Raw genomic sequence first — 144,179 nt, 5'->3', positions numbered from 1 at the left:
CAGGATATTGTTCCTAAGCCTCGAAGAACTTTCTCTGCTTCCAAAGATACGTCTGAGAAATCTACCATTTTTTTCTCGAATTAAAAAATTTCTAGAAGCTGTGATAAATTTTTTTTTTCAATTTCAAGGAAATGGGATTGAAGAGTAGACTTTTTTCTACAAAATGCGTCCTTTAAAATCATTTTACGAACATTTTTGACCAAGTTATGAATTTATAAAGTCAAGAAGTCAATTTTACTTTTTTTCAAAATTTTGATTTATCTTTAAAAATTCGTGGAGTCCGGAAAAATGATCAGATTTTAATAACTCAAAGCTCATTTTAAAGCTCAGAATCTCTACTTTAAGATTGCCTCTTTGAAAAGATTTTAACACAATTACTTTACCAGCAAATCATGAAAGCTCTAGGTGCCCATGTAGGAATAAAGAATAGTCATCAATAAAAATGATATTTTTTTTAATTAAAAAAAAATAATAATCTGATATCCAATCAATTATATTCATTTCGAATGCATCTATCAATTGGTCGCCAATAACATTGAATTTCCTGGCAACTCAATCAATCAGGTCGCATGAAGCCAAAGCGAAATGACTGTTGTTGTGACAACGAATGATTAAGCTTGGGAGAAATATATGCTGCCAAAAAGACTGACTTGACATGTCCATCGTTACTGGAAAACAGAGTAAGCTCTAAAAGCCAGAACGTGACGCAATAGATCAGCGTCGTGAGATGTTTCACGCGTCACAGGAGCAACGTAGTCGCGTCGCTTCGTACATCAGCTTCCCTTCTGGTGTTGCACTGGTGATAAAGCGCTAGTTGCATTGCCTTAAATGCTTTGAAGAAACCACTCGGGTGAATCAGTTTGATCATTGATATACGTGAATGTATCAAACAAACTATTGTGTCAATTTTATTTCCAACAAAAATAAAAAGGAATCAATCACTTTGAAGTCTAAAAGCTCTTAAATCGTTTGAAAATTTGACACAATTGATAAAAGTATCAATTGGTAGTGAGAGAGCTTTAAAGCTCAGGAAGTAATTCGTTGAACAAAGATGCGAAAAAATAGTTTATTTTTTTGACGAATAGAAAATAAATAAAATAGTCGTAAAGAAGCATGGAAATAAAATAAATACAGAACTACATCCGACATCTAAGTAGAAGTCAGAGAAGAAGCTTCAGGTAACTTATCACTTTCCCGTAATCCGGATCAGCAGCTCGGCAGGGTAGACAATGTTCAAGCTGGCGTCGTTAAATATTCAAAAGAAGTCTACTTGGGTGTAAATCAGAAGGGTGCTTTTCCTAGACCTTCTGACGTCCGGAGTCTTAAAACCTCACCCCTTCTATTTTACTTGTCCCTTTGGCTTGCATGCTTAGCATCCGGTGTCGAATCTAATGCGATCAGACTATTTTCGATACACAATAAAATTAAATCAATAAAACAAACTGATAACAAGATTAAAAAAATGTTTTCTTTCTTTTTAATTCTTTATGTTTTCTTAACATCCTAAATTTTTTATTTTTCATTGATCAACAAATGAGAAAAAAGTGTCAACAATTTTTGGTGAAAGCTCTAATGTATAATAAAACTCATAAAAGCTCGAAATCTCTAGTGATGTAAATTTCACTTTTGAAACAAAGCTTTATGACATAATAAAAGAAACGAAAAAAGCTTGTATTATTTTTTCTCTAGAAACTTCAAGAATGATAAACAAACTAAATGTTAGGCGATAATTTTTTTATGACGGCTAAAGTAAAAAAAGAGCTTATTCAAGCTCGCAAGCTCCAGCAATAGTGTGAATTTCGATATTCAAAGGAAGCTCTATGGAATAGTCAAAACTAAAAAAGCTCACAATCAAATTATGATCCAATTTTTATTGAAGCTTTAAGAAGAAACAAAGCTCTAGTTAATGTGAACTTTCCTTACGTTAAGAAGCTTTATGAAGTAGTAAAAAGCTCATCATATTTAATTTTTATATAATTAAGTAAGTGACAATCGCGTCAGATGTTTTGGAATACTTGCTATCGCGAGTTTTGGTACATAATACAGTTCATTAAAGCTCGCAAGCTCCAGTAATAGTATAAATATCACTATCTAAAAAAATCTCACAGTATATTTTCCTCTCAAAAATAAAAAAAGGAACTAACAGTCGAATAATAAACAAAATTTCTATGAAAGCTTTAAGAAAAAACAAAGCTCCAGTGAAAGTGAACTTTTCTTATGTTAAGGAGCTTTATGAATTAGTAAAAAGCTCATCACATTCGATTTTTATATAATTAAGAAAGTGACAATCGAGTCAGATGTTTTGGAACACTTGTTATTGCAAGTTTCAGTACATAATAAAGCTCATTAAAGCTCGCAAGCTTCAGTAATAGTGTGAATTTTTGAAAATAGTAAAAAATATTATTTCAATCGAGATAAAATCAATAAAGAGATGAATAGAAAAAATGAAGCAAACAATTTTCCAGTCAATAATTATAATAAATCCAATCGGAAACTATCGCGTGATTGTGGAATTACCGTAATTTGTGACTCAAACGCCACGAACATGAATAGGGGAATTAAAATGCGCATAATTATGATACAATTATGGACATTTACGTTTCGATGAACGTTGTCAACAAAGCGAACGTGTAAATCAAGTTTATTTACTCTTAACGTATATAAACTGACATAAAAGTTAAAATTATCTAATTATTACGAATCAATATTAATCTGAAATGATTAAAAGAAAAAATTGAGACGAATATTTTAGATACTTTTGATGTAATAACAGTCATAAAATTTAAAGGATTGGCTTTAGTTCAAAAACGCAGGGCCAAAGTGATTGGTAGGCATGTACAGAAAATAAAGTTTCTTTGGAGATTGGTAGAGCAAAAGTAAAGAGGGTAGAAAGTTCAAGAATGCAAGAGGATTACCCGTAGGCCGATCACGAATGTGACGCACGAGCGGCCAACACATCGACGTCCTTCTTCGGCGTTTTTGACCGATCGTAGTCTCCTACGCCCATTCCTCCGTACGTTGCTCGAGAATCCTAATATCCACGTTTGACGTCATGCCAAATGTTTGCTCTTACTCTTCTAGAATAAGTCTAGGACCGCAGCAATAACGGCTCTCAGTCAGACGAATTATAGTGGAATTTAATGGAAAGAAAAGTTTAAATATGTCTTTTCATTGATTTCCTTCATATTTTTTTGAGAGCTCGTATTTTTGCCAAAATCTATCCAATTGACGTTTATCAGGGCGCATTTTGAAGCTTGAAAGCTCTACTTTTGTGCATTTTGATTAAGAAAATTCTATCTCTACATCTTTCTTTGAAAAAAAAAACAATAACAGCAGGAAGAAGCACTTTCTGATTTTGCTTTGTCAGCTTTTCGAATTTTTTTTACTGGTAAAAATAAGAAAATTACAATAATAATGGAACCTGTCTCTAAGTTCAACTTATTCTGAAAAAGTATGTTTTTTGAAAATCATGATACGACCATTAGATGAAAAGTTATGCATGTTTTTACAAAAAACAAGGAAGGCTGACTTAAAAGCATCATTACTACTTGCAATGTTTATAGAATATTTTCAATGTAAAAAAATTTTTCTATCTAAGATCTACGGATTTTGTTATAAAACTGAGATTCTGAGGTTTCTGAAACACTCCTAGAAATCGTTTTTTTAACTACCTTTTTAAACGTTATGCAGATGTAAAGTCAAAGCAACAGTGATTTCCCCAGTTTTCCTCTTTTAGAAAAACGAGAGTGAAATAAATTTTTTTTCTAAATCTTTCACATTCCACCATTTAGCTTAGATTTCGAGGTTTCTAAAACACCCCTATAATAACGAAATAGAACTTCCCATCAAGTAGTAATGACAGTTTAAAGTCAGGCTGATGATTATTTTTTGATGGTTCTGATTTGCAACCAACTTCACTCCTCTCTAACAGATAAAAAAATTTCTTATTTCGTGTTTCAACTGATGCCTATTCAAGTTTTAATTTTTTCATTATATTCCCTCATCCAGAATCCTTTTACCTTTTTTTCCAGAATTATTAGCCCCAGATTCTCAGAAAAGCCTTTAATTAGAAAAAAAAACCCTAGACTGAATAAAATTTAAATAAAAATTTTTTTCCATGGTAAAAAATTAATTTTTTCCATCCATAAGACGGATGCAAATGGAATGTAATCATAGTTAATTGTCAAGCACAGTAGACGACCAAATGTTTGCTATTCAAACTCCTTTTTTATTTCCGAGACATGCAAAATAGTCTCTAGGTGTAAAAAATGATAAATGTTATAAATAAAATAATTTAAATGAATGAACAAAAAGGGAAGGTGAAAATTGGAGAGGACAATTGGGAGTCTAGCAATAGAAAAAAAAAAAGGTTTAAATGTATTCAATGTTGAATCGGCTTGTCGATCTCCCTGGGAAATCGAGGGAATTACCAGCAAGTTCTCACTCTAGAAGGCACATGAGGCCTGAATGCGCAACCGCCCGATTTGAATACATAACTGACCGGATATAAACGAGCCTATGAATAAAATTTAAATTCCAATCAGCAGTCGAACAATGCAACAAAAGCCGCAGCAGTTCAACGAGTAACAATCACGCTGTATAATGTGCCAAGATCATGTTGGTGTTTCCAGAATCAACAGACTAGTTTCTTCATCAAATTCAATTTAATCAAACCTTTTTTTTTTTTATCCATCCAATCAGTCATTAGTTACAGTGATACATCGTTTTAAAAATTTCCCGAAAGCTCCAAAAATAGGCAAAAAAGCTCAGTTCAAAATTTGGAATAAATTTATTCAAAAATTCATTGGAGAAGCAGCAGAATCAAATGAAAAGAAAAAGATTGGGTTGAAAGCTCTGAATGAATATCCTCACGCACGACTAGAGTATCGACTGAGAAGAAAAAAAAAGGAGTATTGAATGAATTGTAAATATTTTCAATCATCAAGTTGTACATTTATCTTGTCTATTCATATCATGGCAACAAAGAAGAAGAAAAGAAAAGCTCCTCGATCCGGATTTCTAGCATTTGTACTTGATTCTGTTTTGACTACCAATGACACTGCATTTCCGGGCTAAAGCTTAGGCACCTCTTGGCTGACTCTCTTCTCTTTAGGAATTGCAAATTTTCGGCGAGTTTTCGTTAGGGAAATCCAGCCGACAGTGTTCAGTATACAAAGTGGCTCTAGGAGATAGAGAGGAGCCGTTTGTAAGAGAGCTTGAGGGGCTGTGAGGAGGATACGCTGCTCTATGGTAAAAGCACAAATATTTGACGGGTAAATAGAGTGATACTTGATGCGGTACTGACGGTGTTCAACGTTAACGTTACGACGTACTGTTGCTATGAATTCTTGCCCCAATGATATCTTTCGAAATGTTGGATAAATATCAAGGATTTTAGCTAATGCTTCCGATGAAATGAGAATTATTAGATCAAGACGGAGTTTAAATTATGTAAGAAATAACAAATTTCCTGTTATTTAAGTAATGAATATTTATTCAGTGAAAAAGCTTACTCAAGATATTTTTGTAATAATAAAAGCTTTTTTATTGGATAATTATCAATAAAGCTCTAAACTGCCAGCTTGATTACTGAAAATATATTTCACAGCAATTTATTATTAGCAACTTTTAAAAGTAAGAGTAAGCTTTTTCACTGAATGAACAAAATTATGAAATCTTCGAGCATCAAGCTTTACCACAGAATAATCGATTGAAAGCATTCATCATCACTAATATTCGAAAAATAAGCTTTTTCACTAAATCAATATAATATAAAGCTTTCATCAGTGAACTTTATCACTAAATAATTATTTTAAAGCTCAAGTTAATAAGCTTTGTCACTGAAGTCAAAATTATTAGAGCTTTTAAAAGCTTTTTTATCACTGAATCAACGTTTTTATATGTTTTTTTATCATTAATGTCTAGATATAAAGAGCTTCATTATTGAAAAAAATTAGTAAAGCTCTTATCAGTGAATTTTATTACTAAATAAAAATTTGGAAGCTCAAAGTAATGAGTTTTATCACTGAAGTCAAAACTATTAAAGCTTTTAAAAACTTTTTTTCCTGAAAAAAATTATTAAAGCTTTCAATAGTGAGCTTTATCACTAAATCAAAGTTTTTGAACGTTTATCATCTCTAGTGTTAAAAAATAATGAGCTTTTTTACTGAAAAAATTATTAAAGCTTCAAATAGTAGGATTCATCACTGAATAAAACTTTTTAAGCTCAAAGTAATAAGTTTTGTCACTGTAGTCAAAATTATTAAAGCTTTTAAAAGCTTTTTATCCCTGAATCAAAGTTCATAAACGTTTATTATCACTAATGTAGAAACATAATGAGCTTTTTTTACTGAAAAAATTATTAATGCTTCAAATATTGAGCTTTATTACTTAAAAAAAATTTTTTAAAAGCTATAAATTTCTTGTTATCATTCTAATAGTTCAGATGAAGCTCAAGAGTCAGTGAATGAATTAAATAAATGCAAATAATAAAATAGAAAGACAAAAGGTAACAACATCCAAAATGCAATGAAGTCATTATCGTAAACTCCCTCCAAACACCAGAATATAATCAGCCAAATTAAACTATTCCGGTATCTTGGTTCATCCCAAAGCTTTTGGTCGTCCGTTGAATGTCATGCACTGAGGGACAAAATGTAAAGAGAGAAATCATGGAAGCTGAGCGTCGGTGGAAATAGGAGACGCTACAACGTCTATAGTACAGCTTCAACCCATCCACCCTTACCACGTCTATGTCTGTACGCTCGCGGGAAAACGGGACTCTATCAAATTATAAGTTGTCACACGGATGACGACGTAGCAGAAGCAGAGCTGACTCTAGCTTAGCTTTTCCAGTTAACGCCGCCGCCAATCAGACCCTCTCCTACTCTACCTTTCACCCCTTTCATACCTTCTGCGTTTACCTTCTACATCTGCTTTTCCCACGTCATCTTCTAGCTCATGTTATTCCGGAAGAAACGTAATATTACTTTGTCATTAACATGTGATTCAATCGTACCAGAATGAATTTATAAAAAAAGCTCGAGAGCTTTTTGACATTTTTTTCATCCAAAAGCTTCAATCAGGAGCTTTTTTGTTGTTGTTTTGAATGAACTTGAAGGACGTTATGAATTGTGTTAAATGTAGAATAAAGCTCCATCAACTGATAATGCTGTCAAATTCTTGATTAATACAGTGGCACGTCCGTTAGTTATGGCGCACTTTAGTGGGATAATTAGAAATTAGACACATGCAATAATTAGATAGGCGTATTCCCATTACCATTAGACGGCTCCACAGACGTTCTATAATTAGATGCAACGACAAAGGGACAAATTGCTAATCGAGGGCTCAACGTCCCTTCGTCGATCACACATGATTAGATGAATCAATAGATCAACGGCCACGACTTACGACTTTCAATTCATCTTAGATGCCGAAAGCTCACTTTTATTTTTGTTTGTTTTTTCTTCCAATTTGAATTGTTATAATACAATTCCCGTAATGAGAGAATAAAATTTATCGCATTAAAAAATAACTCGCAAAGCACAGACGGTTTAATAGAAAAAATTTGCAATTCATAAAGCATTGGATTGTTTCCAGTGATGGTAATAATGGTAATAATAATGAAAAACAAAGCTGAATCGTTGAAACGTGATGGTATCATCACGTCGTTACTTCTGATGAGAGCTTTCGGGAGGGAAAAAAAATTTTCAAGAGAATGAAAAGAGTTGCCAGCTAATTTGCTTACAACGAGCTTTCACGAAAGCTTTTTGTGAGGTATTTAATGATTTTAAAAAATCTGATAAACTTAGATATTTTTTTTTCTTGTATTTTTAGGAACTGGTTTTAAAACAGAAACTTTGAGCTTTTAAATGGTTTTTTGACATTAATTAAAAAATCGTTTTTAGAGAAGTTATGATAATTTAAAGTCACGAATGAGTTTTGAGCTTTAGAAAGAAAAAGAGTCATTATATGAAGAGTGGAAATTTTTTTTTGTGAAGGGATTTTAAAAGATAGAAATGATAGGGGATAATATCTGAAGGGGTTGTGATTACGTTTTTAAAGGACAATTAAATTTATCTGGTTATGAAAAAATCTTTCTACATTAAATTCACTTTAATTAATGACATAACTAACAGAGAGATAAACTAACAGTGCTTGCAATCATAGGATTGTTTCGGTTGTTCTTGAAACCTAAGGATAATCATCTTCCCTTAATCAACTAAGAGCGAAGTAGATGTTTGAATATAATATCTTCAAACCATTGTACTCTCCCTGCAAAATTTTAACAACTTAATTTTATTTTATCATTAAAATAAAGTAAATGATCACAATTGTTTTTTGGTTTCAAAAATCAATAAAATATTGATAACAATTACATCAGAGATTGAAAATAATTTTTTTAAGGTCTACTGAGCTTTTGGATACTCTAAAAAGCTCAATATATCTTTCAAAGGAAGCTCAAGGAGCTTTTAAAGATACTAGGAAATTTGAAAATATGTTTTAACGAACTCAATGATTTTTTTAGATCTTCCAAAAAGCTCAGAAATATTTTTCTCAAAAACTTAATGAGCTTTTGGATGGTCTAGAAAGCTCAACAATATTTATGAGCTTTTGAAAAGTTCATTGATAATATTTTGCGTCCACCTTAATGAGCTTTTAGTTATATCAGAAAGCTCAAAAATATTTTTTTCATAACTCTTAAGAGCTTTTAAGGACGCTAAGGATCTATCGACTGATCAATCAAGACTCACACACCCTTATCCCATCTGTCGCAATAATTTTATCCGTAATTTCTGAATAGATGTAAAGTTTCAGCAAAGTCATCAAACTCGATGCAATTTCCACGATTTTGTATCGCAAACTCGAACCCCCATAACGCCAGTATATAAAGAGAGTCGTTGGTGGGCCGACCGACGAAAGAGAAGAGAAATCGCTTGCTCAGCAGATTGGTATCAATGGAGACAAATTGAGTTGGCCGGTGATCGATGAAGCTCACCGGCCGTGACGCAAAGTTACGCCACTATGCGCAACATTTTCCCATCGTCCCTCTTCGTATCCTTTACCTATATCCCACTCACCCTCACTCAATCCTCAACTTGCTGTGACTATCTGTATTCCTCTTCGTCGATCCTCATCAGCTGCACATATCCTTTATTTCCATCCACATTTCTCACACTATTCATCCTGTTTATATTCCATCGATATTTTTATTCTATTCAAATTGAATTATTTATTCGAAGCTACTGATTTTATTTACCTTTCACTCCGGACGGAATACACATTTTTTTAAAGCTCGAAAGCTCACATTAAGTTCGATTAATATTTTGATGTATTTATTACAAATAAATATGATTTTGGGATTTTTAAAAAAGGTTTTTTATTCAGCAAATTTTGTAAAGATTCGAAGAGCTTTTTATTAATTTCCAAAAGCTTCTTAAAAATTTTGTAAGGCTCAATAATTTTTTTTAAATGTAAAAAATGCTTTTTTCGAATATTGAAGAAACCAATGAGCTTTCGAAGGTTCTAATAAGCTTTTTGAAAATTTTTTTCGGGAGTACAGTTGATTGTAAAAAATATCAAAAAGCTTTGACTACATTTGTTTGAAAGAATTAGTGAGCTATTTAAAGTTTTAAAAAGCTTTTTAAAAATATTTTGAGGCCCAATGAGCTTTTCGAAGTTTCAAGATCCTTTTTTATTGTATTAGAAAATTCAGCGAGCTTTTGATGGTTCTAGTAAGCTTTTTGGAAATATTTTTCAGAAATACAATTAATTTTTAAAAATATTGAAAAGCTTTAAATATATTTTCTTGAAGGGCCCATTGAGCTTTTAGGGATTCTAGAGAGCTTAAAAATTTTTTCGAAACAAATAATGCTATCTAGTCAGTATTCTTCCAACAAATAAAGATTTAGCATCTGTATCGTAGGTCTTGTGTATTAATTCAGCAATAAAAAAGCTCCCTAAATGATATACGCTAACACCTAGGCAAGCCTACCTGATTCGATGGCCCTCGATATCTCTTTATTCCGTGCGAAAATCCTCACTTCTAGTTACCATTTTACCTGCTCGCAAATTCTGACAGTCAGCGGATTATTGTATACCCAACCGCACAGCTCGGAATGAATCCACTAACGCAGGCCCTACCCAATATACAACCTGTAGAAATGAATTTTTACGATATTTACTTTAAACTTTGCGCATCGCTAACTTTTGCAAGAGAGAAAGCGGGAAAACTTTTCCACTAACGCGAAGCCGGCTGGAAACATTTTCACAATGTATATTTTACTCGGTAGTAGTTTTAATATAAGAATCGATGGGATTCACCAGATTGCTTTGTTTTTAGTTAGCTGTATTGTTAATTGATATAGGGGATTAAGTTTCGCACCTTTTTTGATCTCAAAACCGCTTTTCTTCCATTTTATCTCTCTAATTTATTCATTTTTTATCTTTTCCATCATTCATATCCCACTTGACAATTTTTTTCACATTACTCGAAGTGGGAAAATATTTTTAACATACACTACATACAGAAAAAATCATGAGCTTTAAAAAAAGCTCTAGTTCATTGACATTAGAGCTTTTTTCATAACGGTGAGCTTTTTGAGCTAATTACTGAATTGAATAAAAAAAAATTTTAAAGCTTTTTGTTGATGAATAAAATTTTTCCTTGATTTTAAATAAAAAAGCTCTCCGAACAAGAATTAAAGGAAGTAATATTGTGTAGCAATATTGTTAAATATGATATGAAAAAGCTAAAAAAAAATTTCAATCTCTTAATTTTCAGGAAAAAAGCTCCAACCATAGATTTTACAGCCAAATAATATTTACTGAGGCTTCACAAAGCATTGGAAAGTAGAAAAGGATGGTCAAGCAGGTAACTGAGAAACACGTGTATACATATAATCCATAGAGGACTGGAGCTTTTAGTGGTGGAAAGCCCTTCAATTACATGAGAGGGTTCGAATCACAGATAAGATGTGAATAGAATTCTCTGTATTGAATGCAGGAATTATGTTTCTGTAATTACTGATTGATGAAAATTAATCTTTGATCACTAGATGAGCATTAGCGTAATATCTATCAAGAGGTCAAAGATCTTTCATTAGTGAGCTTTTAAAGTAACTCATCTGTTAAATTTGCTATTGGGTCAGCAGTTTTACAGTAGCTGATATTTTAATTGTATTACTTACAATTTATTTGTAAAAGATCTGCAAAAAAAAAAAGAACACATAAATGCCAACATATTTTCAGCTTGTTGAATTCTCTCACACCAGACGTGCTCGCTAACGTGTGAAAATTACCGACACAGTAAAGTTCAAAGCGTTTCCCTCAGGCTGCACCCATATCCAACAAAAATAGCTAAATTGCCTCAGCTCTCTCACACTCACTATGAAATGTTCTACAAACGTCTGTCAGCAGAGGTCTGTGCATTTATTATTATTACTATATCTTCAATTATGAATATTTTTCCGGGATGAATTTTCTTTGACTCCAGGGGAAAAATTTTTTTTCATCTTTTTTGAATTTGAAAATAGAATTTTTAACATTTATTCAAAGAATTGTATTCCTATGAAAAAAGCTCTCATGTCTATCAATGAAAAGCTCATCTTAAAAACAATCGACCTCTACTTTTTGACCTCAATCCTAAAGAAATTTTGTTGAGCTTTTTTAGTTACAGAATAATTTTTAAAAAGTGCGAACAAGTGCTTTTTGAAATTTCAAAAAGCTCAACTTAACTTTAAGGGTTTTTTTTAGATGTAAGAAAAAAATTTTGAGGTATGAATTAGGTTGAGCTTTCGAAAGCTCACTTAACTACCTGTAAAAAGCACGTTTTAAAATTGCTATAAGATGATTCTGAGCTGAATTATCAGCTATGCGAGTTGAAAAGTCATTTCGAGCTTTGATTTGATGTCTCTAAAGGAGGATAATTGAATTAAAAATTTTTAAAATAGATTAAAAAATTTTTTCATCTTTTTAAAACAAGTAGTATAACATCGTTGGATCATGTATGCCTCAAAAAGCCTTAAACTTTAAGATATGATTACTTAAAAGTTAGGAAAAAGTTGGAGTCTGTCAATATTTTCCTTCCTCCTGAGCTTCCTACATTTCCACGGTGCTTTTCTACCTCCTGTCCTCTTTGCAGTTGGCTACTCTTGTCTTGTGAACGTTTGTAACCTCTAACGAACCACATTTACATCTGAAAGGTAGGCCAATTACTAAGGGTATATTTTATCTCATCACAGCAACACTACCAAGAGTCCCTACATCGTACAATTATCAACGATATATGCATGGCTGCTTTTTCACAGTGATTTTTTTGTACCTTAACTATTTCATTGATTTTTTGTTGGTTTTCCTCACTTGGTATCTTCTCACGTGGATATTTTTTTCCTCGTGTCACAAAAGCCTTGTGAAAGCTCCACTTGAACAGACACCAACTACTCATTCGTATACCGCAAGATGCTTCTTTTTTTTTGGAAGCTTCATTTATTTTTTTATTATTCATTCCATATTTAATTTCCGGTTGGTGAATTACTCAGTTCAATAGACAACATTCATGAGCAATAAAACAAAGCCCGTATTCGTAGAAAAAAAAAAAAAATTTAATTCAATTTAATTAGAGAAAAGTAATGGATTAATTTATTTTATAGAAGCTTTAAAGCTCAAAATACTCTTAATCCTATTTTTATAACAGCTTCAATTAATTAGAACATTTTAATTAGTCGTTTTGAATATTAATAAATGTTTGAATAAAATTTAACTATTGACTATAATATTTTTAATTATTTTAAATGAGCTTTTTTTCTAGAATTAATTAATTTCTGAAAGAATTTGAGCTTTTCGATCTATAAAAAAGCCAATTAGTTGTTCGCTTATAAAAGTACAAACTTTTAAGCTCAAAATTTTTTTTCTTTTAATTTTTTAATTAATTAATTTGAAAAATTCGAGCTTTTTTGTCAAAATTCGAGCAAAAAAAGCTCAATATTTATCAAGTGACAAAAATATGAAATTAATATTGAAATCAGCGAAGTATTACTGCTCATCGACTCGTAATTCCCCATGGGTCAGACACTCAGAAGTGTCCGGAAGAAGTGTAACAGTCCTTTCGCAAATTTCACCAGAGCTTTTCTCTCGGGATGGGAAGACAAGGCGTTATGAAAACCACCATACGAAGCATCTCGAAAGAGGGTTTGAGAAAGAGAGGTAATAAGAGGTGGACAACATCGAAGCACTCCCCGATTACAGCGACAAGGTAGGTGTCCTGTGATAATTGGTTCGCCCAGTGAACACAGACTATTCTGATGAATGTATTCGTTGAGATTACGCAAAATGGTTGTAAATGCTCTTCTCATCCTCGCTTTCTCTCTCAATCCTTCACCACACTACGAAGTGTTGCCTTTTGCGTCAGTGGTCTCCTCTCACCCGTAGAGAACCCTGCTATCTCACAACTGCAGTTACAAGTGCACAAAGGTTAATGCATACCATTGTTGATGCCAGTCCGGCAGAACTACTGTGCTTTGGTGGGTCGACAGGGTATTCATACAAGTGACTATATTCGTTATATTCTCTCGGTGATTCAACTTTCACTAGAAAGGACCATAATAACGAAAGCCTACACAGATTGACTAGTCTATCTAAAAAAATTGTCAAATTTTACGATAGTTCTATGACTTTGGACATTTTTTTAACACTTCCGGTTTTCTTAATGAGCTTGCATTGCAGTGTTTTTAATAGAAAATTTTACGATCTATAAGACAGAATCATTTTTTTCAGCCTAACAAATTTATATTGAGCTTTAGAAATGAAAATATTCCAATACCAAATGTTTTCGAAAAAAGCTTTTTTGCTAAAAATATGACAGTAGTTTAGCTACTTAATAAATTTTTTTCGACACTTCCGGTCATTGAAAAAAGCTTGTATTATAGTGTTTTAGATAGAAAATTTCCCTATCTATAAGACAGAATCATTTTTTTTAGCCTTAAAAATTTATTTTGAGCTCCAGAGATGAAAATATCCCAATAACTGATTTTCAAAAAGCTCACTTCCATCAAAAAGATTAACTTTGCGTCAAAAATGGTGATACTATTAAAAATTGTTCTTGTTGACTGCTGATAGTGTGTTGATATAATGAAAAAATTTTTTTGTTGAATAAATAAAAAACCTATCCAAGCATTGTGTGTATGGTTTGAATAAGAAAAAAATTAATAAGATCGTTAAGAAGTTATTTCTTCACAAGAGGTTGGGAAAAAAGAAACTTGACTCATTCTTTGATGTAATTTGATATTTTAAAAACTTTTCCTTACTCGTAAAGTTGATACAAATTTTGAACATTCGCTGTAGCGAGAGTTGATTGGTCTTGCTAGATATAATTGTTAGACCCCTCAGCAGCAGTACTTGCAATCTATAACAAGGTAATTACCTGTAGTATTATATCTACAGCCGCTTTTATGAGAGAAGACTGATTGGCTCAAGGACTTCGTACAAACTGAATATTGAAAGCAAAAGCACCCTTCGTCTAACGTCTTGGACGAACTTGGCTTAATGAGAGTACGGGAAATGTTACAAGGTGTAGGAATTGGTTCTCACAACATAATAAATCACTTTCAAATGAGTACTAAATAACTTTTACAATAAAAAAAAGCTCACAAATTAGAGCTTTCAAATTTTTCGAGCTTTTTAAATCTTGTAAGCAGAGTTTTCTACATTTTTGAAGGGCCTTATATGAGCTTTCAAGAGTTCTAGAAAGCTTTCATATTTATTTATATAGACCCAATGAGCTTAGAAGCTTTTTATCGAATAAAAAGAGCTTTCTATAATTTTCAAAAGCCTTATGAGCTTTTGAGAATTCTAAAAAGCTCTGAAAAATTTTTCGTATGTGCCCAATAAGTTGTTTAAGATTCCAGAGAGCTTAAAAGAAATTTTATAAGGCCCAAAAAGCTTCAGAAAGCTCTTAAAAAATATTTAAAGACCGAATAATATTTTGCGATTTTTAAAAAGCCATTAAAAAAAAGTTTTAAAGGCCCAATAAGCTTTCAAGGGTTCTAGAAAGCTTTAAAAATTTTTTTTAATGGGCCTAAAACGCTTAGAAAAACTCAAAAAAGCACACACAGTCCAACATCGTAGACTAATTTGACTAAGTAACTTTAATAATGAAAAAAAGCTCACCAGTACGAGCTTCAAAATTCCACAGAGCTTTTTTTTATCTTATCAGCAGAGCTTTAAAGCTATAATAAGCTGATAATCGGTATGAATAAAGCTTAAAAATGCTTGTCATTGTCATAGAAAGCATCGAAATATAGTATAAAACCACGAAAAAATTGGGAAAAGTGAAAATTTCAAACCGATAAGCAGTTTCCAACAGCTTAAAAGCATTCTAGTTGAATGAGAATGGCTAGGACAGAGTGCTAAAGTGTTCACCCATTGCAAATAAAGCGTTCACCATCGACATAACCCTATAATAGCCCCAGTGCCAGCCGGTCCAGTACTCTGGTGGTTGTAAAATCGCCATACAGTATCACCTACTCGTCCATTTTGTATTGTTTCGATGACATGAACATCCTACACGTTCTCTCAATAACCAAGCACGCTGTTATCAAGATAACAAGCTCATCTCTATATAACTGACACGGATATTGCAATCCGTGATATCGAACTCGAAAGCTTAATGTGGGAAATTTCAATCCTGTTGCTTTTCCTGCTATCATTACGTTTATTCCAATGTCGTAAAAATTTTCAATTCTACTGAACAATTCTAGGTGTTCTCTAATACTCTAATTGATAATAATGAAATTACTGAGCTTTTTTGATACCTAAATCCATCAATAATATTATTTAGAAGAAGTATTAAACAATAGAGGAAAGAAAATAAGTTTACTGAGGTAGTTAATGATTTTTTTCAGGTAGAAAGGTAAGTGATAAAATTGTTTTGATAATTGTAATGGATAGTGTGAGAAATGAGCTTTAAAATAACCTGCGGATCTTTAGAATTCGATGATTTTTTACCGAGAAAATAGTTATTTTATTTAAATGTCGAACTTAAGTAGAAATATCAACGTTTGGGGAGACATGAAGTATAAAGATTTTAGAAATTAATCTACTTAACAAATATGAATAATTTGATTTATGGGGTAAAAAGATGAAGTTTGGAATGAAGTAATCGAAGGTTGGGAGGGAGAATGGATCGATTCATTTCGCGGTCGAGAGCCCAATGCATAAACCAAGACGATTCTTCAATCTCTCGATCTAATCGCTTAGGTAGTGTGAAGTGAAGCGACGCGACGGCTCACTAGCGCCATTGGCGTATCTGAGTAAATAAGGTATTCAAAGAGGAACAGGGGGAATCTCATATAAAGTAAGAATGGCATAAAGTAGGTTGGATAAATCACGCAGTCTGAGCAAGACAAACTTTCTTTCAGATTGAGTGCAGTGTCTAGAATTTTTTTATTTCTCTTACCTTTCTTCATCCTCAGTATAAGAACCCGCTTTATTTTCTTTCTTGACTTCCTCGAGCACCCTCCTTCGGTCTTTACGATTGAATAGTCGTAATGTGATGGGTCTGAGACAACTAATATTGTCTGCAATATCGTTGTGTTTGTATTCCCTTCAATCAAGTGGGGTATCAAAAAATATTTTCCAAAAATGAAAGAATTCACTTTTGTATAGAATTCAATTTTTTTTTTAATGGAAATGATTTTATTCGTGATGTTGTGCACTTGAGAAGTGTTGAAGTCAATTTTTTAAATGTTTTACTTATCATTAGGGATAGATACAAGGGGTAGTATGCAAAGGTACTTTATTGTAAACTTTAGATAGCTTTTTGATCTTATTCTCTGATAAAATCCAAACGATTGCGAATAATTGAACCCCACTTGGACAATGCTGAGCTTCAGGATTTTAATAAAATAAAGCTCGAGCTTTTCCATTTTATTTTTTTCATCATGTAATTATTTTATGGAAATATTTGTTCATTTATTTTTTGAAAAAAAGCTTTCTAAAGCTTATTGAGAAGAAGGTTGAATTTTTTTTTTGATTTAATAATAGAAGAAGAATTAGAAAAATACTATTTGCTTGAATTTTAACCTTCATAACATTCGGATAAGTCACTCGATCATCATTTTTTAGAAGGTATTGAAAAACTTTGGAAACTAAGCTACATACTAGAATTCATGAAGTATAGAAAAAAAAATTTGTTTACCCTTAAAATCGCCAAAGTACTCAAGAACACCCTTGAAAATGTGACTTTCTTTACATTTTTGTAATTTTGAAGGTGAAATAATTTTTTTTGTGATTATTTATAGATTTGATTATATAGCTTAGATTCTGAGGTTTCCAAAACACCCCTAAAAAAAGGTTATCAAGACTTCCATTCAAAAGTTACAACAGTCTAAAGTCAGGGGGATGATGATTTTTTTTAGTATCCAGTTTTACCCCTTTTTAAGGATGTTGATGTAAATTTTCTCGGGCTGTAACTCGATTCCGCATTTCTTGGCATCAAGACGAAGAGAATAAGCCTTCGATGATCAAAATCGAAGGACTTTTATTTTTTAGGTGAAAAAAATGGAAAGGGGTACCACTTGCCATTTTTTGGGGTTGAAAAATAAAAGTTCTCCGATTTTGATCATCGAGAGCTCATTCTCTTCGTCTTAATGCCTAGAAATACAAAATCGGGTCAAACATCCAAAAAATTAATTTTAACACCCTCCAAATGGGGCAAAACTCAATTCCAATTAAAAAATAATCCTAAAATGACCTTCCCCCTAACTCAAAACCTTTGTAACTTTTGAAATAAATTCAATTATGTTTCTTGGGGATGTTTTAAAAACCTCAGAACTTAGACGAAATAATCGAATTTATAGGATAATGAGAAAACAATTTATTCCAATCTCAAAATCACCAACGTTTGTTCAAAAATCTTGTAACCATTTTTCAAAAAACCTCCCCCCGTTGTTCCAATTTAAATTACACCTAATAAAAAAAATTGAACATAATTCTTCAACGTATTCCCATTCTAAAATCTTAAAAAAATCGTACATGACCAATAAGAGGTGTCACTAGCCCACCCCTGCAAAGACGTAAGGGTTGAAATCCAAAGAAAATACTTTTTTACAAATTTTTAAAGTTTCTTTTATATTTAAAGGCTGAAAAAAAATTTTTTGATTACTTCACCTATTGCATCTTATAGTTGTGCTCAAAACGAATTCAAAACACCCCAATAAAACTACCCCATGATTATTTTCTTCAAATCAGAGAGTCCTATGTCCTAGCAGCACTCAAACTCTTCAATAATTTGCTTCTATTTATATTTCATAAGCATTCTATTCTCAATTAAAAACAACAAAAAAGATTAAATGTACTGTTAAGCTGCGTTAAAATACATTTAAATGATTTATTGAGTGAATACAGAGGGTGTGATTGAAGGTCGACGAGTATCTTGAGGAGAGATATAGGGGTGAAGGATCCCACAGTCCCCTTTGCCATCAACGTGGAAGGGTGAAATGCAGCCGCTCGTAGCATACAGGGTAGGGGTTGAGTTCTCGATAATTCGAGTGATCCATCACAGACAGACATCACCGTCGCGACGTCGAGTAGGGGAGCAGGTCCTTACGACGTAAACTACCCTTACGATGATATATCTATTGGCACCTGTTAGATGACACTGTCACTATCTCAGTCGCATTCTGAGTATCTCAAGGGTGTGAAACTGTAAGCCGCTTTTCTACTTCCGAGTGACAGAAACATCAGCATTCATTATTCTGTAGATTTTACAATCGTTTTATATTTATTTACATGACTTCTGAAGTGTAAAAAGAAGTGAGGGAACATGACCATTGCTGATGATTGTGATCTTTGCTTTATTTACTCTAAAAGTAAATATAAATATGCCATGTTATAATTCTAGGGTTACTATTTGATTTAAAATTCGCTTTTATCTAAAATTCGATGGATAGAAAATAATAATGAATGAATAAATGAAAAAATAAATAGCTTTCTGATGTGTTCCAATTGATCAAACAGTTATAAAGTATCGCAACAGAAGTGCAAAATTGATTCCATTATAAAAAAAAAAACATTTTTAATCGTGTTATTTCTGAGGAAAAACACTGGTGACAAAATTACCGCACGCCGTGCGGTAATATGATCATTTCTAGCTCCATGACCTCGACTTTTAAATCAAATACATGCGTCATTGAGAAGAAAAAATTATTATGTTATTGAGATTCTCATACGATTTGCTCGAAAAAATGATTTTGAACAAATATTAATAGGTTAAAGTGACGAAATAATGTCATTATTTCACGCCGTTTAGTAATATGATAATTCCTGGCTTCATTACTCCGATTTTTTAATCAGACATGCGTTTTTAGAAAAATTATTGAGGATGAAGAATAAATAAAAAATTCTATTATTCATGACAAATTTTCTTAGGCTAAAATGTCAGAATGATATCATTTCCTCACTTTCTCCCAATAAAAAATTTCAAATGACTTTAAAACTGCCGTATTTTGATAAAAAATTATCGAATTGAATTGAATCAAAGCTTATTTTAAAGCTTAAAGTCACTACTTTCATAATCTCCAATTAAAAAAATTTTCAACCTTTTCAAAACCTCTTTAAAACCTTATGAAGAAAGAAAAAAAATATTTGTACGTCTAAATATTAGAATGGTATGTTTTTCTCACTTCCCTCCAATTAAATCAATTACCAACAATAAACGTTTAAAAGAATTCTTTATAGTTGATAAAAGTCACTATAGAGTGGAATAAAAATTTTCCAGCTCCAGTGTAACGTTATTTTAACTGACCTGATTCCATTAGCCAAACCGAACCATCCACCTCGTGTGCTGGAAACATGAAATAATTTTTTATCGCTCATCCAAATAGTTCTCATAATTTAATAACCATTCATTGTTAAAAATAAAACAGCTTTGATTTCGTTTTTATCCAAAAGCCATCAAACTTCGTATCTGTTTTATTTCCAGCATTTTTTTTTATTTGTTACAGAGTTCTAGCCACTAAATCTAGTACAATCCAGTTCTATCGCTGTCAGAGAATTCGACGTGGTCTCTGGACGATGCTCTAGGGCAGTATGGATTCGAATTTCGCTCTTTCGTCCATTGTTGATTCAGAATAGTGATATCTAAACGGGTCAACTTAATGGATCGTCACAATAAAAAGCTCACTCTGATATTCAAAAAAGCTCTGGAATATTTTGTTATACCAAATTTTCATCTATGAAGATAAATTATTTAAATTATTTTCGGTCTCAGCATTAGAAATGCTTGCAACACTATAAGATACAGTTGTGAGTGATTTACAGACAACAACAATTTCGATATTACACGAGAGAGGGTCCAAGAGTGGAAGTAAGTGGAAACGAGCGTGCAAACTAGATGGGGGAATTCCCATACTCGACGTACCAACTATTTCACGAACGTGGGGTTGTTAAAGCGCCAAGTACCGGTTTAAATTTTATCGTTAAGAGACGTTTCCTCCCTAGTGTCTTATTACTACACAGCTCAGTATACTTTAAACCAACTACAAATATACTTAAATCGCCAATAAAACAAAAATAAACTAGAAATGACCAAAAAAGGTCTAAAGAAGGTTTATGTCAATTTTATCTATAATTTTTATCAAATGAATTCGTTCTAAGGGTTGTTTAGATACTCTGCGATGTAAAGAATTAGATAAAAGTTAAATTTTAGATCAGCTACAGATGTACTCAAATTGTTAATCAATTACAAAAAGACCGAAAATGAAAAAAGGTCTAAAGGAGGTTGAAATTGATTTCATCAATGATTTTGGTCGAATAAGTCAATTTTGGTAGTAAAAAAAACTTTTCTAGGGTTGTTTAAGTACTCTATGATGTTAAGGGATGGATAGAAAACATTTTAGAGGGTTGAGAAAATTTTGAAAGCTCTAGTTATTGATGCATATGCAGGATTATTGGTAGAGACGAAGGTCTAGGTAATCGAGAAAGTTTATAATCGAGATGAGATTGGTTGATTCGTACAAAGGGTGTGGAATATACGTAACATTACGTTACGGAACGCTAGGTGAGGTATCCCAATATATATACAACGCAATAGTAGCTTCGGATGCGCGGTTACCGCTTTGACAGTTCGTACAGTTCGAAATCCAATAAAAAGCTAATTGAATCTGTGACGCCACCTGACTTCACTAATGAAATTTCAAAGTACCAATTTCACGTTACACTATTTCTTGTCTACCTGTTTAAAATAGCTACTGTCCAGGTCAAATAAATACGCGATCTCTTCCGGGAAAAAAGTTAAGTCATAAAAATCATTTTTTTTAGTAGAAAAACCTTGCTTTGGTCCGGCATTTCCCTTTCTAACTTTAAACGGTTGTAGTTTCATCAAAAATCAATGAATTTATATCAAATCAACGCCATTTGAAAGCTTTAATATTCAACTTTTAAGCCACGGTGGCCAAAATTTTTTTCTCGAGCTTTAAAGTTCCAAAAAAGCTCACAAAACTAAGTTTCAGTAATTTTCAAATTATCAATGAGCTTTTTTTATGATTGAATAACTTAATAAAATAATTTAGATAAAAAGAACGTACTCAATTAATCAAAAGTCTCGTAGTTGAAAACTTTATCAAGACAGTGAATAATTTTGTAACTTTGTAAAAAAGTTTTCTGAGAATCTTTTTGAAAAAAAGTCGCACGTTTGTATTTTACTCACGTATGCTTTGGGTTAATTTTGGGTAACAAATGTCCTTCTTAAATTGCCGAGGCTAAGAAAACTTTTTTAAGTGTAATTGCGCCCTTTCACCCCCTCCCCCTTTCCCCTTTTCAAAAGATTTTTTTTTACTGCCACAAAGATTTCGTAACTTTTACTTGCATTTTCTTTGCTCATTTATCCTTCCTGCATATTTATCTGTGTTTCTTATCATTTTATCTTTTTGTTAAGCAGACAAATATTTTTTCCCCCTCAAAGCTCGCCATAAAGCTCAGAATAAAGCTGCCATAAAAACAAGAGAAAAGTTCATCTAATGAATTAATTAGCAATTATGTGGATAATAAAAGCACATTAATGGAATGATAATAAAACAGACACTGATTGTAATAATTCAAAGACTCACACACTTTTTATCACTGGCAAATCTCTTGCCTTCGAGATTCTTTGTTCTTCTTTTCCGATACAAAAGTTCTCGGTTGTTCAATTCGTAAAGAAAAATGTTAATTCGATTGGAAGCGATCGCGTAAGCGCAAGTGAGCAGGAAAGTCAGTTTTATTTACTGCTCAACGATATAGCGTATGCCCCTATTTCGTTCACGGACGATCGAATATCCAAGAACTTGGTCTTCAGTCTTTCCGTTTACTCTTGCAGTTTGTCCCAACTGGCAAAAGCTCCGCTAGACTTTTATGTATTGCTAAAATCCTACTTGGGATGATATCGAATTGAAACGAGCAACTTTGATCTTATTCTTTGATAAAATCCAAACGATTGCGAATAATTGAACCCCACTTGGACAATGCTGAGCTTCGGGATGTTAATAAAATAAAGCTCGAGCTTTTCCATTTTATTTTTTTCATCATGTAATTTTTTTATGGAAATATTTGTTCATTTATTTTCTGAAAAAAACCTTTCTAAAGCTTATTGAGAAGAAGGTTGAATTTTTTTTTTGATTTAATAATAGGAGAAGAATTAGAAAAATACTATTTGTCTGAATTTTAACCTTCATAACATTCGGATAAGTCACTCGATCATCATTTTTTAGAGGGTATTTAGAAACTTTGGAACCTAAGCTATATGCTAGAATTCATGAAGTATAGAGAAAAAATTTATTTCACCCTTAAAATCGCCAAAGTACTCAAGAACACCCTTGAAAATGTGACTTTCTTTACATTTTTGTAATTTTGAAGGTGAAATAATTTTTTTTGTGATTATCTATAGATTTGATTATATAGCTTAGATTCTGAGGTTTCCAAAACACCCCTAAAAAAAGGTTATCAAGACTTCCATTCAAAAGTTACAACAGTCTAAAGTCAGGGGGATGATGATTTTTTTTAGTATCCAGTTTTACCCCTTTTTAAGGATGTTGATGTGAATTTTCTCGGGCTGTAACTCGATTCCGCATTTCTTGGCATCAAGACGAAGAGAATAAGCCTTCGATGATCAAAATCGAAGGACTTTTATTTTTTAGGTGAAAAAAATGGAAAGGGGTACCACTTGCCATTTTTTGGGGTTGAAAAATAAAAGTTCTCCGATTTTGATCATCGAGGGCTCATTTTCTTCGTCTTGATGCCTAGAAATACAAAATCGGGTCAAACATCCAAAAAGTTAATTTTAACACCCTCCAAATGGGGCAAAACCGTTTAAATGCTGATAACTCAAAAAATCATCTTTGACTTTAACCCCCCATATCTCCTAAAAAAATAGTATAATTATATTTTTCCAGGAGTGTTTTAAATTCCTCAGACCTTTAACTATATAACCCAATCCATAAATTCATCTCAAAAAAAGTTTTCCCCCCTCAAAATCGCCTAAGTTCGTTACCAAACCTGAAAACACCTGATTCAGAAAAATGACCTTTTTAGTCACCCTTTGAATAATATTTGCTAACCCCTATGTCTAATCAAAAGTTAAAAAAAAACTCCATTCTTCCACCAATTCTCTGCTTTTCCAATTCATCAAAATAACCCTCCCTCCTCCCTACCAAATAAATACCCCTCAAATAAATTAAATTAAATATTCAAACCTCACATCAAACAACACCATCTCCAGCTCAACACATTTCCTGTCATTGAAGCTATAAACTTCACAAAAAATGATTAACCACAACTTTTTTTTATTATTCCGACGATGCAAAGTGTAATAATACCAAGAGTAATAAAATAAAAGCATCAGGCAAAAGATATGATGAGAGGTAAAAAAAGCTAAGAGAAGATGATGGTGGTGGTTACCCAGAAGAGTTTTCCTGTAATATGTATAATATCATGGATACGTCGTGGAGCCAAGTTTTTTCTTTAATATATTCCAACACGAGCCTGAAGATTAGATTAAAACAGAGAATACATAAACCTTAGGTAATACTGCATAGTTGAGTTAATGGTGACAGCAATCATATCTAAGTATTTATGATTCATGTAGATGTAGCAAGTATCCAACTCCAAATGAGCTTTTCTAGAAATAAATAAAGGTAAATGAATGAAAAAAAAAAAAAAATACCCAAGGATAATTTAAAATCTGTTTCAATAAAAATAGATAAATTGATGGAGCAGAACCTGGAGACTCATTAAAGAATATTATGATGCTGTAATAAATTTTTTAAAAGCTTATTGTTTCTCTTCCGCTATCTTTTAAATATAAAAGATTTTTTGAATAGCTGCTTTTCATTTTCTTGCTACTTGAACGGATCTCTAGAGCAAGAGAGAGAAAGATAAGTGTTTTATTGAAGAAGAAAATTGCTTGAAAGATTATTCAATATTTTTCATTTATACGTTGTAAATTGCTCGTCCTCTCGTTATCAACATCTCCCTCCCCCCCTCTCTCTCTCTCTCTGTCCAAACCCTGAGATAGAAAGAATAAAAAATTAGTTATATTTAAGGATATTATAACTTTCATAAAAAAGCACTTTCAAATACTTACCAGGTACTGCTTCATTTTTTATCATCAATTGTTGGGCTGTGATGAATTTTTTAAATAAAAATATTAACAATGAAAATTTGATATTTTATTTTGCATTAATAAATAGACCAGGTTGACAGTTAGATAAAAAATATTCCAAGTTAGCTATGGAGATGTTGGAGATGACAGAGAGAGAAAGAGAGTTGGTGAAAAAGTGATAAAAGCATGGGTTCATTAAAATCATAGCAAAAGTAATTTATCTGTCATGAAGTTTTAACTACTAATATATAATCGTAACTACTGTAATACACTAACAGATCGTAGAAATCCACATTCATTGGGAATAGCTTCTCCCACACATCATATAACTGACGTTTCATGAATTGGAAATGTAATTTTACTGGTAGGGCCGCAGTTGGGACTGTTTGCATGATAACAGAAAGTAAACGAGTGCATAATACTCATACAGTACATGTCTGATTCTGAGTGCCTATAAACCCTTGTACGAGTTTCATTTCCAAGAGAGTATGGTTAGTAAGTGAGGAAAAAAGACGTCATTGAAGTAATATCAATTTATTGATGGCGAAAAAAGTATTCTAGGTGTAAATAGTTTTATGTAGGTCAATGCAATCTAGTGTAATAAATTTTACTATAATAAAAAGAATATGATTGGATGGCATTTAAATGATAAATTATGATCTCCATGCTACATTAAATGCTAGCTTCTTTATTTGTTGAAGAATAAACCTACTGATGATCCCAGATGATGATCTTCATGTTAGACCAAGTGCTGGATTCTTTATTTTTTGATGAATAAACCTACTGATGATCCCAGATGATGATCTCCATGCTAGACCAAGTGCTAGCTTCTTTATTTTTTGATGAATAAACCTACTGATGATCCCAGATGATGATCTCCATGGTAGACCAAGTGCTAGCTTGTTTAGTTATTGATGAACAAAGCTGTTGATGATCCTAGATGATGATATCCATGCTAAACCAAGTCCTAGCTTCTTTATTTGTTGAAGAATAAACCTACTGATGATCCCAGATGATGATCTCCATGCTAAACGAGTGCTAGCTTCTTTAGTTATTGATGAATAGAGCTGCTGATGATTCCAGATGATGATCTCCATGCTAGATCTATTGATTGAATATCAAACTTTATAATAAACTAAATCATGACCAAGTTCTAAACACTGATGTTCAACATACCAAGTCTTTATCCAGTTTAAACTGGTGAATGTAATTTTTTTCCCCCTGAATGATGAATTTTATTTCATTTAGAGTTCAATCATCAAAAGTGATGGTCAACCTCTAGGATCAATAGGCAATTTTTGTTGGCAATTTTCCTTGGATTCGTAGTGCAAAGGGTTGAGGAAGATTGACAGAAATATCAAAATTGCTTTGGCGTTCGATAAAGTGACCTCTGTATGATGGTAAGCGAGGACAAAAGTTAAATTGTGCCCGGTTGAGTGTTTTCAGATCGTTCGAGGAAGTAATATTTTTAAAGGACGAGAGAGAAGAGATATACATCATCGTCCATCGCGTAGCAAAACGACCCCAAGAGCTATATGGTGTGAGTAGGAAATATTTTTCCCCTTGACGTGTAGCGGGTAAAATCAGACAAGAAGCCACCACACCACCTTTGGAGTTGAGCTTGCGACCGGCGCTCTAAACCCTTCAGCATTCAGCACACTCGATCACACAACAGTTATCAAAGGAACTCATTTGAGCGGGTGAATGGGTAGAAAGGAAGTCAATCTCGGTGCACGGAGATAAGCCCCCGCGTCTGCCTCCCAATGTCACCCTCAACTCTCGCTTCCTCCCCACACTGTCGAGACATCTCCCACTCTTTTCCTCGATCTCCTGATGTTATACTCTTCTTTCTCCTTTTTTCCTTCATCTCTTGCCTAGCTTTTTCCCATTCCATTTGCCTCTTATTCACATGTCAATACCTCAACTCACCTCACTGTGCACAATCCACCTCTCCTTCTCCAACTCAACCACCCACCAACAGATCTTCCAATAGCAACATTCACTACCGGATCGTATGAAAATTCGGCCTTTCTATTTCCGCTGAATTTTTTATGAATCTCACCAGCCTTAAGAATAGACTTACATTTCCTTATTTCCAATTATCCCCTTTACCCTTCGTACCAACGTTTATTTCATTTTATTTTTTGTCAACTGAGTATCGAGTGTGCCAAGTTCTTTCAATCAGTTTATTCAGATTTGATGAATTTTTCATGAAAATATTATTTCATAGAATCATTTATTCAGCTTCTAGCTAAGAAATACAAAAAAAACACCACTTTTATTTCTTTTTAATTTTTTTCCAGACCAATGGAGAGTTGGAAAAATTTTTTCACCAAGTCTATCTTGAAGGGGAGAATGTGATCTTTAAAATGAGCTTTGGTTCATCAAGATCAGTTAAATTTTCACCAAGCTACAGCATTTCAAAAATGACCTGGGGTTCATTAGATTCCTAGATGACATCTAGCAGCATGGAATCAATTGAAATGAAGATTTTGAATGAGTTTGGATAAATTAAAACACAATAAATAGAAGAGATAGGAGAGCAAACGGTGTAGCAGATGTTAACATCAGAGGTACAGTGAGAATGGAGTCGTAGAAATGTCAGGCATAGTTAACCACCAGGAGCTTGTGGAGGTCAAAAGTTGCTTTCTAGACAACACACCGAGATATCTCGTGGGTCCCACCAGTGCATTTAGAATAACTTACGACATCACGAGATTACAAGTCTACAGCGTAAACCCTCCTTACCCCAGTGTCGTCGTAGAAGACCCCCAGTGCCTCGCGGCCCATTAATTAAGAGCTTCCAAGGACTGGAGAGGGTGCAATCTTCTCGACCCCGAGACAGACAGTGCATTTCGTGCCGTCTCGGGCAACTAAGTAACGACCTCACGCGCCTCTTGTGTTGCTCTCTTACAAAATAAAAGCCCTGAAAGTATATATGAAACGCGCAAAACTCTTAACGATATCTCTTTGCTGTTGAGACACTGAAAAAACTTTTTAAGTACCGGATTCTTGCGTTAGGAGGAATGAAAAAATTTAGCCAATGAATTTGTCTTATCATGGTTTTTTTTTGCTTTATGAAAGAAGTGAGAGCAAGTTATGATGTCTTAGATTACGAGATTGTTTTTAGAACTAAAATTACTGTTGTTAAAAGTTGACAATTGGTACAGAGTATCTCCAATGCCTTCAAGCTTTAGGAGAGTTCAAAAAATCATTCTAATTGATTTTATCATTACTTTCATTTACAAAGCAATGTTTAGACCATTGTGTCATGGTTGTACAGGATACTAGACAGAACTAGGTAGTGTACAATGATTGTATGGCATACCAACAGGATATTATAAGTGGATTTTAAGACTTTTTTTTAAATCACATTCTATTGAACACTCCAAAGTCTTAGCACCTAATTAAAATTCCTAATTAATAATTCAACTCTACACTGTGAACAAGAAAGATTTCTTTTGATCATTGAAATCGAAATTTCGAATAGTCGTGATAACTTTTTCATGGCATCTGAATGATTTTGGATAGAATTGTCTAGAGTGTTGGTTTGTTATCATTTTTTTATTGGATCCAATGTATTGATTACTTTCAAGTCAAGTCTTTTCTAACATCAAAGAAAAATACATCGATTGAGTTGAACAATTAATTGAATGAATAATTATTTATTAAGACCCATGGAGTCTGGAAAAATAACAATTAAACATATTAAAAATAATCAACATTTGTACCTTAAATAACGATGTATGTAGTAAGTAATAATATTAAACTTATGTCCACTGCTCATTTCCTTGAGGAATAAGTAGGCTGTTAAAAATCCACTCATAACAAAAAAAGAGTCAACTGCAAATGGAGCTATAAGAATATACACTGCGTCCCATGAATGAACCCACTGAAGAATACATAATTAATTATAAATAAATTACACAAACTTTAACTAAATTAATTATCACAAAATATTGTACCTCTCCAACATCAACAAAATTTATAATACTTCCAGCAAATGGCATAATTATCAAACATCATTTGTATCTAAACTTACCATAGTATTGAATGAAAATTATTCCATCAAATAAAAATTTTTTCTCATTGTATGAACGAGTCTAGCAAAACTAATTGTCATTTTGTTTTAAATCTTAATAAAAATTTTAAAAGTGATCATCTTTAAAATTGTTTGAATACTTTTTAGGAACGCATCGATTAACGCATTATCTTCTAGCTTGAATGCTTCCATGGAATTGATGAAAGACGAAGAGTGTGTGAGTGAAATCTTCTGAAAAGGACCAATAAATGAACGACAGTACAACAAGAGTTAGTTAGCAGAACTGGTTTATTATTCGCACGTAATTTTGGCAGTACAATAGTAACAAATTTCACGCGTTAGACGTATACCGTGTGGGCCGCATAAAGTAGAATGGAAATTGACTGGTGAAAGTCGATAAATAGAGCTACCAGGAGCAAGAGGGGAAGTCTCTTGAATCCTAGGGATTATGCGATATCCATAAAGCGCAATAATTGCTAATTTATTAGAATTGTTTGGTGTAGTTTACTATTGTCGTGGGTCGTACATGATGTTGAACCAATTGGTAAAAGTAAATCTGATATTTAAAGTGGTTAAAAAAAATTCTGTAAATGTATTTAATAGTTAAAATCGATAAAATTGATTTTACAGATAAAATATCTGTAAAAAAAAGTGAGCCCTCTCACGTCTTATTATGAGTAACAGAACAGTCTCTTTTTTGAGTCGAGACCCAATCGTCTCCTACTCATCATCAGTGTGAAGACTTTTCATGATATGTTTTGGAAAGAAAATTAAAGAAATAGGAAAAGTATGTAGTGCTTGACGGAATACAAGAGTACATTTATTTATTGAGAGTGCAAGATTTTTTTATGATAAAGTTTTTTGTAAAAAGAGTGAAAAATCACTACATTCCAAACTTCAATCGTGATTTTTTCGGAAACTATGAGAAATATGAAAAAAAGCTTCTAATAAAAATTGTAGTGCTTGAAATTCTGAACAAAAAAGGTTATTACACTTTTACTTCTATCTCTTATAGTTTAGCTGCAAAGTTGAATTAAATATTGTATTAGTAAAATAGTACATTGTTAACCAAGGGAGAAAAGTATGACATTCTGACCTGGGTATGAAATTACATCAATTAGTGGCAAACATCAAGGTAAGGATATCTTACTTTGTTCCTATGACCAACATACTATTTTTTATCATGCCATCGGCCGAAAGTAAAGTTTGTTGTCTGTTTTGAGGTTGGAAAAGTGATGTTTTCTTTTTCGCAGTCTGGGCATGCGCACAGAAGATTTGTTTCCTTTTTATGTAGGATAGAATACGTCACTTTGGGACCTAAAAACAGGGAACAAACTTTATGTTAACTTTGAGCAGGGATATGAGAAAATAGTACATTTCACACCTAGGGAGGGAAAGTAGACTTACTTAAACCACGCGTAAAATGTGGTAAACGCGTGGTTCAGAATAGTGTAATTATCCTCCTCGGGCTGAAAATAATTTTTCTTCAGCCCTTCTCCAATGGAAAAGTGAATTTTCCGCACGGGTATGACGAAAAAAATTTTTTTTTGTATAAAATCAAAAAATAAAAAATATTTTAAATATTTTCATGTCTTTTAAAGGAAACAAAAAAAGCTCCTATCACGTAAAAAACATTTTTAGAGCAAATTTAATTTAAATCTTAAAAAAAAAATTGTAAAATTTTTTCATAGCTTATTAATAAATAAATAAATAAATTAATTAAGGTAATCATGTAGCAAATCAATTGATGCAGGAATAAATGTTAAACAACTCCAAATGAAATGAACAAAAAGTGTGAGAATAAAATGTAATAACAACACGTAGTCTAAACGAGTATTAATGGAAAGAGGAAATACTACGTTGGATTTTAAAGTGTTGAAATAACGTCAGAAGATTGAATTCCAGTCACGTACGCATTTATCCTTTTTGCGAGATGGGTGATAATTCGACGAAATCAAATTATGAGATGACCTCGTGTGAAAACCGACAATGTTACCTGCTATGCAGTGGTCGAGCTTTCATCCGCTTTTCTAGCCTTTTTGGTAACGTTTCACGTTTTCAAATTTCATTACAACATCCAACCCCCTATGCATGAAGATCCTGAGTATGGCCAACATATAAACACGTCCGCATCCCGACGCTGAAAAAATTATAATTGTACAGACTCTTGGCAACGGTTTTGTACTTCCTACATTTTTCTACCTCATGCCTCCCTATTACTCTTGGCAATCGCTTTTACCGTTTCTCTATTAAATTATTTTTACTCTACACATGGAATTGTAATTGCGGCAAGCATAAAAATGATGGAATTTAATATAAATTATTTTTGTTAATTAATCTAATTTACAAATTGACAAAAAGCTTTAAATTTAAATAAACGTGAGTTAAAAGCATTCAAATGATAATAATATGATTATTTTTAATCACTTTGTGATATACCATTTTTCTCTCTGTTATTTGTAGAATAAAAAAATATTCGAAATTGGTGCCATTCGTCATGTACTTCCCTGGATACAAGCAAAAGTCATATCTTGCGATCAATCTCACTACGACAGTTGTTTCAGACATCTCGCGTATGTCCCCCATTCTACCTACCAGTCGTGATATCCGCGAGGCTTTTCATATTAAATGATATAAAGAAACGGTACGATGATTTATGCGCACAAATTGTCCTGTCATGACTTATTTAACTTTTCTTATGTATTCATCATAGAAGAGATTGGAGGAATATTGTTTTTAGTCGACATTTGATTTATTGAAATTCAAAATAGGCTTTGGAATCATTAGTTTTCTCGATATTACTATCGAACTTGTAATAATACTCTTCTAACTTCATCTTTCAATAGAATAAAAAATTTTAGTTTAAAAAAAAATGGTGATTTTTATTAAATAAACGTTTTGATATTTGTAAAAGAACAAAGAATTCAAATTTTATATGATTCGTCATAACACATTTTTTATTTATTATTTTTCTTTAAATTTACTGAAGACTCAGTAGTTTTCCGTCATTTTACCAACTACGCAGTAACATTAATTCCATTTTTCGCCACCGATTAGAAGTTCGCTAGTGTTGTTTGATCGTCATACTTATCTATCTGGGGTTAGCATGGATTGAAGTGCGAATTAATTTTAATAAGTAAGTAATACATTTAATTTTTTATTATCAATGAAATTAAAATTGTTTATTATATATGAATATTATTGTAAGAGTGTTTTTTCATCCAATGAAAAAACACTCTCTGAATGATACTTCTAGATGTCCTACCTGTCCTACACTTTCTCAATTCATCATCACCGTAGTCTCGAGTCATTTTATTTTTGATTAAAATAATTTGATATTAAAGAGTTTAGCTGATATCCAATGTTCAAAATGCGTTAAATGATAGTGAAATAAAATGGAATGATTGGGCAATTTATTCAGCATATAAAGAAGACAAAGGACCACTTGTTGAGATGGTGAAATAATGAAAGCAGTTGATTTAATAAATTTCGGGAAAGTTAATTTCATTTTATAGGCATACTACTTTAGTTTAAGTGCCTACACTTTACACTAACGACACAACTATCTCATGCTGGTCATCATAGAGCGAGATCGAGAGCTAGAAAGAGGAGACTGTTGGAGATAATAATGATGTCGAGCAAGAATTATGCATTATACTCTCTTAAAGTATGATACGATCTCTTGGTAAAATAATGTAACATTAATTCCAAATTTCTGCTAATAATAAACTATAAAGTGACTAAATAAAATGTCTCTACTTACAGTTGATGATAAAGATCAAGTAAAAATAGAAGAGTCTTGTTGAGGTGGTGGAGTGGAGAATAAGTTTAAAATAATAAACTTGGTGGATTAAAAAATGCAGAATAAGTAATCAGGTGAAGCTCAATTTTCTTGCTTGGCATCACCTCCGATAACCAGATTAAAATTCACTGTCTAGATTCTACTTTGAAGCTGAGGGCGACGAGAATAGAGAGACCATCAGAGTCTTCTTCCACTGATCAAACACTTTATTAAGAAAAACTTTCCAATAGCCAATCGGCAAGAAAATCTTCCCAAGTCTACACTTAATTAAACTAGATGTTCAACAAAGTTCTTCTCATGTTTTTCTCATTTTACTTCTGCTATTCATTACGGAATTTTAAGGATGTTATGGAATTACTTCATTCCCTGAAACACAACAATATTCTTCACAATTAAAAACTCCTAGAATATCTCTTTTTTAAGGATGAAAAATTCAAATTTTAGCTGGTAATAAAATTTTACTGATCAAATTAGACTGGAATATGATGTTAGTAACTTCAAAATAATTATTGAAGTTATTTAATTAATGAAAAAATTTAGCCAATGAATTTGTCTTATCATGGTTTTTTTTTGCTTTATGAAAGAAGTGAGAGCAAGTTATGATGTCTTAGATTACGAGATTGTTTTTAGAACTAAAATTACTGTTGTTAAAAGTTGACAATTGGTACAGAGTATCTCCAATGCCTTCAAGCTTTAGGAGAGTTCAAAAAATCATTCTAATTGATTTTATCATTACTTTCATTTACAAAGCAATGTTTAGACCATTGTGTCATGGTTGTACAGGATACTAGACAGAACTAGGTAGTGTACAATGATTGTATGGCATACCAACAGGATATTATAAGTGGATTTTAAGACTTTTTTTTAAATCACATTCTATTGAACACTCCAAAGTCTTAGCACCTAATTAAAATTCCTAATTAATAATTCAACTCTACACTGTGAACAAGAAAGATTTCTTTTGATCATTGAAATCGAAATTTCGAATAGTCGTGATAACTTTTTCATGGCATCTGAATGATTTTGGATAGAATTGTCTAGAGTGTTGGTTTGTTATCATTTTTTTATTGGATCCAATGTATTGATTACTTTCAAGTCAAGTCTTTTCTAACATCAAAGAAAAATACATCGATTGAGTTGAACAATTAATTGAATGAATAATTATTTATTAAGACCCATGGAGTCTGGAAAAATAACAATCAAACTCTTTTGATGATAACTCTGATCTGCAAATGAAGATGAAATAATTGATTTAAATAAAAGGTCATCACAGGTCCAAACACGGTGTATTTTATTTCATAATACTCATAACTTACGTACTTGAGAATTCTCCAATAAATGTCATATAACACCAGCATCATCCCTTTCTATCTTGATTCCCAACGGCACAATCCCCTCAAGTTATAAAGCCACTCTAGCGTTTGGTATAAGGCGTTGCTTCTGGCACCTTCTATACATTTCAGGTAGCTTATAGGATTTCTTGTGAACGTAATCTTATTAATTTTCCGTTTAATTAGCGCTCAATTAACCGTTGAGTTCTTTGTGAGTGTAGCACTGACAATGACAGTTGAGACTAGATATTATTAAATTCATAATCGATTCACCATTTTTTCCTCCTTTTATTACTCAATATCTCTTCAAATTCATCAATAACTATCAACTATTAATATTTCTAGTATTTTCAATAAAATATTTTTTAATTTATAGAATTCGAAATCATTGTTATTACACTCATTTATACTCACTAGTGGTTTATAAATAATAAAATAATACCTTAGTCATTCAATTTTATTGACATTTTATTGAAAAAGTCTTTTTTTACAATATTTTTACTAATTTAATATTTGTAATCTATTATAATAAAAAAACAAGCTGTATGGTGTTATAGAACACCGAGTGGTAATGAAGTTCTTTGCGCTATTCGACAAATATTTCATTTATAAATTTTGATCAAGGTATTTTGCAAAAGATAATAATAATTTGCGTATAAATATTATCTTATTTTTTCCAATAAATTCACCATTGTTTATAAATATATGTATCAGTGATATAAAAAAAGAAGAATTTTTTCAGTTCATTACATGCCGCAGTTTATTAAATCACATGGCTTTTTTTTCATTAAAAATTAAATAACTTGAAAACTATTGATTGCAAAAAATCCACACTGGTCTCATTCTTTTCCTCGTAAAAATCTCTAAAAATCATACACACCATGTCTCGATCTCCAATGCATTGTTTTCAAGTTATTTTATAAAAAATGAGCTGTGCGAGTAGATGGATTACTTTCTCTCTCTCTCTTTCTCTGCAAACAGTGAGTCTAGAGGAAAAGAGATAGCTACTTAATGATTTTTAGTAATGAACGGTTTTTGCTACCAAGTACCTGTTCCCATAACGTCCCATAAGGATCTTCGTTCCAAAAGTAAATAAATTACAATATTACAATCAACAAAGGTTCCTGACAAAATGTAAAATAATAGAAAATTTAAAACTTAATATTTAAAAATTTATTTGAACTTCAAATAAATTTTTAGATATTTTTTACAAAAGAATAAAAAATTTATCCATTAAAAATTTCGCTATTGTTGCTCTCTAAAATTAAATTTTACTGGTTTCTCCAGTTAGCTATAATTTTACAGGGAAATTAGTTATTTCGGGCCCATTTACTAATTAAGCCTGGAAAAATCTTGAAAATTCATTCCAGGGTTATGGCTGATGATGTCACGCATTTCGTGATGTTTTATAATTATTTATCAATGTGCAGTCTCGAGTGTGTATAGTTTACCCAAAGAAATGAAATTATTTCTATGGATTCATTGATAAATATATTTTCAAGATGAACATCAAGACAAAAAGTTGTGTGTCGTCTCTGCATGTAAATATGATGAATATGAAATCACCAGAATAATCCTTAGGTTGTGAGTGACTTTTTTTTAAGATAAATAATATTCCTATTCGATAGATATTTTAAAGATGAGATAAGTTGTATTGCCATTTGATGAATAATTATGGATATTTTTAAATGAAATAAATAAGAATGAATGAATGAAATCTCTAATCATCGGATTATGTCCATGTATTGGTGCATATATGAATGTATAGATATATCTTCTTATTCACTACTCCAATTAGTCAAATTTACTCGTTCGATTGTTATTAATAGACTAATTCAACTAGTAAAGTATTATTTTACTGGTTCAACCAGTGAAATTTTACTATCTCCCATCGCGTCACTGAGCAATGCTACAAATAGTAAACATTCACTTGGAATTCATAAATAATTACTATCTTCTTTTTCTCTGGTACATCATTCATCTCCAATGCTGATAACTTTTTTTTCATCTTCAATGAAAATTTAACAGGCTAAATGTTTTCTCAATACATATTGTTTCCTTGGATACCAATTTATAAGGTCTAAAGATACAATATTCTCCCTTCCAAAGGTTCCATCAAAATCAGTGATGGTAACCAGGTATATTCATCAACCTCCTTCTGTCAAATATTTTTAGAAAAAAAATCTACTTATGCTGGCTGATAAATTCTGTATTTTATTTTATTGTAAAGACATACGTGACCAAAAACATTCTAAACATTCACATATTCACTGAATAAATTCCATAATGTTATGGTATGTATTTTAATTTAACTATAAAAATATGATTAAATTCAGGTAGCTTGATATTTCTTTCCATTCACAATGTATGATGCATAAATTGTGTTTAGTGAGTTTTTATCAAGTTACGTTGTGCGAATTTAAAATGATGAAATCAAGAAATAGCACATTCAGACACAGATCCTGCCATCTCTGAAACCACTGGCCAACTTTTACTTCAGCTTATCAGAGAAAAAGTCTTGACTAGCAATTGACATAGAACAGTTCATCCAATTCTATCAACTCAGATACATGCACTTGATGATATTTATTTAATTATTATTAATAAATAATTAATAAATTAATTCGATGAATAAGGACGTTGAATAGAAGATTGGGAATTAATCTAAAAAAATTTCTCGAGATTACAAAATGTTTTATGATTCTTAAAAATGAAGAGAAGGCGTATTGTCACGAGAAAGGATAACAATATGCAAATCTACCAGTCTGCAAATTTAAAACGACTTAAGATAAAGAAAAAAAAATATACGAGTCGAATAGAGATGGAAATACGAGGCCATTTTGAATGAATGAAATGCAAATCAAAAAGTAAAAGGTAACGCCGCAGAAAATTAAATATCATTTGAATAGCGTGAATAGTAATGGAATGATAAAACTCATTGATTAAAGAAAAATGTTGATAATGATAAGTGTTGAATACTTTTAGCAAAAAAAAACAAGTAGAACGAAATATGCTTAATAGACTGTTTAGTTGAGATTGGTGATTTTAAATGTCAAGTAGCTGGCTTTTCAAAACCTTGCGTAATTATCTTGTGCAGAATGTCTGACTCTGCAGCAGCGCCGTAGGTGTCTGTTTCCGCATTTACATATGGATCTTACGACAGGATATTATTGCAAGATCCAACTCGAAATCTTGCAGCAGATTTGATGCAGAAACTGGCATCAAAGAAATCAGCAGACTTTCAGCAGAAATATCAAAGGCATTGACTTCTTCCATACATTCCTGTAGCTCAATAAAAACAATCAGCTGAAGAAATGATGCCTTTCATATTTCTGCTGATGGTCTGCTAATTTTTTCGCCAGCTTCTTCCTTAAATCTACAGCTAGGTTTAGAGTTAGATCCTACCGTAATATTCTGTCGCAAGATCCGTACGTAAATGCGGAAGCAGACACCTATGGTGCTGTCGATGATGTCTGCAGTTCTTTCATAAGATAATCAAAAGATTTTGTAATGCCTTTGAAGAATGCTGTCTTGCAAATAGGTAGCCACCTGGTGGCTAACTGATGAATGCACTCATGACGCCACGCGTTCATAACCTCATCTCTGATCATAAAAGTATCGTATTAACGTCATGTGATATAAGTACTATTGATTATTATAAAAAATACGCATTTCCACAATTGTGTAATATTATTAGTCCAATTTCTAAACAGTATTTAAAATAACTGCGAAAAGTATCTTTCCAAAGCAACTATCTCAGATATCGTTAATCAACTATCTAGATAATTTCTCCAGTTATCAAATGAGGTAGTTAATTCAGGGGATTTAGTATCATTCCTACAGCTATAAACTTTTTTCAGTATAGCATTATTCCAAGGCCATCAACTTCGTCTAGGATTTAAAAATATTTCTTTTTCTAAAATAAAATAAATCAAAGAATCATTACTGACATTTCCAATTCGGTCTGAAGCAAGTTGGACATCTTATTTATTTCCTAAAAATAGACTGTGTTTATTCCTATAACTGGATCATCATCCAATGATTTATATCATTGGTTTCCCAAGAAGTCGTGCTATACTTTGCCATTGACAATCTAGTAAACTCATATGCAATAAATTGTTAGACTTGTTTCAAGATTCTTTCTTCTTTTATCTTCTCGTCTGAGGTGTCTAGAATGGACCCTAGAAATGAGGGTGAAAATATAAATGAGAGGCAAGAAGGTTGCCAACATTTCCCATGCATCGATATGAATATAAATAACGTTAGCTACCCTGGAAGTCTATGAATACTTTTCCCACGAAACTCTGGATTATTTGTCAACATTGGCAGCTCTGTAAACTAATTTTATATCATCTGCAGCAAAAGGACAATTAATCTATTCAAATCTTTTCATTATTTCTTTCTTTTTTTTTTGTTAAATAAATTTTGATTGTCATTCAGAGAATTCTTCTTCCAAAGACTTCAGCAGTTTAAAGAGCTAAAGAGCATGGTATAAAAGAAGGTCTGCTAAGATCATGAGACGAGAATAAGTATCGTAGCTCTAAAGCAAACAGTGTTACGCTACAATGAAACGCAATTTCCTGGCACTACTTGGAGATATCACCGTCTCTCTATGCTGTTCTCATTCGTCTTAATGTTTCAAGCACCTTCAATCATTGATTCTCAGTATGTTAAACAATTTCACTTGCATTTCGTCTTATCAATAGTATATTTCATTTATTTTTAGAGCTTGGAATAATTTTTTCAATCATTGGATGCTCACATATTGAGCTGTACTATTTAGAAAAATTCTGCTAGCTTTATTGCACCTAGAGTCATGCCTTCATGGGTCAGCACGATGAAGAATGATGTTTGAGATCAAATAGAATAGAGTGAATAGAAGAAGAGAGATGTAGATTTAATAGATGAATTGATTATAAGCAGAAAAGTAAGAACAAAATGTGCAGTTTGATGCAAATGATTTTGTTTTAAGTGAAAACTTCTTTAGGTGTGGTGAAAGATTTTTAGTAGGGTATGAACTAGTGAGTTGGCTGCATCACCAACATGTCCAATGATCGAAAATGCACTACGACTAAATATAAAACGACGATTGATCCAGTTTTTACACCATATTTACATCAATTCCAATCATAAATTTTCGTTTGTTACTTCAGTTACCCTAGACCTATCGTATCATTTTTACAATGTAATCAAATTATTCAAAGTACAAATGATTGAAGTATTGTTGAAGTTAATGATAATAATGATGATTGATATTTATGTTAATACCAACTGTATATATAAATAATATTAGTGTATATCAACTATTATTTAAATAAAGTAGCATTAATACTTTGTACTGAGTCTGCGAAATCTATGGTGTATTTTAATTAATAAATAAACTATATAAAAATGAATAGAATAATTACTTGGAGTCTCGATAGATGTTAAAACTAGACTAATATCAATAAGTTTCATTTACAAATAATCGATTTTCAATTTTTGGTACTACAATTAATTTAAAAATTCAAACAAACCATTGCTATTTTATAGTTTCAAGTTTTCACTTCTATCACCAGTCCCTGACAATTTTTCGTAAATCAGCGCACCTTTTTCAATGAAAGCACACTCTTTATTTCATCAGTACTGAATATTTGTGTGTGTGTGTGTGTGGCTAAGAATTTACTCAGATTAATTTTGTGTGACTTATTGAAATCAATTATGTTTTGTACAAACACCAAAGTGTGTCTAGCAAATTATCCTTTCACTTTTCTATCAATTCAACGAAGACTTAATAATCCTAGGTATTTAAAAAATTTTAATTGTTTTATTCTCAATAAATCTGATGAAACAAGCAAGTCTCAACAAAGAGTAAGACATATCACTTTTTTAATTTGTTCCGACAGAAGATGAAATAAAATAAAATCCCTTATATTATGAAGCTTTGCACTTTGCCATTGTTGTCCAATTGTTTCTAGACGTTTTTATGAAAGGAAAAATACGGGCTTTGATCAGTCCGATTGCTGAGCGTACAAGTGTCCAGCTGAGCACTGCTAAGGCAACAAGAAGGATAAAGAAAAATAAGAAAATGTCGAGTAACTCCACTTTGTACCAAGGTAAGTCTCGAGAACGTGTACGAAGATGAGCACCGCCTTTATGTCGGATTATATGTTCAATCCACCAAATTGATTCGTTCATTGGATGCAGTGGTCTATCATGTAGCAGTTTTCGTAGTTTTATCATATTCTTTTTATAGCTAAAATTTATTCAAAACCACTGTTATCATTGATCTTCTTTTCATTAAACTATCAAAAGAATAAAACAGTCTTACTTACCAAGGGTCTGATATGATTTCGTTGATGGCATTTTTGATGATGTTGGCATCAACCTTATGAATCTCCAACATTTTTCCTGCTCCTTTCAGAACCAGGATCTTCATGTTGTGCATCTGGTCACTAATAACAGGAAATCCTAGAACAGGGACACTATTCTCTATGGCTTCTTCAGTGCTTTGAAGTCCACCCTGGTATATAAAAAGCTTCAGGTTTGGATGAGCTAGAAAATACATTAACTTTCAGAATAATAAATTTTCTTCAATGTTATTTTGTTGTTTAATTTACCTAAAATTTCATATTGAGGCATCCATGGACGAATGTGCACATTATCTGGCTTCTGGGCTAGTTTATCAGCCTCGAACTTCCATACAATTTGATAAGGTAGCTCAGAGAAAGCTTCGATAAAGCTGTTCAGAATTTTCCCATCGAGTTGAGTGCTTTTCACATTGGAACCAAGACTAAAATAAATAAATCCACGCTCAGCATTATCTAAAATTTTTTTCAAATCCTAGAAACCATAAGACATCAATAAATAAATGTTTCTAATTCATTCCAAGCTTTTTAGAGACTAGAAAAGAATTTTTTCTTACCGGTGGAAGTGTTTTTTCTGCTTTAATATGACGGAGGCCACCAATCTGCAGGATACCAGGGACTGAAGTCCTTGGGAAGTTGAAAAAAAGACGAGAGTTTGTGAATATCATGCTCAAACGATTGATCAGTTCATCAACAGGTGGAGCAGCATCTCCAAAATGCTTCTTCAAGACCCGACTTTGAATAGGCAGATTCTTATATTTATAATAATACATTTGCTTCACTGTCCAGAAGAGGTTGATAATACGTTCTTTGAAGCTCATTTGATCAGTGAATCCTGATAGCATTTCAGGGAAGCAAGCAGTGAGATATGGATTCCCTGGAACCAAGTAACATTAATTAAATATAAATAAATAAGTGATAAATACAACAATGAATACTCACCCATGATGTAATTATGGATCGCTTGTGTAGGCAAAGATGAAACTCCAATCATTGGAACATCTAGAACATCAGCCAAGTAATACAAAGAGTCCCAGTACATTGCTGACACCAGGATGACATCAAACCTCTGATTCTTTTTCTCTAAAATAATCTTCTTCATTTCTGGAGTTGAGTATGTGTAGTCGGTGATGATTCGTCCCAATTCCAAGAATAATTCAGCAAATCTCCAAAATCCTATTTTGGAAACCGCATAAAAATTCAATATCCTAGCATGCTCTTTGTACATTGACTTCAATGACACTTCAGAGTAATTTGCTAAATTGCGGTTGACTGGATCAGTGGTGAAAACGACCAACTCGTGGCCTCTTTCTTGGAGTGCTAGGCACAATTCATTGCTTACAACCTAGAAATATTGAATATATTAATAGAAAAAATGTATTTTCAATAACATGAGCAAGATGATGGAAATTTTATCATGAGTTGTTGATAGAAGTGCTGTTGAGTTTTAATATAAATAAATGAAATTCTTTGGGTAATTGAAATTAAGTACCTGCTGACTGTGAGAAGGATAAGGAAATATGGCTAAAATCCTAGCAGCTTTGGTGAAACATCCAGAATTAAATATCAAGTGGAAGAAGAATATTGAAAATAGCATTTTTTTTTTTGGTGGAATAAATAAAGTGTTGTTAAACAGTGAATGAAAAAAAACTGAATGATGGTTTATTTTAGTTGAAAAATAAATTATACTTACAATTAGATAAAAAGCATTGCATTACAATCGAGTGTTTTCATGAATTATCTTGCTTGATAGCAGGTCATGAAAATACTAGTGATTTACATAATTGCATAGTTTATTTAAATTACTTTTTAAATTAAATCAGTAATCGAGTTTAATTATTTCTAGAGGGTCAGAGGAAATTTTTAGTTAACAATTAACTTAATTATTCACGAAATTGATGATCAATATTCGGGGGGAAATAAAAATAATATTATCAACAATTTTATTTCAATAGAAGAATCTCAAAGCTTGAAATTAAGATAGGAAAAAATTTTAAATCAATTCAACCTCATTCCCACAACAAAGACCATATGAAAAAGTACCCTTTAAAAGTTTGTGATGCGTGCAAATGGTTGCGCAACAGTAAAATTACGCGTCAGTACACTCGACTGCATCCACTAGAGGCGCTGATGCAGTGACGATTCCCGCCAACCATCACTATTCCATGTCACACATGGCAGGTGTACAGTGTGGGATCATTTAGGCCAATGATACTTCAATGATAACGATTACGTCGCCTTTGCAAATGCTACCTGTCAATGTGAATGATACTGGCTAGACACCTGTATAATAAACAGGTCATAAATAATTATAGACTTGATGCTCAATGAAATTATTTAACAACTACGGATCATCAATCAAGGTAAGACACTTAGGATTGTTTTAATATCGATTCAAGCTTGATAACTTCATTAATTACTTTTTTTTATTCTAAAAAGTGGTATCATTGCCTCGGAATTCTTTAGATGTAAACAACAAATGATGTAAGATATAAATAACAAATTATTATATAACATAACCTAAGTTAACATCCTACACTTTTCGCCCCTCTTAACTATCGATTTTTATGAAATCATAGATAACAATTGTTAAATTTGATTATATAATTACTTAAAAATTGATGGTTAAGAGGGGTGGAAGGGGCCGGGGAGGGAGAGGGGAGTGTTAAAACTTTAGACCAACTTTGTACATTGTCCTATTCTGTCCTTCTTTTATTCCTTTCAACGTTTAATTTAAATATTACAATCACTGAACAATTACAATTATTTGATTCTTCGAACGCAAAAAAGTACCTTAAAGGATGGTTTCCACGCCCTATATATATATATATATATTCTTGTTTAGCATAATTTTCTCTATAACATACTAAAATTTCAACGAAATCGGAGGGGTACAGGTTAAACTAGATAATTACCGAACAAATTATCTCCTTATCTATTAAAACTCATGACTCACTGTCAGACAAAGAGATACAATTACAGAAACCGTTCGTGTGAATATAATTAAATATTTATAATATTTTTTTTTATAAAATCATAGAGATTACAATTCAATAATGATAATAACAAAAAAAAATTTTAAATGACTATAACAAATACGAAAAAAAAAAAAATTATTAAAGAATGCAAAATTAAATCGACCAATCAAAAAAGGGTATCTATTTTATTCGTGCACTGATTGGTCAATTTTATTTTTAAATTTTCGAAATGAATAAAAATAAAAATTAAATAATTTTTTACATTGTTGACTTGAGACAGTGCTCTCGGAGAGCGCACGTTATATTTCTAGTTTATTAATTAATAATATCCATTTCCGCTCTCTTATTCATCACAAATAATGTCCTGTTCAAACTTACGAACCTTCCAAAGTTTTTCCACCCTTGAAGAAATGACTTTATTACCATAAAATTCAGGGTAATTTTTACTATACATTTCTCTGCGTGTATGCTCCAATGGGAAGTTTATCATATAGGCACTCGAAAGTGCGTCCCATGATATTTTTTCCGATAAAAATCTCCAGGCAAAGATAAAAATGAGGAAAGTATTTTTTACAATTACATTACTGTCTATTTGTGAAGCTCCAAGTCTGTGATTTAGGGAGGGAACCGAGGACCGACGCCTCATCCGTCCTCATTGACCGAGAAGGAAAACCAGGAGCGGAAGACCGAAGCGCCTCTAACGATATTATTACGCGGTTCATTTAAGTTAGATAACAACAACTCCATGGTCGGGACTTGGGTGGAATCAAGGTGGTAGTACCAGCCGCCATGGTACAATATCCGCTACATCTCTCGCCTCCAGCCTAATTACTTTCCAGCCTCTAGTACCTCGGCCGAATCCCACGATTCACCCCTCGGGCCACCGACCATTCTATTTTCCTCCCCCGTTACTCTTTCCATTTGCTTCGACTTCCAGCCATGGTAGAACCGTAGTCTATCGCAAGAACGATAGCACCTTTTATTTTATTTCTTATACTCCAGTTTAATTAGTTCCTTGATAATACTTCCTATCTTTCCTTTTCAGGGAAAGCTTCCCTCCTACTGATACGCACCGAAAATAGACCGTTCGAGGGCTGATGACTATCAGGTAGCTTTTTTAAATCAATTTTTTTACCTTTTTTTATGTATTTATCCTATTTTATTTTATTCTTTTAAATTAGTTCATTTGTTACAGAAATGCAGACTTTGATTAAAATATGTTCAATCCTAAGCTCCAGTAATGAAATTAAAGAGAAATGGAAAATATATTTTAATAAAATCGCAACAATTTTCTATTGTTCCCAAGGATTATGAAATGGAATATTGTACCTTTACAAATCAGGATAGCAGACGTCAAGCTGAATAATAAAGGAAATAAGAAATTGAAGTATTTCATTTATCTCTGAGCGGATTTAGTCCTTTTTATAGGTATTGATATCTAATAATTGTATTTTTCATTCATAAATATTAATATTTAATCAATTTATTTAAATATCAATCATCATTTTCATCAGCATTATATAAAATAATTTATTTAATTAATTTTGTTGATTTCCCTGTGGAAGCTTCCTTGATGATGCTTCGAAAGATAATGAAATTAATAAAAATTTTATCAATGCTATTTAATGAGATGAAGAGGATATTTTTATTTAAGTAAAAATAAAAATCCATTTACTTCATCACATTTACGGTCATTGTCAACCTCTTAGAATCGAGCACAAAACATCCCACTTTTTCTACAAGTTGATCTATGGTATCAATTTAGTCTACTACAAATTCTGGCTTGATGTGTTGAAAATCGTTATTTATTGCATCTAAGCCTCTTTTCTTCTCCTCCTTTACTCTCTCTCTTTTTTTTTACTTTTCTCTTGACGGTCTCTATCGAGCAAATTACTGTAATGCATCATAAATTATTTATTTTCACCAACAATTCATCAAATTTTCAATTCAACTTTATGACAATTTTATTGATTTTTTTCTTTTTTTTCCACAAAAATATTTATTTCATCCTCTCAAATTATCTTTTTTATCATTCTCAAGTAGAAAAGATGAAAAAAAAATATTTTTTCTTCAACATCTTAAAATAATTAAAGGTACAAATTAAGTAGTACAACTCAATATTCCGTCAGACATTAAATACATTCAAGATATCTAATGTAAGTAATTTGAAAAAAATATTTCTTCAATGATGATGAACAAAAAAAAAATGTCTATGATAACACTGTTAAAGATATAAAATTTTTTCTGCAATACGTTATCATCAGCTTCCGTTCTTTTGCTCCTCAATGTTATTTACACGCTTCTCTTCTCTTTCCCGAGCATTCGTTCGTTCTATCTAAGACCAGGAATTTTTTTTTTCTTTTTTATTTCTTCTCGTCTGATTTTCTTTAGAGATGACGACAACGTGGAAGTTACTAGGAGACATAGATCTTGACAAATTGCATTCACTATGGTATATAGAGGATAGGATTTTAGATATATATCTTTAGAATGTATATCATCGATAGTGTATTGACGTGCAAATTGAAACATTCCACGTGTAATAATAGCAGCAAAAACTGAATAAAATTCTATCTCGTATTTTTTATCATCTATTCTGTGCTCCTAGAAGATGTATAAAGATGAAACATAGGAGTTTCTAAAGTGATAAAAGTGATTATTATATTGTAAGATTAGGATTGGATAGTAGGTTAAAAAATGATTTGAATGAACGAAAAGTTTATTTAAATGATAACAAAGTATTGCTGACAACAAATTCCGTGGTTTATCAATCGACATATGGAGCTCATCTCCTTGAGCTTAACTCAAAGTCAACTCTAATAGTTGAAGGTACAATCTACACTACGTGACATAAATGGCGTCTTAATTTGGTATAGGAGGGTATAGGGAATCGCATGTATAACCTCAAAAAAAAACTTACAAAATCGGACACAAAATATGTGAATATTGCCATCTATGAATTATTTGACTAACGACAGTTTGTTAGTTAACGACGATTGCTTGACGATTAGGCTGTTTATAGCAACGAGAGAAAAGTTTGTTCATCTCCAGTTTCTGACTGAGACTTGAGCTGACCGGACATTTTCCTCATCTTTAAGATCTTGCAATTGATTCAATAAACGATTTCATTCTTTCATAATATTTCTTGAAGTTATTATTTTGCCCTATTTTACAATATCTATCCCTTCTCTGAAACTTGATTGAAATTAATTGAAAAAATTAGTGATGCATCATATTTAAAAAACAGTCGATTATTTATATGATTATTGAACCAATTTTGTACAAAAAAAGGGGGGGGGGCGATAGTATGAAAGTACCATTACTTTTATTACTATTGTAATATCTATCTATTGATGGATTGACAAACGACAGAATTTGTTGATAGCAACGCGAGATTGTTTGTTTAAGGCTGGGCTTTACTACCCTCAAATCACCTCAAATTTTTCTCGTCAAACTGTGCATTTTTTATTTGTTTTTTTCATGTAAAAAATATTCAGGAATATATAGAAAAGTGGCATACACATCGGAAAACAAAGATTTTTCGTACCAGTGTAATAATAATCGTAGAATAAATAACTTTTCAGTGAAGGGCTCATGACAAGTGCATCCGCCATGACACCTCAAAATTCACTGAACAGTTATTTATTCTACGATTATTATTACACTTGTACTATAAATCTTTGTTTTCCGATGTATATACCACTTTTCTACATATTCCTGAATATTTTTTACATGAAAAAAACAAATAAAAAATGCACAGTTTGACGAGAAAAATTTGAGGTGATTTGAGGTTAGTAAAGCCCAGCCTTAATTATGTTTGAGACTGAGACCAGCTGACATTAGATGTCATATTTAAGATTTTGTATTTGTATCTGTCAGTTTAATAAACTTTCCTTTCTTTATATCTGTTCTTCCAATCTTATATTTTACACTATTATTAACATTCTTCTTATTATAAACTTGGGTTAATACTTTCATTAACATACTGATAGAAGGGTTTATTTGGTGGGACTAAATGAATTCATTAAAATTATTTTTCAGCATTTATTTGATACATATAAAGATTTATTTGTAGGTAATAAATCTTCTTTGCTTAGCTGTCTAATATTATTATATTTATAAAACCATTAAAAATTCACACGAAATTAAATGGTTATAATGTAATTGCTCGTCGAGCTATTGTTTAAAAGAAAATATTAATTTTAATCATTACGAAACCGTTATTTTTTATTTAAAAATTTTCAATAAATAAAAGTTATTTCATAACATAACCTAACATTTGATTATGCTTTACCATCATTCTACCTTACCATCGAGCCCAATCATAGTATTTAGATGAGAAATAAATATTTGTTTGCAGCTAAGAAATCATTCATTGAGCCAAATAAATCTACTCTAATAAATAATTTCTTAACTGTTAACAAATGTTCATTCGATTTCTTTTTCAAATAACATATTTATTAGCTGCTAATAAATTACTTTCTTAAACTTAATCAGTGAAAACTACTGCAAATCAGTGAATATTCACTGATACACAGTCATTTTCACTGATTCAGTTTAAGAGAGTATAGTAGATACAAAGAAATACTTCTATCAGTGTCTAAACATTAAATGTTACATTAACACAAGGTTGTGTTATTCATTGAACATAAAAAGTTTAGCTGTGCGCAATTATTTTAAAATATTAATAAATGTATTTTCTTGTTAAAAAAAAAATAAGAATCAATAATGTGTAGGTTTGTGTGAATAATAATAATAATAATAAAAAAAAAGACTTCCAACGCACCGCGAGGTATGATGAGAAATGCATTTTAAAGAGAACTGTGAAGAAAAAGGAATATTCGATAGATTTAGGGGTGAGCCAAGGGTAAGAGCAAATCGCTGTAACTCGGCAATGGATCGGATTAAATATTATTATGAGGAAGAAAGAGACGTGTGCGGTTTCCACTCGGTCTCATTTCATCATTTCAATTCGCGTGTTCTGCAGCAGCCCCTCAGCAGTGACGTTGCTAGAGTTTGGCTTTTTTCCCATGAGCCAAAGTATTTTTTCTTTCCTGAATAAGTGTAATGTTTCCCGATGCGTTTCTCATTTTTATTCAATATTATTATGCTCGAATTATTCGGACTGATTTAGACGGTTACATATCAAGGGAATTTGAGAAGAAGGATTTTATTCACATGTTATTACTTTTAAGAGTTGAAAAAAAAAATTGGAGAAAAAATTTTACTAAGAAGTTCCATTGGATATTAGAATGTAGAAGATGAATTAAGACATAACTGAGAGCTGGAAAAATTTGTTCTAATTTAGCCCACAGTTGCAGAGATTGGCAGAGTGGCAAATCTCCACTAGGCAAATGCAGTAATTTAGTGTTGGCTAACGAGTCATCTATATGGTAAACAGTCAGAGCTTATTTCATCTTTGTCGCTCAACACAATATCTTTGATTATAATCTACAATACATTGTATTGAATTAACTGGAACTTATTAAAAATTAAATTCAAATGAATTTTAATATTTGTTTATTTATAATTATATTGTAAAATAATTATAACATAATTGCTTAATGATCCATGAGCCATCCATAAGCCTTGTATGCAATTTGATGTCTCCAAGAAAAGTTGACTGTTTCTTCTAGATTTTGAGATAAAGAATCCGAATTCGTTGGTTATTTTTTTCTAAAGTTACTAGATTTTTTTATTATAAACAATTTGATTAATTGAATGTGATTTATAATTCATCTATTAGAGATATCAAGAAAATTAAGTATAATTTATATATTTACACTGTAAATTTTAGTGTTTTATTTTAAAACACTTAAAAACGTTTTAAAATTGAGACAATGTTAATCAAATGGGTGACATCATTTTAAAACACTTTTAATGTTTTAAAATAAAACACTAAAAATCACAGTGTAAAAATGTATTAATTACACTCAATTTTAATTTTAAATAAATGATATCTTAATTTGGAAAAAAGTAAAAAATAATTACGTTGAAAAAGAGTCATTCAAAATTTGTAAGATCGTGATACAGACAAAACAGCATGGCAATTTAGCGCTCAACGGAATCACCGCGCATGCGCCATTGGTACAATTGGAGTGTAAGTCTTCAATAAATTATACCTCATAAAATAATAGTAATATAATAAAAAGTGAAGAGACAAAAATTTATATAGTTTGAGTTTAGGAATTTTTTCGTGTAATTATTTGGCAATAAAACTGAGTTGAACTGACAAACAACTGCATAAGACGATCGTTTTTACTGTGCAAACAGACCCAGCATAATGGTCCTGGAGACTCAGCGCTGAGGGGAAGAGGCAAGATTGCAAAAATTGAAAAAAAAGGGACAAATTTACATCAATTGAGGCTATCAAATTTTCACCATAAAAGAGATATCTGTTTTGAGATCTTCGTAGATAACTTGTTTGAGACATCTATCGGATATCTATTAGCCATTTGTAAAATTGCCAACCATACTTTATCATAAAATATTAAACTGGAGTAATAAACATTTTTAAATTTAAAAAATACTTACTTTTCCTTGCAAATACTTTATTTTTTTCTTATTCAAAATATCAGATATTTTATTCTTCTAAAAATAAGTTGGCAACCCTAGTCATCATCTGTACAAAGAGTATCTGAAATCGGTTATCTAATAGATATTTTTATCTAGATATCTGTTAGGCATCTCAAAAAAAGATACATGTATCTTACAGATGTCATCTAGAGATCGATGCTGTGTGAGATTTCAATGTCTAAATAAATAAGTAATTAATAATTATCATTCATTAGATTAATTAGAATATTGTTGATAATTATGGTTAGTTATTCGTACACATTTAGACATGACCAATTGATTGTTAACTAGAAAATAAAATTTCATAAAAAAAAAAATAAAGCAAACTTGCAATGAAACATTTTTTCTCATCAATTTTAGTGAACTTCTATTCTCAATTTAAAATGACCTCATTTCTCTCCACCTTATGGCTTTGTACTACGCATCAAATAACTAAGCTTTATCGCCAGAAGGCGAGGATTTAATTTTCCGGGAGTATTGTAGGCGATTTATATAGCCTTCGGGACTTTTGCACTATTTTTATTCTTTTTTTTTTTCGCTCCGGCCATTTCATCCATCATTCATCGAGTACAAAGTGAGAGAAGTGAGCGTTATGTAAACAGAAATGTCAGCTAAAGAATGACAGAACCAAAGGGAAAAATCGACGTCATCTATTCGAAATATTTCAGAGTCATTGATAAAGATAAAGCCTCCAAAAAAAAAAAAAGCTTGATCGTGAATAGGTGACAAAAAAAATGGATTTGTTTTCTTTTTTAAATTTATTTTTACTGTAAAAACAGTAGTTTTTATTTTGATTTTGGTTACGTTGAATATTTGAGACGTACGAATTTACGTCTATTTGAATTTACTGGAAAGCTTTTGGGTACTCCCGTCGTATTCAGTAAACAAAGCTCTAATGAAACTTCTAATGAATCAGATCTTATTATCATTCCAAGTAGAGAGATGGGAACAAACGCTAAGGAAAAGGAAGAAGAGAGAAAATTGAATAAGACAATAAAGGTGTAAAAAAAAGAAATGATGAAAAAATTAGTGTTGTGTAATTGTGATACTTTAAGTACTTTGTTTATTCATTTATTCTTAAGAGTTACAAAAATTACAAAACTTTTTTTTTCTTTGAGGCTCAAAAATTTTTTATTAAAAAAAAACCTCTTTTTTTAAACCTCAAAAAATATCCTGAAAACAATCCGTGAAATTTTACTGAAGAACTCTTTAATTTTTACTGGGGTCATGCAGGGATGCGGAACCCATATGTGTGAACCCAAAAAAATTTAAAAAACCCTTAATAAAATTAAACCCTTAAATTAGACCCTTAATTAAATTTATAATGGGTTACCAATAGTCCAGTCAATGTGCAGCAAAAAACAGGGTTAATACGAAATTTCGTGACACAAGTCGGGACCGGGCTTATTTTATAAAGAAAAATACGCTGAATTTAATGAACTAATTCCCAGCCAAAAAAACCAGCCGCGTCATATTTTTTTTTTAATTTAAAAATTAATTTTTCCGATGAATCCAGATATTTTATGTAATATCTCGTAAATAAAGCAAAAATCAGGCATGCTTGACTGGAAAAAATTTTTTCCTTATACTTCAAGGAATATTTTAGTCACCTCACTTTTTGTGAATTCGTTTTTATTTTCGAGATTTTTTATCTCGAAAAGTTAAAAAAATCATTTACTGTATTATCGGTATTACAGTTTTCTAATTGATCGATTTTACTGGATCCCCTAAGTAAATTTTCTTCACGTTACTTCATAATTTAGATCGTTAATGAGAAAATAAATCAAAAATAAAAACAAAGAAACTTTACAGAGAATTTTCTTGCTAATATTTCTCCAAATTATAAAGACGCCTCTCCCTCCCCCCACCCCCTTCTTTCTTTTGCTCCTGCCTCATTGCTCCTATCTTTATTCATTCACGTAATATTTTTTCGATAATGCAAATGTACTTCGTGTAATAAATTCCATTAATCACCGCTAAATAAATCATGTTCCGATGAAATTGGACTAAAAATGAAATCATGATTTTCAAAACTTTAACATAAAAAAAACTATGTTAAAAAATGGTTCCTGCGTCCAATATATACACTGAAAAAAAAATTTCGTTAAATGAAAGAATTTTTTATCCAATCAATAAAAGAAACTTCGAATATTCTCAAGATTATATTTTATTCAGACTAATAGTAGTGTTATCAAAAACACATTTCATCATTTGTTTCAATGTTGCGACAAGTTTGAAAACAAATTTTCAAGGTTATGACAAGAATGAAAATAAATAACATTTTATTCATTTGAGTAAGTAAAATGATTTCAATGAAATATTCATAATTTCGAAGAAATATTTTATTGCGACTATTTGAAATTTCGATGTTAATGATCGAATGAACTATTTTTTGTATGAAGTAAATTTTTTTCTCAGTGTATATTCTTACTCAAAAAGATCATCTCTATAATATATTCTATTTTCAAAGGAAACAAAAGTGTCGGAGTAATATAATACTATATAATTATCGAAAAATTCTTAATTATTAAATATATTTGTTTATTTTTCTGTTACGCACTCTCTATTTCATTTGGAACAAAATCCTATTTTTCACTATTTCTACTCATAATTTAACAATCTTATTTCACAAATTGTGAAAAAAAAATTTTTTAAATCAAAAATTGAAAAAAAAATTACAGAAATATTTTTTACTGTCTTGTTTGAATATTCTTCATACTTTAAGCAATTTTAAACAAATTATTAAGATTAATAATTGATAAGAATATTTTGTGACGATTTGAAAGAAAGATAATTGATGTCAAAAATATCTTTCCAGCTATTAGAATGATATTTAAATTGAATTAAGTTATGACTAGTTTATTTTTATTACTGACATTAATATTTCTGATGAACTTAATTTTTTTTTTCCACAAAACTCACTCAATCACTTTTATAAAGACGACCTGAAGAGAATCACCATTCGAATTTACCTTACAAATTAGAACGAATGGATTAAAAAAAGTTTTTTATCCAAGTTCGAATCTCCAAGCAACTTTCGTCAACTTGCAAACTCCTGACTAAAAGAGACGAGCTTGCGGAATAAAGAACAAGCTGCTGATGAAAATGGTAAATTTTTTTTCTATGTACAAGTATCTAATTTTACTCGAAGGAAAATTAAAAAATCATTTATTTCCTTCCGAATCAGAATATAAGACCTATTTTTATCCTAAAGCTATCTTTTCTCAAGGTTTAACTTAAGATGAACAAATCCTAATTAAAGTCGGAATGCGTAACAAATCAGCGTTTCCATAGGACGAAAATTTGTCAATTTTATCCTAAACTCATACTAATTTTATCCCATCTTCATCCTAATTCTATTTTTCTTTTACCTTAGCTTCATCTTACTTTTATTTCATACTTTTCCTGGTTTCAATCTAATTTTATTTGAGATTCGACGAATTTTATTTTAATAAAAACATTATTATTCATAATTATTTATTTTATTTCAATTCTGATAGGGCTGTCCATCAGCATTAACATCATATGTATTGTTAAAAAAAGTATGACTGCAATGGGAGTTATTATAATATTGACCATGTTCATATTTGAAAGAGCAATTTCATTTAATTCATTATTAGGTTGTAACAAATCATTTAAAACAATTCAATTTTTAATAAACATAACTTTTGGAAAATTAATCCATTATATGAATCGTAACCTTATTCCAACTATATCCATAAGTACTTCTAGATATAAGCAGATCAATTAATGAGGTTGAAATCAGGCTATTCTGTCTATATCCTAATTTTTACCTACTTCAGAAGGACTAAAATAGTATCAGGGTTAGAAGGTTAAAACTAGGCTTTATCATCCTAATTTTGATCTACTCAAAAAATGAAACAGAATAATATCAGGATAAAAAGGTTGAATCTAGGATAGAAAGGATGGGAATATATTATATTTTAACTTGAGCTGATTTCAACTTCATCACTATCTCCAACAATGACTATCAAAAAAAATTCTAGCTGCATCATTTCACTTATTAGCAAATAACTTTGCGACTCGATAAGAAAAGAGACAAAAGAAGGGAATAAAAAAAACAGTGAATGTATAAATTGTTCTGTTAGACGATAGTGATTCGCAGCTGTGAATAATTAAGAAGCTTTCACCACGGGATTATCATCAAACCCCATTGTGTTGAAAAATTAATTGAACCGTGGTGCTGAAGAATAAAGTCTTCGAAGCAAGATGAGGAATCTTTTCATGATAACATTCAATATTGGACGGTATTTAATTAATGGAAAATAATTTCATGTCTTGGACATCTTGAAGTATTATACCTCATCTCTCTATTTCAACGCAATATTATTCGCGTTCCCCACTAACGTCCTCTTACTTGGTAGCTTTATCTTCACACCATAGTTCCTAACTCATTTTCTTCAAGGTAAAGTCTTTTGATCAAAAACTTCCAGTGATATTCAATCATCGCTGTCGATTTTTCAGATATTGAATGACATTCTTATCATCAAAATAAGTCTCATCTTTTGTCCTACGGTGTTTTGACCTCTTTTCGATCATTAATTCAACTATCAAGACCTCTTTTAAGTATTCACATAATAAAAAAAAATTGTAAATATTTTTTACTCATTAAAATTTGTTCTTTAAATTGTCAATAATAACATAAACATTGAGAGATAAAAAAAAGTAAATTAAAAAATGAATTTTATTTTACACTTTTTATTTTTTATCTTAAAAAATAATGATATTTAATTAATGCCAAGTCATTTTATACATTTGACATGAATATAGCTTCCGATTAAAAAAAAAAACTTCAAAAAGTTTATTTGTTGATGCATTACAGTCAATTGTTTAAAAAAAGTAATACTTTTTATATAAACAATTAAATATCTCGAGAACTATTGATCGCAGAGAGTTGAAACTGGTCTCATTTTATTCCTCATAAAAATCTCTAAAAATTATGTTTAACATATTTTAATCTCCGATGTGTTGTTTTCAAAATATTTAATAAAATAAAAGCAATTTTTTTATAAACAAAAAAACACACATTTTGTTAATCAAAAATAAAATGTTTTGTGGCTGAAAATAATTTTATTATCCAGGTCTATTTGAATAGAAATAACTTAAAGCCATCACAACATAAATTAATAATAAAACTCAATCCGAAATAAGAATAAAAATTTTGATCGTAGTTAAAGTCAGAATGACGGAAATTTTGCAGGCGCGATGAGCCATGAAATTGCTTTACGCAATCGACCATTATTTGCCAGGGAAATTTTACGCTAACCAAGAGAGGAAAGAGGATGAGTGGTTGAGTAAATGAAAGAGAGAAAAAGACCGATACATCGAGGGATCAACTTAACGTTTGATATCATGCGAATATTATTCAATATGCATCGTCGAACACGTTTGATTGAACATTGGCAATAATTGATGGTTACCCTTTACGCTGTTTTTACCCTTTTTTTTTTTTATTATTAAATACAATTCGTCTGCCACACATAACAATCAAACACTGGCAATATCACAGAGAAGATTCATCGAATTTTTTCAATAAATGTTTATTGGCACGTATCGAGTCATTCAAATGTTTTATTAGGGCTTCTTTTTACTTAAAAAAAGCTCAAAGGTCGATTTTTTACAAGCTTAAATAATCGAATATATTTAAAACAAAAATGGTTTTAAAATATTAATTAGGAAAAATCTGAAATTTTGACATTGCAGGTGTGCTGTGTATTTATTAATTAGCCGCCAGATGGCGTTCTTAGTAGCACAGTTTATTTGCAAGACAACATTCTTCTAAGGCATTACAAAATTTTTCGATTATCTTTCGCAGTTATTTTAGATATCGTTTAGAAATTGGACTAATAATATTATACAATTGTGGCAATGAGTATTTTTTATAATAATCAATAGTACTTATATCACATGACGTTAATATTATAATTTTATGATCAGAGATGAGGTTATGAACGCGTGGCGTCATGAGTGCATTCATCAGTTAGCCACCAGGTGGCTACCTATTTGCAAGACAGCATTCTTCAACGGCATTACAAAATCTTTTGATTATCTTATGAAAGAACTGCAGACATCATCGACAGCACCATAGGTGTCTGCTTCCGCATTTACGTACGGATCTTGCGACAGAATATTACGGCAGGATCTAACTCTAAACCTTGCTGTAAATTTAAGGAAGAAGCTGGCGAAAAAATTAGCAGACCATCAGCAGAAATATGAAAGGCATCATTTCTTCAGCTGATTGTTTTGATTGAGCTACAGGAATGTATGGAAGAAGTCAATGCCTTTGATATTTCTGCTGAAAGTCTGCTGATTTCTTTGATGCCAGTTTCTGCATCAAATCTGCTGCAAGATTTCGAGTTGGATCTTGCAATAATATCCTGTCGTAAGATCCATATGTAAATGCGGAAACAGACACCTACGGCGCTGCTGCAGAGTCAGACATGCTTTTAAAAGCCAGTTTCTGTAAAAATGATTTTATATTTTTTTTCTTCGTTACTTCATCAAAAAGATTAGGCCTAAGGTCGATACATGTTTGTGTAAAACATGTTTTAATGGAATCGAATGAGGTCTACCCAAACTGCATCGAGCCTAGTTGGTATTATAAGTTTGAGTCAAAGTCTTCGTGGGAATGTGCGGTTTGGAGAGATGCGGAAACCGCTTGCACCATCATAGCCCTTTTCTCCTTCTCTACCTCGCTCATTTCTCTCCCTTCGTATCGTTCTCAAGCCCAAAGTGTAATCTCTAAGCCTCTAAGAGGTATTCGTTGAGGCTTCTCAGGTCTTCTAAAACGCTTTCGATCTTCCCTTCATCCATCCGTACATCATTTCACGTATACGTTTTCCACCAAGAATCCGCAAGAGAGCGCATTTCTATACAAAGTTTACTAAACTATCTTAGAATCGTCGTAATATCATGGTTAAATTGTCTTGTTACTCATTAACAGCTGCAAACATCATTTTGTCTGATAGAATATATTTGTTTATACCAAACCCAATCCGTTTAATTCACTAGAAAAAAACAAATTAATAAACTTCACATTTTTTTTTTGATGAACAAAAATATTTTAACATAAATAAAAGATTACCTCATTCTCTAAAATTGAATTAGTAATCATTTTTACTGGTTTATCCAGTTAGTTATAATTTTACAGGGAAATTAGTTATTTCGGGCCCATTTACTAATTAAGTCTGGAAAAATCTTGAAAATTCATTCCAGGGTTGTGGCTGATGATGTCACGCATTTCGATGTTTTATGATTATTTATCAATGTGCAGTCTCGAGTATGTATAGTTTACCCAGAGAAATTAAATTATTTCTATGGATTCATTGATAAATATATTTTCAAGATGAACATCAAGACAAAAAGTTGTGTGTCGTCTCTGCATGTAAATATGATGAATATGAAATCACCAGAATAATCCTTAGGTTGTGAGTGACTTTTTTTTAAGATAAATAATATTCCTATTCGATAGATATTTTAAAGATGAGATAAGTTGTATTGTCATTTGATGAATAATTATGGATATTTTTAAATGAAATAAATAAGAATGAATGAATGAAATCTCTAATCATCGGATTATGTCCATGTATTGGTGCATATATGAATGTATAGATATATCTTCTTATTCACTACTCCAATTAGTCAAATTTACTCGTTCGATTGTTATTAATAGACTAATTCAACTAGTAAAGTATTATTTTACTGGTTCAACCAGTGAAATTTTACTATTTCCCATCGCGTCACTGAGCAATGCTACAAATAGTAAATATTCACCTGGAATTACTAAATAGTTACTAATTTCTTCTTAGAGAGTAAAGTCACAGCATTCAAGTGAGCTCTAGAAATTGATCAACTTTTAAATCTATTTATTTTTTCCACGTCTCATTTTCCCACCCAATGACATCATTTAACGCGAGAGATACTTCGAATAGCAATATCCATTATCACGAACTTACACCTGAGTGAAGGTTTCATTTAAATCGGATTAAAGTCGCGAATAGATCTAAGACTTTAAGCAAAAGCTCGCAACAAAAGATATCAATGTATCTACTGACTCATTACAAGCCTCTTTCCTCATTATTTTTTACACTCAAGGATATTTTGTTTATTGATCATTGATTCCCTTCAATGGTTTCATAAAAAAGCTCCCATCAATTACTTATTGTCTGGTTGATGATTAAATCAGAGCTTTCAATTAAAGCTTTGTTCTTGATTTGTCTAAAATCATTTGCCATCTCTTTACCATTTTTATTGAAAATGGATTCGGAGAATCGAAAATTCCACATGGACCTCCAGCCGCCATATTTATTTTGGCAACATCAATAGATGAAAAAGGAAGCGTCCGGAGCAGAGATTTTTCTGAAATCAGAAGAAATCGACTGATTCCGCAGTCTGGACACGTCTCGAATGCTCGCCAGCGACACATTACAAAAGATAGGGAAGTAAATAGCTCTTCTGACAACTCTTCTGAGTGTACATACACGATGTATAGACTTGGAATCAACAATAGGACCATAGTATTCACATGAAAACGAGAAAAACGGATAAGAAGCCTACTAACGAGTCAACCTACCAAAGAATCACGTCCGTTATATTTTGGTTCGTTTATTTTTATTTTATTCTAGATGTTGGTAATGCTAAAGAAGATCTGGATGATAACAAATTGATAAAAATTGTAATAACTTTACCTATTTTCCTTGTTATCACATTTAAAATGATTATCTAATTCAATGTATAAAGCATCATTAAGATATATAAATCCATCTAATGTATTATTTGGGGACAGGGGACTCGTATCCCCTTCTCGATTTTCAGAATTCCCGGTTAAAGAAAAAAAAATAACCCTGCAAGCACAGCGAATGGAATTACAGTATACTTATGTCCTCATTTTCACCTTTTTTTTCAAAAAACAAAAATAAATTCATCACAATGTAGAAACCTTGTGTCCTCAAATAATACTTTATACATACCTTGTATACCCGAGTTAAAATATAACACCTAAATTTATTCTTTTCATACTATTCCCTTCCATTCTATCCTAGATTCAACCTTTTTATCCTGATATTATTCTGTTTCATTTTTTGAGTAAATAAAAATTAGGATGATGAAGCCTAATTTTAACCTTCTAACCCTGATACTATTCTAGTCCTTCTGAAGTACGTAAAAAATAGGATATAGACAGAATAGCCTGATTTCAACCTCATTAATTGATCTGCTTATATCTAGAAGTACTTATGGAAATAGTTGGAATAAGGTTACGATTCATATAATGGATTAATTTTCCAAAAATTATGTTTATTAAAAATTGAATTGTTTTAAATAATTTGTTACAACCTAATAATGAATTAAATGAAACTGCTCTTTCAAATATGAACATGGTCAATATTATAATAACTCCCATTGCAGTCATACTTTTTTTAACAATACATATGATGTTAATGCTGATGGACAGCCCAATTAGAATTGAAATAAAATAAATAATTATGAATAATAATGTTTTTATTAAAATAAAATTCGTCGAATCTCAAATAAAATTAGATTGAAACCAGGAAAAGTATGAAATAAAAGTAAGATGAAGCTAAGGTAAAAGAAAAATAGAATTAGGATGAAAATGGGATAAAATTAGTATGAGTTTAGGATAAAATTGACAAATTTTCGTCCTATGGAAACGCTGATTTGTTACGCATTCCGACTTTAATTAGGATTTGTTCATCTTAAGTTAAACCTTGAGAAAGGATAGGTGTTATATTTTGACTCGGGTAGACCAGTGGCTCAAATAATACGTTGAATACATGATTTTTTTCGGGAACTATCCCTAAACTATACAAATGTCCTCAAATAATACCTTGTACTTAAGAAATGTCCCTAAATGATACTCTGATTAGATTTATACAATTTTTTCACATTGATAATAATTTTTTTAGTATTGTCGAATTCTTTTTTGGATCAAAGAATATCAAGCTAAATCGCCTGAAGATATACTGGAGTCTACAGAATGTTTTATAAAAATATCGAAAAAGATTACCATTGATGAACACTTTATTAAAAATACAAGAATCTTGATAACATTTTTTAATTAATAATGTTCCAGTAAACACTCAATGTTGCTGTGATGTACCATAGAAGTAACGAAACGTAACATGTGATATGAAAAATAGTGACATGTTTGTAATGTCATTGCAATGTTCCATAAAAATAACAAAATGACATTACAACTGTTATCTCAGTATAGCATAGCATCATTGTAACGGAATGAATTTTCGGTAATTATTTATTTTAGCCTGCACACTCCCTTCCCCCACGTTGCAGTTCACCACAACTTGTACAAGCCTACTTTTTCAGAAAAAAGACACCTTGGCGGGACCGGGAGTCGAACCCGGATCCTCCTAGTTACGCGCTAGGATGCTATACCACAGAAATGGTAAAAATGGTTGATATAAAAGTTATTCTTTTTAGAACAAGGAAAATTTTTTGTTCGAACTATTTCTTTCTATCTGTAAAAGCTCAGCCAAAGAATGCATTTAAACAATTAAATTGTTTATAACTAAAAAAACTGGCCACTCTATGAAAAAAATACCAACGAATTCGGATTCTGAAACCAAAAATCTATCAAACTAGTAAAAAATATCGCATGGATCTCAATTTTTTCATAATTGTATACAGCTTTTATGGCTGACCCATGGATCATTAAGCTATCTCACACTTGTGTCGTATTTCTTACTTTTCGTGCCTGCACTCATAGTGACTTTCTTAACCCTAGACTGGTCACCCTATGAGGGAATCCCCGCAACCTATTTTATTTTATTTTTTAAAGACAAACTATCTCTTCAAATGCTTTGAAAAAATTTGACTTTTTTCTTACAACATTTTAGAAAAAACTGGCGTATTTAAAAAATTTATTGGGGGTAGTAGCTATTATTAAAAAAATAATTTATAAATGTATTGTCAATCCGTAACCATGTTAAAACGAGGACTGCGACCAGCTTGTTGCGTGCAACGTTGCCAATGATTGAGTTTCCCCTACTCTTCTCATAAGCCAATAGAATTTATTCTCAATTATGTGGCAACGTCGCTGCAAAAATAACATTGCGGCGAATCCCTATCTAGGTGACCAGTAGTACAATATTTCATTATGTGACTAGTCTAGGGTTAAAGGTGTAAATAAAAGTATTTTAGACAATATATGTCGATCCCCGTGAAATTGAGAGTGTGACAGTTGAACTAAATAATTACCGAATTTGCTAATTCAATTGCACCATGACTAGACTATAGCTCATTTAAATTTTCAAATATAAAACCAAGTCTTTATTAAATCATCCATACAATCAAATGAAGCTAATCAAACCGAACTAAAATTCTCATTCAGTTCGTGATATATAAAACGACTTTTTAAGACTCTATTCATCCATGGCAAAAATTTATAAATGGTATCATAGAATTGGTGCCGAACAGAGTTTGGTCCACATATTTCAACACGGACCATTAATCCTAAGTAATAAAACTTCTTTGGAATATTTGATAACCCACATGACAATGCATATAATTGAGTTCGCTGCAAGTGAATTAAAAATAGATTGTTAAAAAATGATAAGTAAATTAATTGAAAAAAATTCTTACCTTTATAAAAACATCAGTTCCATTTCCTTCTTCACCAGATGCTTCTGCTGTAGAGTGTGAAGAATTTGAAGCCATGAAGACTCGATCTCCACCATGGTCCCGTTCGTGTTCAGGTGGTACGTGATCTTCCATCAATTTCTTGATACAGTAGCCGGTATAATAGGAATCATTCAAAGACGGTAGACAGACTACTTTGACGTTATCATCAAGTTTAAAAGGTCTAGAAAGAATCAAAATAGCTAAATTATTACGACAAGAGCAAGCTCTGTATGTTGGATTTATATGAATTTCGGAAACTGTCCGCTCTTCGTTGCCACGGTACGTATCGTAAGGTGAATAAATCCTTGATTTACTTGCAACTATCAGGTCTTCATTCACTTCACTGGAACAAAAATGATTAATTATTTATTGAATAATTTAATACACTTTAGATATACTTCTTACTTACTTCTCTACACAATGAGCAGTAGTCATCAAGACATCTGGATAGATCAGAACACCATCACAAAGATGTTTAGAGTTATTCTTCCTTGATACAGACATCATCCAAAGCAATTCTAATCTGTCAAACTCCTCCGGAGTATTGTAATACCTGTAGCCAGTAATCATTCCACATTCTGGATCTTGTGGAAATTTTAGTCGTTGGATTTCATTGAACTTTTCACGAATTAATATTTGTTGAAGATCTTCTGCACTTGCATAAGCGATGCAGAGACATATAACAGCAAAAGAAATAGATTTCCTGTAACAAAAAAAAAAAATTATTAGGTAAATTATAAAAATATTTGTTGTATTTGGTAATACTTACATGATGATTGCTGAGAATCTGATACGTCAATAAAAAAGACCACGATCTTATATTACCATACCACCATCATTTTTATATCATTGTTCAAACAATAAAACCTGTTTAATATTCTTCAAGCAGCTAAAAATATTCAGCTATGAATATGTAATGGCGTAGAATATTTTTATTACTTAAAATTCAAGCTGTATCTATTTTAAGCAAGATATAAGATTAGATAGAACTCTACATAATTATATACAATTGGATAGATTTATTAATAATTACACGCAGAGAAATGTATAGTAAAAATTACCCTAAATTTTATGGTAATTTGGTGACACAGCAGGGTGACGGTAAAAATTACTATACACATTGTAAAAATTACTGTGCAGTTTAGTGAATTCAACAATGTGCACAGTAATTTTTACCGTCACCCTTTAATGTCACCAAATTACCATAAAATTTAGGGTAATTTTTACTATACATTTCTCTGCGTGTATAATAAGAATAAAAATAATAATTTTCATCATTGTTTTCATTATTATTGCCATTATTTTATTGCTTTAAAGGACTTAAATATCAATGAAGTAAGTGATATTTCTACTTGAAGGTTTTTTTTTTCCAGTGGTAGGACTCGAACCTACGACCCCCCGTGTGTACACCATTTAAACTCGTGCCTTAACGTGCTCGGTTATTCAGACATTATGTTGACTGCTAAAAATATATTCACATAAGTATATACATATGTCAAACACAAAATTCTAGAAGTTCTGTAATATTTTCTAGTCTATATTACTATATAAATTTCTGGTGTCTGTCTGTCTGTCCGCGCTAATCTCCGAAACAGCTTATCCGATTGCGATCAAATTTTACACACATGTAGAGGGCGTTGTCAGAAAGGTTATAGGCTACTTTTTATTCATGTAAATTGTTTAAAACAATTAAATTTATTATAAACAATTGAAAACGGGTTCTATGCAACATATTTGAGTTCTTCCAACGCGTTATTTTTTCTTTTGCTGAAAAATTGTTACCAACCGTGTTACATGAATTGAACGCATACTCCTTTTGTTTGTTACAATTGAATTGATATTTATGTATAGCTTTTGTCTGCTAATAATAATTAATAATAATCATAATATGTACCTATACATTTACATGTATACACGTATCATATACGGCCAATATAAAACCATATATGTTTTGTATATGAACCACATAAGGCCAATTTCTCATATACGATCATATAATAAAATTTTTTCCCGGGAATTCATTAATAACTAGCAGATACCCGCAACTTTGTCCGCATAATGCGTATAATTACATTTAAAGAACTCAAATTTATCAAATAGATCCAGTTCTCTATTGTTTATAATACAGTAAAACCCGTTTAAGACGATTTCACAGGGACTCAACCAAAAACGCGTCTTAAGCGGGAAAGCGTATTATGTGGGATGTATGAAAACATGTCTCAAGTTGCAGGGACTTATGCAAAATGGCGTATTATGCGAGAAATCGTATTAAGCGTGATCGTATTGAACGGGTTCTACTGTATATCTAATTGTTATAAACAAAAAGAGTAGGTTTCTATTCATATTCCACAGTTTTTAACTTAATTCCAGTGGAAGAAAAAATTACGCATTGGAAGAACTCAAATATGTTGCGTAGAACCCGTTTTCAATTGTTGATAACAAATTCAATTGTTATAAACAATTTATATGAACAAAAAGTACCCTATAACCTTTCTGACAACACCCTTTACATGTGTGCAAAATTTGGTTGCAATCGGATAACCCGTTTCGGAAATTAGCGCGAACAGACAGACAGACAGACAGACACCAGAAATTTATATAGTAGTATAGATTTTATGTACGTTTTTTTTTGGCTATTTTTAACCGTTTTCCAAATTTTTCTAGAGATAGTTTTTCAATGAAAATTTAAGATTAAACACCTTTCAGGTGTGTTATTTTAACATACTTCATATTTACAGTGAATTATTCTAAATATTATCATATCTTCTAAACTGTATTTTTTATAAAAATAATCAAATTCAGTCCACCCAAAGCTTATTTTAAAGCTGATTATCTTTATTTTTATGTAGACTTCTTAAAAAAAAAAAACATTATTTAATCATCCCCTTATGGGCAGAACATTTAAAAAAAAACACTAAAAAATAACTTCTAAATTTGTAGATTGTTTTAACGAACTCATTTTTATTATAAATAATTTTTCCAAAACATTTTCATAAATGCAGATTATCTGATTATATAAAGGATAATTCTTTGGTTAACAAGGTAATAAAATTCAAAAAATATTCCTTCTTTAATTGACAAGAAAATTGGTTCCATATAATCCTAAACGAGTTTATCTTCTATTGATCAACCTACTTCTATTTCTACCTTTACCTGGCTTCCGGAAACCTCTGCAGACCCTAAGAATGGCATCATTTCACTCACCAGTCTTCGATTGCATTCCGACAAAAGAACAACAGGTTTTTTTTATTGATGTTCATTTTGTATTCTTAATTCTTGACACAAATTATTTAAAAGTTTGCTCCATCAATTACTCATCATGTTTACTAAAGGTGTGATTAATTAAATCATTATCAACTTTATTATTATTAATTATTACCCTGAGAGGAATTAGCCATAGTTGGATACTCTGCTAGAGTAATAATTGATGATGAAAAAAATTAATCAAAGCTTGTCAATCAGTTGTTGGATGAACCTTGCAGTGATTTTGTGCTTCTTACCAATGACTGTGGCTATCTATCATGATTCTGAGTTGGAAAAAAATTACTTCAACTCCAGCAGTGATAATATTAGCAATAATTACTCCAATGATAGCATAATATACGTAAGTTTGATTGACAAAAATGATAAAGTTATTGGAGATGATGATAGAAATTCGACATTGAACATTGCAACCTCAGAGGCTTCTGAATTAAAAGACAATTCAACTGAATCTAATCCTCTAACGATGCCACAAAAATGGGAAGTTACGAAATCTATTTTAGAGTTTCCGAAAATCGATAACAGTGTACACTTCAAGATAATGGATTTACCTTTGAGAAATGAAACTATTCCATTTGATTTTCTACGTGATTTTAATAGAGTCATCATGCCTTATGATATACCTCACAGTAAGTTATCCTAGATGACAGAATCCAATCATCAGTGGGTGGATTTTTGTAATGGGAGTTGGTTATATTTTTAGGTCTCATCAAAGATGTGATGGAGAATCGCATGACTCCATCAAAATTGATCTCTGAGGTGAGTTCTTTGATAATCATCAACACCAAATAGCAAAGCTAGAAATCATCAAAGTTAAATAAATCTTTGAAAGCTCATATTTTTGGCAATAATCATCAGATCTGCTTGAATTAGGACTCGTTTTGAAGCTCATTTTCTCTAGATTATTTTACACTCCTTTAAAAAATTTTTATCACCACGAGTTGCAGTTAAAAAAATTGGAAAAGAGTTTGGAGTCACTCTAACTCAAATCAAAGTTCTTTGAATCAAATAAAAATTAATATGCTGGTATAGAAAATTTTTTTCAACTTCTCTGTGATTTTGTCTAGATTTTAGAAAGAATAAACTTTAAAAAAAGCCCTGGTTGAAGTTGATCCGATGATTTTTAACGGTAATACGAATTTTTTTAAATCAGATAAATTTCTACCTTTCTGGAAGCTGTTTTTTATTATTTTTCTTTGATAAAAAAATTATTTTAATTAATGCTAAATTATTTACAAATTATATTTTCTAGTATCTTTATATCGAAGGAGGCTTACTGGCTTTGATCAGCATTTGTTTACTTCTGGCATGTGTGGTTCCTGGTATTGAATGTTGGCTAGCATGTCGACCCATCAGAGATGACTACAAACCACCCAAATATCCAGGGTTCCTCATTTTCTTACTCTCCTGTGCAATTGTTCTCCTAGGGTAAACACATTAACACACTCCACTATATATTTCTCAACAAAAAAATGAATAATAACTTTCTAAAGGGTTGGAGCTTCTGGATTAATCTACTGCAATGAATCAATAAGTGATGGAGTTGATAAAATTTCCCTGACATTTGAGACTGCGATGGAGGATCTAAGTGATTACTACACAGATACCACAATACAATTGAGAAAATGTCTAACTCGAAGTCTAAATGTTGCCAACGAGGCCATAATGGTGGATCTAGACAGTGCGTAATGAAATGATGAAAAGCTTAAATGTTTATTTCATTGTTTAAATAGAAATTCTGAGTGTATAAGTAATCAGATGTTCTTGTTCTACAATAGACATCGACGAGTTGTTGGGGAAACCAATCCAATCGGATTTAAATCGAGAAACTGGTCTAGAAAGTGCACTGAGCCAATTATTAGAAGTAGCTGATGGTAACAGCATTCTTTGAGAACAATCACCGTTTATTTTTACTCTCACATGTTCTAGTTTTAATCCAAAAGTATCCAATAAAAATTTTATCCTTTTTAAATTGAATTCCAAGGTTTTGTTTGTATTTAGCGAGTCAAGAAATCTCAATGAATGCTGATATGCTGATAAAAAATGCTGAAGAAGCTCGAGATTTAAGTGCTGAATTGAATCACGAGATTGAAAGCATCAGACGTGATCTGGAAGGTACCAGAAAGGGTTGCATTTCACCACAAGATAGATCTCTATGTGCCACAATTAACACTTCTGGATTTATCCTCAATTTTAAAATCACTCAGGTGAAGCTGATTCTTCCTAAATAACAACTTAAGTTCATCTATTGCTTTCTAATGCACTTGTTTATTTAATATTTTCCAGTTGTCACGAGATGAACGTTTATTAAGATTACGAAGTGTTAATCGAGATAATTTGACTGAAGCTGCACGTCAAGCACGAGGAGAATATCTATATATTCCTCATCATGTTGCACGTTACACTCTAGATGCTCGCAATCGTAATTAATATCATATAGCAATTTATTTAATGTTCTTGAATTTAAGCTTGGATCCTCTAGGGTGAAGCAAGCCTTGGACATTACTAGTCCATCATTGAATGAATGTCTTCAATGTCTAGTGATGGACCAGTGCTCATCTTGCCTCCCACTAGAGCATCAGCCTCATGTAGCGATTTATTTAGTTTACTTTTTTTTCAAGGCTTTGTTTCTAGATCTAGTTTTTTGTCCAGTTTTATTTCTTTCCATTAAATCTACTTGACTTGGAGATTTGTATAAATTCCTCATGGATTTGAAAAACTGAATATTTCCAGTAAAAATACGGTAAATTATCGGTAACCGATTTTTACTGTATAAATACAGTTTAATTGGGCAATTTTTTAAACGATATAATTCCGTATTTTCTCGGAAAAATTATGATAAAAACTTGGTTATTTTCTCGTAATTTTTCCACTTATTTTCTTTCGAGTTAAATACCGAAAAATTCTGGTAAACATGTCGTAGAAATTTATCAGTATGTTTAGAGTTTTTATGTTATGTTCACCAATCTTATCTATGAATTTATATGGACATATGAAGTTAGTCAATAATCGATATATATAAATCGAAAAAGTGACTTTTCGTCATGCCCGCGTGGAAAGTTCACTTTTCCATTAGAGAGGGGTTGAACTTTCCACACGGGTATGACAAAAATCATATTCAGCCCTAGGGAGGAAAAGTAGACTATTATAAATCATGGATAAAATTACAACCCGAACCGAAAGCGAGAATGGTAAACACGTGGTTTAACGATAGTCTACTTTTCCTCCCTAGGGCTGAAATGAACTATTTTTCAAACTCCAATTTTTCCGGTCTTTAAAAAAAACTAGTAATAAAATTAATTTACTAAATAAATTATTTTTGTAGAAATTCGACGAGAACTAGGAGAATCTAGAAATCGATTATACAGTGAAACAAGAAACTTAGAGTCCAGTAATTCTCAATTTTCCAAACGACTAAAGTCAATTGAAAGGAAAATCAACAAAGTCATTCCCTATATATTCGATTTTGATGAGATACGATGGCATGTAGGAATTGGTAATTAAAAATGTACTATTTTATTCACCTCATCAGTCCTCTTTGATCAATCTCTAAAACTATAACTCCACTATAAAATCTTTCCTCCACTGCAGGTACAATTTGCGGGATATTATTCATCTGGTTATTGACTCTGATTGCTTTGTCATTGAAATGCCAATCCGAAAAGAAATTACGATCTGGCTTGCTCTGGTAAATAATCTGAAATAAAAATCCAAAACATCCTAGCTAAACTTTTATTTCATATTCCAGTGGAGTTGTTGTCAATTGTCTAGCCACAATAATGCTTTGGATGATTTTCATCACCGCAGTTGTTATCTCATCTCATACAGAAGTGATGACATGTCGACCACTTGAAGATCCAAATTATAAAATGATCGAAGTCCTGCTGGAGACCAAAGCATTCCTAGGAAAACCGTTAAACCGTCCTCTAAAGGATTTACTAGAGTAAAAAAAAGCTCAAATCTTTTTGCTATCTTTCATGTAGATCAAAAGAAATCCAAATGTTTCTATTTTCTTATAAAAATTTCTTGATGATCTATGTTTCAAGGAAGTGCAGACAGAATGAAACAGTTTACCTCAATCAGCCTACTAGCAAACCTCTGGAGTTGGGTGAGATGACAGATTACTGGAAATGGTCAGACCTGACTAAAGCATTCTCTTCATTGAAAGTTGATCTACGTAGTTTGAAAATTCTTACTCCAAGCTTGGAAGGGAAGCTGGATAATGTCCAGTATGCTTCTGGTATAAATCTTACGGACTATCGATCAAAAGTGGGTTTACAAAATTTTTTCTCAGCTTCAATAACTATAATTTACATTGATTGTTTCTGTTGTAGATACGTGGACCAATAGTTGATAGAGATTTGAAAGCTCTATCAGACCAGATCTACAATATAGCAAGGCAGTTAAATGACCGCAGGACATCAAGGGAATTCGAAACAATTGGTTTGTCAATGCGAAATCTTATGGAAGATAGGGTGAAGCCTCTGATGATGATCCAAGACTCGTTGGTTGATCAACTAATAACTTTGGAAATCCAATTACGTCCTTACCAACGCAAAGTCAACGATACTATTAGTCAGCTGAAGAAAATTCAGTACTACATAGATCTACAGGGGGAAATTATTTCACAGCTGGTAGGTAAACTGGTATCAGTTCCAGGGAATGATGGAATCAAGGAATAAATAAAAAACTCGGGAAAAAAAGGATCAGATATAATCAAGCATAGGTTCATGTATAAAAAATAAATGGCTTTTATGCTATTTTTCTTTCTGTTGCAGAAAACTAAGCAGTATGTTGAGAGACTCAATAGCTACCTAGATCAATGGAGAACTCATGTTTTAACAGAAATGACACTAGGGGTTGCTAAATGTCCATTATGGGATGTTATGGTTGGTTTTAAAACACTTTTTTGCTACAACATCCTAGGACCATTGGTAAGAAATTATTTCTATATCAATCTATGTTAATTTTAATGGAGAAATAAATTTTCTAGGATGGGTTCTGGTTCATAATTGTATTGTGTATATGGGTAATTACAGTAAGCACACCAATAGCACATGTTTTAGCCACTTCTTATAGAGATACTTCTGGGAAGATGATGATCTTCACAACATCTAGACAGTAAGGATATATCGTCAGTCAAAAAATCATTGAATGATGATTGAATAAATTAATTTCTTATCATTGCAGAGATAGTGCAGAAACGGTGGTGATAGATAGAGCAACTTGGCGTAGTCCAGAGTGAGTAGAATAAATTTTGTATTATTTATCTGTTTAATTAAAGTGATGTTATTTAATTACAGTCCTCCACCACCACCACCACCACCTCCTCATGACGATGATTGGTGATTAATTGATTAGGAAACTTCAGGCAATCTTCAATAGTGAAATTCCATTGTAATCATCTATTTATTATCTCAATAAATTGAGTCTTTTTCTAGTGAATATTTTTATGTTTGCATTAAGAAACCTGGATCTTAAAACAAAAATATTTGAATTAGCAAAAAAATATAAATAATAAAGCTTAAGTACCAAAAACTTACATTTTTATTTCAATATTACATTAATTCTTTGTAGATATTATGCTATACAAAGGTATAAAATGTACTAATTAATTTAATATTCTTAAATTTAATGAGATATTTTTAAATCTGTACTTATTCTTCAATACTTAAACAATTATAATGTGATATTACACTTATAAAATTCAGGTAATTGTCATGTAAATAGCATTGCATTGCATTTTAAGTGCACACAAGTGTCAATATCATCCATTCAAGAATATTTTATCTCTAAGATTAATAAAAATCTATTTTGTCTCAATTCTATTATTATTTATTACACAAATATTTTAATCTTAAATTGTTCATCATGGCGATTTTGTATAATTGTCATTTTTAAATTCACTCCGATCAATCTTTCGATTGATTTTAATTCACATAATTTACAATAAAATGTTAATCCTCCATTTAATGCTCAATGGCATTTAAAATTTATCGATAAATAAACAATTTTGATTACTAAATTATTATTACTTTGTTTTTTTTTTTTTTTTAATTTCTATTTTGTAAAAAATTTGTTAAAATTCAATTGTTCATTCTAATATTTATTTAAAATACTCCCTTTAAAATCAACGATTTCACACGCGAACAATATTGTTCCCAAGCAGCTCCATATCGTGCTTTACACCGAGCATCATCACGAACTGCACGATGTATCAACACTAGTGTACAACATATTGCCGGATAATAAGGTAGAATACCACCATTTGAAGCTGTACATGCCATACTCCAGTTAATTATGAGATCACCGAAATAATTCGGACGTCTTACAAATCCCCACAATCCAGAGACGATAATTTTCTTTCCTTTATTCGTTAGAATGGTATCTAGATCTGAAAGCAAAATAATTAGTTGATCAAACTGTCTCCAAAATCTTCCACGAAATAGCTCTGAATGTATTTTGCGTCCACACAACGTATCTCCCATTGGAGTTTATTTTTAATAATTCCAATAAAATCAAAAAAAAAAAGTTTTAACTCTTTTCAATTATTTATAACAAATTCTAATTGTTATAAACTTTATAGGATTGTTTAAACGTCTTTAAAATCTTCTTGATTGCATTATCTTTCGAATGAAATTTGTCCGAAATCAATATCTTCAGTGGTTCTCGAGATATCAAAAACGAAAAATAATCTGACATCCGTACGTACAAATGTACGTACGTACATTCATTTTTAAACCTTATAACATGCTTTTAAATTGATTAAAGCACAGAGATATGTCAAAATTATGAATTAAAAAAAGGACTACATCATAATAACTTTTTAATAAGACGTTAAAAATGTATTTAAAATATAGTGTACTTACGAGATACATCTTTCAGGTAAGGATTCGTCCTGAATTTGTCTTTCTGCAGGTTGCTAAGACGATAAATCAAATATCCTACTAAGAAAGTGAAGCCTACAAAGTGTAGTACATTTGGTTGATTTCTGTAATGAATAAAATAATGGTAAAATGGGTTCTTTAAAATAAATGAATAATTTAATTATTGAATACTCACATCTTTTGCATGAGTAAATATCTAGGTCCCAAGGTAATTAAAAATGGGTATAATAAATTTCCAACACAGGTCATATATCCAGTTCCTTCGTACATTATTCTAAACGATGTCAATGAAGTTATTTCATAAATTAATGCATCAAGACAATATAATATTTGCATTCCAGAAGCTATGATTATTGTTTTATTTGAATGTTGCAATGTCTCCAATGTAATTCCTTGCAGAGATTTTGCGATGATTGCTGTATTGATTATTATCTAATAAAAATAGAGAGAAACCATTAATTAAATTAGGTATTCAAAATGAAAGAAAACTTTTAATAAAAAGAATCCTTGATGATTATTCATTGGAACTTACTGTTGCAATGATGCTGGTTCGAATCAAGACCATCTTGATATCTAATTTTCCAATTCTCGGATTGACCACTCTTCCTTGCCAAAAATCGTAGATAAAATTACCAGTGGATGCATAAATGTTTGTATTTGATACAGGAATTTTTCCTCCTCTGATGTACAATCCAATCGCTAAAATTGTTCCAATAATCCATCCACCAATAGTGAACTTGAAAGTTGACCTTAGAATGTAATCAAAAACTTTGTATCCATGGTATTCTCCAACTCCTATTGCCACCATAATAATGATTGCAATTAATAAACCATTAATTCGATATTGAAGTCTGCCAACTTTGCTTTGTTGTCCATCAACTTTTGCCCCAATCGGTACGACAGATAGGATAGACACTGATAATAATAATCCAAGGTATACAAGTATTGCATAAATATTAAGGTACGATTGCCACTTCTGAGGCATGTGGTATCCACTTAGGAGACATTTGTTATTAAAACAGGCAACTTGTGGTAAAATTACGGCAACTGGTAGAATAAATATAAGGCACAATGTTCCAAACCAACCTCCCCACTCTTGTGGTTGGCTGATTATTTCTATTTCCTTCTTCGCTTTATCATGAGTTGATGAATCAGGGAGCACGTCTTCTTCGTAATGTAATTTTTGAACTTCCTAGATATAAAATAAATTGATTAATAATAAATTTAAAACTGGCATGCAAGTATCGGGTTAGTCTTTAAGTTCATGCGTGTTGTTTAAAGTCAAGTATAAAAATACTTGAAAATGGGGAAATTGAGTTTTACAAGCAAGGCTTATATGTATTACCAAACAGATGGCAGTTAGTGATAGATAATAATGGTAAATACATAATTTATTAAATAAATATGATAAAGTTTTTATGGACTAACTCAATAATTAACTTACAGGTTCACGTTGAACAGAAAATCCTCTTTCCTTGGTCTCCAATAAATATTCATACATGATAGACTTGCGTTCAACAGGAAGTGAAGCCGCACGATCTATAGACCGTGTGGAAAATACTCCTTCAGTCTTCATCAAATTTTCTCGAATACGTACGGATCTTCTTCTAGCTACTGGACCCTCTTTACTTCGTGATGAGATGGAAACCAAGTCTCCAATTTCGTCAGTTTCACTCATCGTGCTTTGGGAATCGGTTTTAAAACCTTGAATAAATCATTGATAAATTACTTTCTTGATAAAATATTCAGTAATTATATACTTGATCACTCTATTCCCGTAAAGGGTTAGAGTTTTAGATAAATGTAGAAGAATAAGTCTTTTTTCAAATTGAAATAAATATTTTTTACTTACTTTTTTCATCATCTGAGCGTGTTTTAGACGGTAACTTTGTCACTCGAGTATTTGAAGATCGTCCAGGAGATCGTCTACTTGGTGATCTTCTGCTCGGTGACTTTCGACTTGGAGATTTCCTTGAAGGACTCTTCCGAGGTCTGCCTTTGGCTCTTCCTGTACTCCGTGATGGTCTTTCCGGCTAAAAGCAATGATTATTTATTCATCAGGAAAACATTCAACACAATCAGACAAAATTTAAATTATTCTTAATATAATATTTTAAAAGATGTCACTTTTCCCTCCAATTTATATTTTGTTCCGACATAGGTTATATAATAAAAAATAAAATACATGAAAAATTAAAAAAAATACTTGACATAATGATGATGAAGTATTTTTTTTTATAATTACCTGAATTGAATCTCCATACAATGTATACTCCTCACCCCCTTCAAACATAATTCGATATCTATCACCTCTTGCGGTTATAACCTTTCCTTTCTGGAAGTCATCCGATTCTGGATGCTTTGCCAGAACTATTTCTCCTTCTTTAAACTTCATTTTAATCCTAAAAAAAGAATTACTTTGTAAATAAAAAAGATTAAACACCAAATAATCATGAAATTACGTGCCAACTTGTCTTTATTTATCAATCAACATTCTACCCGCGCAAATTTCTGATGATGAAGTATGCTGTTATCACTTATTTACACATACAGATTAGGTTATTTTATAAAGTTGATAGCTTAAATATTATCAATTATATTTTATTAATAGCAATGATTATTTTTACTCACGTTTTATTTTTTTGGAGTACGAAAATGCTTAGACTACGGTTTTAGAGTAACACAACACGGTTCAACACATTCACTTCTGATTATAATTAAAGCTATTTTTTTACATTGTAAGTATACGTTGAATAGCACAGGCGCTTTGGATGTTTATGTGTTCTAAAAACCATCAGTGGAGAACCACGCGCAGAAGGAGAACACTTGAACATGATGGAATTGATCACCAACAGAATGCAGCAGTATCGCCTGCGCAGTGTGTAAATAATAACAACACACTTTATACTCAAAACCCAAAAAATATTTAAATAATTTAAAAATAAATGGACAATTAATTCACATATTTAAAGTAATTTCTATCTGTTAACCTATAAATTACACTAATTTATTTTATTAAAGTATTGAAAACAAATGTTATTTAGTAACTCTTAAATATTTTTGAAGGTTATAATTTTACCATGTTCACAAGAAACACCGTCACTATTAATTTAATAAATTATCAAAAAAATATATTATTATTTATAAAGATTTACAAATATTTCTAGCAAATTATTAAATTTTTCATATATTATTTAATCAAGTGAATAACGATAATTTATTTATTACTGCCAACATCTGCTACATTAACCTCAATGTAAGAAATTAATTTCAATTACTTTTATTATAAGGATAATTATTTTATTTATTTGTTTTTAGGTAATGAATAAATAAATATTATGAACAGAAAACATTTGGATGATGATTTTACATCAAATAACCTTGTTAATTTTAATAATCATAAAAAATGGATTTGGAGATGATGATATATTATTGTCAGACAATATTCTAAAAAAGTTTACCAATACAACTGAAAATACATCATCAGTGAAGATACAATTCACATCAAGAATAGTTAAAAATGAATACATTGTTGTATTTAAAGGTTATTATAAACTTCAGACTCGATTAAATTACATTGGTGCTGCTCTTAATTCATCAGGAGTTAACAAATGGCGAGTTTTATCCCGTGATAATCCTGCTAGTGATTTTCCAAGTGATTTTGATGTTGTAGTTTTAGAAGAAACTGATAAATCAAATGGTCTTGATGCTATTACTGATCATCCTCTAGTTAAACGAGTCACACCACAAAGATTAGTTCATAGAAGTTTAAACTATATAAATATAAGTAAAAGTGATAAAATAGAAGAAGATACTGATGAATTGCCAGAATATAAAAATTTTAAACGTAAAATAAATGCTTTAAAAAATAATGAAGCATCATCATCAAATAGTCGTCATAATACAAGAAAATTATTGAGAGCTATTCCCAAAAAAATAACATCAGTTTTACAAGTTGATACACTATGGAGGATGGGTTTGACTGGTCAGAATGTCAAGGTGGCAGTGTTTGACACTGGTTTAGCATCTCAACATCCACATTTAAAGAACATCAAAGAAAGAACAAACTGGACTAATGAAAAAACTCTTGCTGATACTCTAGGACATGGTACATTTGTAGCAGGAGTCATAGCATCAACATTTAGTGAATGTTTAGGTCTTGCTCCTGATGCAGAATTACATATATTTCGAGTATTTACTAACGAACAAGTGTCATATACATCCTGGTTTCTTGATGCTTTTAATTATGCTATACTATCAAAGATTACTGTATTAAATCTTAGCATTGGTGGTCCAGATTTCATGGATCATCCATTTGTTGATAAAGTCTGGGAGCTTACAGCTAACGGAGTCATTATGGTGAGTGCAATAGGCAATGATGGACCTTTATATGGTACTCATAACAATCCTGCTGATCAAATGGATGTGATTGGCGTTGGTGGAATTAACTGGGCTGATAAAATAGCAAGTTTTTCATCTCGTGGTATGACAACGTGGGAGTTACCAGCTGGATATGGACGAGTTAAGCCTGATTTAGTTACTTATGGATCAGAAGTTCGTGCAAGTTCTTTGGAATATGGATGTAGAACACTTTCAGGTACTTCAGTAGCTAGCCCTGTGGTTGCTGGTGCTGTAGCACTATTATCAAGTGGTTTTATTAATAACAATAAAAAAAATCAAATAACACCAGCTAGTATGAAACAAGCATTGCTAAATTCAGCTGAACGTCTCCCAGGTATTGGAATGTTTGAACAAGGTGCTGGAAAATTAGATCTCCTAAGAGCTTTTTATTATTTAAAATCATATACCCCAACTGTGACATTAAGTCCAAGTTATATTGACTTCACTGAATGCCAATACATGTGGCCTTACTGTACTCAAGCTCTTTATCATTCTGCTATGCCAGTAGTTATCAATGTTACGATCATCAATGGCTTAGGAGTATCAGGACATGTGTCGAATATAACTTGGCATCCTTATTTAAATCAAGGGAATGGTGATAAGATAGATGTCTCATTGACTTATAGTGATGTTTTATGGCCATGGTCTGGATACGTTGCTGTATCTTTAACAGTACCTAATTCTGCTATTGACTTTCAAGGTATTGCTTATGGTCATATCACTCTAACTGTTCAATCTCCTCCTGGTGATGGTGAATTAGAACCTAGAGAAGCCACAGTCAATCTGCCGTTGAAAATAAAAATCATACCAACACCACCTAGACATAAGAGATTACTTTGGGACCAATTTCATAATTTACGATATCCACCAGGATATTTTCCTCGCGATGATTTACGAGCTAAGAATGATCCATTAGACTGGAATGGTGATCATATTCATACTAATTTTAAAGCAATGTATCAACATCTACGGAATTCTGGATATTATTTAGAAGTCTTAGGCCTCCCTTTCACTTGTTTTGATGCTAAACTCTATGGAACTCTTCTAATTGTCGACTCAGAAGAGGAATTTTTTCCAGAAGAAATAGAAAAGCTTAAAAAAGATGTTGAAGAAGAAGGTTTATCTGTTATAATATTTGCTGATTGGTACAACGTCACTGTTATGCAGAAAGTGAAGTTTTATGATGAAAATACTCGACAATGGTGGATTCCTGATACCGGTGGTGCTAATATTCCAGCTTTAAATGATCTACTCTTCAATAATTGGGGTATCGCATTTGGAGACTCTGTTAGAGATGGACAGTTTCATTTAGGCCAACATTCACCAATTAATTTCGCATCTGGGACAACAATTGCTAGATTTCCTACCAATGGAATGGTTCTGTCTGTTAAATTGAAAGATCAAGGTGAAGATTTATTGATTGGCAGAACTTTGGAATCAACTTCTTTAGTTCCAATACTTGGATTATATCAAGTTGAAAATACTCGAGGGAAACTTAAAGTAGCCAATGAGCCTGGTAATGATACAAATGAACATTTAACATTGTTATCAGAAAAACAAGATCAGATAAGTGATAATGTTATTGATAAAAATAATCAAAAGAATCCAAATTTTAATCAAGATCAAATCAATTCTAATAATAATAATAAAAAATCCGGAGGAAAATTAGTTGTCTATGGTGATTCGAATTGTATTGATGATAGTAATCATAGGAAACGTAAGAATTAATTAATAATTTATTTATTCAGTTATAAATCAAGTAAGTTTCTTTTTTTTCTAAATTTAATTATCTTTTTCAGCATCATGTTTTTGGATGTTAGATGCAATTCTTGAATACACGGCAACAGGTCACATTCCTTCGATATTTATGGATGACAACCTTCATCATCTAGGCCATAAATCAGAAATAATATCAGAGAAACTCGAAATTGGCATATTACCGGAAAGGATGGAAGGGAATCATTTGTATAGACACAGTAAAGTGTTGAAGAATGATAATATCGATAATAAAGCTATTCAGTCACTTCCAACTTGTCCAGTACTTAATTATGCCATTTCTCAACCACTCAACGAGTCAATTCCAATGTAATTAATATTTATTGTTTATAATTTAATTGAAGTTGTGGACTAAAAATTGTAAATGAATGATTTATTTTCAGAAATTTATATAAAGCTCAAAAGTTAATGTCAGTTGATGAACAATTTGGAGTTGTGGAAATGGTACCATTGCAACCAGAGTCTGATTCTACATGGCTTCGAAGACGTGGTGGTGTTATTGGTGGATCATACAACACACTACCGATGAATAATAAATTTGAAATATCCACCGACAATCAACAATATATTCTTGATGATTTAAGTCACAATCAATGGATTCATATCAATCATTGGAGTTATAAATTGATTGCAATAGTTGTCGGTAGTATACTACTGCTTTACTTAGCTAAACGATGTATTATATGTGCAGTAAAACGTCCATTAAGAAGAAAACGAGTAATCGGTAAACTTCGACGGGCTATTCAAGCAATAACAGTCCATCGAGTGCCTTAACTAATGTAGATTTTACAGTTAAAATTAAGACGATATCAATACAATATTGATGTCTAAGATATTTCCATTATCTTTTATCCTGCTAAAGCTGGAATGATCTCTTAGACAATTACCAAAATAAACTTTTTTTTCTACTACATAAAAGCTTTATATTTTTTATTAAATATATTCACTTTTACTTGTTGTTATTAATATGTTTTAACACTAATTATTTTTTGTTACTGATATGAAAATTAATATTAACACTTATTGTCACTTACACATGGGGATATCAACTGCCAATACTTTCTCACTTTTAATCCTATCTTTTCACATATATTACCGATAATAAAAAATTCGGAGTTTTCATTTATTTTATATCTTTATGTGTTGTTTAATAAAATCAGTCGCCATCCTTTGATAAGTAATATTTCAGATATAAACATTTAAATTGTCATCATTTTATTTTTATTATTATTATTGTGCAGTAGGATCCATGTATTTTCAACTAGAAAATTTTCATTAGAATAATTAAATGAATAAGACAAATAATTTTAGTATGTCTAAACTGAATTAATTACAAGTAGATAGAGATGAAAATACATAGACCCTACTGTATCTATGTTAAAAATTAATTTTACATCAAATATTAAATTACAATTGTTAATTTTTAATAAATAAATACGTAGAAAACAATTACCATTAGACATTTTATATTATTAATATATACAATATTTTTATCAATTGTAAAATGGATTATATGTAACCCAATGAGCTTTTGTTTGTTCTTTAGCAGATTTATGACTGGTAAAAATACTTTTCAATACTTCTGAAGCATTTGGATCTTTAGCAACACTATAATTATCTTTGATTTTCTTAAACGCTGGATCCTGAGGTTCAATATTTTTTGAAGTACTTCCAATACTTGAACAACTAGTACTATCATTCATCACTCCTTCAGTTTTAATTTTTTTTGAACTAGGTTTCGAATCATTTAGAGTTTTATTTGCTTTCATGACATCATCAAGCTGATCTTTTTCCTCTTCAACTTGTTGACTGTCAGCATTAGCACGTTTCTTGCTAGATTTTTTGTTGCTTTTATTTTTTGTTTTTCTTGTTTGCATGTTTTCAATCATGAGATTCAAATCATCACCTTCAGCATTCATTATGACGACATCTGATGATTCGAAGGGAGTCTGACATTGATGACAAACCTACGAATAAATGAAAGAATAGTTTTTATTGGAGTTTATGTAGAAAGTTGATGCAGTAATTGTGTTATATGATGGTACTTACTGTTGTTTTAACTTGCTTAAGTGCTCGTTCACTCATGACACATCCACAAGTCCAAAGGAAACAGAATTTATACTTTCCATTCATTTCTAATCCTATGACAGGACAAATATAAGGACTTTTATTATGACTGTAATCATCACCTTTCTCTATTTTAGCATCATCGTAAGCTGGATTTGGGGTTAAGTTCAAACTTTTGACGTCTTTTAATGTTTTTATATGAACTGCTGATTCTGGAAGAATTGATCGATCCAACAATCCTTCAATGACAGCTTCTTTGCTGTATAATTTACCAAGACTGCAACTCACAATTGGAGATTGCAATGGTAATTGTTTTATTGTACAATGTTTCCATTTGAAAGCTAACTCTGCATTTTTATCTTTCTATAAATGTAAGAAAATTAATTTGTTAAATAAATAAAAGAAACAATAAGACGTAGTAAATTAATTATTGCTTTTAGTATTTGATAATAAAGTTGATTAACCTTACCTGTTCTGGCTTTTTTTTAAGACGCACCAATTCATCTCGACGGGGAATCGTACCTCCATCACAACCCATGATTATAATTAATTGTTTTTTTAATTTATAAATCCAACAAAAGATATGAATAATAACAATTACACGATTTTATTGTATAAACAAACTTTAGTGAGCATCGATCATCACATATGTCAATGTTGCGTAGGTTATACTAGTATTTCAGTGACGCCATCTACAACAATTTAAATACCTTTTAAACGCGACATGGATGCTGCCTCAATAAATTAATTTAATAAATTGTTTTTGATATTATTGTTTTCTGTACGATATTAATATTTATCATTTAATTCTCTCCAAAATATTTCCAAATTAATAACTTAATTGACTGCGTTTAGATGGATTTTTTTTTGGAGTCCCTATCACCTTTTTGCTTTTTGATGGAGTTGAAGGAATTTCAGACAGAGCTTCTCCGATATGTTGCTAAAAATGAGTAAAATTCCCTAAAATAATTTCAATTTTTAATCATTTTAGTGGATTGTTTATTATTTGTCTTTTAAATCTTTAATTTTATCATTCCTGACATTACCTGAAAGTACTTTAGGTGGTGTATTTATCAGATGCTCCTTAAAGTCTCTCTAGACCAAGTCTGGTAAGACAGCGCCATTTTGCTCAATTCCTGCCTAAAGTCCTATATGAACTTAAGGGACTTTAGTCCTGCCTGACTCTATCTTGCCAGACTCTAATGCTGTTCTAATTCTTCCAATACTTCTTTCTCTCCACAATTAAGCACACCATATTTTCTTTGAAAAAAAATATATATCAATAGTTTTTAATGAATTCTTTGACTCCATAAAATGAGCAGCAAAAAGTTTACCTTAATCAGTTGTTTTTGTGTTTATAACAAACTGGATGTTAGTTCCATATTATCCCAATTAAACAATAATTCTAGAATTATTATTCAATTATTATTATTATTTTTATTATTGTTTAAAAGAAGCTTCTATTGAAACTGGCCCAAAATAACTTGCTTTGGAATTTTCTTATCCTAAAATACATGAAATTCATTATTAACATATGTTGAAGAAAGTAAAATTTAACTAATCCTATTAATTAATAGGATTAGTCAAATTTTACTTTCTTTTATATTTTTTAGCCCAGGTATGCAAACTTTAGATTGTTACAACTACAACTGCTTGTCGAACTTTCTAAAGTGCAATATAGATGATAATAATAGAGTCAGAAATTTAGAGAGACAATGTACTTAACTTAGAGGCCGGTTACGTGACATTTCCGAGCCCAAGTGGCTCTTCAGGTATCATTTCCGGAGCGATTACTCATGCAAGTAACAATGAGAGGTATAAGATTTTATTTGGTAGACCTTATTACTGGTGATTTATCTGTCTGTGATCCGAACACTTTCAAAATAGAATAGACAACTAACACAATACCAGTCCTTATTCTCAGACACTTTTAAATGACAATTAGGATGGGAAAATCCAGGAAATTAAAATTTATGGAATCATATAAACGGTATTATAAAATTGACTAAATTCATTTTCATTGCAATAAAGATGGATAAATTGAATTGTGACATATTCTAAATTTTAAATAAGTAAATAAATGAAATAATAAGTAAATAAATAAGTAAGGAAATGAATAAAGTAACAAGTAAATAAATAGATCAGTGAGTAAATAAATAAAGTGAATGAGTAAATAAATAAAGTAATAGCCAAATAAATAAATAACTCAGTAAATAAAGTCTAAAATAATCAAAGACTTTGATAATTTTATAGAAAAGAAAAAAAGGGCAAAGTGAAACACTCGTGTAAATGTATTAATTCACACTGATAGAAGAATATATTTGGTGGGACTAAATGAATTCATTAAAATTATTTTACAACATTTATTTGATACATACAAAGATTTATTTGTAGGTAATAAATCTTCTTTGCAAAGGGCTGTTTGATGTCATTATATTTATAAAACCATCAAAAATTCACACGAAATTAAATGGTTATAATGTAATTGCTCGTCGAGCTATTGTTTAAAAGAAAATATTAATTTTAATCATTACGAAACCGTTATTTTTTATTTAAAAATTTTCAATAAATAAAAGTTATTTCATAACATAACCTAACATTTGATTATGCTTTACCGTCATTCTACCTTACCATCGAGCCCAATCATAGTATTTAGATGAGAAATAAATATTTGTTAGCAGCTAAGAAATCATTCATCGAGCCAAATAAATCTACTCTAATAAATAAATTCTCAACTGTAAACAAATGTTCATTCGATTTCTTTTTCAAATAACATATTTATTAGCTGCTAATAAATTATGTTAGATACAAAGAAATACTTCTATCAGTGCAGTAAAATGAGTTTCAAAATACCTATTTAACTTTTAGTTTATAAATTTTTCAATTTATTGATGCATTAAAAATTATTAACATTTGTTAATATAATAATTAATTTGTTAATTTACATTTTTCTTGGTGTTTTACTTTACCCCATTTTCCCCTACCTCAATATGCATGTGAAAATTTTGCAATGATTTTCCTGTTTTAATCCTTCTTCAAAAGTTTCCAGTAAGATTTATAATTTTATTGAATTTTATTCATGGTTTTTATACGTACATTTTTACCTTAAATATCTATCCCTTTTTTTAATTATAAATTTCATACGTGTAAAGTATTTGAGAAAAATTATTTAAAACACTTTATTTTAATTAATACTCTTAAAGTATTTGTATTTTAAATACTTTTAAATGAAATTATTTATTTTTTGTATTTAAATAAATATTTGCATTGTGATAATTATCGTAAAAACTTTCTCAATAATTTATACATAATTAGTTTTTTATGATTACATATTCTGTTGAGTTGAATTATATGTACATCACTTTTAAATCAAAAAATATTATCAAAAGTATTCGCAAAATCACATAAAATTAAAGAAATGTTGTATTTAAATACAAATAGTCAATTATTTAATTTGGAAGTATTTTAAATACTTTTTCTCAAATATTTTACAAATATGCTAAATTTAAATAAAATAAAATAACATACAAATCTTCCAAAATGGTGGAAGAAGGAGGAACTAAGTGGTGGGGAACCTGAAGCTTCAAGCTCATTGGCCTTCCACCTCTGACTCTCAGTCCGTCCCACCATGATTTTCGCTACTGCGCATTCGTCAACCCAAATGAAGCCTGTCCACAGAATCTTCTTCATTCTCCGGCCGACGGCAGTAGCAAGTGGTTGTTGCAAAAATCTCTCTAAGTGTCTAGCAAAGTGTCAGTTGAATGTATACACAAAAAGTGGTTTCTTCGTGATTTATTGTGAAGTATTTACTCACCATAATCAGGATTGTGAAGGAATATAAACATTGTTACAAGTGATATCCATTATTAAGTGAATTTGCTAGGAGCTGTTAAAGAATTGGATTATCAATTTCATCGTTTCCACCACAATATCATTAACGAGTAAGTACTCTAATCATATTTTAATCTTTATTTATGTCATTTTTTAGGCACGACTACGGTTTCCGTGGCGCCACGAAATGATAATGAATTTCGATAGAACAGTCCAAAATAAGACGAAAATGAAGAATAAAATTTTTTCATATCTCACTTAGTTTTCGAGATATTGATACTTTAAATTTTGGGTTTATATGGGCTTATACATGGGCATAATTTTGGACTACAGAATTAGAGGGTTTTCTCTGGTGGCGGCCTTCGGCCGCACCGTTTACTGCAAAAGAATCACCCTGCAAGTACATTGTACCAAGTTACAACAATTTTGCGAGGCAAAAAAAAATCGCGGCGCCACGGAAACCGTAGTCTCCCCATTTTTTATACACAATTATTTTTTTATTTACATTTTAACTCATTTCTACCGATGTCAGTATTTTGCGTTTGCACCTAAATTTTTAATTCTTATGAATTATAGATTCGTACGTGCTCATTTTTTTACAAGTACATTTGTTTTATTAATTGTTTTTACATCATTAGATTTTTGTACTTATAATACCTCATTGTTATTTTTCCTTATAACTTATCAATTCGGCTTCATTTCTTTACACTATAATTATTTCAACCATTATTCATTCTTTCGCGAAAAAAAAACCCTCATCAATTGTTATCAGATAATAAATTAATTTATCATTAATTAAATTCGAAAAATATTCACAAAACTAATTTTTTGCTCCTATTAAATAAAAAAGTATTTTAATTTCTAAATCGTTTTAACGCGTCTATAAATCAATAACAATAATTTTACGGTTAAATTAAATTTCCTTGCCACAGTGTCATCAACGAGGAAGTACTCCAATTATATTTTAATCTTTATGTATTTACATTAATTTTTATACGCAATTTATTTTTTATTAATATTTTAACTTATTCTTACTGATGTTGGTATTTCGCGAATTTTTGTATTCCTTCATAAATTTTAAATTCCTATAAATTATGGATTCATTCATACTCATTTGTTTTATAAATTGTTTATGCATAATTAGATTATAATACTTAAAATACCTCATTTTAATTTTTTTTTTTCTATCACTTAATAATTTTGCCAATTTTTTTGCACTGTATATTACTCTTTTTATTATTCACCCTTTCGTGAAAAAACCCTAATAAATTTACCAAATTTTGTGAGATAATGGATTTATTCATCAGTAATTAAATTCGAAAAAGTATTCACAATATTAATCTTTTCCCCCTATTAAATTAAAGAGTCTTTTAATTTCTAAATTGTTTTAACGCGTTTATAAATCAAAAACAATAATAATAAATATTTTTTTGTATAAATTTTTCAGTTGAATTAAATTTCCATTATTTCCTTGTTAGGTTTTCGTGGATATTGGATCAAAGATGTCTGTTTATTACAAGTTCAAATCTGCCCTGGACTATGATACTGTCACGTTTGATGGATTATATATATCTGTTGCTGACCTAAAGAAAGCAATTCTTCATCAAAAATGTCTGGGGAAAAATGTAACATTTGATCTTCAAATTAGCAATGCTCAGACTAAAGAATATTATGTAGATGATAATGAATTGATTGCAAAAAACACGAGTTTAATTGTAATTAGAGTTCCAATAATAGGCAAGCAAAAAAAATCTTGGGATAAAGTAGAATCGCAATTATCGAGCAATCCAAAAAGAGTGTCTAATTTGATTTATGCAGCGGATTTGACACGATTAAATGGTTCTGAAGAAGATAAAATTCGGGCAATGATGGCTCAATCAACTCAAGATTATAATCCATCTAATTACATGAAAATCCGTGGTGCTAATCAATTTGGAGCTCCTCCATCTAATTACACTTGTTATAAATGTCATCGGCGAGGACATTGGATTAAAAATTGTCCTCTTAACTCACATCCGAAGCGTAGTAAGATCAAGAAAAGCACTGGTATTCCTCGAAGTTTCATGGTACCAGTTGAAGGGCCATCAGTTCCTGGTGCTTTGATGACTTCAACAGGTCAATATGCAGTTCCAGTAATCGACCATCAAGCCTACACGGACAGTAAAAAAAAACGTTCTCCATTATCTGAAGACCTTGGAGTAAAAAAATCAGAAATACCAGAAAACTTACTCTGTACTATTTGCAGAGGTTTATTAACTGATGCAGCGATAATTCCATGTTGTCGAAATTCTTTTTGCGATGAATGTATTCGTACTTTACTGTTGGAGTCAGAAGATCATAAATGTCCCAAATGTAATAAAAAAGATGTCTCACCGGATGCTTTGGTACCAAATCCATTACTACGCAATGCTGTGATGACTTTTATGTTTTATGAATCGGTTTATGATAGAAGATAGAATGGCTGTTTCACCAAACTACAATCAGCCACCTCCATCAATTCCATCACTATTTTTACCTGATCCATACATGGGACATAGCATGGCCATGTAGTCTCATCCTTTTCCAGGATTGGATTTCAAGTATCACCATGGAAATACTAATGGGTAATTATAATTCTTAAATCATTTTAACTCCAAAAGTATTGACAATAAATTGAATGTTTTTATTATTAATATTTAATATTTTATTTACAGAGTTATTGATGATCCTTTGGAAGTTTTTGAAAGAAAGAAGATTGGGCAAACGATGACGATCTCGATCTAGATCATTTTCAAGACGTTCTCCTCTATCATCCCGTATGAGTATATCTCGTAGTCCAGCTCCCAAGAGAAGGTCATCAAGAACACTATGTTAACGTAGCCGAACTCCTAGAAGATTATCTCGCAGCGGAAGCTTTTCCACTAGCCGGTATATTTAATTTCCTTTGTCTTAGAAATTAAAATATAAATTTCAAAAAATTTATAGAATCATTCTGTCTAATTTCAGATCAAGATCATATTCTCGCAGTGAATCGCCAAGAGGTGGTAATTTAAGGAGTCAGGAAAGAAATCGGGACTGTGATTTTTATTTCAGGAAATCAAGCAGTCGTCATTTACCTCAAAATTCATCATTACATCATAATATATCACCAGTTATGCGGGAATGTCATTACTTGATTCGGGAGGACACCAACCACTACCAATCAACAGGTAATTCCCTGACCATAGTATTTACATTCTTCTCCTTAAAAAAAAATTTTATGTTTATACAATGTTTTTTTAAAGTTAACAATTAATATTTTTGAAAATTCACCAAGAAGATAGGAGATAGAAATTTATTTTGAGATAAATAAAATGATGTTTAAAAGATGTTCAAAGAATTTCTTGGCTTCTTTTGACAGGCGGTCATTTGTGCCATATGCACTCTAACAATTCTACCATGTAACTTTTGTGTCAAACTCTAACTTTTTACTAATGGTTAATAAATTACGTCGATATAATAGGGATAGTTTTAATTTTCTATTAATAAACTAAATCTCTAGTAATTTTATTGAGATAATATTCGTAATCTTTTTTAATCTTAGATAAAATAATCTTAAAAAATCGAAAATGAAATCTTTTCAATTTATTTACTGATTGTTTTTTTTTTATTTCAGTTATTGCCAGCTAATGTAGTGGATCCAATGGAATTGCTGTCATACTTGGACCCTCCAGACCTCTTTCTTTCTATCATTACTATATTTTTTTTTAGAAATAACATGACATTGTAAATGTCACAAAACAATTTTTATCCAATGTATTTTATATAAATTTACATACAGGAAATATTATTATTATGAATGTATACAACAATCTATTTTCTACAATAAATAATAGTTTCTTAGAATAAATTAATTGTAATAAATAATATTATTATTTTTCCTTCCCCCTTCTTAACTTATTTATACTTACTTATTGATATGTTTACGCGCAGACTAAACATCGGTGTTAACAAAAATTTGTTGAAGCATTTACACACAACCCCGACGTTAGGCCGGCGGTAACACCGATGTTACTTAATTCCACGCCTATAGTTCATGTGTGAGATAACAAACTGGAACAGTGAATTGGAATATAAAAAGACAATTATTGTTTATTGTAATAAACATTCTTGTCGACGCATCGCAATTTGCCATTGTTTCCGTAGATTGATATCATTTTGGTACATGGAACAAAATGCTCTTTTCATGATTCACTTTATGTCTAGATTTGCACCCCGAAACAACACAATATGCCATACTGATATTAATGCTCTAACTTTCATAATAATTCACTCGGCTGATAATCGCTTCAATATGGAAACTACGTGAACACTGTTTTTATAAATTTGAGTCATACAGAATGATGCTTTACTATATGAGTAAATGATCAATGTTTGAAATAATTAGGCTACTTATATGTACTTTCCAGGTTCATAGATATTTTTTTAAGAGCGTTACCTGAAAACTGTTAGGTCGATCGGCTACTTTTGACTTCCCACCAAGTCATGGAACATGCCGAGTACATGCGATTTGCATTATATAGGCGTGAAAATCGTCCGAGAAATCCATCCTACAAGGTGGAGTTAGTGTAGTTGACTAAATATTTTAAGAAATTGGTATCCACCCTATTTATTAAGACACTCACGTTTAAAGTTAAATGGCTACAGCTTGTCTTAGGGTGCTTTCCACTTAGGACACTGTGTCGAGTTGTGTTACACATTGTGTTGCTTGGTGTCTAGTTTGCCTGTATCCGGTTATGTATAATTGCGTCTCTAAATGGAACGGTCAAGTGGGACACAAAGCTACACAACTCGAAATAGTGTCGAGCTGTGTTCCTAAATGGAAAGCACCCTTAATGTAGCCCGCATATATCTGTCTATTCAACTTTTACCTTGCCCGCATATTATCCAGGTATCCAAAACAGCCTAAGTGGTATTGACCATTGAAGCACTAGGGTAGTGCTGAATTGCCAATAATTCAATTGTAAAATAAAACAGAACAATGAATTGGCGTTGACAAACTTTTAGAAGTAACCAAATACGGCGATAAAGTTGGTAGATTTCCACATTCCTATCTCGAAAGGTCAATGGTTATAATGACTGTACATAAGATTAACTTTTGTTCGCAAAACTATAATAGTTTGGAGAACTCCATTTCTTTTACAATACTACTGTTGACTTGTGAGGTAGATGCAGTTAACAATCATAGGATTTATTGAAAAGCTGCAATTGATTCTAAGAAGAATAACACCAAATCCAAGTATTTGAACGTTTTAGTACTCGAAGTAAAGGTACAAAGTAATTTTGCCGTGAGCTTCAAGGATTCGGAATAGTCTCTCTGCAAAAAACATGCAGATATTTTCCCTCATGTTCTGATCTTGCTACTTACACTTCAAATCCTCTAAAATCACAATTATTGTTATTAATTTAAAAATTAATATTATTTATTAAAAATTAATATCTTCGATAGTTTTGATATTTAAGGAATGAAAATTGACAATAATACTATAAATGACTCAATTAACAATGTAGAGTAGATAAATTAATTATTAAATTTTTTTTTAAGTCGAATGATAATTCATGAGAGCATCAACTTGCTCACAAAGGTCCCAGATTTCAAGGACTTTGAAAATTCAGGTTTTTGTGAAGTATGAATGCACGATGTGCTTTAAGTCTAGCTATGAATATGACTACTCGTTCACTCATTGGTATCAGTGTTTTTGCTTGCATTTCTGCACTTACAGCAATCATTTTGGCAACTCAAACAAATCTATTTGGAAAAAAATATTCATTTGGTGAATTACATGATATTGTTTCATTAGCAGACATTAGATTCTGTGGAAGTTTAATGTTGAGAGCTTATCTAATAACATCATTAAATAGTTTTTCGGTAATTATAGTTTTTTATGAACATTCGTTATTATTATTACGCATTTCATATTTTATTTTTTGGGGCAAGAGAATTTAATTTCGAATTTAATGTACGAAAGATAGTTAATTTTCAATTAAATTGAAAACTTTTTCAGTAGAAACGTTTGTTTACATTAAGTTTGAAAAATGAGTTAAATAAAAATTATTATTTCCATATGAAATAACATAAATATTCGTCTTATAACATGATTTTATGTGCAAATTTGTAATTGTCTTCTCTGTGCTTAAAAAAACAATGCATTTTTTTTAGTTTGATCATAAGAGCAAGATAAAAAGACATTTTTTTGCTATCATATTTAATGCATCTGGGACAACAATTGCTAGATTTCCTACCAATGGAATGGTTCTGTCTGTTAAATTGAAAGATCAAGGTGAAGATTTATTGATTGGCAGAACTTTGGAATCAACTTCTTTAGTTCCAATACTTGGATTATATCAAGTTGAAAATACTCGAGGGAAACTTAAAGTAGCCAATGAGCCTGGTAATGATACAAATGAACATTTAACATTGTTATCAGAAAAACAAGATCAGATAAGTGATAATGTTATTGATAAAAATAATCAAAAGAATCCAAATTTTAATCAAGATCAAATCAATTCTAATAATAATAATAAAAAATCCGGAGGAAAATTAGTTGTCTATGGTGATTCGAATTGTATTGATGATAGTAATCATAGGAAACGTAAGAATTAATTAATAATTTATTTATTCAGTTATAAATCAAGTAAGTTTCTTTTTTTTCTAAATTTAATTATCTTTTTCAGCATCATGTTTTTGGATGTTAGATGCAATTCTTGAATACACGGCAACAGGTCACATTCCTTCGATATTTATGGATGACAACCTTCATCATCTAGGCCATAAATCAGAAATAATATCAGAGAAACTCGAAATTGGCATATTACCGGAAAGGATGGAAGGGAATCATTTGTACAGACACAGTAAAGTGTTGAAGAATGATAATATTGATAATAAAGCTATTCAGCTACTTCCAACTTGTCCAGTACTTAATTATGCCATCTCTCAACCACTCAACGAATCAATTCCTATGTAATTAATATTTATTTTTTATAATTTAATTGAAGTTGTGAAATGCTAAAGCTGGAATGATCTCTTAGACAATTACCAAAATAAACTTTTTTTTCTACTACATAAAAGCTTTATATTTTTTATTAAATATATTCACTTTTACTTGTTGTTATTAATATGTTTTAACACTAATTATTTTTTGTTACTGATATGAAAATTAATATTAACACTTATTGTCACTTACACATGGGGATATCAACTGCCAATACTTTCTCACTTTTAATCCTATCTTTTCACATATATTACCGATAATAAAAAATTCGGAGTTTTCATTTATTTTATATCTTTATGTGTTGTTTAATAAAATCAGTCGCCATCCTTTGATAAGTAATATTTCAGATATAAACATTTAAATTGTCATCATTTTATTTTTATTATTATTATTGTGCAGTAGGATCCATGTATTTTCAACTAGAAAATTTTCATTAGAATAATTAAATGAATAAGACAAATAATTTTAGTATGTCTAAACTGAATTAATTACAAGTAGATAGAGATGAAAATACATAGACCCTACTGTATCTATGTTAAAAATTAATTTTACATCAAATATTAAATTACAATTGTTAATTTTTAATAAATAAATACGTAGAAAACAATTACCATTAGACATTTTATATTATTAATATATACAATATTTTTATCAATTGTAAAATGGATTATATGTAACCCAATGAGCTTTTGTTTGTTCTTTAGCAGATTTATGACTGGTAAAAATACTTTTCAATACTTCTGAAGCATTTGGATCTTTAGCAACACTATAATTATCTTTGATTTTCTTAAACGCTGGATCCTGAGGTTCAATATTTTTTGAAGTACTTCCAATACTTGAACAACTAGTACTATCATTCATCACTCCTTCAGTTTTAATTTTTTTTGAACTAGGTTTCGAATCATTTAGAGTTTTATTTGCTTTCATGACATCATCAAGCTGATCTTTTTCCTCTTCAACTTGTTGACTGTCAGCATTAGCACGTTTCTTGCTAGATTTTTTGTTGCTTTTATTTTTGTTTTTCTTGTTTGCATGTTTTCAATCATGAGATTCAAATCATCACCTTCAGCATTCATTATGACGACATCTGATGGTTCGAAGGGAGTCTGACATTGATGACAAACCTACGAATAAATGAAAGAATAGTTTTTATTGGAGTTTATGTAGAAAGTTGATGCAGTAATTGTGTTATATGATGGTACTTACTGTTGTTTTAACTTGCTTAAGTGCTCGTTCACTCATGACACATCCACAAGTCCAAAGGAAACAGAATTTATACTTTCCATTCATTTCTAATCCTATGACAGGACAAATATAAGGACTTTTATTATGACTGTAATCATCACCTTTCTCTATTTTAGCATCATCGTAGCTGGATTTGGGGTTAAGTTCAAACTTTTGACGTCTTTTAATGTTTTTATATGAACTGCTGATTCTGGAAGAATTGATCGATCCAACAATCCTTCAATGACAGCTTCTTTGCTGTATAATTTACCAAGACTGCAACTCACAATTGGAGATTGCAATGGTAATTGTTTTATTGTACAATGTTTCCATTTGAAAGCTAACTCTGCATTTTTATCTTTCTATAAATGTAAGAAAATTAATTTGTTAAATAAATAAAAGAAACAATAAGACGTAGTAAATTAATTATTGCTTTTAGTATTTGATAATAAAGTTGATTAACCTTACCTGTTCTGGCTTTTTTTTAAGACGCACCAATTCATCTCGACGGGGAATCGTACCTCCATCACAACCCATGATTATAATTAATTGTTTTTTTTAATTTATAAATCCAACAAAAGATATGAATAATAACAATTACACGATTTTATTGTATAAACAAACTTTAGTGAGCATCGATCATCACATATGTCAATGTTGCGTAGGTTATACTAGTATTCAGTGACGCCATCTACAACAATTTAAATACCTTTTAAACGCGACATGGATGCTGCCTCAATAAATTAATTTAATAAATTGTTTTTGATATTATTGTTTTCTGTACGATATTAATATTTATCATTTAATTCTCTCCAAAATATTTCCAAATTAATAACTTAATTGACTGCGTTTAGATGGATTTTTTTTTGGAGTCCCTATCACCTTTTTGCTTTTTGATGGAGTTGAAGGAATTTCAGACAGAGCTTCTCCGATATGTTGCTAAAAATAAGTAAAATTCCCTAAAAATAATTTCAATTTTTAATCATTTTAGTGGATTGTTTATTATTTGTCTTTTAAATCTTAATTTTATCATTCGGACATTACCTGAAAGTACTTTAGGTGGTGTAATTGATCAGATGCGCTCACAAAAGCGCGCGAAAAAAAAAAAAAAAAAAAAAAACCCTAAGACACACAACAAACACAAAAAAAAACACACCACAAAAAAACAAACAACAAAAAAAAAAAAAAAAAAAAAAAAACAAAAAAAACAAAACAAAAAAAAAGAAAACAAAACTGCCCGCCGCTAACAAAAAAGAAAAAAAAAAAAAAAAACCACAAACAACCAAAAAAACCAAGAAAAAAACAAAAAACACAACAGACAAAAAAAAAAGAAACCACAAAAAAAAACAAAACAAAAAAAAACAAACAAAAACAAAAAAAAAAAAAAAAAAAAAAAACAAAAAGAACGCAAAAAAAAAAACAGAAAAAAAAAACATAAGCACAAAAAAAAAAAACAAAAAAAAAAAAAAACCCAACCTAGAAAAACAAACAAAAAAAAAAAAAAACAAAAAAAAAACACCCAAGAAAAAAAAAAAAACAAAAAAAAACCAAAACAAAAACAAAGAAAAAAAAAAAAAAAAAAAAAACACAAAAAACAAAACACACACAAACACAAAAAAAACAAAAAACAAAAGGAACAACAACAAACCAAAAAAAACAAAAACAAAACAAAAAAAAAACAAAAACAAAAAAAACACAGCTGCTTCCGTTAAAGTCCTCTAAGACAGTACTGTAAGACAAGCGAAAAGAAGCGAACAGCGCCATTTGGCTCATTCCTGCCTAAAGTCCTAGATGAACTTAGGACTTAAGTCGTCCTCTCTTGCCTGACTCTATCTTCCTTGCCAGACTCTAATGCTGTTCGAATAATTCTTTTCAATACTTCTTTGCAACCTTTGCCTTTGATAATTCTCCAATACTACTACTATACTTCTGTCTCTCCTCCTCACGCGCAATTAAGCACAAAACAAAACCATATTTCTTTGAAAAAACATATATAAGCATCGTTTTTTAATAAATGAATTTTGTCGTTGACTCCATAAAAAGGAGCAGCAGAAAGTTTACCTGAATCAGTTTGGTTTTTGTGTTTATAGCACACACTGGGCTGTTCGTTACGCCTACTTATCCCGCATTAAACATAATGCTAGAAAAGGATCCTATCATTGCTTCAATTATCTATCCTTCTTCTATCTGATCTAGTTTGTTTAAAAAAGAAAGCTTCTCAGTCTATTCTATTGAAAAACTACTGGACACTGGCCAAAACTAACAACTTGATTTTTTGGTGCTGGGGTTGCAATTTCTTATTGGAATTTTCTTTTGCCCCTTCTATATCCTAAAATAGAATACAAAAAACATACATGGAAATTCCTACTTAACGATAAAAATGAAATGACGTAATTGTTTTGTTGTGATGTTTATTTTGAACAGAAACGAAATTTGACTAATCCTAGTAGTTAATAGGATGAGTCCAATTTTACTTTCTTTTATATTTTTTAGCCCAGGTATGCAAACTTAGATTGTTACAACTACAACTGCTTGTCGAACTTTCTAAAGTGCAATATAGATGATAATAATAGAGTCAGAAATTTAGAGAGACAATGTACTTAACTAGAGGCCGGTTACGTGACATTTCCGAGCCCAAGTGGCTCTTCAGGTATCATTTCCGGAGCGATTACTCATGCAAGTAACAATGAGAGGTATAAGATTTTATTTGGTAGACCTTATTACTGGTGATTTATCTGTCTGTGATCCGAACACTTTCAAAATAGAATAGACAACTAACACAATACCAGTCCTTATTCTCAGACACTTTTAAATGACAATTAGGATGGGAAATCCAGGAAATTAAAATTTATGGAATCATATAAACGGTATTATAAATTGACTAAATTCATTTTCATTGCAATAAAGATGGATAAATTGAATTGTGACATATTCTAAATTTTAAATAAGTAAATAATGAAATAATAAGTAAATAAATAAGTAAGGAAATGAATAAAGTAACAAGTAAATAAATAGATCAGTGAGTAAATAAATAAAGTGAATGAGTAAATAAATAAAGTACTAGCCAAATAAATAAATAACTCAGTAAATAAAGTCTAAAATAATCAAAGACTTTGATAATTTTATAGAAAAGAAAAAAAGGGCAAAGTGAAACACTCGTGTAAATGTATTAATTCACACTGATAGAAGAATATATTTGGTGGGACTAAATGAATTCATTAAAATTATTTTACAACATTTATTTGATACATACAAAGATTTATTTGTAGGTAATAAATCTTCTTTGCAAAGGGCTGTTTGATGTCATTATATTTATAAACCATCAAAAATTCACACGAAATTAAATGGTTATAATGTAATTGCTCGTCGAGCTATTGTTTAAAAGAAAATATTAATTTTAATCATTACGAAACCGTTATTTTTTATTTAAAAATTTTCAATAATAAAAGTTATTTCATAACATAACCTAACATTTGATTATGCTTTACCGTCATTCTACCTTACCATCGAGCCCAATCATAGTATTTAGATGAGAAATAAATATTTGTTAGCAGCTAAGAAATCATTCATCGAGCCAAATAAATCTACTCTAATAAATAAATTCTCAACTGTAAACAAATGTTCATTCGATTTCTTTTTCAAATAACATATTTATTAGCTGCTAATAAATTATGTTAGATACAAAGAAATACTTCTATCAGTGCAGTAAATGAGTTTCAAAATACCTATTTAACTTTTAGTTTATAATTTTTCAATTTATTGATGCATTAAAAATTATTAACATTTGTTAATATAATAATTATTTGTTAATTTACATTTTTCTTGGTGTTTTACTTTACCCCATTTTCCCCTACCCTCAATATGCATGTGAAAATTTTGCAATGATTTTCCTGTTTTAATCCTTCTTCAAAAGTTTCCAGTAAGATTTATAATTTTATTGAATTTTATTCATGGTTTTTATACGTACATTTTTACCTTAAATATCTATCCCTTTTTTTAATTATAAATTTCATACGTGTAAAGTATTTGAGAAAAATTATTTAAAACACTTTATTTTAATTAATACTCTTAAAGTATTTGTATTTTAAATACTTTTAAATGAAATTATTTATTTTTTGTATTTAAATAAATATTTGCATTGTGATAATTATCGTAAAAACTTTCTCAATAATTTATACATAATTAGTTTTTTATGATTACATATTCTGTTGAGTTGAATTATATGTACATCACTTTTAAATCAAAAAATATTATCAAAAGTATTCGCAAAATCACATAAATTAAAGAAATGTTGTATTTAAATACAAATAGTCAATTATTTAATTTGGAAGTATTTTAAATACTTTTTCTCAAATATTTTACAAATATGCTAAATTTAAATAAAATAAAATAACATACAAATCTTCCAAAATGGTGGAAGAAGGAGGAACTAAGTGGTGGGGAACCTGAAGCTTCAAGCTCATTGGCCTTCCACCTCTGACTCTCAGTCCGTCCCACCATGATTTTCGCTACTGCGCATTCGTCAACCCAAATGAAGCCTGTCCACAGAATCTTCTTCATTCTCCGGCCGACGGCAGTAGCAAGTGGTTGTTGCAAAAATCTCTCTAAGTGTCTAGCAAAGTGTCAGTTGAATGTATACACAAAAAGTGGTTTCTTCGTGATTTATTGTGAAGTATTTACTCACCATAATCAGGATTGTGAAGGAATATAAACATTGTTACAAGTGATATCCATTATTAAGTGAATTTGCTAGGAGCTGTTAAAGAATTGGATTATCAATTTCATCGTTTCCACCACAATATCATTAACGAGTAAGTACTCTAATCATATTTTAATCTTTATTTATGTCATTTTTTAGGCACGACTACGGTTTCCGTGGCGCCACGAAATGATAATGAATTTCGATAGAACAGTCCAAAATAAGACGAAAATGAAGAATAAAATTTTTTCATATCTCACTTAGTTTTCGAGATATTGATACTTTAAATTTTGGGTTTATATGGGCTTATACATGGGCATAATTTTGGACTACAGAATTAGAGGGTTTTCTCTGGTGGCGGCCTTCGGCCGCACCGTTTACTGCAAAAGAATCACCCTGCAAGTACATTGTACCAAGTTACAACAATTTTGCGAGGCAAAAAAAAATCGCGGCGCCACGGAAACCGTAGTCTCCCCATTTTTTATACACAATTATTTTTTTATTTACATTTTAACTCATTTCTACCGATGTCAGTATTTTGCGTTTGCACCTAAATTTTTAATTCTTATGAATTATAGATTCGTACGTGCTCATTTTTTTACAAGTACATTTGTTTTATTAATTGTTTTTACATCATTAGATTTTTGTACTTATAATACCTCATTGTTATTTTTCCTTATAACTTATCAATTCGGCTTCATTTCTTTACACTATAATTATTTCAACCATTATTCATTCTTTCGCGAAAAAAAAACCCTCATCAATTGTTATCAGATAATAAATTAATTTATCATTAATTAAATTCGAAAAATATTCACAAAACTAATTTTTTGCTCCTATTAAATAAAAAAGTATTTTAATTTCTAAATCGTTTTAACGCGTCTATAAATCAATAACAATAATTTACGGTTAAATTAAATTTCCTTGCCACAGTGTCATCAACGAGGAAGTACTCCAATTATATTTTAATCTTTATGTATTTACATTAATTTTTATACGCAATTTATTTTTTATTAATATTTTAACTTATTCTTACTGATGTTGGTATTTCGCGAATTTTTGTATTCCTTCATAAATTTTAAATTCCTATAAATTATGGATTCATTCATACTCATTTGTTTTATAAATTGTTTATGCATAATTAGATTATAATACTTAAAATACCTCATTTTAATTTTTTTTTTTCTATCACTTAATAATTTTGCCAATTTTTTTGCACTGTATATTACTCTTTTTATTATTCACCCTTTCGTGAAAAAACCCTAATAAATTTACCAAATTTTGTGAGATAATGGATTTATTCATCAGTAATTAAATTCGAAAAAGTATTCACAATATTAATCTTTTCCCCCTATTAAATTAAAGAGTCTTTTAATTTCTAAATTGTTTTAACGCGTTTATAAATCAAAAACAATAATAATAAATATTTTTTTGTATAAATTTTTCAGTTGAATTAAATTTCCATTATTTCCTTGTTAGGTTTTCGTGGATATTGGATCAAAGATGTCTGTTTATTACAAGTTCAAATCTGCCCTGGACTATGATACTGTCACGTTTGATGGATTATATATATCTGTTGCTGACCTAAAGAAAGCAATTCTTCATCAAAAATGTCTGGGGAAAAATGTAACATTTGATCTTCAAATTAGCAATGCTCAGACTAAAGAATATTATGTAGATGATAATGAATTGATTGCAAAAAACACGAGTTTAATTGTAATTAGAGTTCCAATAATAGGCAAGCAAAAAAAATCTTGGGATAAAGTAGAATCGCAATTATCGAGCAATCCAAAAAGAGTGTCTAATTTGATTTATGCAGCGGATTTGACACGATTAAATGGTTCTGAAGAAGATAAAATTCGGGCAATGATGGCTCAATCAACTCAAGATTATAATCCATCTAATTACATGAAAATCCGTGGTGCTAATCAATTTGGAGCTCCTCCATCTAATTACACTTGTTATAAATGTCATCGGCGAGGACATTGGATTAAAAATTGTCCTCTTAACTCACATCCGAAGCGTAGTAAGATCAAGAAAAGCACTGGTATTCCTCGAAGTTTCATGGTACCAGTTGAAGGGCCATCAGTTCCTGGTGCTTTGATGACTTCAACAGGTCAATATGCAGTTCCAGTAATCGACCATCAAGCCTACACGGACAGTAAAAAAAAACGTTCTCCATTATCTGAAGACCTTGGAGTAAAAAAATCAGAAATACCAGAAAACTTACTCTGTACTATTTGCAGAGGTTTATTAACTGATGCAGCGATAATTCCATGTTGTCGAAATTCTTTTTGCGATGAATGTATTCGTACTTTACTGTTGGAGTCAGAAGATCATAAATGTCCCAAATGTAATAAAAAAGATGTCTCACCGGATGCTTTGGTACCAAATCCATTACTACGCAATGCTGTGATGACTTTTATGTTTTATGAATCGGTTTATGATAGAAGATAGAATGGCTGTTTCACCAAACTACAATCAGCCACCTCCATCAATTCCATCACTATTTTTACCTGATCCATACATGGGACATAGCATGGCCATGTAGTCTCATCCTTTTCCAGGATTGGATTTCAAGTATCACCATGGAAATACTAATGGGTAATTATAATTCTTAAATCATTTTAACTCCAAAAGTATTGACAATAAATTGAATGTTTTTATTATTAATATTTAATATTTTATTTACAGAGTTATTGATGATCCTTTGGAAGTTTTTGAAAGAAAGAAGATTGGGCAAACGATGACGATCTCGATCTAGATCATTTTCAAGACGTTCTCCTCTATCATCCCGTATGAGTATATCTCGTAGTCCAGCTCCCAAGAGAAGGTCATCAAGAACACTATGTTAACGTAGCCGAACTCCTAGAAGATTATCTCGCAGCGGAAGCTTTTCCACTAGCCGGTATATTTAATTTCCTTTGTCTTAGAAATTAAAATATAAATTTCAAAAAATTTATAGAATCATTCTGTCTAATTTCAGATCAAGATCATATTCTCGCAGTGAATCGCCAAGAGGTGGTAATTTAAGGAGTCAGGAAAGAAATCGGGACTGTGATTTTTATTTCAGGAAATCAAGCAGTCGTCATTTACCTCAAAATTCATCATTACATCATAATATATCACCAGTTATGCGGGAATGTCATTACTTGATTCGGGAGGACACCAACCACTACCAATCAACAGGTAATTCCCTGACCATAGTATTTACATTCTTCTCCTTAAAAAAAAATTTTATGTTTATACAATGTTTTTTTAAAGTTAACAATTAATATTTTTGAAAATTCACCAAGAAGATAGGAGATAGAAATTTATTTTGAGATAAATAAAATGATGTTTAAAAGATGTTCAAAGAATTTCTTGGCTTCTTTTGACAGGCGGTCATTTGTGCCATATGCACTCTAACAATTCTACCATGTAACTTTTGTGTCAAACTCTAACTTTTTACTAATGGTTAATAAATTACGTCGATATAATAGGGATAGTTTTAATTTTCTATTAATAAACTAAATCTCTAGTAATTTTATTGAGATAATATTCGTAATCTTTTTTAATCTTAGATAAAATAATCTTAAAAAATCGAAAATGAAATCTTTTCAATTTATTTACTGATTGTTTTTTTTTTATTTCAGTTATTGCCAGCTAATGTAGTGGATCCAATGGAATTGCTGTCATACTTGGACCCTCCAGACCTCTTTCTTTCTATCATTACTATATTTTTTTTTAGAAATAACATGACATTGTAAATGTCACAAAACAATTTTTATCCAATGTATTTTATATAAATTTACATACAGGAAATATTATTATTATGAATGTATACAACAATCTATTTTCTACAATAAATAATAGTTTCTTAGAATAAATTAATTGTAATAAATAATATTATTATTTTTCCTTCCCCCTTCTTAACTTATTTATACTTACTTATTGATATGTTTACGCGCAGACTAAACATCGGTGTTAACAAAAATTTGTTGAAGCATTTACACACAACCCCGACGTTAGGCCGGCGGTAACACCGATGTTACTTAATTCCACGCCTATAGTTCATGTGTGAGATAACAAACTGGAACAGTGAATTGGAATATAAAAAGACAATTATTGTTTATTGTAATAAACATTCTTGTCGACGCATCGCAATTTGCCATTGTTTCCGTAGATTGATATCATTTTGGTACATGGAACAAAATGCTCTTTTCATGATTCACTTTATGTCTAGATTTGCACCCCGAAACAACACAATATGCCATACTGATATTAATGCTCTAACTTTCATAATAATTCACTCGGCTGATAATCGCTTCAATATGGAAACTACGTGAACACTGTTTTTATAAATTTGAGTCATACAGAATGATGCTTTACTATATGAGTAAATGATCAATGTTTGAAATAATTAGGCTACTTATATGTACTTTCCAGGTTCATAGATATTTTTTTAAGAGCGTTACCTGAAAACTGTTAGGTCGATCGGCTACTTTTGACTTCCCACCAAGTCATGGAACATGCCGAGTACATGCGATTTGCATTATATAGGCGTGAAAATCGTCCGAGAAATCCATCCTACAAGGTGGAGTTAGTGTAGTTGACTAAATATTTTAAGAAATTGGTATCCACCCTATTTATTAAGACACTCACGTTTAAAGTTAAATGGCTACAGCTTGTCTTAGGGTGCTTTCCACTTAGGACACTGTGTCGAGTTGTGTTACACATTGTGTTGCTTGGTGTCTAGTTTGCCTGTATCCGGTTATGTATAATTGCGTCTCTAAATGGAACGGTCAAGTGGGACACAAAGCTACACAACTCGAAATAGTGTCGAGCTGTGTTCCTAAATGGAAAGCACCCTTAATGTAGCCCGCATATATCTGTCTATTCAACTTTTACCTTGCCCGCATATTATCCAGGTATCCAAAACAGCCTAAGTGGTATTGACCATTGAAGCACTAGGGTAGTGCTGAATTGCCAATAATTCAATTGTAAAATAAAACAGAACAATGAATTGGCGTTGACAAACTTTTAGAAGTAACCAAATACGGCGATAAAGTTGGTAGATTTCCACATTCCTATCTCGAAAGGTCAATGGTTATAATGACTGTACATAAGATTAACTTTTGTTCGCAAAACTATAATAGTTTGGAGAACTCCATTTCTTTTACAATACTACTGTTGACTTGTGAGGTAGATGCAGTTAACAATCATAGGATTTATTGAAAAGCTGCAATTGATTCTAAGAAGAATAACACCAAATCCAAGTATTTGAACGTTTTAGTACTCGAAGTAAAGGTACAAAGTAATTTTGCCGTGAGCTTCAAGGATTCGGAATAGTCTCTCTGCAAAAAACATGCAGATATTTTCCCTCATGTTCTGATCTTGCTACTTACACTTCAAATCCTCTAAAATCACAATTATTGTTATTAATTTAAAAATTAATATTATTTATTAAAAATTAATATCTTCGATAGTTTTGATATTTAAGGAATGAAAATTGACAATAATACTATAAATGACTCAATTAACAATGTAGAGTAGATAAATTAATTATTAAATTTTTTTTTAAGTCGAATGATAATTCATGAGAGCATCAACTTGCTCACAAAGGTCCCAGATTTCAAGGACTTTGAAAATTCAGGTTTTTGTGAAGTATGAATGCACGATGTGCTTTAAGTCTAGCTATGAATATGACTACTCGTTCACTCATTGGTATCAGTGTTTTTGCTTGCATTTCTGCACTTACAGCAATCATTTTGGCAACTCAAACAAATCTATTTGGAAAAAAATATTCATTTGGTGAATTACATGATATTGTTTCATTAGCAGACATTAGATTCTGTGGAAGTTTAATGTTGAGAGCTTATCTAATAACATCATTAAATAGTTTTTCGGTAATTATAGTTTTTTATGAACATTCGTTATTATTATTACGCATTTCATATTTTATTTTTTGGGGCAAGAGAATTTAATTTCGAATTTAATGTACGAAAGATAGTTAATTTTCAATTAAATTGAAAACTTTTTCAGTAGAAACGTTTGTTTACATTAAGTTTGAAAAATGAGTTAAATAAAAATTATTATTTCCATATGAAATAACATAAATATTCGTCTTATAACATGATTTTATGTGCAAATTTGTAATTGTCTTCTCTGTGCTTAAAAAAACAATGCATTTTTTTTAGTTTGATCATAAGAGCAAGATAAAAAGACATTTTTTTGCTATCATATTTAATGCATCTGGGACAACAATTGCTAGATTTCCTACCAATGGAATGGTTCTGTCTGTTAAATTGAAAGATCAAGGTGAAGATTTATTGATTGGCAGAACTTTGGAATCAACTTCTTTAGTTCCAATACTTGGATTATATCAAGTTGAAAATACTCGAGGGAAACTTAAAGTAGCCAATGAGCCTGGTAATGATACAAATGAACATTTAACATTGTTATCAGAAAAACAAGATCAGATAAGTGATAATGTTATTGATAAAAATAATCAAAAGAATCCAAATTTTAATCAAGATCAAATCAATTCTAATAATAATAATAAAAAATCCGGAGGAAAATTAGTTGTCTATGGTGATTCGAATTGTATTGATGATAGTAATCATAGGAAACGTAAGAATTAATTAATAATTTATTTATTCAGTTATAAATCAAGTAAGTTTCTTTTTTTTCTAAATTTAATTATCTTTTTCAGCATCATGTTTTTGGATGTTAGATGCAATTCTTGAATACACGGCAACAGGTCACATTCCTTCGATATTTATGGATGACAACCTTCATCATCTAGGCCATAAATCAGAAATAATATCAGAGAAACTCGAAATTGGCATATTACCGGAAAGGATGGAAGGGAATCATTTGTATAGACACAGTAAAGTGTTGAAGAATGATAATATTGATAATAAAGCTATTCAGCTACTTCCAACTTGTCCAGTACTTAATTATGCCATCTCTCAACCACTCAACGAATCAATTCCTATGTAATTAATATTTATTTTTTATAATTTAATTGAAGTTGTGAAATGCTAAAGCTGGAATGATCTCTTAGACAATTACCAAAATAAACTTTTTTTTCTACTACATAAAAGCTTTATATTTTTTATTAAATATATTCACTTTTACTTGTTGTTATTAATATGTTTTAACACTAATTATTTTTTGTTACTGATATGAAAATTAATATTAACACTTATTGTCACTTACACATGGGGATATCAACTGCCAATACTTTCTCACTTTTAATCCTATCTTTTCACATATATTACCGATAATAAAAAATTCGGAGTTTTCATTTATTTTATATCTTTATGTGTTGTTTAATAAAATCAGTCGCCATCCTTTGATAAGTAATATTTCAGATATAAACATTTAAATTGTCATCATTTTATTTTTATTATTATTATTGTGCAGTAGGATCCATGTATTTTCAACTAGAAAATTTTCATTAGAATAATTAAATGAATAAGACAAATAATTTTAGTATGTCTAAACTGAATTAATTACAAGTAGATAGAGATGAAAATACATAGACCCTACTGTATCTATGTTAAAAATTAATTTTACATCAAATATTAAATTACAATTGTTAATTTTTAATAAATAAATACGTAGAAAACAATTACCATTAGACATTTTATATTATTAATATATACAATATTTTTATCAATTGTAAAATGGATTATATGTAACCCAATGAGCTTTTGTTTGTTCTTTAGCAGATTTATGACTGGTAAAAATACTTTTCAATACTTCTGAAGCATTTGGATCTTTAGCAACACTATAATTATCTTTGATTTTCTTAAACGCTGGATCCTGAGGTTCAATATTTTTTGAAGTACTTCCAATACTTGAACAACTAGTACTATCATTCATCACTCCTTCAGTTTTAATTTTTTTTGAACTAGGTTTCGAATCATTTAGAGTTTTATTTGCTTTCATGACATCATCAAGCTGATCTTTTTCCTCTTCAACTTGTTGACTGTCAGCATTAGCACGTTTCTTGCTAGATTTTTTGTTGCTTTTATTTTTTGTTTTTCTTGTTTGCATGTTTTCAATCATGAGATTCAAATCATCACCTTCAGCATTCATTATGACGACATCTGATGGTTCGAAGGGAGTCTGACATTGATGACAAACCTACGAATAAATGAAAGAATAGTTTTTATTGGAGTTTATGTAGAAAGTTGATGCAGTAATTGTGTTATATGATGGTACTTACTGTTGTTTTAACTTGCTTAAGTGCTCGTTCACTCATGACACATCCACAAGTCCAAAGGAAACAGAATTTATACTTTCCATTCATTTCTAATCCTATGACAGGACAAATATAAGGACTTTTATTATGACTGTAATCATCACCTTTCTCTATTTTAGCATCATCGTAAGCTGGATTTGGGGTTAAGTTCAAACTTTTGACGTCTTTTAATGTTTTTATATGAACTGCTGATTCTGGAAGAATTGATCGATCCAACAATCCTTCAATGACAGCTTCTTTGCTGTATAATTTACCAAGACTGCAACTCACAATTGGAGATTGCAATGGTAATTGTTTTATTGTACAATGTTTCCATTTGAAAGCTAACTCTGCATTTTTATCTTTCTATAAATGTAAGAAAATTAATTTGTTAAATAAATAAAAGAAACAATAAGACGTAGTAAATTAATTATTGCTTTTAGTATTTGATAATAAAGTTGATTAACCTTACCTGTTCTGGCTTTTTTTTAAGACGCACCAATTCATCTCGACGGGGAATCGTACCTCCATCACAACCCATGATTATAATTAATTGTTTTTTTAATTTATAAATCCAACAAAAGATATGAATAATAAACAATTACACGATTTTATTGTATAAACAAACTTTAGTGAGCATCGATCAGCTCGAGTTCACCATTAGCAAACTGCTGAACACAGCTGCCAACTTCCGCCAGACACTGGTACCAACCCAAATAAATTAAAAATTAAAGAACTTATTTAAATATTAACAGCAATTTATTTAATCTATAATTACCTGTTTACACGAATTGCACAGTAACTTTGCATTACTTTTTTATAACAAATTTTAGGTTATGTATGTTATGATCAGGTTCTTTAATTTTTAATTTATTTGGGTTGGTGCCAGTGTCAGGCAGAAGTTGGCAGCTATGATTAGCAGTTTGCTAATGGTGGACTCGGGCCTGAAAAGGTCTGCGTTTCTATAGTAACAACAAGGTTGTTTATATTTTCTTGTTAGTCATGGTGAACGAGTGGTTGGCTTTAATAAAATCAGCTAAAAAAACAGGAATTATCCAAGATGGTTAGTATTTCTTATTTAATTATAAATTACAATTTTAGTCTTTAGAAAACAAGTTATTATCTGATACAAATAATATAACCTCTAATATTTTAAATGTAATTTTGATCATCCATTGCTTGTTCTAGGAAAGAAGAAGGTTCATTTTTTATTACATGATGGTCGAGAGTTAGTAGAAGAATATAATTTAGACACCAGTATAGTTGTAAGAAGAGCTTGGAAAGAAAAAGGAAAGTTGAATCAAGATGCTGGATGGACAGTTGAAATTGGAGACCCAGAACCTCGAAAAGATAATAATGAGATCTTTATGATAAAAGAGAGTTCAAATGCTGTAAGTTTCAATTGATAATAATCATTCCTAATAATAATAATTTTATTGTGATCCCTGCAATCAGAGGTATGCAATAATCATTCTCATTTATTATAATTATCATTGTTGGTTATTTTTGCAGCCATTTGTTACCAGAAGAATTACCAAAACATCTTTAGAATGGCGAATACGTAATTTACCATATCCCAAAGATGTATTTGATGTTAAAGTAGACGATGATGGTCATTCAATTGTTGTTAAAACGACTAATAAGAAATATTATAAAAAATTAACTGTACCAGACTTGGAAAGAGTTGGATTGAAACCGGTAAAAGAGAATTTAAGCTTCACTCATCAATTTAATACTCTAATTATCACAGTAAGTACATCAAACTACCTGTTTCTTACTTCATTTAAATATTTTATTTTTAAAAATAATTTTTTTTATAGTATAAAAAACCTCCAAGCTTGATACAGTTAGAAAAAGAGGTCTTGAAAGAAGTTGAAAATGTAAAAGTACTAAAAGATAATAATCCTCAATGTCCAACAAGCTAGATTATCAACCAACAATAAGATGAAATCAAATTTCCTACAATACCGATAGTTGTAGACAATTCTTTTACCGACCCAACAAAGAAGGTTATAATCATTCCAGAAATTCTCGGCCTCTGGTGAGTGTTTGACGAACTACAGTGAATAAATAACAAAGACAATTAGTGTTCCTGTTTTAGTAAAATTTAACCTTTTAGTAAAAAAAAAAATTTATTAAGTAATAATTATACATAAATTCCATTATAATGCCGAGAAGGAAATCCGTCCCTGATGCGTATGTCAATAAATTAAATTTTTTACTCCAAAAAATATATGTTTATTATGTTGATATTCTAAAAGTGAGGTTATAAATATTTGTGAATATAATATTCAATAAAACATTGATAAATTGATTGTTGTAGAATATATTATCATCGAATATAATTAAAACAATTATTTACATATATTTTTATTCAAATATTCAACCAAAAATAACTCTTTAGACTTAATGTGAGGTTAAAGTTTTGACATCAATTTTGATGCTCTGTTTTTGAAAATTACGCATTAATGTCGACATTTTAAATAATAACATAATAATAATAACTATTTAACATTTAAAATCCTTTCTCTAAATAAATCTTTTTATCTATTAGCTAAAAAAATGATTCCAAACAAGAATTAAATTATTGAAGACCTGAAAACTTTATTGATCAAACAAAAACTATTTTAATTACATTTTTTTTTTTATCCTAACAGGTGGTTAGATTATAAGCCATATGGATCTGTAATTGACGGAACAAGATTTTTGGCCTTTAAAGTACCACTGTCAATGGTTAGTAACAATTATAATTATCACAAACTAATTTTGATATCTTATCTAATTGGTTCTGACACCAGACTTATCTTTTAAATACCTCGATGCATATTGTTAAGTCTAAATTCTCTGAGATCTGATGGGGGATGATTGTGGTAACCGCAGGGGGTTCTATCGCTGTTAATAAGGCCCACAGTTGAGGTCTTAGTATCTGATAATGTTTAAATATTAACTGAGTGATGAATTACTTTTATTCTTTTCTTTCTGGAAATATTTTGAGTCTCTAAAACACGACAGTGACTTATGTTTTATCAAGACCTGAAAGTCATATTTATTGTAACATTAAAATTAATAATTATTATTTTATTATTTTGTTTATTATGGTCATAATGTAGTTTGAATAATTTCATGTAATTATCATGATACTGTGAGCTATCAACACTATGATGAAAATAATGTAGAGATGTGAAAAGAAGAAAAAAAAAATACAAAAGAAGGACAGAAATTTAATTGTTTTCTGTAGTGGAAACCCATTAATTCCTTGTGCCACCTGGGGATTAGGTATAGACACCCTGCGGATTTATACGCCCTCAATCCAAGGATTTATTATTTTTCCATGAAGTTAGACAAGAGTCGATACGCGTTATTAGTAATAAGTGTTTGTTTAACACCCCGCAGTGCTTAAACTTTAGAGTAAATCTTGAGCAACTTTTCTTCTACTTTTTTTTTTTTTCTTCCTTTCTTTTTAATATACCGACATACCATCAACAAAGGTGATTCTAAGCAAAACGATCACACTTTCTTAACTCATGGCTAACTAATAACACATTTTTTTTCAAATCTTTTGAGGATTAATTGTATGCTAATAATGATGAAAATTTTTTAATGACTTGTAGAAATAATTTTTTCCTTTTTCGGTGGAAAATGAAGTATTGTTTTTTTTTTTTGAATAATTTAAAAATTTATTTAATAATATACAAAACTCTTTATTAAAGACTATTTAATTTATTCAATCAGATATTGATTATTATTTTTATAAATATTAATTTAAAAATTAGTTTGATAAAATAATTGTTTTATTTATTTTAAAGATGACAGATCATAAGATTTTTTATTTAATAAAAAAAAAAAGAATGAATAAACAAAGTTGATTAATTCTTGAAGTTTAAATAAATTAAAAGAACATAATGTGAGGAATAAATATTGAAAAATATTTTAAGCATCTTATTAATTACAATTAATATAAAATTAATATTTATAATTAAAAATGAAAAAATATAAAACGAAAATAAATGTTTTTTTTTTTAATTATAGTATTTTTGATGCACAGAGAATAATTGATAAATTTTTCTGAATGACATTATAATTTATTTAAACCAATTTTTTAACTTTTTTCAAAGAATAATGATCAGATGTTTGGTATTATAGTTTAGTTTGGGATGTAGTTAGTTCTGTCATGTGTTATTAAATGAGAATATATTTATGAAATTTAAAAATCAAGGACAGAAAAAGGGCATTATTTGTGATTGGTAAGCTACAAATTTGAATGTTCGACAAATTGGGCAGTTGTGAAAATGTCGAAAAAGACCGACATTAGTCTTGATTCTTTTTCCACGCCTTTCGTAGTATTCTGTTCGTTTGCCGACAATCGGTCGTAACCAACAAAAGCAAAACGGTACCAATAAATCCGAGCAAATTCGGTTGACTGTCCTAACCTGGTGACAGTAAACAGTAGTTAAGGGTCTTTGAAGGCGGAGAGGATGAAAATAAAGAAAAAAGGAAAGGGCCGAATGAAAAAGTAATATACAAGGGAAGAAAAAGGCAGGTGGGCTTCTTTGACCTCATGCACGCGTCATTTATTCAAAATTTATGTACCAGAAACATAAAAGACTCAACTAAACATATCTAAACTAGTATGCTACCCGATTCGGCTGTTTATAAATTTTGTCAATATGCATCCGTTACCAGAGACATATATTTTTATTTTCGTAGTAACATGGTTTGAGGTAAAAAAAAATAAAAAAAAAAAAAACTTTGGTTATGGATTTTGTAATATATTTTAACATTAATAGTCTAGTAGTCTTTATGATTGCAATGTTGACATTTTTTGGTTAATTTTGAGAAACATTGGGGGTAAAAAGAGTGAAGAGGAATGCAGGGTAAAAGTGAGACTGGGGTAAAATGAGGATACTAAAGAATTATGTTTTTGAGGATTATTATTTCGTAGTCCTTAATTTAAAAAAAAAATGATACAATTATTTTTGAGCACGCTTTTACCCATTTTACTCATCCTATTTTACCCCAGGTGTCTCATAGTATTTTAGTCTGTTATATTAATAAATTAATTAACAAATTAATGGATAGTAATTAATATTAATTAATTAATAAATTGACAAAGCAATGGACAAACAAAATTATGATTATTTTTACACCAAAAAAAAAGGATTGAGTAAAATTTACCCCCTGGGTACTGAGTAAAATTTTACTTTGCAAGGTAATAAAATTTTCTTGAAAAAAAAACAAATTTTTATGAAGCTAAAAAAATTTTTTTACCCTTTTGTGTAGGGTAAATATTACTATCCCGCAGGGTAAATTTGATTTAATCCTTTTTTCATGTAAATTCATTTAAATTAATTAATAAATTGTGTTGAGTATTTCACTTTACTCTTCCTCAAAAGTTAATAATTAATAATATTTTATTTATTATTCATACGCTAGGTAATGGTTATTTATCGGTCATTTTACCCCCAAGTATTGTAATCATTTATTGCTAGTGAAGTAGTTAAGTATTCACATGGTGTTTTAATTTTTCTAAAAGTCAATGAGTAGAACATTTATGCAAAATTTTTAAAATTTTAAAATTATTATAAATATCTTTGATCTTGTTTCTTATAAATTATATATATTAATATATTTTACTCAATTATTTATTTATTTTCTTTTTTTTCTTTCAATAAAAAACATTATCTATCAAAATATTTCGTATCGTAAAATAATACTGACAATGTGATGATTATTCTCGAGTTGTTTATTCCAATGTAATGCCAGCTAGACTCCCTAGTGTGTCACATAGTAACAAAAAAAAAAAAATATTTAATTTTACGACGGTCTGTAATATGAATTTCGTACGATTGTGCTTATTAGGTGTAAATTGAATTATAGCATTGAGGTTTGTGACAAATGCAATTTTATTTTATTTCATATTCTACTTCTAGTATATAAGAAGAGATAACTAATTAGGGTATGCGAAATCATGCTAATTCTTACTGTCTGTTGCATTAATAATTTTTTTTTTTTTATTACGAGAACTGAATGAAATACATTTTAAGACAGAATGATTTAATTCAGCTCATTAAACAGTCATAAATCTTTACAATAAAAGCATAAAGTAATAAAATAAAAATTTCTAATTAAATTTTCATAAAATTTATATAATATTTAAATGTGTTCTAAAAAACATTTTATATCATTTTTTATTTACTTATTACACAAAGTTTTTTTTTTAATGGTTTCTAATAAATAAATAAATTATTATTATTATTAATTAACAATTATAAATTAATAATCATTTATATTAATAATTATTAATTATAAATATAATTAATTAATTACTAACAATAATTCATTATTATTATTATTAATCAATTATTTTTCATCAATAATTGACACATTTTTTTTACAAATTAAATATTCGTTGAGAATTAAATATATATAAAAAATTCTTTCTATTTAATAATTAAAAAAAAAAGTAAAGGTATATAGGTTAATAATAATAATAATAATAATAATAATAAAAATCTTTAATACTTGAATCACAAAAGGATCAAATTACCTCGATTATCCAGCAAGAATTCTGTCTCGTAAATCATTTTAAATCTTTTTCATTCCAGCAGTATATTGTTGAATAAAAAATATTTATCAAATGAATTTTAATCAAATCTTAAATACACAAATATTTAATTACTTCAAGTAGCTTTTAATTAAGCTTTACAATCATATTAATAAATTTATAGAAAAAAAATTTTAATTTACTTTTGATTTTTGTTGTGTTATTGAGTTAAATTAAATTTTATTTTCATTATAAATTATTTTGATAATAATAACAATATATTCAATCTACTACTATCAATTCCAGTGTTTTTTTTTTTTTTGAAATTGTCGATAATGTCAAGTGATGTGTGTAGCTGTATTTAAATTTAAACGTTTTTCTGTATTGGAGAAAAGTGGTTCTGTCATATACACGAAATAAATACATTGTATGGCACAATGTAGCTAACCGATCGTAAAAAAAACTGATAATCCTGATTTAGTCGCGACCGTATATCGAGCTAAAGATCACAATATTGAATGGTATGAAATCAGTTGAGATTTTTTTTCCTTTACTTGAGGATTTGTTGTATTTATTTTTTCCTCAATTATTTTGGTTCTCAGAGTTGTATAAAAATACCTTGGAGAATACATTACTGTGAACAAGAGAGATTTTTTTTTAATCATTAAGGTAGTATGGTTTAAAATATAAAAATAAACTCAGAATAGTGAATATATTATTTGTATTAAAGATAAGCATCGAGATTAATTGTTTTGTCGATTTTAAAAATGCTTTAATTATAATTATAATTTTTGAATATGAAAAAATTAAATTTGATTTATTTATGTCAACAATTGACAGCCATTTTCATTGCATCTGAATTATTTTAGATAGAATTGTCTAGAGTGTTGGTTTGTTATGATGTCTTAGATTACGAGATTGCTTTTAGAACTAAAATTACTGATGTTAAAAGTTGACAATTGGTACAGAGTATCTCCAATGCCTTCAAGCTTTAGGAGAGTTTAAGAAATCATTCTAATTGATTTTATCATTACTTTCATTTACAAAGCAATGTTTAGACCATTGTGTCATGGTTGTACAGGATACTAGACAGAACTAGGTAGTGTACAATGATTGTATGGCATACCAACAGGATATTATAAGTGGATTTTAAGACTTTTTTTTTAAATCACATTCTATTGAACACTCCAAAGTCTTAGCACCTAATTAAAATTCTTAATTAATAATTCAACTCTACACTGTGAACAAGAAAGATTTCTTTTGATCATTGAAATCGAAATTTCGAATAGTCGTGATAACTTTTTCATGGCATCTGAATGATTTTGGATAGAATTGTCTAGAGTGTTGGTTTGTTATCATTTTTTTATTGGATCCAATGTATTGATTACTTTCAAGTCAAGTCTTTTCTAACATCAAAGAAAAATAGATCGATTGAGTTGAACAATTAATTGAATGAATAATTATTTATTAAGACCCATGGAGTCTGGAAGAATAACAATCAAACATACTAAAAATAATCAACATTTATACCTTAAATAACGATGTATGTAGTAAGTAATAATATTAAACTTATGTCCACTGCTCATTTCCTTGAGGAATAAGTAGGCTGTTAGAAATCCACTCATAACAAAAAAAGAGTCAACTGCAAATGGAGCTATAAGAATATACACTGCGTCCCATGAATGAACCCACTGAAGAATAAATAATTAATTATAAATAAATTACACAAACTTTAACTAAATTAATTATCACAAAACACTGTACCTCTCCAACATCAACAAAATCTATAATACTTCCAGCAAATGGCATAATTATCAAACATCATTTGTATCTAAACTTACCATAGTATTGAACAATTAACTGAATAAATGAAATAATTACTATTTTCTTTTATTTTTAATTGATTTAAAATAAAAATACAATGAATGACTTTAAAAGTATCAGCTAAAAAGGATAAAGAATAATTAATTATTAAAGAATAATGTGATAGATAAGATGTAAAATATTTTTCATGGTAAATTAAAAATAGTTATAATTTGATGAAAGATGAAAGTCTAAACACACAAATTGATTAGGGTAATGAATGAAATCAGGCAATCTACGACATACAAGTTCGAGATGTATGCAACATAAAAGATCGATAAATTAAAATTCATATTCTTACTTGATTACCGACCCCCCCCTTTCCCCCCAATATGGGTGGGCTAATTTTAATAAGGGGTTTAAAGCAAAACTCTATCAGATTGGCTCAACCTTCGAGATAGTATCACAACGTTGATGCAGTACAAAATGAGTATTAGTTAAGGTTCTGGTCGCTTTTAATAAGCAACCTTTGGATTCTATCTTATTAATTAATTTTTATTGTGAGAACTATTAACTTTAGAAAAAAAATCTAATAATAATTGAATGTTTTAGAAAAAAATCAGCTTCAATCTTTTATGCATCAGGAAGATTTTTTTTTTTTTTGTTAATCTTAAAATTAATAATTTTTGATATGAAAAAATATTTTAAAGAATTTAGATATTTATTCATTATTATTTATTTCTTGTAAACAAAAGCTTGATATAATATAAAAAAATATTACTAAGTTTAAATAAATAAAAAATAAAATATTTAATATTATCTACTTAAATAAAATAATAGTAAATAATAATAATATATTTTAAATGAACTCAATAATAAATATAATATCAATAATAGTATATAATAAATAAATAAATAATACATAAATATAATATAAATAATATATTATGATAAATAGCAAAACTAAAAGTTTCCTGTACTGTCTTTTTTAAATATATTATTTATAAATATATAAATATTTTGTTACTTGATATATTTATTTTTTATTTGAAGAAAAAAAATTAATTGAAATAATAATCAGTCATGGGGTTTTTACAGTATTACAAAAATTTACTAAAAAACATATTTAAAAAATATTGGGCCTTAATAATTCAAATGTCAACATAATACATTAGTCTTACTAATTTTTTAATTTTTTATATCAATTAATTATTATACTTTATTATGATTTTTCTGTCATGTATCAAAGGTTTGTTTAAAAAAAAGTTTCTTTACAAAGGGTTATTTTCAAATGAGTCTTAGTAATATTAATTATTAAAGATGCAATATAATAAACACATTTACACACTCTCGAGTCTAATGTGCAACCTAATTCCTTATTCTTAATTTCAAGGTCAACTAAAGCAGCCTTGCTGTAAGAATCACACTCTGTGTATTCAAAAAAAGTCTCCAAATAATTCTAATTAACTGCTTTATTTTTTTATTCTAATCCAATTCTATCCTCAACATCACCAATAATATAATTTTAAATTAAAACAAAGAATAATAATTATATAATTGCAATTATTTCACATGCTTTATATTCAATATAATTATAATATTTTCTATATATATATTTTAATAAATATTAGTTGCACACAATTATTTGTTTAAAAATTAAATGGCAGTCTTTTTTTTATCACTTAATGTATTTGACCTTGTATGACCTTTCAAATTATGTCACCATTAGATCTGTATTGTTTAAAATAAATATATAAATAATACCAATTATTTTTATTTTTATATAATATTCTGTATTGTTCGCGTGATTCTTACACACATAGAATTTAATGTTTAATTCTGAATCTTCAATAAATTCGCTTACCATTTCTTCTTTTTGATCCCACACCCGAATTAACGTTACTATACACGCCCACTTTATTATACTATAATCATCCTAACGCACTTTTTTAACATCATGTATAATGTTTTTAATTATTACTTTATATTATTATATTATTTATAGTCGAATTTATTATTTATTTTTTTTTATTATTATTTATTTCCAGAAAAATACACGATGTTTGGTCATGTCTTATAGAGTTGACAAGTCAACTGTCCATAGGACTGGAGACCATTATATTTTTGACAAAAAATTACAAATTTAAATATATTAAGCACACCCCGAGTCAAAAAATTGGGACTCATTTTGTCTTCAGTTAGTCTTTAATCGAATTTCAATATATATTTGAGACTATAGGACTAAAAAGTCTTATTTTATCCGCGGTTTTCTATTATTAAGACAATTTGAGACTTTTGAGAAGTTTAGATTTTTTAAAAATCTCACTTTGTCCTCAAAAAAGTCTCATTTTGTTGTTATTGAGGAAAAAATGAGTTCTGCTTGAAAATTGTTTGGTCCATTAAATGAGGACAGGATGAGATACATGAAACGTTATTGGGACTTTATTGAGTAAGCAAAATGAGTTTAAAAAAAGGCTGGTGTGACAAGAAACATTGAGGCCTATCTGAGACTAAGTGGGATTTGGTTAATGATGGCTTATGAGAACTAAATAAAACATTTGAGGTAAAGACATGTTAAATGAATACAAAATGAAGATAGTACGATCGAAAACATTGAGAATAAAATCAATTTAATATGATTGAAAATATTTAGGATAAAATGAGACTAGTGAAGATTCGATGTAAATAGGATTATGAAGACTAATTGAGACATTTAGAATAAAAGAATGTTTAAATCAGACCAAAGTCAGTCTAAATAGTTTACTTCAAGATAAAACGAGTCCCACTTTTTTGACTCGGGACAGTACTCATTTCTAACAAAGTACATTCACGCAGACATAAAAATAATATCCTTGATACTGACATTATAGATATAGAAATAATATAATCCACAAAATCAGTAATTCCATTATCATAAATTCAATGAAGTGATCCATCTACACAATTTCTTTCTTATAATCTTCTTGCTATTCGAGAGATTTTTTAACGTACTAGGAATTTAGAATTTATTTTAAACATTATTATTCCAACAAGAAAATGTATTTAAAAATTAAAATTTTTTTTTTTTATTAACAATTAATTTTAAATATTAATAATAATAAATTAAAATAATTATTATAAACATTGAATGCAATTTTTTTTTTTTATTTGTTGCAGAGAGTATGTCAAAATCTTCCAACAAACCAAAAGTGAGTATTAAAAGAGAATAAAATCTTTCAATAAAAAGCAATAATTAATTAATCAACTTTTTCCTTCTTTTTTTATTTTTTTGTTGAAAGATTTACACCTGAATTATTGATGAAGGAAGTTCCGAACCTGAAATATATCATCGACTTAACGAATACTAATCGTTACTACAACAAAACGGTAAGAAATCGTGACAATAAAGGAATTAATTAAGTTAATGAGTAGAAAATAAACTTTTCAAAATTCTAAAAATAAATTAAAAAGAATTAAATTCAGTGGAGAAAAAAAAAGAGAGAGAGATAAAACTTAATGTGATGAGCCAGTAATATAATCCGAATTCTTTAAGGGGCTGCATATAATTGGGAAGCATATATTTTACATACATGTTTTAAGTCTATATCCACTTGGTTAATCACAATCTTAAAAATAATCATAAAGTTACCTTATTCAAGTAACAAAAACCAACAGTTGATGTTTATCTTAAGATTGGAATTCAGGTTAATCAGGGGCAAAGATATTTTAACTTTATTCTAATAATAAATCTTTTTTTTTTCTTCTCCTTTTATATATTATTATTGATCTTAATGCATTTGTGTGTATAATTTTGAAAAGATTAAGGTCGAAATCTATTAAGTATCTTGATTATTGTAGAGTGAAAGTTGTCTTGGAAGTTTCTGTTATTAATTAGAGAAATCTTTATTTAATAAACAATAATAAATTATTTATTAGTATTTTTTTGTTACAGGAGTTTACAGCTGCTGGTATTCAACATTTTAAAATAATGATTACTGGTGGAGAGGTTCCGAAAGAAACTAAAGTTAGAGAGTAAGTTGCTCCTTTTTTTTTTTATTAAAAAATTTTATTGTTTAAGATGTTTTGAGCAGAAAAATATAGATATATGAAAGTATATAGATGTTTGCGCACTATTTTTAGGCAAATAAATAGATAAAAGTCATGTTCGATACTTATTTTGATTGAGCATGCGCATGAGCTCATTTTTGCAAAAAAAGTCAGTACTGCGCATGCTCTATAAAAATGTGTGGCCAATACGACTAAAATAAAGAAATATCTTGAGAAAAAGATTCACGCATGCGTACAGAAACTGCAAATCCAAGTGCGTTTTCCTTGTAGATACTTTTAACACGCTTAATGCGCTTTAATTTTAATGTTAAATTCCGTAAACAAACTGCAGATTTTCACACACTGTAAAACGTGTAAAAAGTTCCTAGAAATCATGTATAGCTTGTTTATGAGCATTTTACATTGAACACACTTGAAGCGTATTATTTTAATACGCTTGTAAAATCTTGGGATTTGCAGTAGCAACAACGATCTATGGAATGAAACGATATGAAAATGATTGGTTGAAGAATAAGAAAAATATCCGAGATTAACATTCCATAGGTCATTGCTGCATAAATTTTTCCCTAGATAAGTTACCCTACTAGGGAAAAGCTGGCAAAAAATGTTTCTTTTTACACTATATGACCTGAAACGTTAGTAGATTTCATGTTGCAATGTTGCCAATTGTCAATTCGGGTCAGCTCGAGTGAATTCGTTCCCAGTCGTTTTCCCTCACTTCCAAGTGTGTTTGAATAAAACATTTTGATAAAAAAAATAAACATTGATGAAATAAATTAAAAGATGTTGCAACGCTGTGTTACTTACACTATGCGATATAAATGGTGACCGATTTTTAAAATCTTTTTTTGAGGTTATACATGCGATTTCCACTCGAAGACTAACTTTTTTGCCAATAGTGGGAGGCACTGGTTGTAATGAAAAGTCAGTAAGGTAGGGGGAAACTCTTTCTATCAAAATAATAACAATTTCAGTTGATCTGACGCTAGGGGGCGCTGTGAAACCATGTTTATCAACGGTTAAAAGATATTTGGTTACCTCGAAGAAATATTTTATTTATTGCAACCAATTTTTTTTAGAATATTAATCCAGTTATTTAATAATGAAACATCTCTTCAATTACTGTAAAAAAATTGAATGCATTGGAAGCAGAGAATGGAAAGAAATAAAAGTAAATTTTAAAGAGAAGCTTTATGATAAAATGATTGCGTGAGAGAATTTGGTAGAATAGTGCATTAGCAGTGTGCGTGTAAAGTTTAGTTGGCGCCGTGCAAAGGTTAACACGCCTCTTCTTTTTCTCATCTGAGAGTGATAGACCATCAAAATGTTATAGACGTTTTAACTTCTATTATTTCATTATTATTCTTTTATTTCTTAAACCAATATACGTTCATCAACATACTGATGACACCCACGAATGATATATTTGCTGAATCACGTTTACAATTTGAGTTATCTGTTAACAAAACATTTTATCATGCTACTTGCATTTATTTGAATATAATTATTTCGTATCTCTCATGACTTATCATAATAATAAATTAATAAATAATAGGGGATGAATTTGTTTGAATAATTATTTATTAAAAAAGAGTTGAATAAAATATATTTTAATAATGTCTGGAATTTAATGAGTTATAACTTGTTTCTCAAGTACTTTTTTGAAGAAAAAAAAATCGTATAGACTATATGAAAAGGTCAATACATTCTAAAATGTCATAGATGGATTTTAAATGACTATTTTATTTGAAATTGTTATTTGATTTCTTGAACTAAAGCGTGGGCGCTTGGCGCCTCACCAGGGCCCGCCGACGTCTTTATTTTCTTGGACATTCAACATAGATTTCCGTATGTTTTATGTCCTACATTGCAGATTATGTATAGTTGGAAAGAAAAATTAACAAGATACATAGATTAGTAATAATACTTAATTACATAAATAATTAATTAAAAGTGACTCCATTTTTTTTTCTTTTTTTTTAAATCCTTTTATATTCATTTTTCCATTTAAAATGACACTGCAAATCCAAGTGTTTAAAAAGTGTTTGAAAATTACACATTTATCAAGTGTTTATAATGATAATTAAGGCAAAATAATTTAGACCAACAGATTGGCATTAATATTTTTTTTGTAGTATTATTGGGCAAAATTATTAATTAATTTGTGACGGATAATTTGAAAAATGGAAATATCTATTATTGAATAATTATTAATATACAGAATAATATTTGTTAATTAATCATTTTTATTTGCTAATCACTGACCTATTTTATTTTAAAACACCGAAAGAAATGAATTTGAGTAGATTTATTTATATCTACAGTATCAGACATGAATGCTGTATGATTTTCTATAGGATGGTATAGGGAAATCGCATGTATAACCTAAAAAAAATTGGACAACATTTATTTCCGGTACTGTAGTAAAATCACTGTATATCTACACTAATTATTGTAGATTTCCGTTGATCTCGGCGGTAAAAAGGATTCAATGCATCGATCGAAATCACAAAAGATCTATAGAAATCAAAGCAAATGGATGCAAAACCAAGTTGATCTATTCGTGACAAAAAATAAATCTATATAGATTTATTTTATTTTTTCTTGGAACAGTCAAGCTTATTCTTGCAAATATCAACTTCATTTTCGAGGTTATTTTTTTTTATTGCTGTTTGTAGAGAATATTCATACATAACCTCTTTCATACACTGATAGAAGGATTTCTTTGAATGTATCATAATCAATGAACACCTAATAAATATGTTATTTGAAAAAGAATCAAATAAATGTTTGTTAATAATTAAAAAATCATTTATTAGAGTAGATTTATTTGGTTCAAATGAATGATTTCTTAGCTGTCAAGAAATTTTTTATTCTTACCGACATACGATAATTGAACTCAGGGGATAAGGTAGGATTAACGATTGAAATGTTAGGTTATGTTATTTTTATAACGACTTAGCGTTGAATAAAGTAACTGTTATTTTTTGTCAATGTTAAAGTCGAAAGTATTATGCAATACAATAATGATTTTGTAATTCTTAATATTACAATATTATGTCAAACCATAGCTCGACGAGCAATAACATTACAACTATTTGATAAGGTTAGACAGCCTTGCGAAGAAGATTTATTGACTACTATAGTCAAAACACTAAAAAAGTAGACTTGGAGGTTATACGAAAAATTCCTTATACTGACTTATTATGTTTATTATATTTCTTATATTTTAAGTTATTTTGAATTATTATTTATCGAAAATTGTTATACAGGAAATTATTTAATACGGGAAATTAATTATTTTGAGTTGTCAACAAGTTCAGAAATAATTTGTGCGCATGCGCAAAATTAATTTTTCTATATAACCTTAAAATCTACTCTTTCAGTGTTTCAACTATAATAAGTCCTCTTTTGGCCCTACAAAAGATGGATTATACACAATATGACTTTATTTATCATTACGAAATGTTTCTTTGGTTACAAATAATATTTTTTTGAATTAAAACAAATGCGGGGAAAAAAATTTGAATTAATATATCTATTCCCGCCAAGTAAATTCGTCTATCAGTGAATAAAAATTTCATTTTAACTCTACGTATTTATTTTATTCAATTTTTTTTTTCTTTTGAATATTTTATAAAAAAAAACATTTTTCATAAATAAAGTTATGACATTAAGCCACGCTACTTAACTAAAGATATTTCCACTAAATACAGTATTACATAAAACTCTTACAAGTATAGTCTCAAGATCAATTAAGATAGTAGAGGAAATAATATATGAATAAAAAAAGAATAAAAATATAATTATGTAAATTAATTATAGAAGAAAAGCGTCGCGAATTACGAAAAGAAAACACAAAAAAAAAAACAACAACATGTTCGTGTTTCTTATGACATGGGAATTCACGCCACTTATCCTTGGACCTCTCCTTTCATCCTCGCCTAAGGCACAAATTAATGGCGCCGAAAGTATAAAACAACATTAAAACACTGCATGAATGAGCATCAGACACGTTACCACCCACAAACTTGTCAAGTATTGTTTCTCTGGCTGTCTCTCTTACTATCTCCACCTTTCCCTAACATTTTTCTTTTGAATTCGTCTTCTTTATCTTTTCACCTCCACCTTCTTTTTATACACGCACCCGCCGTTGCATGTCAAAATATTTGAGATGGGTTAAACATCACCAAATCTAACTGGATAATCACCACAATCATTTATTAACACAAGCATCCCCGTTTTTCGATTTTGTTTTTTTTTTTCTTTTAAATTATTATAATTCACCATCTATAATATCCGTTAAATATACAGTTTTCTAACGTATTTTATTCAATAAAAAAAATTTTACCTCACTAATTATATAATAATAGACATTTTTAATATCTCCATCAGTGTAATTAACAATATTAATGCAAATTAAATAATTTTCTTCGGTTTTAATTTATTAAATAAGACAACAACACTTAGGCCCTTTTTTCCCATTCAACTATTGTTTTATTTATACATAATATTTTTTTATGTTTTGTGATAATTATAAAAAAAAAAAAAAATTAATGAGAGCATATAACGAGTGTAAATGTGTTGTAAGCGTGAAACGAAGGCGGCAAATGTTTCAAAGGATAATTATGAGCTAAAAAGCCACGTGTGGAGGATAAAAAAGGAGAGAGAAAATAAGAAAATGGGAGGAGGGTAATAGTTGAGACAGATAGCAATTGAGAATGAAAGGTGTTTAAAATAAAAAATTGAATAACATTTTTAATTCTTAACTTGAGATAAATAATAATAAATTATTTATTTATTTTCTTTCAGATTCTGTCGTGTCATGGATATGATTGTATCAATGGCAAAAGATCGTAAGTACATTAAATTGATATAAATATTTTATTTGTTTGTGAATATTATTTATTTATTAACGAAAATAGACTTGAAAGTATAAGTCTATGCACTGCAAATTCTAGTGAATCAAAATAATGCACTTTAAGTGTATTAAATGTTAAAATTTTATGTATAAAAGACTATTGCAATTTGTAGTGATTTTTTACACATTTTAGAGTGTGTTGAATTCGACAATTTGTTTATGGGAATTAAATATTGAACACACTTCATGTGAGTTGTTTTAATATACTTTTAAAATCTTGGATTTACAGTGTACTAAGGTTACACAAGCTCACAAGCAATAAAAGAATGTTTAAAAAAAAAAGAAGTCACTTAAAAAATTAAAGTAATAGGTGTTAAGAAGAGGCATAAGATTTCAAAAGAAAATCATGATATATAATTCAGGCTGCATAATAGGTAATTTTATTTAAATTTGAAAATTAGTTGATATAAATCAAATTAAGATGGCCAGTATCTAATGAAGTAAGCACAAAAGGCGAGTAAAAAAAATTATCAGGCAGTTATAGAGATAGATAGATAGATAGATAGATAGTAGAATTTATTGTTTAAACAATTAAACAAAACGTTACACGAGACAGTAAAATAGTTATCGATACAGACTATAAACGACTATATAATAAGACAGCTAAGTGAAGTCACAGATATTTTCTCTCAGAATAAGTACATTAAAAGATATCTATAAAGGGCCACATTTCAGTGGGTACCAGTCCCAGTAGGGACTGGTGATAGAAGTGAAAACTTAAAACTACACGAGTCAAAAAATTGGGACTCATTTTGTCTTCAATTAGTCTTTAATCGAATTTCAATATATATTTGAGACTATAGGACTAAAAAGTCTTATTTTATCCGCGGTTTTCTATTATTAAGACAATTTGAGACTTTTGAGAAGTTTAGATTTTTTAAAAATCTCACTTTGTCCTCAAAAAAGTCTCATTTTGTTGTTATTGAGGAAAAAATGAGTTCTGCTTGAAAATTGTTTGGTCCATTAAATGAGGACAGGATGAGATACATGAAACGTTATTGGGACTTTATTGAGTAAGCAAAATGAGTTTAAAAAAAGGCTGGTGTGACAAGAAACATTGAGGCCTATCTGAGACTAAGTGGGATTTGGTTAATAAAGGCTCATGAGAACTAAATAAAACATTTGAGGTAAAGACATGTTAAATGAATACAAAATGAAGATAGTACGATCGAAAACATTGAGAATAAAATCAATTTAATATGATTGAAAATATTTAGGATAAAATGAGACTAGTGAAGATTCGATGAAAATAGGATTATGAAGACTAATTGAGACATTTAGAATAAAAGAATGTTTAAATCAGACCAAAGTCAGTCTAAATAGTTTACTTCAAGATAAAACGAGTCCCACTTTTTTGACTCGGGTATAAAATAACAATGATTTGTTTGAATTTTAAAATTAATTGTAGTACCAAAAATTGAAAATTGATTATTTTTAAATGAAACTTATTGATATTAGTCTAGTTTTAACATCTATCGAGACTCCAAGTAATTATTCTATTCATTTTTATATAGTTTATTTATTAATTAAAATACACCATAGATTTCGCAGACTCAGTACAAAGTATTAATGCTACTTTATTTAAATAATAGTTGATATACACTAATATTATTTATATATACAGTTGGTATTAACATAAATATCAATCATCATTATTATCATTAACTTCAACAATACTTCAATCATTTGTACTTTGAATAATTTGATTACATTGTAAAAAGGATACGATAGGTCTAGGGTAACTGAAGTAACAAACGAAAATTTATGATTGGAATTGATGTAAATATGGTGTAAAAACTGGATCAATCGTCGTTTTATATTTAGTCGTAGTGCATTTTCGATCATTGGACATGTTGGTGATGCAACCAACTCACTAGTTCATACCCTACTAAAAATCACTCACCACACCTAAAGAAGTTTTCACTTCAAAAATAAGTAGTGAGAAGCTGACTTAACTGAATTGAGAAAAATAGGACGATTTATCACATTTCAAAACTGTAAGAAGAAAGCAGTATTACACCACCTATACAATATGCTTTATAATATATTATATTAAATACTAAATAAGAATACGGAATTATTATCCAGCAATGAATATACATAGTTTAACTTCAGTTATTGTGTGAATACCGCTGCATTTACCATCAGTTAACCCTCAAATATATTGAAAAGTAACTTCTTGGCAATAAATAGAACATTCGAGAAGTGATTCAAGGAGTTAAAATAATTGAATTAACTAGTTATTACCTCAATAATTAATTAGCTCATTACTTACAAATATTTTTATTATTTAAATATAAATATTGACCAACATAATAATAATAATAATAATAATAATAATAATAATAATAATAATAATAATAATAATAATAAGAAGAAGAAGAAGAAGAAGAAGAAAAAAAATGATTTAATCATATTGTTCATGGGAAAGGTTTTCAATAATGACTCTTTAATTTTTTTTTATACAGTGATATTTTATAAAGTTACTTAAGAATAAATATATATGAGTAATTGGAACTGAGATAGAAAGAGTTGGAATGAAAAGAAAAAATCCATAAATAATAAAACGAATTAAATATGAATGAGGGGGTGTATATTACAGTTGACTAAAGAGTCTAGAATGAGAGTTAATATTTGAAACGAAGATGACGACGATTGAAAGTGAGAAAAGAATGGATATTTTCACCCACACATTTTCAACTACGCGTACACGCTGGTTGTTAATTATCTGTTGCCGTTTATCAACTACTCGAGACCAAAGTTACTGATTTTACTCATTCTTTATTCAATTTATTTCCGTGTATATTTTTATCTTGTATCTAGGAGTATTTTAGAGTTTAAAAAGAATACCACAAATTGTAAATTACTTTTCTTAAATTTATTATACTTGAGAATCGCAATTGAAGTCATTCACACTGATTTATGTTAACTGTATATAAAATGTATAGTTAAAATTCATATGTGATTCCTTTTCTCTTTTAAATATATTTTTTAAATATTATGCGAAATAACAACTCCAAAAATTCTATAAAACTAAATATAAACAAATAAATTAATCCTTTCTGATAACAATTATTATTAATTAGTTAAATATTACATTAAAAATATCACAACGAATGAAATTTGCACTTTTTATTTTTTTTTACATTCAGAATAAATGTAGCTTTCGATTGAAACAAAAAAAATTTCAAAAAGTTTATTTGTTGATGAACTACAGTCAATTGTTTAAAAAAAACAGTGGTACCTTTTTTATTAACAATTAAATATCTCGAGAACTATTGATGGTAGAAAACTGAGACTGGTTTCATTTTATTCCTCATAAAAATCTCTAAAAATTATGTCTGACATGTTTTGATCTCCGATGTGTTGTTTTCAAGATATTAATTTTTAAAATCTAGAAAAGGCTATTTTTTTTTTTGATATACAGTATTTGTTTATAATCCACTTAGTAATTTTTTCCATTACGCTAAAGTGTCACTGTATTGCCATCAAATTGATGATAATTTGTACAATAAATTTCTCTTCGAGTACTTTAATGCACCTAAAATTTATTTAGTGCATAAACAAAAGCTTTTTTTTAAAAAATTAGTAATATTTTTTGTTTTAAATGTAAACAATTGAATTTATGTGATCACTTAAAGACATTGCACAATGTTTAACAGATTATTAGTACATGTATACGGTGATGAAACATTAGTTTAATTAAAAACGTTAAATATATATTACTAATTGAAAAGAGTCTTGAAAACTCCATATATATTTATGGATCCGATTGATTAAACCAATTTAAAATGTTGTTCAGATTGATGATGTACTTGAGATACTTGACAAAATAAAAATTGTCGATATTTTTTATGTTTACAACCTTACCGATATATTCTCTCTTATTTCAACGAGACTCTTACATATATTCTTAACTGGATTTTAAAGTTTCAATGCTACTGGTAAGCCCTTGTGCGACTTTAACCGCGCCTTCTCATTTACTTTCTGCATATATATCATGTTGCCACATTAACCACGTCGCTTCAAGCACTTCTGTAAGTGTTCTCGGTAGTTCAAAATGCAATATTGACGTTTTCAACCACCGTTATATTTGAAACAAACAAAAAATAATTAAGTGCTCTATAATGAAAAGTATTTGAATAAAAAAAAAAAACATCGTTTTTCAATTAATATTTTAGTTAATGCAGTAATTTTTTATTTATTTATTTATTTTATGACCAGAAAATACAATTTAACAAAGATTTGCATCTATAGAGATGAGAAATTCATCTGTAAATACAATAGAAATCGAAAGTGTGTTAAAATAATACGTTTTAAGTGTGATCCATGTTAAATTGATATGCACATACTATAGAACCTTGTTGTTATTTTCAACACACTTCAGAGTGTACTGACATCTATAGTTTGTTTATAGAGTTTAACATTAAACACAACTTTGAAGTTGCATAATCGAAATCATAATAATCGATTGTTTAAAATCGATTTTGTAGGAGTTTTATTAGGAATTCTCCGAAAAATCGATATTGAAAAATTGTTAAAAAAGAAAAAAACTTACTTTTTTTAATTATTCGAAAAAACCGTCTTCGATTAAAAAATATCGATTTTATAATACAAACTATCGATTTTCGATTATTTTTTTTACAACATTCACAGTATAAATCCAAGGCGTGTTACTGTAAACTTATCTACAAGAGTTCAATATTAAGATCCGTAAACCAACTATAGATTTTAACACGCCTTGAAGTGTGTTAAAAATGACGACAAAGTTCTATAGTTTGTGTGTAGCAATTTAACATTGAACACGCTCAAGGTGTGTTATTTTGACAGTGTATTTAGTTCCCTTCACATCATGCATGGGATCATAATAATGATCAACATTTTGGCAAAAAAGCGACATCTAGTTAACAGTTCTATAAATTATTTCAACTGGCCATCTCTCCCGGACTTAACCTATGCATGTTTACTGTAACACACCTTGAGTGTATGTTAAATTGCTATACACAAACTATAGAGCCTCTTTGTAATCTTCAGCACACTTCAGAGTGTACTGACATCTATAGTTTGTTTATAGGGTTAAACATTGAACACATCTCTAAATGTTTTACGGTAACACACTTTCGATTTACAGTGTAAGTTCGGTTAAAACGATTTACAAAAAGCAACCAATTACATACAAAAAACCCGTTCATTGAGGATATTAATTATTTATTAATTTTATTGAGTTATTTTATTTATTTATTCGAATAAAATTTTTATTGGAATGATTGTTGACAATGCAATAATAATGGAGATTGTTGTAAATAAAAAATAAAAGGTCTTTGATTTATTGTGATAACAAAATATTTCTTTTTTGTGTATATTTGTCGCACTTTGAGTCGTCGATTCAAATTAATCGAGGCTTCTCATTTAATTGATGAAGCCGCCTCCGCGATTCTGTACATTTGGCTCCCGTTGAGCGATTCTACGATACCACAACACAGCGGGTAGTATTTGCTGATTTTCTATACGGGTCTCTTGATATTCTGGTAATACTCAATGGGTGGTCAGAAAGAAAGTATCACAAGTTATTCCCACATTTATTAAAAAAAAAAATCAAAATCAAAATAACTTTAAATCTCAGTTTAAAAAAATGTCTAAAAACAAAGAAAGTTGTTGTAAAATCTTAAAAAAAAAAAAAGAAATAATTAATTCGTCCTGTTATTGTTAATTAAAAATATTCTTTTAAGATTTTAATTTAATTCTTTTTTTTTTATTATGTTGGTAATGATAAATAACTTGGCAGTGATTTTTGTATATTAAAAAATAACTCATGATAAAGACATAAGTGTTTTTGTTTTGAAGTAAATAAAATTAAAATGATACAATCACGACGAAACATCAACATAGTCGTGAAATTTATTAATCTTATACTGTAGATTTGCATTAGATGCTTTCTTATTCTCAGAATATACGTAATAATGTCTGGGAGTGTAAGTTAGTAGTTATAGTGGAAGTAGTAGTAAAAAGGTAGTAGAGAAGACATGATGCTTGAAAGTATGAATTACTGTCATGGAAAACGAGATGACCTCGCGTTTTTAAGAGATATAACTGAAATAAGCTGACTGTCCTTTACCCTGAAACAGCCAACCAGGACTATGTATACTCATATTACAACTGCATTTTTTCCTGGGGCGTCTAGGTTATTGTTTCCCCCCGCCCCCCCTTTTTTTTAATTATTCAAATATTTCTGTCAATCAATTATCAATAGGTTTGTTTAAAAAGTATTTATTATTAATAAAAGAATCATTATTACAAACTGTTAAAAATTATTTCATTTATTTTTAAAGATGACAGATCACAAGATTTTTTTTTAATTCATTTTTGACAGTACACACTGTAAATCTCAGTTTTCCAAAATGCATTATTTTAATGCGAATAAGTGTGTTAAATATGACGTCATCCATTTGATTAACATTATAGTAACTTTTTACACACTTAGAAATGCGTTAAAAGGGACTACAATGTTAATCAAATGGGTGACGTCATATTTAACACACTTATCCGCATTAAAATAATACATTTTGGAAAACTGAGATTTATAGTGCAGTATCGGACATTATGCTGATAGATTTGAAGCAACTTATTGTTAACTTTGAGGTTGGGTTTTATTAACCTCAAATCACTTCAGTTTTTTCTCGTTAAAGTGTGCATTTTGTATTTGTTTTTTTTTTTCACGTGAAAAATATTTAGGATTATTCAGAAAAGTGGTATACACATTGGAAAACAAAGACTTATAGTACAAGTGTAATAATAATCGTAGAATAAATAATTTTTCAGTGAAGGACTCATGACAAGTGCATCCACCATGACACCTTGAGATTCACTGAAAAATTATTTATATACCAATAATTGACTCTCGAGCAACCGTTTGTGAATGGTAAACTCATAGTTAATAAATCGCACATTCTAACCGTTAATTAACAGTTGATTTAAGGTTAAATTACCCTAAAATTACTGAAAAAAACGCTGAATATACTATTCACCCAATTGCAACTCTTTGTTAACAGTTAAAATGAATCCATCAAGGTATTGCCTTTTCAATTTTTGAAGGTTATACACGTGCTTCCCTATACCTTCCTATACCAAAAAGACTCAGCGTTGATGTCCGGTAATGCAAATCTGGAAAAATTCAAATGATTAGTAATAGAACGCTAAAAGTGTTTAAAAATAAAACACCTAAGTATTTACAATGATAAACCCCATAAACAAACTATAGCACTTTTTTGGTAAACGGCAAAAAGCGTTTAAAAATCGTCTTCAAAATTACTATAGTTTGCTTATGGCATTTAACATTGTAAACGTTTTACATGTTTAGTTTTTAAACACTTGGAATTGTCATGCATATTAGACTGAAAGATTAATTAACACATTATAATTAATTATTAATGTCATTTATTCATAATTGAACATATATTACTTAATAAATAATTATTAAAAAATTTTTTTTAATTTTTATATTACACAACACTCAATAACTTAATTTTTTTTATTATGTTTTCAGACGAAATAATTGGTGTTCACTGCACACATGGTATTAACCGCACTGGCTACTTAATTTGTAAATATTTAATAAAAGTATGTGGCTGGGATTGTCACTCTGCTATAAAAGGTAAGCAAGCAATGAACTTGAATTACTGAATAACAATTAAATTGTTGAGTTTTATAATAATATCATTTCTTTGTTTATTTTGTTATTCTATAGCTTTTGAAAGTGCACGAGAACACAACATTAGAAGAATGAATTATATCCAAAGTTTGTTGCTTGATTCAAAAGGACCGCTACCTTATGTACCTTCAAGTCCAACCAAAAAAGTTGGATCGTCAATTTCATCAAATCCACGTTTACCAAGATTATCATTACAACGGTCTAATTGGAGAAATCATCCACCACCACCACCATTTACAACTACTTCTTCTTCTTCTGTGATTCATAATTCTGTTGTTCACAACCACAGATCTCCAGTTTCACATCCATCAAGATCAACATGTCAACGATCTAATTGGAGAGATCATCCACCACCTCCACCTTTTCATAATAATTCTTCTCCTTATAATTCATGTAATCAATTCAATTCTTTTTCACGAAAACATCAACGTAAATGTGATTCTAATCGTAATAATAATAATCAAAATAATGAAAGTTTACGTAGTCGTCGTCGAAGAAGAAGACATGACGATCTCGTTTCTACATATCACGAATAATATAGCTAATTTTTCAACGCAATGATTCATAATTACGTAATAACATGACAGCTTAATGTGTATTAATAATTGTAAATTAAATTAATAAATTTCATTTATATTTGTGCAACTATTTTTTTTGTCTAGTCATTGAGTAAAATTTCCTTATCCTTATTATTACCTAACATACAGAGCTATCAATTGAGCATTTGTATAATTGTTTAATTCTTTAACAAATTTGATAAAAAATTCATTATTAAGATATACAAAATCTTATTTTGAACAATTACACAAGTCCAATAGTATTCATTCCCTTCCATGAAGTCCTGATTTGAACATGATTTTCATTATTAAACATATTTTAGCATAAATAATGCTCCGATTATGATTTTAGCTAGTGCAATGGAAAGGTCTCGTTCTCAGGAATCCATTGGTATGCTCAAAGTCTACGTAGGTCTCATAGATCGTGAGATATTGGAAGAAAACAAAGTTATACTTTAGCGAATCATAAAAAAATCTTTAAACGCTCATAACTCGAAAACTATGCGAGATACGGGATTTTTGACGGGGTTTGCCAAAGAAAAGGGGATGCCGAATTTGTCTCTCAGGTCTAGATCTTTCAAATGAGCCCTCGATCAACCCCGTAGCATCATTAGCATAGAAGTTATGCATACTTTTATGTTTTGCAGTTTTTCGCAAATATCTTGCGATCTATGAGACCAATCAAGATCGACAGCTAGTGTTTTGGAACCGTCTCATCAAGACCTTTCTGATGATGCCCATGATTTGATGATTCAAGCATAAATTATGATTTCGAGATTTTTCATGAGGACAAGAAGTAAAATTCGTAATTCAAGTGTATATTCCTTTCAGTGTGATAAATCACAATTCAATCGTTGTAAAGGAGCAGAAATCAAATCTCACGATGAAATTCGGATTTTTTCCGTCTATTATCAATACTTAGGAATTTATCACTGTTATGTCAGGACTAACATGAAGTACGTCAGGAGGTAGCAATCACTTTTCTTTTCATACTATCACAAAGCAATACGTATCTGGAATTGACTCATTCAAACTACGAAATTACTATTCAAAACTTTTTTTGATTAATCTATATAAATCCATCTAATGTCCCGAGTCAAAAAATTGGGACTCATTTTGTCTTCAGTCTTTAATCGAATTTCAATATATATTTGAGACTATAGGACTAAAAAGTCTTATTTTATCCGCGGTTTTCCATTATTAAGACAATTTGAGACTTTTGAGAAGTTTAGATTTTTTAAAAATCTCACTTTGTCCTCAAAAAAGTCTCATTTTGTTGTTATTGAGGAAAAAATGAGTTCTGTTTGAAAATTGTTTGGTCCATTAAATGAGGACAGGATGAGATACATGAAACGTTATTGGGACTTTATTGAGTAAGCAAAATGAGTTTAAAAAAAGGCTGGTGTGACAAGAAACATTGAGGCCTATCTGAGACTAAGTGGGATTTAGTTAATGATGGCTTATGAGAACTAAATAAAACATTTGAGGTAAAGACATGTTAAATGAATACAAAATGAAGATAGTACGATCGAAAACATTGAGAATAAAATCAATTTAATATGATTGAAAATATTTAGGACAAAATAAGACTAGTGAAGATTCGATGTAAATAGGATTATGAAGACTAATTGAGACATTTAGAATAAAAGAATGTTTAAATCAGACCAAAGTCAGTCTCGATAGTTTACTTCAAGATAAAACGAGTCCCACTTTTTTGACTCGGGTATGCATAGACCAGTGGCTCAAATAATACGTTGGATACATGATTTTTTTTGGGGACTATCCCTAAACTATACAAATGTCCTCAAATAATACCTTGTACTCAAGAAATGTCCTCAAATGACACTCTGATTAGATTTATTATTATGTAACGTAATTAGGCACATTACGCGGACGAAGTCGCGGGAATCAGCTAGTATAATAATATTTCCATAACTCTGGAATAATATTCTTACGTACCAACAGTCACCGAGTGCTACAAAAATCGATCAATGTGTTTTCATTCAAGAAGAAATTAAAACAAAAAATTCCTCTGCAAAAATGACATCGCATCAGTACTTCCGGAAATATAAGAATTTAAAGTTGACCAATCACATGCCTGTCGCCATTTTATTTTCAAGAATAAAATAGTGCTTGGGTTTATTATTATCATTATTATTTTTAATATTATTAATTACAATAAAATTTTTAAAATAATTTTTACATTTATTATTTTTTAATTAAGATGGAAAATTAAATGATTTATGATGAACGATAAAGTTATTTTAAAGGTAAAAAATTATAAACGAAGGAAGAAAAAAATGACGAAAGAAGGATAAAGAGATAGACGAGTTATCTTTCAATATTACCTAATTATATCTCAAGATTGGCTTTTCCGTCGTCCTTGACTTTGTAATTTAAAATTCTATTGAATTATTTATTAATTATTCTATTTGAAAAATTATTAAAATGAAGTTTTAATAATAAAAAAAAAAAGATAATAATAATAACAAAATCATCATTCAACGTTTCGTGACATAATTCACTCGAAAAGCTTTTATATAGAGGACAAACAAGTCTATAAAGAGGATACTTTTCGGCGTGATTTCCGCACAAGTTTTACAACTAAAATGATCATTTTGTTTGAGAATTCATGAGTCTTCTGATCAATAAATATGACTGACTAAAAGTGTGAATAAGAAATTTCTTACTAGAAATAAGTAACTTGATATCTTTATCACTGATTTTCATTCTGATGAATTCATGATAAATTATCATCTGCTGTACTGCTGTTGTATCAAATTTAATAGACAAACATCAGTTTTTTTTTTTCTTTATTCTTTTTATTTTTTCAAACACAAAAGTATCGTTATTTTTATGAAATAAAGTAGGAAATAGTTTAGTGGAATAATAATAAAAAATTTCCAATGTAACATTCCAACACAGAAAGGCACACACTGATGATATATATCATTGAGTCAAACTCTCAAGCATGATATCCAAGCACGCCCATACAGTGGTATTTATTACTCGACAATCTTGCTCTCTGTATTAGCATTACATATTAATTCCGCTTACCAGATGTGCAATCTTGATACCAAACAACTAATACATAATACGATCTGTTAGTTTAGACATCAAAGAAATCCACAATGCCATTACTCAACAATAAATCAATTTTCAGAATAATTTTTTTACATTTTTATGTTCATCCTTCTTTTGTTGCTATTTTTATTGGAAATTATTGCTTCGAGAAATTAATTTTAATCATTAATAAAACCATTTGATTTATTTTTTTTATTATTTAGAACTACTTTGCAAATCCAAGATTTCATAAACGTGTTAAAATAACACACATCAAGTGTGTTTAATGTAAAATGTCTATAAACAAACTGTACATGTTTCATAGACTCTTTGGAGACATTTTAAGGTTAGGTTTTACTAACCTCAAATTTTCGTTGCCAAGGTGTGCATTTTTATTTTGTTTTTTTTAAGGGAAATATAATTATAAGTGTTTAAAACAATGGTATACACTTTAACGGTGTAAATTTAGTAATAATTGCATGATAAATTTTTTTAGGGAATGGTTCATGACAAAAATACCCGCCATGACACCTCAGAATTTACTAAAAAATAGTTTATTATGCAATTATTACTAAATTTACACTCCTAAACTTTATTCTCCACCGTGTATACCATTGTTTTAAACACTTATAAGTATGTTTTCCGTGATAAAAACAAATAAAAAATGCACAGTTTAAAGATAAAAATTTGAGGTGTTGTGAGGTTAAGAAAGCCTGGCTTTATGTGTGTGAAATGTCTATAGTTTGTTTATGGCATTTAACATTGAACAGGCTTAAAACGCGCCAAAAGTGTCTATAATAATAACACACTTGTATTTACAATGTGCAAATCAGTTTTAAATATTATTAAATAAACAATATAAATATATACTTGAAACATAAATAACCTAATTTGTTGATAATTAAAATAATAATTGAATTTCATTCATACCTCAGCACTTTTCAAGCTAAAGTCATTAATTCATGATTATCAATAACCATGATGGATTTAAGTATGTAAATAGATGATTTATTAGACAATGAGGTAATATTCATATTAGTTTTGGTAATTATTTAGAATTAAGGCTCCAGACAAAAATTTCTCGAAAAAATTTTTTACTACCCGGAAGCTACTTTCTTAGTAGAAAATTAGATATTCAAAGATGGAGGATACATTTTTTAAAAGAGGACAGGTGGTGAGAGAAAAGGGGGAGGGGTGGTTAAAGAGTATAAATATTGTTTGTCATACCCGTGCGGAAAGTTCACTTTTCCATTGGAGAGGGGTTGAACTTTCCACACAGGTATGACTAAAAATCATATTCAGCCCTAGGGAGGAAAAGTAGACTATCATAAATCATGGATAAAATTACGAAACGTAAACACGTGGTTTAGGATAGTCTACTTTTCCTCCCTAGGTGTGAAATGTACCATTTAATAATAACTATTTTTTTATATAAAATAAATTTACTATTTTTACTCTCAGAAATAACCTCAAATACATAAAAACTTGTCCGGAGCGATTTTCGATTGGAGCCTTAATTCTTAATAATTACTTCATTTTTTGTAGCACTAGAGGTCGATAGTGCGCTTCGCGTACCTTGGTAAACATGTTCCACGATTTTTTCCATCAAACGCACACAATTCTCATAACAAAATACTTTAATATTAATATAAATAATACCATAAATAATATAAATATAATAAAATCTGATTGGAAAATAAAAATAACCTATCACAATAATCATTCTTTTCGAATTAACCAAATTTAAATAAAAGCTATTTACCGCCAATAAATTCAACGACCAATCAAATGACGAATAAAAAAGGCGACGGATATGACGCCATTCTGACGTCAATTCGGCAATCAATTTTTTAAAAAAGGAAATTATGAGACAAAATTATGAATAAACTTTGTCATGAATAATTTGGAAATGAAAATATCAATTACTAAATAATCATTAATATACAGAATGAAATAATAAATGACGTAATTAATTGTGACGATTGGAAAGATTTGGTGTTATCAATGTTATCAATGGATCAAAGTATGATAGCAGTGATGGTATGTTAATTGAGAAAGGATAGTGCAAGTACATGATCAGTGCAGTGCCCTTTATAATGCCACAGTGCAGCCTACTTAGCAGTGAGCTTGATTAACATGCCAATGATTAATAGTCTCTCTCTTCTTCATATAATATAGCAACCCTGAATAGAGTTCGAAGATCTAATCTTATGATATTTATTGCCTTTACATCCTCCATCTTGGGGGCCTCTGCTTATGAAGATTTTTTATGACTTTTTTTTTGGTATTTTTTCACACAATTACCAAGCCGGTTTACCAGTTTGTACTTTTGAGGATTATTTATTTTAATATGCAAGGAATGGAACATTTATGTTTATAATATATAACACCTGTAACATGAAAGTAAATATTATGTTATTATAATAAATCTTTCTGTCAACAGTCAACGGTTTTTCAAATAATCGTTAAAAAAAATCTATTTAGAGGAATAAAGAGGATGTGGTTGCATCAGGAAATTGCAGGCTTCGTTGTGTTTTGATCTGAAGTGAAGAAAAAAATACTGTACCCAGAAGATGATTAGATAATTGAATGTGGAGTGTAGAAGATAAGTAGATGAAGAAGCAGAACATTGAGATTTTGAGTAATAATTAAATTTATTACTAGAAATATAAGCATGAGGAAATTTTCAAAAGACATTATTCTTGTAGAGGACATTCTCAGCTTTCATTTGAACTCTATAAAATAGAAATCCGTGCATTTCCAGCTGAGATATGAACCTTCAAAGATCAACCTCTGATAATATTGAAAAAAAAAACAGCTTTCAAAAATGGCCAAAATTGGGGGGTCTCCAGATTTCCATGTTCCAGTGGTCCTGGAGTTTTAAAAATTTGCATGCAGGTAAGTATTTATGTCTAGAAGAAATATCCGTTAAGATCTTCTGATTATCTCAACATTAAGTGGCAAAAAAAATAAATAAACAAATAAATCGATTAATTAGAGTTTATTTGTTTAAAAGCTCATAAAAAACGAAAGAAAAATCATATAATAATCGTACCAGATCGATTCGAAAGAATGCATTTGTATCTTCAATTTGAGTACCGGAAATAGTTAATCCATGCACTTCCAGCTGAGATATGGAACTCCAAAGTTACTGGAGGAGGAAAAACTCGACTTCTGGCGCTTAATTAATTTTTAACCGAAAATTCGGACATGGTGTCTATTTTTTTATGATGTTATTTTCGTAGAGGACATTCTGGCCTTTAATTTGGACTCAAAAAAATCGAAATTGGTCTACTTTTCGAGAAGATATCGCCGTTCAAAGATAAAACTTAAATGAAGACAAATAGACCATGTCATTTCCTGTTCCACATTTTGTCTTAAATATAAAATAAATTAATTAAAAATATAAATTAAGGATGGAAATGAAGCAAATGTGATTTTTCTACCGAAAAGGCCCTCAGAGGAGATATTTTATTTGATAGAAAATCCGATACGAGTCATTGACTGGAAAACTGTATAAACATAAAAAAGAACGACTGAATCGATTGTAAAATGGATGTCTTTGGACAATTTTACATTGTTTTACAATTCAAATACGTGGGTTTCCAGTATTTGAACATAATATGCGATCATTTGGTATCAATTTTTCTGTGAATAATCCTATGAAATGTCGCTAAAAATGAAGGAGAAAATTTTTGATAGTTTTGTAAATTTTGTGTGTTTAGCTATCTCCTTAGGAGACGTATCATGTGAATGTCTATACTCTCTCTTTCTCTTTCTCTATATTTCCCCTTATTGTACGTGTTGCGTCAGCGTTACTCTGGCGCCACATTCGTCTACAGTCCCCAATGGAGTTTTGTGCCCGGGCTATATTCGCATTTGTTTCGTGTCATTTTATTTATTCCATTATTTTTCACAGTTCGACGAACCTTACCTACACAAAACTATTTATTTTATGTACTATCGATTACTGAAATTACTACGTTAGTTAGTTGCTATTTTTCATCGTAAACTGGATATAAAAATTTTTAAGAAAAATAAACTATTAATTATGTTGATGTATGAGCTTTTCGTACTTTAGGTAGCTGTCAAATTGAGGTTAACTTGGAGAAAAGAAACGCAGAAAAATAGTATATGAATGTATGAGTGATTTTAAAGTCGTCCTTGGACCAATTAAAATTCAACATTCCAATATACTGAGAATTATTAACTTTGTTGTAGGAAATGTTATTTTGTTACGAAAAAAATGAGTATCAATGCAGAAAAGTATATTTTTCTGATTCAGTGGTTTTTGAATTATCAAAGCCCTTAATTGTTGAGTAGAAACATAAGAGAGTAAAGAGAAATCTTTTTTTGAATGAAACGATACTTTATAACCATACAGACAGGATGTTCTGTTGTAAAGACTTTTTTGCCAGTAAATATTACTGTAAATTGACAAGAAAATATTACTATAAAATTTTCTCCGTGTGAAAAATTGTTTATTGACTCACTTTTATACCTGACTGTCTAAAATTGAATTAGTAAAAATTTTACTGGTTCATCCAGTGAGCTATAATTTTACTGGAAAATTAGTTATTTCGGGCCCGTTTACTAATTAAGTCTGGAAAAATCTTGAAAATTCGTTCCAGGGTTATGGCTGATGATGTCACGCATTTCGATGTTTTATGATTATTTATCAATGTGCAGTCTCGAGTGTGTATAGTTTACCCAGAGAAATTAAATTATTTCTATGGATTCATTGATAAATATATTTTCAAGATGAACATCAAGACAAAAGTTGTGTGTCGTCTCTGCATGTAAATATGATGAATATGAAATCACCAGAATAATCCTTAGGTTGTGAGTGACTTTTTTTAAGATAAATAATATTCCTATTCGATAGATATTTTAAAGATGAGATAAGTTGTATTGTCATTTGATGAATAATTATGGATATTTTTAAATGAAATAAATAAGAATGAATGAATGAAATCTCTAATCATCGGATTATGTCCATGTATTGGTGCATATATGAATGTATAGATATATCTTCTTATTCACTACTCCAATTAGTCAAATTTACTCGTTCGATTGTTATTAATAGACTAATTCAACTAGTAAAGTATTATTTTACTGGTTCAACCAGTGAAATTTTACTATCTCCCATCGCGTCACTGAGCAATGCTACAAACAGTAAATATCCACTTGAAATTACTAAATATTTACTAAATTCTTTTTAAAGAATTCATTCTCCAAGCAATTTTTGTGCGAATGTTCAACATTTTTTCTTATTAATTAAATCAAATATCTATTTTTAGTTCAAACTATACCTTATTTCGTTTATTAATAATAATTTACTTATTTTTTGTCATAAACTTCTTTCATTTACCTTTCTCCACTATTATTCCACTATAAAATAACAACAAATTATGAATAAAAAAAATTGAAATAAAAAAGAATGTGTAAAAGACAAGCTAAAGTGATTAAAAAAGCAAAACATGATAAAAGAATGAATAAAAAAGATAAAAGAGAGAGAAAGAAAAAAATAGCTTAAGGGGACCACAAACTTGCTCGTGCCCCTTTTCATATCAGATCAGCCAAAATGCTATGGCTAAGGGGCGCATTAATTGAAATCAATTCGTTGGCGCCGTAGTAGCCGCTTCTGCAGCTGCAGATGCCCCAAGAGAAGAGAGATGATTCGATATACATCCACATTTTCGGTCAATGATTTAACGATCATTTTTATAATGGACATGTTAATTAGACAATAATTTTTCTGTATAAGTCATTTAATTGATGCACGCCAATCTAATTAATTTAAATTCTTTCAATAATTCATTTTTCTTTCTCTCTATTTCTCTCTCTCTCTCTCTTTTCTACACTTATAGACACACACATTCACTTACCTATTATATTTTCCTTTGAATTTCTAGATGCGTGAGAATTCCATTAATTAAGTGAATTTTAAAAATGTTTTGATCAATTTCTCAGCATTGTTGATGGGAAAAAAGAAAAACATTAAAGAAAAAATGTTGAAAAACAAAAAAAAAATAAAAATAAAGTATTAAGAATCATTCTGTGGGAACAGAATCAGCAGATATCCGAATGTTAATTGTTGTTTAAATTTATGACAGCCCTTTCTCCACCCCTACACATTGGAGAAACCCATGGAGCCACGCCGACATCCGACTAAATAACCGCAGCTATTCATTTAGTTTCACCAACCCGCGAAATGAGCTCGACGATTAGCCAGCTCGCGTCGGCGCCGAAAGCACTCGAATAATGTAACGAAGGGAAAAAGACGAAAAATAAAGATGAAAAAAAATTTTTTAAAATAAAAATTAAAAAAAATATTCTGCAAGACAGGATAATAAAGAATCCAATCTCTTAACAACCAATTGCCTCAACTTTACTTTTCAACTCATCTGACATTTATGTACTTTTATGAATACAATCTTTTTCAGTACTGATCTTTCTCAACTCTCTCTCTCTCTCTCTCTCTCTCTCTCTCATTTGTTCCAAATCAACGAATTTTTTTTTCCTTCCCAACTTTAATCATACATTAAATATTTCATTCACACTAGACTGCTCATACTCTGGCGATTCAATTAAATCTTTTTCTCAAGTAGATTGTCAGCATTGAATGATTGAAGACTCATTGATCCAGTTAATACACTTCAAAATGTCTAACCAGGGATACCAACTTTTGATGCTGAACGTAAAAAAGAGGATTGTCACTTAATTATTTAAGGTAAGTACAACATAACCTATTATTATTATTATTGATTCACTGTGTACAACACTGTAAATCGAAGTGTTTTAAAACTAAACACTTAAAGTGTTTACAATATTAAATGCCATAAATAAACTGTAGTAGTTTTGTAAACGAATTTTAAACACTTTTTGGTGTTTACCTACATACCATGGTTTGTTTATGGTGTTTTATATTACAAACACTTAAGTGTGTTATTATTAAACACTTTAAGCGTTTTATTGATTAACCTATTATTTTTCATAAACCTTCAACAATATTTAAAAATCGTGTCTGTAATTAACTGTGATATTAATTATTAAATTATCTCTTTTTTTTCAGGTGCATTCAATAATTGAAGTTGGTACTCCTGCTTAGATGTCAAGATGGAACCATAGGTAAGTATTAATATTATTCCTTGTAGTATTATTAGGTAAAATAATAATTAATTTTGTGATGGATAAATTTGAAAATAAAAATATCAATTACTGAATGAATAATCATTAATATGCAGAATAAAATGATTAATTACTGCATTATTTAATCACTGTAAGTGATGAAAGGTTAAAAACGCAATTTGCCAAACTTTGACACTCAATAAGCAATAGTAATTATTATTTCCGAGTAATAAAAATTTGCAGAAATACTTTCCTCATTATCTTTTAAAAGAATTTAAAGAAATTAAAAAAATTCTACCTTTATACTATAATTGATGCATCAAAAAATCACACAGCTACTAGACTATTAATAATCTTCTAACTTAGAAGCCCATCGTGTACCACAATAGTATTTTATCCTCTTCCTACTATCGGTGGCCTTGACTTGATTGATGCTGTTAGACCTTTGTAATTGTTTAAATAAATAAATAATTTTTTTATTTTTATTCAACAATTTGTCTTCCTGGTTTTCATTTTCTTTGCGCAATAAAATAAGTTATTGAAAAAAGAAAAAAAAATTGACTTGTCATTAGAATATTTATTTACATTTTATCAGCATCATTCTTCTTGAATTATATATTTAGTTATAAAGGGTCAACAAATCACGATAAAAGAAATTTTATTTAAATTAATAAAATAAACGAAACAAAGTATTTCCCAACATTTAAAATATCTTTGAAACGGTCATTTGGGTGTCTATTTATCTTAGATGCTTCAAAATGATGAAGAAAACAATTTTCTAAATTCCTTTCACTTTCAAAAAGTTTTGAAGGTTACATATATTGCAGATAAATTATCATCTAAAGCACTTGCTTGACAGACCACAAGAGTGGATTAAGTATTAAAGTCATAATATAATAATTTGTTTCAAGAGAGAAAAAAAAGAAAAAAGAAATTGATAAATAAATTGTTATAATATGATTGCTAAATAAATGAATGTATAATCCGATGTAATACGCAACTTATGTGAGAAGAAAAAATAAAATAAAGAGAAAGAGTAGTCGCGTGGGCATTTAACACAACTGTAATATTATCTTGGCCATGTAGTGGATGAAGAATTAAGTCGCGTGGCTCAAGAGTGCGTAGGTGATTGCTCTGGCGTGTGAGATGTTGACAGGACCATGTTACATCAAGGTCTCACCTCTGACAGCCGATAACAACAGAAATATTAGACCGCACACGGTTTGAGTTCTAAAAAGCGGAAAAAAACATGCTAATTCGTATGGTAATCAACTAATTACTTGGAACCCATCAGACTGATGAGTTTAACTTGTTAAATGAGTCGTGTAAGGCCCAGATAATTTATGTAAGGCCCAAAGGGCTTTATTAAATCTTATCTATTTTACATTTTTTAATGTTTTCAGAAAATTTGGAATTCTTGAAAACTGAAGAAAAAATTATATGGTTAAGTCTGTTAAGAATTAAGGGCAAATATATTTTGTTTTTTGTTTTTTTTTTTTTGGTTAACAAAAAATTTAGCTTTTATGATTTTTTTTTTCTTTAACTTGTGGTGGAAGTATTCGGATCTACAGGTTACTTGGTTATTCGGCTTCTTTGTGAAATGGATGAAAGTCTTGAGAGTATTTTTTCAGGTGTTTGCCATGCTCACATTGGATATTTTCCGTGTCACAAATCGGTATGTGTATACATTTTTTTTTTTAAGTGTAAGGCTAATTATATTAGCAAATAATTAATAAGCCTGCATTTTTTTTTGTTGAATAAAGTGAAAAAAATTTTTTTTTGAAGGTATTTGTTGAAAAATTTTATTTGTTAGAGATATAAATAATGATTTGTTATTTAATAATGATAAGTGATTGGCGTGATTGAGTTATTTTGTTGTACATCAATGGTAGTTGTTTGCACTGAGAAATAAACTTTGTTACATGGAATAATTTTTGATTTAATTAATGAAAAAAATGTTGAATATTCGGAATGAAATTGCATGGCAAAAATTAAGGGATAAGGTAAGTTAAAATTGTTGAATGAGAAAAAAGACTTTTCTGCATTGATAAAATGCAGTAAAATTTTTTAAAATTCATTCCAGGGTTGTGGCTGATGATGTCACGCATTTCGATGTTTTATGATTATTTATCAATGTGCAGTCTCGAGTGCGTACAGTTTACCCAGAGAAATTAAATTATTTCTATGGATTCATTGATAAATATATTTTCAAGATGAACATCAAGACAAAAAGTTGTGTGTCGTCTCTGCATGTAAATATGATGAATATGAAATCACCAGAATAATCCTTAGGTTGTGAGTGACTTTTTTTTAAGATAAATAATATTCCTATTCGATAGATATTTTAAAGATGAGATAAGTTGTATTGTCATTTGATGAATAATTATGGATATTTTTAAATGAAATAAATAAGAATGAATGAATGAAATCTCTAATCATCGGATTATGTCCATGTATTGGTGCATATATGAATGTATAGATATATCTTCTTATTCACTACTCCAATTAGTCAAATTTACTCGTTCGATTGTTATTAATTGACTAATTCAACTAGTAAAGTATTATTTTACTGATTCAATCAGTGAAATTTTACTATTTCCCATCGCGTCACTGAGCAATGCTACAAATAGTAAATATTCACCTGGAATTACTATCAAAAATTAAATTCTGTCTTTTATTTTTATATTCTTTCTGGCTAATGTTTTTTTCTATTGGACCATTTGTGATCCCTTTTATTTACTACAACGCCCACATTGTCGCCAACTAGGAGACGAGAATCCCTAATACATAACGTAAACTTACGAATTTGACTCCTACGCGTTGCAATGATATTGTAAAAGTAGGACAAAGTCGATTCATTCATTCTACTACTGATTTATTTAGGGTTCAAATGTATGAGTAGATAACTTACGATAAAAGTATCCATTGTGTAAGATAATTAATTTTTTATTTCAAACTTTATACTTAGCAACAACTTAAAAATTTCCCTTGACTCTAACAAACATGAACTGGCAAACAGGAATGGAAAAAAAAAAATTCAAGTATCAATTGACTCGATTTTTCGGATGACGCAATAATATATAATGAAAGAAATGAAATTATTTGACGGGTTTCATTGAGAATAAGCAAAATTTATGAATCCACTGCATTGTAATATTTGTTGTTGCTGATTATTATTTTGATAAAGAGAAGTCAATTGAGCCGTAGCTCAACATCAATTGACGTAGAGCTGTTTCTTAAATAAAATAAATTTGTGACACAAGCGTATAATTAGAAAATAAAAATACTTAAAGAGTAATAGGCAAAAATGTTTTTATCATCTTTCATTCTATGAATATCGCTCAAATGCCAAGCCATTTCAATAAATATATCAAGAAAGAAATGCTTATTATTTGTATTATTTTCAAATTAACGACAATTATTCAATGAATTTTTTTTTTCCATAATTACTAGCAGTCGATAACAGGAATAGCGAATAAATTTTTTCCGTGAAATTCAAGTTAAAATACTAAGAAAGAATAAAGGGGGGTGGAGGATGAAAATAAGGGTAGTTTGAGAGTAGAAAAGGGGATTCGTTAGTTTCCGGGCTGTTTCGGAGGGCGGGTGGCCGGGAGAATCGCGGGCCACGAC

General features: G+C 29.9%; 11 protein-coding genes and 1 long non-coding RNA gene across 15 annotated transcripts; 5 read left to right on the top strand and 7 right to left on the bottom strand.

Annotated features, from left to right (window-relative positions):
• Positions 1–39,225: 39,225 nt before the first annotated feature.
• LOC118073788 (UDP-glucuronosyltransferase 2B9-like) lies at positions 39,226–41,784 on the bottom strand. The gene is made up of 6 exons (XM_035094496.1): positions 41,649–41,784; positions 41,099–41,501; positions 40,714–41,033; positions 40,409–40,631; positions 40,124–40,343; positions 39,226–40,044 (listed from the first exon to the last, which is right to left on the bottom strand). Exons 1-6 carry the CDS (start codon positions 41,751–41,753, stop codon positions 39,723–39,725), a joined length of 1,593 nt encoding a protein of 530 aa, XP_034950387.1. The 5' UTR covers positions 41,754–41,784; the 3' UTR covers positions 39,226–39,722.
• Positions 41,785–61,069: 19,285 nt separating this feature from the next.
• On the bottom strand, positions 61,070–62,225 carry LOC118073812 (phenoloxidase-activating factor 2-like). The gene is made up of 4 exons (XM_035094527.1): positions 62,212–62,225; positions 61,796–62,089; positions 61,348–61,729; positions 61,070–61,282 (listed from the first exon to the last, which is right to left on the bottom strand). The coding sequence occupies exons 1-4, from the start codon at positions 62,223–62,225 to the stop codon at positions 61,070–61,072; spliced, it is 903 nt and encodes a 300-aa protein (XP_034950418.1).
• Positions 62,226–64,520: 2,295 nt separating this feature from the next.
• On the top strand, positions 64,521–70,136 carry prom (prominin). 2 transcript variants are annotated; one of them, XM_035094512.1, is made up of 17 exons: positions 64,521–64,718; positions 64,869–65,276; positions 65,351–65,406; positions 65,900–66,075; positions 66,141–66,328; positions 66,426–66,521; positions 66,649–66,854; positions 66,934–67,069; positions 67,973–68,143; positions 68,239–68,335; positions 68,396–68,590; positions 68,694–68,916; positions 68,982–69,281; positions 69,426–69,581; positions 69,641–69,768; positions 69,838–69,888; positions 69,951–70,136. In XM_035094512.1, the coding sequence occupies exons 1-17, from the start codon at positions 64,706–64,708 to the stop codon at positions 69,994–69,996; spliced, it is 2,646 nt and encodes an 881-aa protein (XP_034950403.1). In that variant the 5' UTR covers positions 64,521–64,705; the 3' UTR covers positions 69,997–70,136. The 2 variants fall into 2 exon arrangements, with proteins under 2 accessions (XP_034950403.1, XP_034950402.1); XM_035094511.1 differs by having other exon boundaries at positions 64,521–65,276.
• A 546-nt stretch (positions 70,137–70,682) lies between these two features.
• Positions 70,683–74,316, bottom strand: LBR (lamin B receptor). 2 transcript variants are annotated; one of them, XM_035094514.1, is made up of 8 exons: positions 74,166–74,316; positions 73,780–73,936; positions 73,387–73,567; positions 72,979–73,238; positions 72,067–72,726; positions 71,710–71,966; positions 71,517–71,638; positions 70,683–71,041 (listed from the first exon to the last, which is right to left on the bottom strand). In XM_035094514.1, exons 2-8 carry the CDS (start codon positions 73,927–73,929, stop codon positions 70,758–70,760), a joined length of 1,914 nt encoding a protein of 637 aa, XP_034950405.1. In that variant the 5' UTR covers positions 73,930–73,936; positions 74,166–74,316; the 3' UTR covers positions 70,683–70,757. The 2 variants fall into 2 exon arrangements, with proteins under 2 accessions (XP_034950405.1, XP_034950406.1); XM_035094515.1 differs by lacking the exon at positions 74,166–74,316 and adding an exon at positions 74,001–74,133.
• Positions 74,317–74,335: 19 nt separating this feature from the next.
• On the top strand, positions 74,336–90,650 carry LOC118073797 (membrane-bound transcription factor site-1 protease-like). 2 transcript variants are annotated; one of them, XM_035094510.1, is made up of 4 exons: positions 74,336–74,790; positions 74,853–77,312; positions 89,881–90,220; positions 90,303–90,650. In XM_035094510.1, exons 2-4 carry the CDS (start codon positions 74,892–74,894, stop codon positions 90,590–90,592), a joined length of 3,051 nt encoding a protein of 1,016 aa, XP_034950401.1. In that variant the 5' UTR covers positions 74,336–74,790; positions 74,853–74,891; the 3' UTR covers positions 90,593–90,650. The 2 variants fall into 2 exon arrangements, with proteins under 2 accessions (XP_034950401.1, XP_034950400.1); XM_035094509.1 differs by lacking the exons at positions 89,881–90,220; positions 90,303–90,650 and adding exons at positions 77,735–78,020; positions 78,095–78,629 and having other exon boundaries at positions 74,362–74,790; positions 74,853–77,652.
• On the bottom strand, positions 79,161–80,461 carry LOC118073803 (replication termination factor 2-like). Its single transcript, XM_035094518.1, has 3 exons — positions 80,248–80,461; positions 79,761–80,141; positions 79,161–79,678 (listed from the first exon to the last, which is right to left on the bottom strand). The coding sequence occupies exons 1-3, from the start codon at positions 80,314–80,316 to the stop codon at positions 79,205–79,207; spliced, it is 924 nt and encodes a 307-aa protein (XP_034950409.1). The 5' UTR covers positions 80,317–80,461; the 3' UTR covers positions 79,161–79,204.
• LOC118073805 (uncharacterized) lies at positions 80,625–81,176 on the bottom strand. The gene is made up of 3 exons (XR_004691141.1): positions 81,113–81,176; positions 80,825–81,038; positions 80,625–80,738 (listed from the first exon to the last, which is right to left on the bottom strand). It is a non-coding gene; the product is annotated as an uncharacterized lncRNA (long non-coding RNA).
• A 620-nt stretch (positions 90,651–91,270) lies between the features above and the next one.
• Positions 91,271–92,380, bottom strand: LOC118073811 (replication termination factor 2-like). Its single transcript, XM_035094526.1, has 4 exons — positions 92,312–92,380; positions 92,016–92,205; positions 91,826–91,917; positions 91,271–91,642 (listed from the first exon to the last, which is right to left on the bottom strand). The coding sequence occupies exons 1-4, from the start codon at positions 92,378–92,380 to the stop codon at positions 91,271–91,273; spliced, it is 723 nt and encodes a 240-aa protein (XP_034950417.1).
• A 10,378-nt stretch (positions 92,381–102,758) lies between these two features.
• On the top strand, positions 102,759–103,583 carry LOC118073804 (membrane-bound transcription factor site-1 protease-like). The gene is made up of 2 exons (XM_035094519.1): positions 102,759–103,154; positions 103,237–103,583. Exons 1-2 carry the CDS (start codon positions 102,812–102,814, stop codon positions 103,524–103,526), a joined length of 633 nt encoding a protein of 210 aa, XP_034950410.1. The 5' UTR covers positions 102,759–102,811; the 3' UTR covers positions 103,527–103,583.
• A 577-nt stretch (positions 103,584–104,160) lies between these two features.
• Positions 104,161–105,664, bottom strand: LOC118073802 (replication termination factor 2-like). Its single transcript, XM_035094517.1, has 4 exons — positions 105,554–105,664; positions 105,248–105,476; positions 104,761–105,141; positions 104,161–104,678 (listed from the first exon to the last, which is right to left on the bottom strand). The coding sequence occupies exons 2-4, from the start codon at positions 105,314–105,316 to the stop codon at positions 104,205–104,207; spliced, it is 924 nt and encodes a 307-aa protein (XP_034950408.1). The 5' UTR covers positions 105,317–105,476; positions 105,554–105,664; the 3' UTR covers positions 104,161–104,204.
• A 113-nt stretch (positions 105,665–105,777) lies between these two features.
• Positions 105,778–106,700, top strand: LOC118073810 (protein DPCD). The gene is made up of 4 exons (XM_035094525.1): positions 105,778–105,838; positions 105,964–106,166; positions 106,288–106,524; positions 106,596–106,700. The coding sequence occupies exons 1-4, from the start codon at positions 105,778–105,780 to the stop codon at positions 106,698–106,700; spliced, it is 606 nt and encodes a 201-aa protein (XP_034950416.1).
• Positions 106,701–106,824: 124 nt separating this feature from the next.
• On the top strand, positions 106,825–130,446 carry LOC118073801 (RNA/RNP complex-1-interacting phosphatase homolog). Its single transcript, XM_035094516.1, has 8 exons — positions 106,825–106,971; positions 107,433–107,508; positions 116,279–116,310; positions 116,401–116,488; positions 117,054–117,133; positions 121,982–122,025; positions 129,634–129,741; positions 129,835–130,446. Exons 1-8 carry the CDS (start codon positions 106,943–106,945, stop codon positions 130,332–130,334), a joined length of 957 nt encoding a protein of 318 aa, XP_034950407.1. The 5' UTR covers positions 106,825–106,942; the 3' UTR covers positions 130,335–130,446.
• The last annotated feature ends 13,733 nt before the right edge of the window (positions 130,447–144,179 follow it).

Source organism: Chelonus insularis, unplaced genomic scaffold, assembly GCF_013357705.1.
Source record: "Chelonus insularis isolate UGA/USDA-ARS -01 unplaced genomic scaffold, ASM1335770v1 scaffold_367_pilon, whole genome shotgun sequence".
Classification (NCBI taxonomy): domain Eukaryota; kingdom Metazoa; phylum Arthropoda; class Insecta; order Hymenoptera; family Braconidae; genus Chelonus; species Chelonus insularis.
The sequence above is the reverse complement of the archived record's forward strand: the minus strand, read 5'-3'. Positions and strand labels throughout refer to the sequence as shown.

Bases quoted from the DNA above. Each gene is read 5' to 3' on its own strand.
- LOC118073788 (XM_035094496.1), bottom strand. From the start codon at position 41,753: ATGCTATTTTCAATATTCTTCTTCCACTTGATATTTAATTCTGGATGT. The intron at 41,502-41,648 runs GTACTTAATTTC...CAATATTTCTAG, and splicing joins ATCCTTCTCACAGTCAGCAG to GTTGTAAGCAATGAATTGTG. The intron at 41,034-41,098 runs GTGAGTATTCAT...ACTTGGTTCCAG, and splicing joins GATCCATAATTACATCATGG to GGAATCCATATCTCACTGCT.
- LOC118073801 (XM_035094516.1), top strand. From the start codon at position 106,943: ATGCCGAGAAGGAAATCCGTCCCTGATGC. The intron at 116,489-117,053 runs GTAAGAAATCGT...TTTTTGTTACAG, and splicing joins ATCGTTACTACAACAAAACG to GAGTTTACAGCTGCTGGTAT. The intron at 129,742-129,834 runs GTAAGCAAGCAA...GTTATTCTATAG, and splicing joins TTGTCACTCTGCTATAAAAG to CTTTTGAAAGTGCACGAGAA.
- prom (XM_035094511.1), top strand. From the start codon at position 64,814: ATGATGAAAAAAATTAATCAAAGCTTGTCAATCAGTTGTTGGATGAAC. The intron at 66,522-66,648 runs GTAACAGCATTC...GTTTGTATTTAG, and splicing joins ATTATTAGAAGTAGCTGATG to CGAGTCAAGAAATCTCAATG. The intron at 66,855-66,933 runs GTGAAGCTGATT...AATATTTTCCAG, and splicing joins TCAATTTTAAAATCACTCAG to TTGTCACGAGATGAACGTTT.
- LOC118073804 (XM_035094519.1), top strand. From the start codon at position 102,812: ATGGTTCTGTCTGTTAAATTGAAAGATCAAGGTGAAGATTTATTGATT. The intron at 103,155-103,236 runs GTAAGAATTAAT...TATCTTTTTCAG, and splicing joins TGATAGTAATCATAGGAAAC to CATCATGTTTTTGGATGTTA.
- LBR (XM_035094514.1), bottom strand. From the start codon at position 73,929: ATGAAGTTTAAAGAAGGAGAAATAGTTCTGGCAAAGCATCCAGAATCG. The intron at 72,727-72,978 runs GTAAGTTAATTA...TTTTATATCTAG, and splicing joins TTTCTGTTCAACGTGAACCT to GAAGTTCAAAAATTACATTA. The intron at 71,639-71,709 runs GTGAGTATTCAA...TATTCATTACAG, and splicing joins TATTTACTCATGCAAAAGAT to AAATCAACCAAATGTACTAC.
- LOC118073797 (XM_035094509.1), top strand. From the start codon at position 74,892: ATGATGATTTTACATCAAATAACCTTGTTAATTTTAATAATCATAAAA. The intron at 77,653-77,734 runs GTAAGAATTAAT...TATCTTTTTCAG, and splicing joins TGATAGTAATCATAGGAAAC to CATCATGTTTTTGGATGTTA. The intron at 78,021-78,094 runs GTAATTAATATT...ATTTATTTTCAG, and splicing joins CTCAACGAGTCAATTCCAAT to AAATTTATATAAAGCTCAAA.
- LOC118073812 (XM_035094527.1), bottom strand. The intron at 61,730-61,795 runs GTAAGTAAGAAG...TTTTTGTTCCAG, and splicing joins ACTGCTCATTGTGTAGAGAA to TGAAGTGAATGAAGACCTGA. The intron at 61,283-61,347 runs GTAAGAATTTTT...ATTCACTTGCAG, and splicing joins GAACTGATGTTTTTATAAAG to CGAACTCAATTATATGCATT.
- LOC118073811 (XM_035094526.1), bottom strand. From the start codon at position 92,380: ATGGGTTGTGATGGAGGTACGATTCCCCGTCGAGATGAATTGGTGCGT. The intron at 92,206-92,311 runs GTAAGGTTAATC...TTACATTTATAG, and splicing joins TTAAAAAAAAGCCAGAACAG to AAAGATAAAAATGCAGAGTT. The intron at 91,918-92,015 runs GTTTGAACTTAA...GTCCTGTCATAG, and splicing joins AACATTAAAAGACGTCAAAA to GATTAGAAATGAATGGAAAG.
- LOC118073802 (XM_035094517.1), bottom strand. From the start codon at position 105,316: ATGGGTTGTGATGGAGGTACGATTCCCCGTCGAGATGAATTGGTGCGT. The intron at 105,142-105,247 runs GTAAGGTTAATC...TTACATTTATAG, and splicing joins TTAAAAAAAAGCCAGAACAG to AAAGATAAAAATGCAGAGTT. The intron at 104,679-104,760 runs GTAAGTACCATC...ATTTATTCGTAG, and splicing joins TTAAGCAAGTTAAAACAACA to GTTTGTCATCAATGTCAGAC.
- LOC118073803 (XM_035094518.1), bottom strand. From the start codon at position 80,316: ATGGGTTGTGATGGAGGTACGATTCCCCGTCGAGATGAATTGGTGCGT. The intron at 80,142-80,247 runs GTAAGGTTAATC...TTACATTTATAG, and splicing joins TTAAAAAAAAGCCAGAACAG to AAAGATAAAAATGCAGAGTT. The intron at 79,679-79,760 runs GTAAGTACCATC...ATTTATTCGTAG, and splicing joins TTAAGCAAGTTAAAACAACA to GTTTGTCATCAATGTCAGAC.
- LOC118073810 (XM_035094525.1), top strand. From the start codon at position 105,778: ATGGTGAACGAGTGGTTGGCTTTAATAAAATCAGCTAAAAAAACAGGA. The intron at 105,839-105,963 runs GTTAGTATTTCT...TGCTTGTTCTAG, and splicing joins AACAGGAATTATCCAAGATG to GAAAGAAGAAGGTTCATTTT. The intron at 106,525-106,595 runs GTAAGTACATCA...TTTTTTTTATAG, and splicing joins TTAATACTCTAATTATCACA to TATAAAAAACCTCCAAGCTT.